The sequence below is a fragment of the Ctenopharyngodon idella genome, chromosome 9, assembly GCF_019924925.1.
Source record: "Ctenopharyngodon idella isolate HZGC_01 chromosome 9, HZGC01, whole genome shotgun sequence".
NCBI classification, from domain to species: Eukaryota; Metazoa; Chordata; class Actinopteri; order Cypriniformes; family Xenocyprididae; genus Ctenopharyngodon; species Ctenopharyngodon idella.
Genome location: NC_067228.1, coordinates 18,203,916 through 18,329,694, shown reverse-complemented (window position 1 = coordinate 18,329,694; position 125,779 = coordinate 18,203,916). Strand labels below are relative to the sequence as shown.

The following is a 125,779-nucleotide window of genomic DNA, read 5'->3' as shown; positions in this document are numbered from 1 at the left end:
CTTACATGTCAGCCTGGTTCTCATGGTGTGAAATTTCCTACCATGCAGAGTTCATTGTTTGTTAAAGTTCTTTTCACATTCTTGTGCATTGGTAAAGAAAACTGTAAAAATGTAGGAATTCAGTGCTGTTTATCTTTGCTCAGTGTGCTTCTGTGATTGCATACTCCATTGGAAAAGGGAAGGCTGCAGTCAGCAATCAATATACTGCAGTGCATTTTATTCTAATCGTCTCACCCTCTTAATTGAGTAAGTCTGATAATGTTCTTCTTCAATTAAGCAACAAATTAAGAATACTAATTACGTTGGCTCAAGCTAACTATTATGCATGCCTAAATATATTGTATATTATCCAGTTAAATTGTTAAATTGACTTTCAACTTGGTTCACTCTCACACTCCTGCTTTGGACTGATGCATCGATGAAATCCTCAGAGAGTTTGTTTTAAACACAGTACAGAGCATGTGCATGTCTTATCTTGCTTAATAACAAATCAAGTGAAATCAAATACAGAAACAGCTTTTCCTTCTCTCTTTTCCTGTTTGTTTCTCTGTGCGGTGGTGGTGTATCAGGGGCCTGTCTCAACTACACTCCTGCGCCGAGTCCTGCTGTGGTAGCAAATTACTGGGCCTACCACTGGGTGATAGTGTTACCCACTAGTGCTGATCGCCGTTGTCCTCTGGTTAGTCTCTTAAAGATTATGACTGCTCAAACAGCAAAATGAGAGACTTTAGTTCTCATATAACTAAAAAAAAAAAATGAAATAACAGGTCATTAAAGGGATTAAGAGTAAATGTTTTACAGCACTCAGATATCCATTCATTTTTAATATAAGAGTAGGCATGGCTAACTTGAATGTGCAAGGCTTCTGGTGTCATTCGCTTCCATTTATTTTACCAGTACAATACCAGTCTGTTATGCTGCTTGATATTGCAAACTGGTATTTGTTATCATGTTATTTTATTATTGTAATCATAAACACAGTGGTTTGTAGTGCAAATTGTTTTTATTGCAATTTGTTCTTCTTCTTGTTATTTACCTATAGCTATTATGAATCAGAAGTCTCACACATTCAAAGAAAATTGCTTACCTCCGTGTTACAAAATAATGTAGATATGTTAAACAGAATGCATACTTAGTATTCTTAATAGAGTGGTGCAGGGATAATGTCAAAACCTGGAAGACTGATTCCCTGGAGATTTCCTATGGGTTTTTAAAATGGGGTTTTTCAATGAGTAAGATCTATGGTAAACATAAGTTGACGATACTTGGACATTTTGTTCTACAACATAAACCCATATCGAAAACGCATTTTGAAGCTGTTATGTTTATTTTAAAAAACATGTGTAACTAGATAAGTACGTTTAGGGTGTGAGTGTGTGCAGTTAACATTGTAGAACAAACTGTCCAAGTCTTTACCACAGACTTTATTTTACTCATAAATTTAACAACTCCATTATAAAAACCAATAGGAAAAGAACCACTGGCGAATTAGTTTTCCGGGTTTTGACGTCATTCCTGCACCACTCTATAGATCTTATGCACCAGAGAAATAAGCGTGCAGCCATCTTTAAAATTTTGTGTTTGAACTTTCGTTTTAGCAGTAGCTCTGTATATTTCTTAGGCATCACTGTCGAAGAGGAAATGAAAGAGTAGAGTTAATGAAAGTTCATTGTAGAGTTAATGAAAGTTCTGTCATGACAACTCTCAGAGTGTTTGGCATGGTAATGGGTATGACAATGTTGATATGTTTGGTCTTGGCAGAATAGATCTGCTGCTGCTGCAGGTTAATGCTGCTGTAGGTTATTACCGCTGCTGCTGAGCAAGTACGGGACTTGCTACTGCCAATACAAACACGACTTGCTGCTGTGAGCAAGTAAGACATGCTGCTGCTGTACAATATAGCGTACCTGAATTACCTGTAGCAGATCTATACAGGTGCAGCTGGGGAAGATGGAGGGTTTCTGAAAGCCCGCTGCACTGCTAAGGCAAATGCTACCCAAGTATTTGAAGGTTGAGCACCGCAAGCTCATTGACTACCAATACAGCAGGAACCAATCAGTTGTGCCCTATAGATAATGATGTGATTACGAGTAGGTTGAGTTAAAGGACCTGTTAGCCTGTGCCATCTAAAGTTTCATGACAGAACTTTGTATTTATCACGAGCATTGTAAAGTTTGAAGCGGATGTCATAACAAATGTCATTAGACCAGGAAGATTTTAAAGCGAGTGGTTTATTCATTAATCAATAAGATATTACCTTCATGCTCTGGAACTACAAACCAAAGACAGAACACAACAAGCGCAGAGCTGAAAAGGGGCAGGGCTACATAAGGTCTATATAATGAATGACTTTTGAACAACAACGTCATTTATAATATAACACTAAGAATCGATTTGTACTTCTTCCCGCATCAAAATGTATTTAAATGAGCTAAATTCAATATATTCATACATCTCAGTGAGATTTCACAGGTGTTTGAGATAGAAGTGTAAATGTTGCCATTATTGCTTTAGATGCCCAGATGTTCTCTGCCAAAAGAGGCTTGATATCCAATAAAACTACAATTACAACAGAAGACACAAAACCTTGGAAAAGAATATCAGGAAAGAAAATCTGATGTTCCCTGTCTTGCATTGTAAATGTGCAAAATATGTAATAAAAAGAAAAAAAAAAAACCCAACTTGTCCATAGAATAGAAATAATAGATACCGCCATATTATATCATGTTGTGTCCCCAACTTTGCCGTTTTGGCTGATGGTATGCTCTCCAGGTGTTCATTTTACTCCCTGAAAGTAACTGACCACTTGCTTTAGCCATATGATTAATTTTTCGCCCGTCAATCACAATCTGTCATGGATTATGTCAATTTAAAGCGCGTAATTCTACATCAACAACCCGAAAAACAAAGCGGCCCTGCGCAAAGCAGACTAGAGCAGATGGCACGTAATTGCCTTGAGGTGGAAACGGGGCGTCCATTTTACAGGTCTCGCGGGACTCGGTCGCAGCTCTCCTGTGAAAATACAGGTGCGTTTGTTTTTGTTTATCTTTGTCTCTAATCAAAGTATTGCCATGATCATTGGAAAACTGTCAGTTTAGAGTGTCATAATTCACACCAAGGGACGCCAATTCATGCGCCACTCATACTGGGGATTTGGGGGCAAACCAGGGAAGGTTAACCCTCTCCACAAACACCTCTCTGTGATAGATGCATCATCTGCTCCTCAGATTGGAGGAGGAGATATCTATAAATAGCCAATTGCAAGTTGTGATCATAACAGCAGCCAGAGCTACAATGGAGCAGGTGTGCAAATGCTTCAAAATGAATTTTACCCAGCATACACACAGCTTTAGTGGTGTAATATGTTCTATAATTTCATTTATGAATCTGTAGTTCTACACTGATTGGCAAGTGTGCAGATGTGTGTCTGCTGCTAAGACAGATAGGAGGAAATAACTTTTCTGAACTTGGTCTCACTAAATTCAGGTACACTGTTTTACCAAATGGTGGTATATGAATGTTCTCATAGAAGATATTTGTCTGCATGTTTACCATTTGTAGTGGATTGTAAGTTTTGTTATAACTGGTTCCACAGCATTTCCCAGTAATTAATTATCTAAGCAGGGACACACAACTGACACTCAGGGGAGGATGACAGAAGCTTTTAAACAAATCCCTGCGCTTCTCTGCTTGGCTGACTGTCACCTTCAACACTCACGGACTGCATCTGTGCACCTTCCCAAATGCCAGAGTATGTGTCTTTCTGGCATTTCGCAACCATACTGCTTCCAGATCTCTGGCACACTTTCACGGAGCAACCACACATACAACGATTTGCAGTGACCGGAAGTCATTCATTTTCAATGAAAGTTGGCAATTTATGGCGACATGATCGACAGCAACTGTTGGGGATGCAATATGAATTCCAAAGTCCCTATTAAGGCAAGTCAGTTCACTCGGCAGCCATTTTGGCAACACCCCGGGCAGTTTTTTCTTTCTTAGCAAGTACAACTTCTCTTTATGGAAGCATATTTCCACTACATATAGCTTTAAAAAAAAATAATGCTTTGGTAAATCATAAATATGACATAAAAAGTTGAAATTATGACATACAAAGTCGATTATGAGATAAAAAGTCATAATTATGACATAAAAAGTCAAAACTGAGATAAAAAGTCATACATATAAGTCAAAATAATGAGATAAAGTTATAATTATTTATAATTAAAATGTCGCAATTGAGATAAAAAAGTCAAAATTATGACAAAGTCACAACTATGACAGCTGAAATTATGTGATAAAAGTCAATTATTAATAAAAAGTCAAATTTATGATATAAATGTCATAATTATGACAAAGTCATAACATTAATTATGGCTTAAAGTCATAAAAAATGTTATGTCATACTTTCAACTTTTCATGTCATAATTATAACTTTTATGTCAATTATGATTTACCAAAGAATGATTTTTTTTATGTGGCACAAATTGGCTTCCATACCTCTCTTCTTGAATGAGGAATGTTCAAAATATCCATAAACTTTTAGTTCAAATCATGCAAATATATATATATATTTATTTATTTATTTATTTATTTATTTATTTATTTCAGGCTTAACCAGCTAATGCAAAATTAGACTGACATTTTTATCACAAGCATATGATTTTAGAAAATATCAGCTTAACAAATTGCCATATTTTATAAAGACGTCAAAAACGTGCTTTGCTGTGCAACATGGTCTGAAATTCAAATTTTGAATTTGAAGCTTAATATGGTGTGAATTATAAAATGTTGTAGATAGCAAACATTATATAATTGATAAAATTAATCCAAATTTGCACCCAAAATCCTTTTAAAAATACCTAATCCCATTAAGCTACAGCACATGTTGAATCTAAAGGGCTGGCTATGGCTCTTCAAGCCTAGTGTGTTTCTTTCCAACTGAATATGCAGAAACCTGGCTCAGGTGGTCAATTTAAAGATGAATGGCTCAGAGATGCCGCAAGGAATGCACCGGAAATAGGATAGGGCATGAATTCCAAACAAGCTCTGTGGAGATTGGCGGCGCTGTATAATACCTTTCTCTTTTTTATCAAACTAATAAATTACAGCCCATCTCTCTGATAACTAGGAAGAGAAAGTGCTCGATTTAGACCCCAGATGTGACCCAGGGTTACCTGGCAACTGGACAAACTCAGGAAGTGGAAGAAAAAAATAAATAAAACATTGAGAAATCATTGGCTGGTTAGGGGAAAAAAAGAAACAGAGTGGGAGACAGAAAAGTAAGTACACAGAAATGACCTTTCTGTTTCATGATAACCTTCTCTTGCTGACATTTCTTTATATCAAAAGGGGCAGATTTAAATATCCGTGTTACATGTGCGTTTTTTCACATAACTGAGTTGTTGTTTATGTTGTCTAACACTTTATTGCCAAGGTGCACTGCAAATCATCCTATCCCATCTTATTTCAAATGTCAATACTTGACATGAGCATGTGTAAATGTGTCATTTTTTTACATTCATTTCCTCTTCCCTGTGTTACCTCTTAAAAAGGCAATAACGTATTTAGTGCTGTTCATATCCACTGGTGCATGTTTAGTTATGCTAGAAATTGCAGCTTCTTTGTTAGGTACACATGTTGCCTGAAGCCTCAGAGAATAGAAAAGCTCTCCAAACACACAAGCTGGGGTCCACTGCTATTTTTTAATATCTATCTATCTATCTATCTATCTATCTATCTATCTGGAAAGACTGACATTTAGTTAATTTATACATAATTTCATATTGGCATTTTTTAAACTATATAGCACATTTTGTGGTCATTTAAAGTGTTTTACGCAGGCATAATAAAAAAAAATAAATAAGCATTGTATGTCCAGACATATTTTATATTTTTATATTTATATATATGGTAAGCAATGAGCGAATAAATAAGTATAAATTCAAGTGAGGGTGTTTTTCCAATTAACCAGCACTCATAATCTCAAGAGAGAGCCAATTAAGGTTATGGACTTTGAGCAGTCATGTCCAGACATGCCGTATAGTCTGACTGTATCATAGACACACATGCACGCTCACACAACAAACACAGGCCCTGTTTTCTCTTTCATCTGGGAAATTCAGCATCTTAGACCCTGAGCGCCTGCAGGACATGACCCCTCTCTTTCTTTCACTCGATCTGTCTCTCTTACTCAGACTCCCGTGGTACATTGCAGATTTCACTTTACATTCTGTGATGATCACCCAATTTACATCTTACCCCTCTCCCTTAGGCATCATTACCACGGCAACCTGTCCCCTCAGAGACAAAAGAAAACAAGACTCATATATTTCCATCATAAATACACACCACACACATTCACACAGTGTTTCACTTATGGCGCATCCCTCGAGGGTGTCTAAACTACAGGGAAATAGCCATGTAAAAGTAGAAAAGATACTCTAGGCCACTGCAAACCAATCACGTGACAGCTCATCCATATTATATCGCAAAAAAGAAGAAAGCAGCACCCAATCAAAACACCCAGTCACCTGTATAAAAAAAGTGGACAGACAGTAAAATTGGGGTTGGGGGAGAGAAAGAGAGAGAGAGACAGGGGGGGAAGGGCCTTCATCATAGGGATTGCCAGTCTTCATTAGAGGGATGATTATGGTCGTAGAGGAAAGGCCCAAGGGAAATAGTGTGATTTTTTTGAGGTGAAAGAGGCAAATGAATTGAGAAAGAAAGAAAGAAAGAAAGAAAGAAAGAAAGAAAGAAAGAAAGAAAGAAAGAAAGAAAGAAAGAAAGAATGGATAGATGGATGGATGGATGCTACAGAGACATATCTATGTATACAAAAGAGAGACACAGAAAGAAGGAAAAAGTTGGATAAATGGATGCTACAGATAGACAGAGACATATCTATCTATCTGAAAGAAAGAAAGAAAGAAAGAAAGAAAGATGGAGAGACAGGTCTATCTATAAGAAATAAAGGATGGATGGATGGACAGAAAGAGACATCTATGTATCTATCGAGAAAGAAGGATAGATAGATAGATCGATAGATAGATAGATAGAAAGACAGAAAGACAGAAAGAAAGAAAGTCACACTGGCAGCTGCTATTACAGCTCTCCTCGGGCAAGATACCAGTTCCTCATATCCATGTGTCCACTCCACTCCCATCATCCACAAACACACACGGCCGCACAGACATGACAGAGACGAGACATGATGTGAATGCAGTGGGAAAACCAACAGAGTCTCATGGACAAAGCAGATGAGGTCGAGTCCACATCAAATACTCAACGATAACACAGGTATTGAGGCACAGGCACATCAGCACAAGTTTATGTATGTGCCTGTAGGAATCTGTCACTTTGCCTTAAAATAACATGGATCTGCCCTTGTGAGCCTTTCACTTGTGATCTGTCTGTTAGTTTCTCACTGTGACCACTGCAGTTGTTTTTCCTTCAGTTCACTTTTTGCAAGCCTATGCTCTCTCTCCCTTGCCTAGTCACCGTGACACCACATCTGATCGATAGGATGCAGTCATATTTCAGACTCAAGGAAGAATATTGCAGTCGATGGCAACCAGCCCACCTGGCAGAGTTTGTGCTTGATTGAATATGAGTATAGCATGCAACCTAACAAATATGTAGCCTATAATACCATTCAAAAGTCTGGGGTCAATAAGATTTTTTCAATGTACCTACCAAGGCTGCATTTATTTGATCAAAATAATAGTAATGTTGTGAAATATTATTACAATTAAAATCTATTTTAATATATTTTAAAATGTATTTTTTCCTGTGATGACAAAGCTGAATTTTCAGCAGCTATTACTCCAGTCTTCAGTGTCACATGATCCTTCAGAAATCATTTTAATATGCTGAAGCTCAATATGCTGAATGCTCAAGAAACATTTCTTATTATCAATGTTGAAAACAGTTGTGCTGCTTAAAGGTGCAATAGGTGATTCTTTACAGAAACATGTTTTTTGTTATGCTGGTTGAAAGTCTCCTCATATCCTGATAGCAATCTTCATGTTAAGCAGTCTTAATGTATTTTTATAAATATCCACCTTATTTTCCAACATGGAATTATTATTATTATTATTATTATTATTATTATTAGCCACTATAGGGAAATATTTCTTGATTTGCAGAAAGTGTTTGGTACTGTAAATCATAATAACCTTTTGCATGAATTATTACATTTAAATTTTTTGACAAAGTTTGTAAATTTAATTGAATCTTATGTTTCTTCTCATTCTCAATTAATAAAAATGTATCATTATAAATCTAATTCACTATGTCTATTAACTGGTGTTCCACAAGGGTTCATATTGGGCCCAATTCTCTTTAGCATGTATCTTAATGATTTACCTATGTTGTGTCAACAATGTAATATCATAATGTATGCTGACGATACAGTAATTATCACACATGGTAAAAATGCAGAAGAGGTTGCAAATAAGTTGACAGATGTTATGGAAAAAGTCACATCCTGTCTCAATCAGTGTTATCTGAAATTAAATGTGTCAAAAACAGGTTGTATGTTCTTTTCTAAGGGACATATTGTTGATATAAAGCAGGATATTGTAATTTCAGGAGAGAGATTACAAGTTCAGAATATAAATACCTAGGGGTTCATCTGGATTCCTGTCTTGGTTTTAAAACACATATTAAAAATGTATGCAAAAAGGTAAAATTTAACTAAGTTAATTTTAGCTTTATTAGAAATTCTTTATCAAATGAGGCTGCAAAGATCTATTTTCATTCTATGATTCTTTCTCATCTGACTTATTGTTTGACAAGTACACATTTCATAGTTCTAAAACCATTGGAATTATTATACAAACAAGTGCTTAAAATTTTAGATAAAACACAATTTAGTTTTCACCATTGTCATATTTTAAATAAGTATAATTTGCTTAGCTGGGAAAACCTCATTAAGTTTTTGTACGGTAAACTTTTCTTACTGGTGAACAACACATGATGTAATCCAATAACATTGTCTCTGGTTGTCTCACTTCCGGTCTGTGCGCGTTCATGTGTTTTGGAGGATGCATGGCGTTGGACGGCGATTTGCAGGAAGGGTGGGATTGTATGCTTTAAATGCTAGCAGGCTAAAATTAGCATTTCCCACATCACCTACTGCACCTTGTTCTTCGTTGTGCACAAAGTTTAAAAAACAGAAATCTGTTGTTATCTTTAGTCAGTTTTGATCAATTTGAAGCATCCTTGCTGAATAAAATGACTGATTTCTTAAAACTTTGAACTCATAACTTTTGAAATGTAGTTCATATATAATGTATCAAAAAGAGGAATCCGAATCGGGAAATGCATGTAACAAATACTGAAGATGTGCTAAGCGTCTTCGCATTGTCCTTAAAAATATTGTTTAATGTTAAGTTGGATGAAGTGGTAGAATTTTGTCCATAAACGACATTTTTATTAGCAAGAGGAATAGATGAAAATCATCAGTGTTATGGGTGGGGCATTATGCTTTCAACGAAGAGATCAATAAGACAAAACTCTGTCTTTATATGAAACAGTGATCCTCAGTAATTCATCTTTTAGATTAGGTCTTGATGGGACATTAATATAGCCCCTCTTCTAATGACTCTCTCTAAACATGTCAATGACAACACTACAACTAAAACACTAGTTTAACATATTTCATTTTTCATTTCACACTCTCTTTATTGAATATAATATCAAACAAATGTGGATAGCAGAAGTAGAATGTCTGACTTTAGAATTTAATAGTATGACATTTTATAAGACAATTCAAATGCTTTTGTCAATTTCCCATAACCTCTAGCAGCTTTGAAGCTAATAAATTATTCAATTGAATAATTAGCATTTAATAGAAAATAATTTGCATTTGAAAAACCACCATAAGGGTTAGAAATGAACTGCGGAAGTTCTTCATGGCTTCACAGCTTTTTAATTGAACAGGATTCATACCTAACCTAACTGAAAGTTTGATACCGTCTTTTGTGTTCCTATGAAATTTAGCAATATGCATGCAGACCTAAAAATAATAATAATAAAAATATTTCTTTAATTATGGCAATGCCTGTGGATATGGTTCTCCAGCACTGTCCATGGTACTGAATTTTCCACGTTTCTCATAACCTTAGAGGCCTAAAACACTTTAATTTTGATCACACAGAGACTTTAAACCAATAAAATGCAAAGAAAAGGCTAAAATAACAAAGAGAAAAAGAGAAAGCTTGTTAGAGAAAAACAGATGGTCTTTAAATTCAACAAAGGACCCAAGGGAACAAATTCTGGGTGCAACCATGACCCACGCACCTTTAGTGCACATGTACCGGTGTGTGTATGTATACAAGTCCGTATTTACAGAAACAAAGCTGTATTTAAAAAAAAAAAAAAACATGCTGTAGATAATAGCTTCCTTCTCATGTGCACACAAACAAACACACACACACACACATACAAAGCAGAATTAAATGAAAGTATTTGGGGGTTCCATTCTGTCACATTATAGCAGATGGTGTCCAGTTCAAGCCAGGCTGGTACAATCCCTGGAGACGAAGTGGGAGGGAAAAAGAGAGAGAAAGAGAAAAGCAAAAAGGGAGAAAGATGTTGGGTACTCTCTTAACTCCCTCTTTGTCTCAGTTATTTACACCTCAAAGATTGTTCTCAGGGGGAAAGGGCTGACCAATTCGTTCTTTCCGCCCAGGAGTGCATCTTCACATACGCATACAACACACTCACAGACATCACCCTGCCTGGATGCATTGGGCTTCTTGGATGTATCATAAAAGCCAAAGTTAGGTTGTTGTTTCGTTTTTTCATTTCTGGGCTTGTCAAACTCTTCAATCGCCTCTGTGCAGGTGCTAAGATGGACCTTTCCAATCATATCCATGCTTCTACACCCAGATTTGCCTCCAGGATCTCTCACAGGTGCAACATTGGCCCCCGGCCGGCCTGGCACCCTACCCTCCTGCTCATCAGCACCACTACCAAAACACACACACATAAACCCTCTGCCCCCCTTCTCGAAGGTCCAGCTGATCCCCACCTGATCCCAATTCATGGGGGAGGAGGAGGAGCTCTGATCTGAGCTCACCCTGGAGAGGTGAGAGAGAAGAAAATATATGCCATCGCTCATCTTTCTCGTCTCGCTCTCTCTCTCTATCTCGTACAAGGATAGTAATTCTTTGTGTTCCTGTCAGATTAACGCCAACAATAACAGCAAAACCACATTAGATCGTGTCCTTGAGAATCGAATGCATGCATGTGCATGTACATATAGCGTTGTGCATCTGTGTGCATGAGTTTTATTGTGTGTAAAGGGCAGTATGTCCAAGCAGGGCTGAGCTCAGGTGTCCTGTGCTGATGAGCTGCAGCTGGCTCTCATTGGGGCTGTAATGGGTGTTATCCAGTGCCTGGGTCAGTCATGCAGCTGAGTTTAGACTACCCTCAGTTTAACAATCCATGTTCAAACTCATTCAGCCTCCTAAAAATATAGAAGTTATGTACTGTACTTAATGAGGCAAGTCATTAAAGCCCATAAGACTTTAATCGTCAATCTTCAAAACACAAATTAAGATATTTTTAATGAAACCTGAGAGGTTTCTGTTCCTGAAAGTCTGGATAACCAAAACTTAACAGATCAGAAAAAAGGTTATAATGGCATTGTAAAATAAATCATGTACTCACCCTTATGGATTTGGAATGACAGTAAAATGAATCATTTACTCACCCTCATGGGTTTAGAATGACATGACGGTGAGAAAATGATAGCAGAATTTTCATTTTTGTGTGAACTATCCCATTAAATGATTTTCTTAATTAAACTTTTAAATTAATTTGTCCTCCATGACTTGTGATCACTAAAATTCTATGAATAGGCATGTAATCATTTGCTTAATTAGGTGTAGGATTCCCAATGAACGCCAAAAACAAAGAAATTAATCCCACATTATACAACATTAGGTCTAGTTCTCGAATGCGATTGGCTGAGCAAAATATGCTATTTCGAATTCACTTATAAATGGGACTTTTCACTGTTTGTCTCACTCTGCTTATCTGTGTTTGTGCGTTCAGCAGGTTTTCAGTCTGTGCATAGTGGTGATGACTCTTTCTGCAGGTTGTTTCGACTGTCTTTATGAGTGAGTCATGGAATCAGTGATTCAACCCATTTGTTTAAAAAACATTGATTCATCAAGGAATGACGCACCTGTCTGTTGTTCACACACTGTAAAAAATATTTGTTATCACAACATTTTTTCTTTTGTCAAATCAACTTAAATAATCAATGTGGTTCAGATAACATAATATTTTTCTGTTGCTAAACCAATCGCCTTCATTGTATTAACTCAAATTTTTAATTTCAATGAACTCAAAATGTTAAGGCAACCAGGTAACTTACTTACTTTTTTTAAGTTAAACCAACTTGGCTGAACAAAAAATAAGTCAAAATAATTGGAAATTTTGATTCTAAAATGTAACTTACTCAATATTCTATATAATCTATCAATCTACCTCCAAACATCAAAGGTTTTTAAACTTTAATAAATACTTTCTGCTTTTCTAGCTTAAAATTAGTTATTTGAATGTCTTAGATTTGAAATTCATTTTAATTCTATTCCTTACATTCATACATGTCAACTTAATTCAAATTCAATTCAAATTCCGGAATTGAACTGGAATTGTATATTCTCAATTCAGTTCTAAATGCCACAGTCTTGATGCATACAGATGTACAGTCAAACCAAAATGTATTCAGACACCTTGAACATTTCATTCATTAATACAGTTTATTCATTATAGTTTAAAAAAATGGTAATAAAATATGACAAGATCTCAGAGTTAAAGTGTGTCAGAAAAAATTAATCTTAATTATGTCAGATAACACTTAAGCAAAACATGGTCAGGTCAAAGTGTCTGAATAATTTTTACTGGTAGTCCACTGTATGAAGAATTTTTGGGTATAATATGTCACAGTTTACTTTATTTTGCTATCCTAACTTACATACATGAACTATAGTTTCCTGCACCCACTAGTAAAAAAATAAATAAATAAATAAAAATAAAAATTATATCTAGTGTCTGAATAATTTTTGGTTTGACTGTATGTCTGTAAGACTAAACAGAAATTAGGCCGAACAACAGTTTATATCAGCTAGATCTGGTACTCTATGTAGTTTATTGGATTTTTTGCCAAGAATTATGTATACATGAATGTGTATGACATGGGGAATATTTTATACTACACATCATAATAAGGCATTGGAAATTTGTTGATTTAAATGAGCATGCATCAGAGCTTGACCCTGGCAGAAGGTATTCTTATTGACCGCATACTCGGACTGAATTAAGCCGTGAAATGAGCTGCACTCCATTGTTCTTTCACCATGAACAACAGAGATCAATACTTATGATCTCCACCAGCCTTCCTAAAACTAAGCCAACAGGACAACATGTGTTCCCTTCCGAGTTGGCATAATCTGACTAAACCAAATGATACGAAAACAAAGCCTTTACAAACAGATTCATGCCCACACATAACATAATAATATTGCCAAAAAGACATATGATCTTCACTTGTCTCTTTCCAGTCAAAATACTCCATCCCATTGTCTTTTTCCCTCTTTATGCCCAGTTCTCTTCTGCCTCCATGTCCTCCCCTCTATTGTTTTTCTCTCTCTGGGTCTTACTATTTTCATACCCCTCCACTGGCCCTGGGTCAGACATCCTGCCTCCATCCATCTCTCCATCCACCCATCCATCTTTCCATCCTTCCAGCAACATCAGCCAGCTGCCCCAACACACACACACAGTAGACCTTAATTCAGTCAGTGAGGTCCTTGCCCCCTTCCCAAAGCAATGCCCAGATCTGAACACATGCACCAGGCAAAAAAGGGCAGCAGAGGGGGGATGGGTGACTCTGGAAGCCATATGCCTCTTTCTCACATTTGACTCTGTGTATTTATGTGTGTATGTGTGAGGAGGAGAGGGGTGTTTTGCAGTAAATAGCAGACCAGCTGACTTTGTTCACAAACAGAGGACAGAAATAAGAGGTTTTAATGGAACATTTCATCATCCGCCATGATCAATAATAGTCTAAAACATAATCAGTCTGAGGATATGTGGATCCCGAAGAATGCCAATGATTTCATTTTATATTAAAGACCTTTTTTTCTCATCAAACTTGGTATCGAACTATACATTCATTTTACTGATTATATTACAACTGTCTTTTTAAATCATATGCACAGACTGGGAAGATCTATTTGTCTTGACGTGTCTATTAAAGGTTTTTTATGAGAAGTTTGGCAATACATTCCCACTTTTTTTTTTTAACCATCTCTGTCGCTTTTATCTTTTATTAGAAATATCCTATTAAAATTCTGTCTCTCATTTAGAAAAAACAAACCTCTCCAAGCCGGCTGTTCTCTATCCATTTAATAACACAAGCAGAATTTTCCATTTTACAACACATCATTACAAACTGGATTTTTTTTACTGGATTATAGAAGGATTGATCTTTGGAAGAACATGGGTTGATATACTCACATAATTTTTTGCGTACTAAACCCATCAATGCTTGTGATAAATCATTATTGTGGCTTGTGGAGAGCTTAGATTTGATGAAAAGTTTTAAAAATGTGTGAACTTGTGATCATGCAAACAAAAGGTACGGTTAACTGTCATTTGATGCTGAAGTACAAATATATTTGTAAACAGGTAGTTGACAAAAAAAAAAAAAAAACCCACCATTTTTTAGATTGTAGAAGACTGCATTTTAAGTGCTAATGTTCGTTACCATTTCCTTTAAACTTTACACCATTTTTTTTAGCTGTTTTGCTGTTCACTTTCAATAGCCCTGATGTATTACAGTGAATTTTGTTTAGTATTTTGTCAAATATTTCTCTCAATATCGATAAAAAAAAAACAAAAAAAAAAACGAATGTGTTACACTGCACGAGGCTGCTGTCATCCAAAACGTCACACTAATATAAAAGGGATTTTCTTAAAACGTCATAACTGAACAATTAATTTAGTCATAATTTAGTTAATTTAGCTGAAACTTTTACAAACAATTGCACCAATTTAACACAGGCGTACAACCAATGCGTTACTGCCAAACACATGAGTCCAGCTCTAGCCTCAGGCGCTCCTTTCAATCTGGTCGAGAAAGAAGTCGCTGAGTGGAAGGAGAGAGAAAAGAGGGGGTTGGACGGAGGTGTGACTGTCGTGGATAAGTGCATAAAGTGAATGATTTGTGAGAGCGAGCGAGCGAGAGAGAGAGAGAGAGAGAGAGAGAGAGAGAGAGAGAGAGAGAGAGACTTTATAGGGAGCCAGTGGAATGTTATCTCTCAAATCATCAGAGGCACGAGGACAAGCACGCGTGGTTGTAAGGATGGCTGGAGCAATATTATCCTAATCCACGGGAAACAGAAAAGAGGAGAGCCGGAGACGACACTTTCTTATCTCATCGATCTTATCTGAGGACGCGTGTCCATTGTTATCCGCACACGGGTCAGAGGGCAACACATCTCAGAGCGTGCGTTACCGGTCCTGTTATTATAATATCCATTCTGTAACACTGTTCACGGAAATTTCATCATACAACAACAATCTACGATACCGGCTGTGTTATAAGTGGAATTAGTGGCGAGGAAAATATTAGGCTGAGAAATGCTGTTGCTCATGCCAGAATAAAAATTCAGAAAGCACAATGGACAGATGAACATGAAACACTAAAACAGATTTGATAAAGGGGATTTTGGGGAATAAACTGATTCTCGTCCTGTTCATCGTCAACAGAGGTGAGTTTCAAATCAATTTCATAAATGTTGGTAGATTAATACTTTTCAGTCATGTTCATGTTATGATTATTGTAAACACTTTACATTACAGTGTTCATGTTACATACATTAAATTGCACTAGGCTATATTAAATTATTAGCTATAGCAAAAGTCTATGATTATGGGCAGCTCGCCAAAATAATTATGTACATTGATATTGTATATTGTCATCATTTTATCATAACAACGTCTTAGTTTTCCTCTGTTTAAACTCGATCTTCATCAGTAATTAAAGTGCAATAAACTAATCTTGGAAGCTGTCACTTTGGCAACGCTTTGATTTTGATTTTTTTCTTTTTCTTTAAAAATTTAAGACAGCAATTAAAAAAACGTTTTCAGTTGTAATGTATAGAATTTTTATAGTGTTAGTTCTTTTGCAAAATTCAGTAGGTAATAACATGCAAAAAAAAAATTTTAACGTACAGTGCGCTCAGACAAATCATTATTCTAAAACATTCAACTTATAACGAAAATATAAATAAAAAAAAATCAATGGAAAAAAAGACTGGTTCCATGCATCTTTGTGTCATCTGGAGCTATAGGTTTTGCATTTGCATTTGCGACAGATGGTCAACTATGACTTGGGTTTTGTGACAATAATTGATTTCCATTAACTTTTGCGTAGAACCAGTGAATATTCCATCTACTGATGGAAATGTGTGCTGAATGAGCCAAACTGCAAAATGCACACAACAACCATTTACAAACATTTAGTAGCTACTGAACTGTTTCTAAAGTAACACAAACGAATAGCCTATCCATGAAGCTGCATACAAACACTGAATGTTATACCTTAAAATAGAGGTGAAATAGCCTACAAGCAATTAATTTATTTTAACATTATGTACAGATTACTATTTATATGTGGAAAAACATAAATCCTTTGTGTCTAATTCACCAGGGCAGTTAACAATCAGTGCACTTTTGAAGTTTTTATCAAACGGATCTGAAAATGATGCTGAGCCCCGATCAGACGGATCCTGACCTCACCTGGGCACAGTCGGACACGGAATGTCTGAACATCATGAAGGTGGAATGTGTGGCTCACGAGCCCTTAGAGGCCGAGGACGGCAAGACTCGCGCACTCGTGCCAGCCGCGCTCACTAGAGAGGAGAAGAGACGGAGGAGGCGCGCGACTGCGAAGTACCGCTCTGCGCATGCCACGCGCGAGCGCATCAGAGTGGAAGCGTTCAACGTAGCATTCGCTGAGCTTAGAAAGCTGCTACCAACACTTCCACCCGACAAGAAGCTGTCAAAGATAGAAATACTTCGTCTCGCTATCTGTTACATTTCTTATCTTAACCACGTTTTGGACGTTTAGACTAACTTTCAGCGCATTATACAGCATTCTGAACAAAATCCTACAGGTGTATAATGAATACTTTTATTGACATGACAGCTAGACTCACAAACATTAAGAAAAATGGGTAACACTTTAGAATTCAGTAACAGGCCTACAGTATGGAATGATATCGAACTGTCTGTCCTTAAAATAGGCTACCCAAAAAAGCCTAACAAAAAAGATAGAAGGAAGTCATAATGTATTCTGTTAGACAGTGTTTTCAAACGTTTCAGTAGGCTAATCACAAACATAATTAGCCCTGAAGAAGGTTATTATAAAGAGTTACCCAAAAATGTTTTACGTGTTGCAATAAGTGAAAATTGTTGTATTTGACACCATAACAAGAGTTTAGGATAACCATTCAAAGCTATCCTGTTCAACGTTCAATATCATAAGCACATTTGTGCCAGTAATTTGTTGTGGAGAGATTTGACTTGGGCTGGATCTTTATACATCACATTGGCCTAAACGAAACAACATAACATTTATCTTTCACAATCTTAATATAAATCAAGCGGATTTTATAGGCTACCAACCATCTGGGGGGAAAAAAAATGTATAGGCTACATCTATGTGCTGGAACAAATCGTAACCTTGTTGTTAATTTATTTGTTAATTTATTTTCTTCTACATGTATTTTTGTTTATTTTATTTATGAAGTAAATTAAGTTATGTGAGTGTCCTTAAAATAGCATATCTAAAGTGTTTACGTATGCGTGTAAATATTTAATGTTTTATTATTATTCATAGACTGATGTCGCAAAGTTTGGGTTTACTGTTGCTTTTCATTTGCACTTTTCATTGGCAGTTTTCTTAGGAGTAGGAGGGCCTTCGCTGTGTGTGCACTACGGTTATTATAATGGTGTTGCTGTTGATGTCCTGTCCTATGATAACGAGAAGCACTTCCCATCGGATAGGATCTATTGCTGTATTGTTTATTTTGTTTACAAAGTGCTCATAGATAGCGCCTTGGGTACCAGATGACTTGTGATTGATTAAAAATAGCCTACCATTAGACTAAATTAAATGTAGGCCTACATAATAATCAGTGTCACATAAATAATTTGGATTAATACATAAAGAGTTGCTTAATTGCCTCCCAAGTCTGTAAGCTACCCATAGACGCTTTCTTTGCTGCGACCAAAAATGATCTCAAAGTAGTTTATTTTTTCTTTTAGAAACTATTTATAGAGATTATTTGTTTACGTGATTCTTGTGAACCTTTTGGAAATTTTATAGTGAACAAATTATCTCACATCTGCCTCATATCCAAAGATTACCCTGTTAATTCGGGGTTTTGTCCGTCATTTTGTAGTGGAATAGCCAGTACACTGGTTTGTATCGCAGTTTTTCATAACTATTTTAGAATAAATAGTAAAAAAAATATTAATTCAACGCCGATTCGTCTGTTGTTTTTGTATAAAACAATATGAAATTAAAGATATTGTACCAATAAGATGCTCTCTATGTTCTTTACAGCCTACTTTTACGCTTGCCATTTCAGACGACAACTGCAATGAAATAATGAACTATGGGTTGACATTATAAAATTCACTGTCGTTATTTTACTATTTAAAAAAACATGGAAAAAAAGACCTTTTTATGCTGTCACACATGCACAGTCCGCTCTGCTCACGGCCCAAAGGCGACTTTCTCCCCAGAGAGGAGACAGGTGCTTGTCCAGACGGGCCAAGGCAACCAAATTACGACCCGTCTGCTGCGTCCCGTGGGAAAATGCAAGAGAGCATGTGTGCGCGCGCGCGTGCGTCCAAGTCTTGATTTTATTTCACATTAAAGATCATAACTTTACTCAGCTGATGATGCTGCAACTTATACCGTCGATTTGTGCTACTCAATCATAAAACAAGCTTAGGAAAATTTGGTTAAAAGATAAATATCTTAAATTTGAAAATTAAACATTTAACATGTAGCTATGCCTAATATATCCCAAGAAGTGCAGCATAAAGTTCCTCGCTTAGGCAAACAGGCTGATCAGTTTGTGTGTTCCATGCTGGAAGGGAACAGGCCTTAGAGGATTAGCTATGTAATGAATGACCCTCAGCCCCGCTGTAATACCATATGTCTGCGAGTATGTCACAGAGAAGGGTCGAATACATTAGCCTTAAACTCAGGTAGCCAGATTAGACGCTGACCCTTCATGCAATGAGCCAATCTGTCGTGTCTAAATGTGTCTTACATAATATTCATTAACAAAACAGCGTAGTATCTATCTATCTATCTATCTATCTATCTATCTATCTATCTATCTATCTATCTATCTATCTATCTATCGGTCAATCCGTCCAATTGGTTAGGCTAAATTGGCCAGATGGAAACGGACGAATGAGAGACAGAGGATTTTAAGAGTGTTTATAAAGAAAAGACTAGAAAAAACTGCTTAGAGGGTAAAACGAGAGTCAGTCTGTTCTCATTAGCTCGCGCATAGAAAGTGTCACACTCAGAACAATGCGACCCGGCTGCGCGCGCCTTCCCGGACCATCTGTGCACGCGTCAGACATACAAAGATCAGATTTTCGCATTTTCATCACACAATGACACACTGACATAGTCGGCGCATGCATTTGTTGATGCATGCATCGAAGAGTACAGATTTACAACCTTTCTTCAGATATTTGCACAACACCCACATATGGCTACAGGATTTTGTAAGAACTTGAAGGGAAAAATTACATTTTCTCACACAATAAAGTTGCTGTTGCGCTAGCCGAACAGTAATTAAAAAAGGTAGCTATTTGGTAAATGTATGAACGAACACTATTGAAAAAATGTCTAATTGCATATATTTTACAGTTATTTTGTGAAATAAAAAATGGTTATATGTTTTTATCAGCATCTACGGAGTAGCACGCAGCTTGACTTATTATTTCTTTCAAAAAAATAAAAAAATAAAAATAAATAAATAGAATAAAATAATGCACTAAAACCACCCAAACACTTAAAATCTATGCAAATATTGGCACCCATCAAAACACTTTGAATGTCACTCATAACGGAATGGAAGTATCTTTCTTTTACAGAAACTTGAACTAATGACGACAATAATAATACAACAAATAATAATAATAATAATAATAATAAAATAACACATTAGTGTTGGGTGCACTGCAGTACATCTACACAGTAATCAATCACGAATTTTCTAATATGTAGGCTAAGTTCTCCTAACTCTCTCTATATTCATAAGTTTCCAAATAATTTTTTGGCCAGTATAAACAATATGCAGATAAAAATATCCTTCCATTTAATCTTGGTCTTGGGGCACTGCACATTTCGTATGTCTCTTCTCTTTCATTTAACACAGCTGATTCAGATCACTGGCACATTAGCAGAGAGCTCCACTCAGCTGAACGATTCAGATAACAGAAAAATTGTGAAGTGATGCGGGTTTATGCGAAGCATAAACTTTATGCGAGGTGTTCATTAGCGCCATTTAGTGGACAAACCAGTTGTCAGTTCATATATGATAGGACTGTACAATAATAAAACGTCATATACTGCATTACTATGCTGCCTACTGCTGCTGCTGCTCTACTAGTAGTAATATAAGTCACCCGGAAATATTTAATAAATATAACAGTGTGTGTGTGTGTGTGTGTGTGTGTGTGTGTGTGTGTGTGTGTGTGTGTGTGTGTGTGACTTTATTCACAGATATGATCTATTTACCTCTCAGACGACAACTACAGTGTTTTTGTTTCAAATAGCTGTTTAGAGAATTGCTTTAGTCCAACCCAGGTGAAAAAAGTACACTTCTATAATGAACTTAAAGTGCTCTATTTTCGCGCACTAATTTTGTACTTAATATACTAAAAAATCTTCTTTAGTACTTCTTAAGATAATATTAAGAACATCTAAGTGTACTCAACTGTGCTATTTTGGGACACCATGAAATATGAACTAAAATGTGCTTTTAATATACTATCTCTGTATTTAAAAATATATATTTAGTTACCACTTGTAGTACACTATGGGTTCAAATGTACTATAAGTAGTAACTAAATATATTTTTTAAATACAGAGATAGTAGCCTATATTAAAAGCACATTTTAGTTCATATTTCATGGTGTCTCAAAATAGTACGGGTACACTTAGATGTTCTTAAGATTATCTTAAGTACTAAAGAAGAATTTTTAGTATATTAAGCACAAAATTAGTGCGCGAAAATAGAGCACTTTAAGTACATTATAGAAGTGTACTTTTTTCACCTGGGAATACTGTAATAAAAGTCTATGCCGCCCCCTATTGGTCAGCGAGGAGCAGTAAAAGTGTTTTGTTTTTTTTTTTAATTTGTAAAGAGTACACTGTCTCTTTAGTGTAAAATACAAAGTTATGATTTAATAAAATCGACATCTTGAGATATAAAGACATATTTGAGATTTTAAACTATTTCTAGGTCATTTATTAAATAAGTAAATCTGTGACATTGTGAATTTTCTACTTGTTACTAAAATTGTTATGCTGATAATAGGCCTATTTTTTGTAATGGAAATTTTATGAAATTATTTAATGAATTCATTTTCTAAGACTCTAATTTTCACACTCAGCTATATGAGTCAAAAGCAAAGACACATGTGGATGCTGCCAGAAAGAGAGAATTATTTGTCTAAATATCACTCTAAACAATCTCTCGGTATCAAAAGTCAGCTTGCTTATAGTAGTCATTTAGCAGATACCTTCATCAAAGTGACTATTACATAACTTAGGCTAACTTTCTTCTCAATGGGCTACACAGATAACAAATGTCTTTACATAATAGGCCTATATGACAATGTACAGTACCAAAGTATGCTAATATGTGCATTTGTAGGCATATTCTTAAGTATATTGAATGTAGGCTATATTTTTATAATCTCCAGAATATTCTTTGAAAGTCATTTGTTCAACAATAATCATCAGTCCAAACAACCTTATTTTTGTGTCCATTGTGAATGAACAATGGAAAAAAGCTTTAAGTGGCAGGGAAAGTGGATGGAATATGTGGGGGATGGAGCTATATTTAATGGTAGAAAGCTCTCTCTGCATCTCTCTCGCTTCATCGGTTTTATGGGCTGGATGCAGTCAGGAAATCAGTAAAGACTGCAGACAGAGAGATGTAAAGAAAACAGAGAAAGAGAGACAGAGAGAGGTTTGTATCAAGATATAAGATTAATATGTCATGTGTGACCTGTTTAACATACATAACCAATCGAGTGCTGTCGCTGTACGTACAGTATAACACCTTAGGATCAAGGTAATCAAACCGAGGGAACAATTGCTGAGTATGCCACTGCTTTTATAGGCTACAACAGTTCGATAAACAAGCAGTTAATATTGAGTAACTTACATTTTAGATACAATTGCCATTTACTTTGTCAGTTTTTTCCCCTCAGGCGAACGCTTGAATCAATGGTTTAATGACACACTCTTAAAGACATTCACTTGTCGCCAACTACTGGTGGAACGATGTACATTGCAGGACAAGTCACTGAAAAATCCCACTGTATACTGACAGCAAACACCGACAAATAAAGGGATAATACCATTATTAAAGCTACAATATGTAATTTTTTTGCCGCTAGAGGTCGCTCATTCAAAACAAAGGCGTAGCTTGATGACGCCTTGATTTCACAGAATCATGGGATGTGTTGTCTTCACGTCTACAGCCGGTGGAAAAGAATCGGGATGGGACTCGGGCAGAAATCATGTTCATGGATGAGATATAGTATAAAGTAGAGCAGGACCAAGTGCTGTGAGAGCAGAAATGGGGCCACTGGAGCGATTGATAATGAGAGTCGAGCGTGACACACGTCTCGAGAGCAGTAGAACTTTTATTATGCCACAGTCACCACTTCTGCGTTCTTCTGGTCCTTTGCATGTGGGATAAAGCAGCGCTGTTTTATCATATTAGATATATTTGTGTGTTGAAAATGCTAAGGTTGAAAAGTGCTATTCTGCATTCGCTCGGCAGCTGCTATGAGACACTTATTGCACACTGCAGTAAGCTAGATCAGTATAAGGCATGGTAAAACATGGTACTAGCTGTAAATCAAGAAAACAAGATTTAAACAATAAGACTTACTTTTAGCAATATAACATGATTAGTTTTCTGTCGATGAATGTATCCATCCAAACAGTTGCTCACCTGTCTAATAAAACACATAATATATTAAAGTGTCTTTGGTGTTTCCATGATTTCTACAAAACAAAACCAGAAACCAAGGGTAATGATGTCATTAATAAGCGACGCACGAACACGTCCCGAGTCCTGGTTAAAATTGCTTATTTCTCTGGATTTAAACATTCTTGGAAGTATTTGGTATAATGTAAATACACAAGTCAACAAAATATATAACATTGTTCTAGTGGTTTTTGGATATTTTAATCCAAAAAATTCCCATATTGTGCCTTTATGTAATATGATAACATATATATATATATATATATATATATATATATACAAACCAATGTACGTCTAATTAGAGGCGATAACTCCCCCTAGCGCTGCCAACTGTAATGAGTCTCAGTCCCTCCACCTCCTCTGCCAAAGTGCATCGTCTGTGCTCCGCCTGTAAAGGATACTATCATTACTGCCGTCAGATTGGTCGCAATGCATGACAGTGGGTAAATCTGGGTACAGTGTATTGATCGTCGGATCATTTTATCGAGGATGTTGGCGTGGCCACTAGGTAAGTTTCTACTATAGCCTTCCTATTGTCTATTCTTTTGTGCTCACTGCATTGATCTAAATACAAGTGATCACCTTTTGGCGTTAGAAGACACTGGGATTCATGTTCAAGTTCTCACGCCCAGCTGCGGTCTCTAAAATGACAGATTTAAGTCATTGCTCATACGGAGTATTGATTATAGTCATATACAAGGTTACAATGAAAATCATTATTGATGCTTCCTGACGAGACGAATTAACCCGTTATATTCACTATGAAAATTCATACTGATAACATTACACTCTAGATGCTAATAGCACTTTAGATGCATTTTCTGTAACATTTCCTCCAATAAATAAAACACATTTTCTTATTTTGCAGTGGGCTGACTTCTTAATATGATCATTAATCTCGTGTCTCGTGGCACCGAGTCGCCTCCAAAAATGCTGCTGGGTGGATCACGCTAGCACCACGTATAGTGCTTGTTTATTTATTTGTTGATGTGTTTATTGGATGTATTAGAGGCAGTGGTTCCCCTTTTTAAAGCACATGGTTGGCATTCCGTTGACTTGGGTGGTGTATCCATGACTAGAGATGTCCGATTCGCAATAGAATCGTTCTTTTGAGCCGAGTCATTTTAGCCTTTCTGTGGAGCCAAGCAGCAGAGCAAAGGAATGGATTGACAAAACATTTCATAAAAGGGGAACTAAGTTTTACAGCTGGGGAAGGTAATATAATGATAATAATATTTAAACCATGGAATGACCACGGAATTGTAAAAGAAAAATCATATTGAGTATGAGCCAAATTTTGTTCATTTTATAAATCATTTTATAAATTTACCTCCAGTTTCACAGACAGGGCTTAAACCTAGCCCCAGACTAAAATGCATGTTTGAGCTGTTTTAACTGAAAGCAACGTGCACTGACACATATTAAAATATGCCTTTGCCATTGTTTTGTCTCAAGATGCACACCAGTAATGTTTTTCTAAGGCACATTTAAAAAAGCTATGTCCTAATTGAACTAAGGCTTAATCCTGGCTTAATCTAAACCCTGTCTGTGAAACTAGGACTTACATTTTAAATAATGTGTTTTGTATAGGCTAAACGTTATTTTATTGTTTTATTCTTCCTATTATTATTATTATTATTACATTTTCTTATTAATGTATTATACCTTTTTTGCATAAGTTAACATTAAAATGCTACTGCGCCTGAAACACTACGAACTATGAAACACGAATTGGTGAATCAGCTTTCAACCTGTCCATTGAGACGTACCGTTCGAACGAACCGATTCTTTCAAATGAACCGGTCTTTCCAACGCTATCATTTACGCCCATGAGCTACATGCGATTTATGACCTCTTGCGGTTCCCGTTTCTTTCCTTCATCACAGAATGCGCTTTGGCTGAGAGGGTTGCATTCGCATTACTGCAAAATGAAACGATTATATGTTCAGTGTCAAAGCGGATCATTTTTGTTTTGAATGCGTGGTGCGCATGGAAACAACGAACGGCTTGCACGAGGAATGACATATCATTGTGCCTTTTTTTTTTTTTTTTTTTTTTTTTTTTACATTGCGTTGGATTTGGTGTCGTCAGAGGGTAAATTGATGCTTATGTTTAACTTTAATCCTGAATAACTAATTTCCTTTCTTTTGTTTATAGGGTATAAATCATATAATCATGACAAAAAAGGGGGTGGGGTTGATTATTTTTTTAAAGGGTACACGGGGGTCTGCAGGATTAATCCATATCCTTTTTTTTTTTTTTTTTTTTTTTTTTTTTTTACATATAGTCTAAAAACACTTATGCATGTGCTTATTTTGATTGCTGGCTGAGTTTAGCATCTTGAGTTCACTTTCTTCTCTGACTTTGTTCTCTAATCCTAAGTGTGTGTCCAAAATTAAGATAAATGAATGCTGAATTAATTTTATTGGGCATACACATACAGTTTTCTTCAGATAAATGTTTCCTTACTTACTGCAGGTTATTATTGTAAAATGTGATCCGTAACATGCTCCTTATCTTGATTTGCACAACAAGTGACATTGTGTCTATTGCATTGAGTATAGAATCGCACTGCTAACATCTGACATAAATTCCCATCTCTGGACTTCCTTGTGCTTCTTGGTCTCTTAAGGAAGCTACTGCCTGATAATGTAGGACAGATAATGATGTTGGACTCTCAGAATCATCTGAAAGATGGCTTGCTTTTCAGGGGAGACTGAATTGTGAAACCTAAAAAAAAAGTATTTAAACTTGAGTTAGTGTTTTGTTAGTAACATTTTAGTATACAGGTATTTTAACAGAGCATGTTGTTTTGTCTGATAAACAGTGGAAGTATGCATTCTCCTCTTGAAGCAGTAGAAATAAACAATGAGGCAGTCTTTCTTGTAAAGCAGACATTTTTATGTCTTTTACACATCAGAAAACAACACACATTTGCAAACTTTGGCTTTTAATCTGTCAGTGCAACTCTTGCATTTTATATCTGGCAGCACATGAATTATGCATTGGCCTATCTGAAAGTTTTACGCTCAATGCACTAAAATAACACTAAACTTTATCTCAAGAACACCGCAAAGAAACAGGTCTCCCACATTGTTGTTGTTTGAGTACCTATCTTTCTATTGCTACACTGCACACACATTTGCCACACGCATATGTCTTTAAAATGGGATCATTTCTTATGTTTAATACTTCAGTGTTTTTAACCAAATATCATAGTTTAAAAAGTATTCCAAGGAAGAACATAAGGCATGGAGCCTGAAAACATTGGGCTTGATAAGACATTCAGAAACTCACTCACACACATTCAGTTTTAATTTCATAGTATCTTGTACTGTCCACCACATCATATGTTGACCTGGCAACACTTCTAGCAAAGGCTTCTTCAAACAGCACCCAGGGAAGGGAGTGTTAACAACACTTATGTCAGGGAAGCCTTGCTGTAAAATGCATCAACAGAGCTCATGTGTTGGCCTTAGCTGCGATCACTATGCTAACAGTGAGATTAAGAGTGATGGGAAAGACGATTGGCTACCCAGCCAATGTCAGTGGCCTTTCAAGCATGGACAGCAGTTATACACTCTTAAAAATAAAAGTTTCAAAAAGTTTTTTTTTTTTTTTTTTGCAGTGATGCTATAGAAGAACAATTTGGAGTTCCCCAAATAACTTTTCAGTAATCAGTTCTTAAAAGAACTGTTTTCTTCTTAGTGTGAAGAACGATTTAATAATCTAAAGAACATTTTTACCCTAAAAAAACTTTTGTGCAATGGAAAAGTTCCACTGATGGTTAAGGTTCGACATGAAACCTTCAATGCTAATTATTTTTTTAAGAGTGTATGAACAGTATTACACTGTCTATCACTCTGGACAATACTCAAAGTAGGTATACAGAATAATGCTGGTTTATAAGGCAAGATTAACATTATAACCACCATCCAAATAATTCAAATACTACAGAAGTGTGGTGTAGCTGAGGCTGCAAGCGTGAGGTTTGCATGTTTCACAAGTGCATGAATGGAATGCTTTAGGAACATATGAATGAAAGCCCATCTAGTAAATGAGGACTACACTATGAAGTTGTCTTATATAAATAGCAGCTTCTGTGATGTTTTTGACTACTATTCCTGTTTTTGTGTGTGTGTGTGTGTGTGTGTGTGTGTTGTGGTGGATTCCCCACAACTACTTCTTAGACAGACTGCATTCACAGTTGGAGAAAGAGAACTGTTCTGTGTAGGACTGGATTTTGCCAGCTAAATATAGAGCTACCGATGTTTCTGACACAATTATTTAATTTCTATCTGGCCTCAACACCCAGATTAAAGTGAGCAAGGCTCTATAATGCAGTTTTTCTATTTCATAGCCTTGCTCGTGCTCTTTCTCTGTCCATTTCACAATAATATAAACACAGACATGTTATTTACATTTTCTGTGATGTTAACTACTTAGGAAAACCTCCAGTAGTCTTGGAGAAGAGCCAGTGTGTAGTGAAGACACGACGAGGGGGGAAAGTTAATCATTGTGTAATGTTTATGGGTTTATTTTGAGGTATTTGCATTTTAACTAACAGATATTAAAATAAGTGGCATGAAATTATTAGGAAAAGGGACAAATGATATCAGTATATCACATGCCAGAATCAAACCTGTGCCACCCATATGAGCACCATAGCTTCAAGCATTTTGAAATGGACACTACTAAATTTAAAGGGTTAGTTCACCCAAAAATGAAAATTCTGTTATTAATTACTCACCCTCATGTCGTTTCACACCCGTAAGACCTTCATTCGTCTTCAGAACACAAATTAAGATATTTTTGATGAAATCCAATGGCTCAGTGAGGCCTCCATTGCCAGCAAGACAATTAACACTTTTAAAAGCTACTAAAGATGTATTTAAAATAGTTCATGTGCCTACAGTGGTTCAACCTTAATGTTATGAAGTGACGAGAATAATTTTTGTGCACCAGAAAAACAAAATAACGATTTTATTCAACAATATCAAGTGATGGGCGATTTCAGAACACTGCTTCATGAAGCTTCGAAGCTAAACGAATCTTTTGTTTCGAATCAGTGGTTCATTTCATTTGAGTGACAGGTTGTCCCGCCCGAAAAACATGTCAGAGAAGAAAAGAGATGTCATTGCGAGAGGGAGGGGAAGTTATTTTGATTAAAGATTAAGAGGTAACATGAATTTAAAAAATAATGATGTGCACAGATAAATAATTTATAATAAACACTGCAATATTCCATAAAAAATAAGAATTGTCAATTTTGATTTCAAGGTGAATTTAACATTATCTTAGCAATAGCATTAGCCGTTATTTGCGGATATGTATATATTATCTCTGTATACATACATATGTACATACACACACACATACTTCAGTCTGCAATAATATATGTCAGTTTATGTGTTAGCTTTTATGTGTCAGTCACGCTTGCTTGATCTGAAGACTACAGTGAATTTTTTCCCCCACTTCTGTTCCTTTCACTCTCACTGTCCCTCCCCCCTCCACTCTCGTTCTTTCTGCTCTCTGATTCTGTCTTTCTGCCTGTCTTGTTACTTGTATTCTAGTTTAGTAGGTGAAGAAATGTTATTGTTCTGCGTTTGATCATCCATGACTGCCTCTAGGGCAAGGCAAATGTGAAAGTCTTGCGTGTGCATGTGTGTTTCTACATGCGTGTATATGATATGCATTACTCAGCGCTTTGAACATATGTTAAAGGCTACGTTGGCTGAGTGGGCCTCTCTGTCAAATGATGTGTCTTAGCTCTGTAGGTGTAATGACTGTGAAAATCTGAGTTTTGATGGCTAAATGTAAAAGCCTCCAGGGACTCTCCTGCTCCAGTTAGCACTACATTCTGACTATATGCTCTAATATTAACTGTCCATCAGCTCACATTAAAATATGCCACTGTTTCTGCAGCGTACAACTTTCTTTCTTCTGCAGAACACAAAAGGATTATTTTTTTAATAATGCACTGGTTGCTCATTTCCAAGAATATTACAATAAATATTGGAGATTTCAAAGAGCACAAAAATATTACAAATGTGAGTTACACTAAGTCTTGTGAGGCCATACGATAGCAATGTCTGACAGACAGGCTGAAATTTAAGGTCACTGGTCATTGAAGGAAAATTGTACATTTATTGCAGCATTCACTTCAAACACTCAGTCGGTTTGTAAAATGACTAGATAGAGCAGATAAAGTAGATATTCAAAGCAATGAAATTCATGTAATGAAGATACTGTGCCCATTTGTGAGACCATAAGCTGAGGCTCAGATATAGACCAATACTTTACGATTTGAGACCTGAGCCCAGACAGAAGATATTTTGAAGCATGTTTTATTTTATATTTCGAAGCTGTATTTGCCCATACAATGAAAGCCAGTGGGGCGCAAAACAACATCAAACCCCTTTGGCTTTCATTGTACGGACAAAAATAGACATTTTTAATATACTGTACCTTGTTTTGTGTTCCACAGTGGAAAAAAATGTATTGGAATGACATGAGGATGAGTAAATGATGACACAATTTTTGTTTGAGGTAAACTATCCCTTTATAACTAAAAAAAAGCACAAAGATATATTTTCACAAATCAATGTACAGTCTTACAATATACAGAAAGATCACTTCCTATGGACACATTTTTTTCATTTTTTCTGTTCTTATCTATGTGTGAATTTCTGATAAATACTAATTTGGGATGTATGGTAAACAATAATGTATGATACACACATTGAATTATCTAATGTTGCATCTCAAAAAAAAAAAAATAAAATAAAAAGCACAGAGGAAAAAAAAAAGAAAGGCCAATGATTTGTTTGGAAAAGAAGCTGAACATGCCTGCTGTTTGGTTCTCCTGTTTATTATCTATCTGAACTCTGAAAACTGATTAAAGTCAACAGAGCAAGCCTGATAAGATTAGAAAACTATTCACCCTGAATTAGGAATCTGTGTATCCCAATAATAGAATGAATATTGTAAACAGATTTCAGATTTCAACTGCCTCTAGACAGTTCATCTAGACAGATCACGTATCAAAGTCTTCAAAACCTTGCATTCCTGCTTTTTACAAAAGAGATTTATTTGGCCTATGTTGCCCTGTGAAATATGCAACAACCCTTGAATTGTCTTCAGAATAGTAATGGATCGACACACAGTGCCAAAACTGAGTTAAGGAGAGTGAAACCTGTCTGAAGTTATTAAACATTTGGCTGTAATTGCTTTCTTCTCCTTTATGATAGGATATAATAACATAAAATACTAAGCCCCCAGCTTCCCTAACTTGATACGTGTTCTGTTAGTGCATATGAGTGTACATGGAGTAACTTTAGAGGAATTCTTTGTGTGTGTGTGTGTGTGTGTGTGTATTTTCAGGGCACTATGAGGTAACCCCAGAGGAATGCTGTGTGTGCGCTTGTCCAGGTCAGATTTCTCCCATTGATAAGAGAAATGAAGACTTGAAAGTGGTCAGTGCTATCTTGGCAAACTCGCATACCACACCATGATCAAGGACATAATTTGTCCGCAAATTACCTATAAATTCTTAGATAAACCAGCAATTGAGACTATCATCCCATTCAAGGGAAACCAAAAGCTAAACAAGTGTTGTTTTTTCTACAGTACAAAGTTTACTATCATTCTCTTCTGATTTCAAGAGGATGTTCTGAATACCTATAAAATATACAGATGTTGATAGGCTTTAAGAATACAGTTAGAAGAAAAATTTGCAGTTAATAGCACAGTGAATTTTAGTTGAACTAAATGTATTCAATGTAGGGTAGGTGTGAATGCAGCATAAGCTTGTTGTTTTGGTTCAGGAGGAATTGTAAATGGTGGCTGCCGTTTGTGGCACTGGTGACTCTGTCTTCAACTCTGCATAGGCTCATGAAAGCACTGTTGACGTGTGATGTCTGCGTGATCAGGGTGTGCGGACGTGCGGAAATACATAGGTTGACAGGCAGGTAAGACATCCTATCATTGCATTTGGTCTGAGCATTTTTTGGTCCTGAGACTTCCACAGAAGACATATGTACATTTTTTTTTTTTTAATATTTAGACCACTTCCATTATTGATTGCTATCAGGATGTGAAGAGAGTTTCAACCAGCATAACATAAAGTGTTTATGAAAAACATTGCCTACCCTACCTTTAAAGCAATATCTGTATTTTGGTGGTGCCAAAATACCATAAATTTCCATGTCCTAGTTTTCACCAATCAGAATTACAAAAATAATGGATTTTTAAACAAGTTTCAAACACTCTGTCAATGTTTGAACAAAGAGGTAATTTAAGTTTAATTTAGTTTCACAGTCTGCTGAATAATTTGTCAGAAATATAAAGTTCTGTCATGAAACTTTAGATGGGTTTAGATGTTGATAGGTCCTTAACTCTACATGACAACAATATGCTTAAAATGGAGTTTTTCCTTCGAGTTTTCCGTGTACAGAAGACACCACTGTCAATACGATCCCCATTCACACGAATCCGTGAGAACGACTAAAAACGCTGTATTCTGCTGGCAGGCCAGTAGATGGCGATGAAACACTATAGACTGAACGTGTAATATGCATGTGCATGACGTCATCGTTTTCACAGATTCATGTTTTTGTTGTTTACACGGAGACCGTTTTCAAAACCTTTGAAACCCGTTTTCACAAGTTTGCGTTTTCAGGCACCCAAAACGCTGTTGTCATATAAATGAAAGGCCAAAACGCATAAAAGGTTTTACATTTTTAGTTGAAAATTGTGTCGTGTAAACAGCCCTTCAGTCTGCTTGCAATCACATCATTCTTCATAGGGCACAGCTGATGTATCAGTAGCCAAAGAGCTCGCTGCTCAACTTTTAAATACTTGGTTAGCATTTGCTGTAGCAGTTGCAGCGCTTTCAGAAACTCTTCATCTTCCCCAGCTCCACCTGTATAGATTTCATATATGCTATATTGTACAGCAGCAGCATGTCTTACTTGCTCACAGCAGCGTGTTGTGTATGTATTAGCAGTAGCAAGTCCCGTACTTGCTCAGCAGCAGCAGCAGCAATAACCTGCAGCAGCAGATCTATTCCACCAAGACCAAACATATCAACATTGTCATATCCATTACCATGCCAAACACGAAATGAATTGAGGCCCCCAAACTTTATGTGAATATATCAGTGAGAGGAATGTGAGAGGAAGAAAGTATACTGCAGAATTTAATACCATCATGATGGTTCAATGCAAGTGACTTGTGATGGAATACATTTGCTGTGCTATGCTTTGATCAAATTTTTAGACCTGTAAATCCTATTATAGGTGTGTATGTGTGTGTGCTTTGTGAGTGTGTTGTGTTGGTTGCTTGCTTTGAGATGGCAGGTGGCACTAGAGCGTGTGTGAAATCCAAATGAGTAATTGATAAGTGTATAAATCAATGCACAAGGTCTGTGCTGGAAGTCTCTGTATAGAGCCTTGATACTCTTGTGTCAAGTGACACTTTAATGACAATGTGATGTTCAAAGTTTTTTTCCTCCAGAATAACTATGTCTTTGTCCAGGGCTTATGAGTAACATCAACAGGACAGCAAGCTGGCTTAGGCTAAATGTGATTGAATAGTTTGGGAAAATGCATATGTCTGCTTTGCGGTGGTGTAGTCTCACAATTTCAAAGATCACATTTAAAGTAACACCATGAATCCGAGCACCTAACAGTCAGTGCAATGCAGAATTCCCTGAAGGTGAAGAACTGAGGGCCTAAAAAGCTTAAACTCAAACAGAACGGACAAGAAAAATAGCTTCCACAACAGTTCAAATGAGCGGGCAATGGGGGCATAGTAATGAAAAGGAATAGTTTAATAGTAATGAACTATAGTTGATATCCTAAGGATCATACCTTCCATTCTTTAATAATTTATCACTAGCAGATATATTCCAGCTTGGATGGAGGAAGCGGAAAGGAAATGTGTTTTTTTGCAAGCAGAATAAATTTAGTTTGGCTTCTGAACTGGCTAAAGTTGAGTAGTACTGAACTGAAAGCACTTTGAGCTTGTTGATGCCAGCAGAGGTGCTTTACAGTGCTTTAGGCTTTGCTGCAGTGAGCGCTTGTTTCTGTTCTGAATGCGTTTGTTGTCACTATTGGAGAAAAGCAATGTAAAAAAAAGTATGAAATGTGGGCTGTTAGGTTGAGGTTTTTTTTTTTTGTGGTTAACAAAAGATGTGAACTTTTTTTTTTTCATTGTTAAATTTTACATTTTTCTGCTTGAGTGATACAGCAGGAAATCTAAAACTTTACATTTTTAGATAGTTTAGTGCATTTTTAAACACAAATATATAAGAAGTTTGAGAGTGTATGGAGACTAACTTGATCATTTGCAGTGTTTCATTTTGCTTTACGGATATGCTTTCCCTGCTTGTCTAAAAAGGTTTACTGTTAATAAATTAACCTTCTATGAAGAAAATTAATGGGATTTTTATTTCTGGAACCAGGCTACTGCACTGTATTGCAGTTATTTTTTACTAACTGACTTGAGATAGCCCTGAGCTTTTTAAAATGCTGAATTCAATTATGTACATTAGTATAACATGATCTTATTAGTGTTTGATGTATTTGGGTCATTGATGAATAAGGTTTTTAAAAGTGGGAAAAAAAACATAATGGAGATATAATTAATTTTGAAGTTTTATTAAGTGTTAACAAAGAGATTGTGGATTTTATGATCAATTAACACTGCTTTTGTCATTTTTTTTTATAAGATTTGTCACCAAAAAAGTCATTTAGTTTAACCAAAATTTCGGTTTTACCGAATTACACTTTTGGTTATACCGAATGACGATAATTTCAAACAGTGCTAACAGGCTGATATCTAGCTAGCTAACAAAAGAACAATCAAACATTTTATATTTAGTACAAGTTTTTAAAATATTAAAACATTTTCCATTTTATAGCGGTTGTACCGAATGACCTGATGTTTCGGGACATGCGTATGAGCAAGTGAAAACATGAATTTTTCAGATAGTTAAAAGAGAGTTAGTTACTTTGCTTCATGACCATGTGGTCATTTTCAGGTGTCTGAATGATGTCACATCCTGTCACATGATACTGACCGCATGACTTGATCCAAAATGGTCCCTTTATATTGGTTACTCTGAATGACATCAATGAAATTCATTTTTCCGGACATTCTTTCTCATAACAAAGCAACGACTTTTACACACAATTTTAATACCATGTTGCACTATGTTGATATATGATGTTATAAAATCACGGCAGAATAAAAAATATATACATTTATTACATTTTAAGATATTTTAATCACAAATAAAATGGCTGTATTGGCCTTCGGACTGTTAAACCAAATAACCTTTTGACACTTAAAAATCTTTAAAATACCTTTATATGTAGCAAAATATAATTAAAACCTTTTAGATTCAATAAAAGAGATCTAGCTGTACTACCTTAGATACTTTGGATGTTATATCTTTGCTTTTTATTATTATTAAGGCCTTTGGACAAAAAAATGACCTGTCACGTCATTAACCCATTTATGGTTTAAGGTATGAGTTTGTTAAAAAATCTCTTTCTTTCTCTCTCTCTTTTTAGGTGAATGATCAGAGAGCCCCTAGAGACAATCCTGTCATCTTGCGCAAATTCATGTATATCCTGATCATCGTCTGCACTTTCACTGTCTCCACATTCCTCCCTACGCTGTGTTAAACCAATCACAGCACAGACAGTATTGCCATGGACACGGATTCCATCCACTCTGGTTATTCTCACCACTCCAACAGGTCACGAGGGTCAAACAAACAGAGGTAAAGGGCTAAACTGGCTCATGTGCATTCACATACACATCATACTCTCTCCTTCTCATATATCTCTCCCTCTCTCAGATTTATTCATGCAGAAAATGAATATTGTCATGAAAAGATTCTGCATTTATTTCAAGCTTCAAGCGTATTAACGAAATTAAATGAATTTGTTTGTGAAATTATTCTGTTGCTCATTAGTGACGGGATGTCTTTAATTACTTTCAGATTAAATTATTGAGAATTTGCCTCTGATGATTCTAAATTATTACTTTGAAAAGGTAATCAGTGTCATAACTCATTAAAGAAATGTTCTTTACTCTGTAATTTTTCTTCATTAAAAATAAATACTACTCTCACAAATATGATTAATATAAAACATGAAATGATGAATCGATTTGAGTAATTCTAGATGTATTTAAACAAACAAACAAGGCCTGTTAGGTTGAACTTCAAGAATTTTATTTGGGTGTGCAACAATTGTGAGATTGCTTGAGTGGTTTCCTATCATAAATAATTGTTCATGTTTGTATGACACATTTTGCTCACAGATTTGGGTGGAATTTTGGTTGCTGTGAACTGAGCCAGAGAATTTACAAATTCTTTGAGCTCTCCTTGTCAGTGTGTTTTCTGATATGCTTTAATGCTTTAAGACTGTGTTGACCCCACCCACTGTAATTAGGAAGTTATTTATTGAGCTTCACTATTGTTAGGTTTCCTATAAAAACTCCAGTGAAAGGCCCAAACAGGCCTGAGGAATTCCAGCATGAAAGCAGAGAATGTTTGCATCTTCAATTAGAAAGCCACAAATGCATGTCCTTTTTTCTGTTGGCTTTCTAACTTCTTGCTACTTTTTACTACTATATCGCTCTTTCCTTCCATTAATACTCCTTATCAGGATGAATTAGATCATCTATCATCTCCACATCTTACCGTAATCGTGCCTGTTCAGTACTCAGTCTGGTTTTATCTTTTGCAAGGCAAAAATGGTCTGTGAAAGATGGGCAAATGATAGTTAAAACAATGATTAATAAATCATATTCACTTTATTTTTCACACATCACTTTCAGACTGTCTGTTTCTCTCTGTCTATGTCTATAACTTGTAGCATACACTGACCTTGGCCACTTTTTCTTGTCTCAGTGGGCAGGCTCAATTTTTTTTTTGCCTAATTTCCAAATGAAGCTGTGCTCCACATTTTACATCAAAACACATTTATAATGCTTGGGTGGGGACGGACACCTCAATGTTTCACCAGGGGCTATCATACTGCCTCTCCCATTCAGCCTCAACACCCAGTTTATATAACTTCTAATTACAATCCCATGCTTCCTTCAGGGTATTTACAGTACTGCAATAGACACGAAGTTGTGTAGATCTGCACTGCTGTGAAAAAAGGGCTTTGTTGTTTTATTCATTGATTGCATTTTTAAAGAATCTGTTTGGGCATTCAGTGCCAAGACCTTTAGCACTATTAAAAGCAAAATAAATATGTGTAGTCTTAAAGTTATTTAGATATTAGATAAAATAGGAAAGGGAGAAGAATTAGAGAATATGATAATATTATTATTAAACTATTTAAATATGAGTTTAAACTATTTTTTGAAATGTATAAAAAATAGTGAAAATATTACTGTAGAACTTGTACATTTTTCCACATCATACTCAATGTACCCACTGTAGACATTGGTAGACAACCAGAGGTGGATGCTTTCTCCCCAAAATTCAGAGTAGTAGGAAACAAATATAGTTTTTTTATAACTAAATCGTCATATACATGGCTGTCCACAGATCTTGAACTTTGCACTTTGTTGTATGTTGTAGCAGCTGTTTGGCTTAGTCCCTCAGGCTCAGCTGTAGATATGTTTTATAATACGACACAATCTCTAGCCAGCATTCCCACTATTTCCAGTCTGTCCAGGATTAGAGTAAAGCAACAGGGGGAGGGGGGGTCGGTCTCTGTGATGACTAGCTGGAAAAGGACGGGAGCATTTTAAGGCCTGTATTGGAATTGATGTTTTAATATAAGTTCTTTTAGCTAATCAAAACATGTACCTTTATAAACTGCCAACCAGCCTCCAGACTTAACAGTTAGAAGTCATTGTAAGACAAAAGCAATTTTCTAATCCTCATAATGCATTTTCTCTATTCATACTCGTTGATCTAACATGATCAGAGAGTTGCTGTAGAAAAGTATAGTTGAGTGGTTTTCAGCTGGTGGGTCGCGACCGCAAAAGTGGTCACATATCTGTTCTGATAGGGTCACGGACTGCAAAAAAACAATGCTTACTTAAAAATGCAACTACTCTTGTGCAGTGCAAGTATAGTAAACTAATACCAAACCATTAAAAAAAAAAGTTTTCTGTCTTAAAATAAAAATAAACATTAACTGAAATAAAATATAATACAGGCAAACCAAAATTTATTCAGACAGCTTGAACATTTCATTCATTAATACAGTTTATTCACTATAATTTAAAAAAAATGGTAATAAAATATGACAAGATCTCAGAGTTAAACTGTATCAGAAAAATTTATCTTAATTATGTCAGATAACACTTAAGCAAAACATGGTCAGGTCAAAATGTCTGAATAATTTTTGGTCCCAAATTTTTATCAGTTTTACTGGTAGTCCACTGTATGAAGAATTTTGGGGTATAATATGTCAGTTTACTTTATTTTGCTATCCTCACTTACATAAATGAACTATAGTTTCCTGCATCCACTAGTAAAAAAAATATAAACAATTATATCTAGTGTCTGAATAACTTTTAGTTTGACTGTATAAACTTAAACTTATTTTATTTCAGCTAGACGCCAAGGCAAAATTTCTCATTTTCATTTAGTTTAAGTTGAAGTACTAAAATAATTAAAACTAAATAAACTAAAACTTAATAAAAATATATAGACATATTTTTTTAAAATGACAAAACACAACAAAAACTAAAACGTTAACTGAAATTGAAAACAGAAAATATAAAAATAAAATCTTAATCAAAATATTAACAAAACTATAATAGTATATAAGTGATATTAAAATAACACTGATATAGTGTTTTTTTACGATGGTAAAATAAATAACTTTAAAAAAATGTATCATGATTGTGCATTGAATTATTAGCTAAAAAAGGTGAGAACCACTGGTATTGCTTATTTTTATCCAGTCAAAATATTCAAATGCCAGATGCATCTGCTAGTTTAGCTGCATTAGCTTATCAATATGCCAACGTCAGATTCTACTAAATTCAATTGTGAGTCAGATCTTCTGTGATTTTTGTTCCAAATTAGTACTTTGTGAGGTTCTATGATTGTTAGGATGCTGCCTTTGTATGTAGAAGGCACTAGGTTGTGAAAAGAGCATCAGTTACTCTAACAAAATCATTTTCATGCCTCATTGCTGTATATTGTTAAACACAGACAGCATGAGATTGAGGGCTGTCTTTGCAAATATTTGCAGCGTTATTTGCTAATGTCAAGATTTACTCGGAGCGAGACGTCTATGTTTGCAGCTGTTTGATAGAATGCATGTGTGAGAGAGGGCCTGTGTGCAATAGTGCTGTATTTGTTTGTTTTTAGTGGTTTTGTTTTATTCTAAGGCTTGCCAGACATTAGCTATGACTAAAAAGACAGGAATGAGCCAGAGAGAGAGAGAGAGAGAGAGAAAGCTGTGCTTGGATTAGGGTCGTCACAGCTCACTGCATCTAACCCAGTTTGCACCAGATGCTCCAGCTAGGGCATGTACGAGACGGTGCTAGAGGAAGCCAGCACATGTCAGTGAGAGGATGAAGAGGGAGAATGATGATGGTGGTTATCCTGTCATTAGTGTGAATGTGTTTCCCTGCTCCCATCGCCATGGCGACAGCATTTCCCTCACCTCCGTCGCTGTGTGTGTCTCTCTCGTGCAGTGAACGCAGCAGCAGGGATCGGCACAAATCACATAGCCGTGACAGCAGCAGCCGCTCAGACAAAAATGTCACCATCAGTGCATCGTCAGCCCAGCCACAGCAGCCAGATCAAGGCTCCGCCCCCACAGATGCCCAGGTGAGTCAGACACTGGATATGTTTGAGAGAATGAATGTGATTGTGAGTATCACCATTGTGCCCTCGAGAAACTTCAAGTTACTCCAGAGGAACTGAACCTGTAAATTGACTGAATAAAACAACCCAGCAGTCCCTTCGCGTCGTGCCTAACAATGCCCTTCAGCTGTGACTTATACACGATAGCTTCTCGTACCTTATTGCTTACTTATCATCAAAGAATCCTGAAGAAATGTATCATCATGGCTTCCACAAATAAATAAATAAGCAGCTGTTTTTAACATTGATAGTATTAAAAAAAATGTTTCTTGAGCAGCAAATCAGCATATTAGAATGATTTCTGAAGGATCATGTGACACTGAAGACTGGAGTAATGATGCTGAAAATTCAGCTTTGCATCACAGGATTAAATTATTATTATTAATTTTTAAATATATTAAAATAGACCCTTATTTAAAATTTTAATAATATTTCACAATATTACTGTTTTTACTGTATTTTTGATCAAATAAATGCAGTTTTGGTGATCATAAGAGGCTTCTATTATAAACATTAAACATCTTACCGACCCCAAACTTTTGAACGGTACTGTATATATTTATATTACTGTATTTTTTAAATTATTAGTAGTATTAAATAATTATCTAATACTTATTTGACTCATTACGCTCATTGCAAATGCACAATAAAAATAGCCACACATGCACATCTTGCATATGCATTTGTGCAGAATATATATGATGAGACTGTATGTCATGTCAAACGTGGGGGGCATCTGTCATATTGAACTCTGAGCTCTACCTCGGGAAACACTGGCTATAGTTAAAGAGGATAACAGGGATTTCAGACAGTGACATGCTCCAGAAAACAGAAAAATGCATTTTTTAATGAATGTTCTGTCCTGCCAGCGTAATTCATGTGTGAAGTGCTTAGTGTAATGCCAGATTAAATTAAAGGAATATTCAGAATTTAAACTTCGAAGAAGAGTAGTCTCACCTCAAAAAGACAACTTAGACACATTTACAGCTCAGCTAAAAAATATTATTCATGAATATAGTTCTTTATCAAAATTACAAGCTTCACATTTGTGCTCTTTTTCTGCTTACCTTCTATTGCTCATTGTGAGAGCAAGCCACAGATGCGGTTGTGCTTCACACCGCATGCATAAACAGCATGCAAGCGGTGCTGCAGCTTAACTGCAATAACAGGCTCGCATTGTGTTTTCACACTAACTGGATGAAAGAGCTGGAGCTTTATACAGAAAAGTGGTATCTGCATTGCCACAAAGAGTATTGGGAGTGGGCAGTTGAGAATTATTATTACGAATGGGACTTTGAAATCTAGAGTGAGCTGGATCACATTTATATGGAAACAGCAATTAATCCACAATAGAATTCAAACCCCAAAGACTATTAACTTTTTAAATGATCTGGAATCAGTCGGATTTACTGATTTGCAGTGTTTGGGTATTTGCCATTGTGTAAACTGCATTAAGGCAGATGTTTTTTTTTTTTTGTCAAATGGCATGTAGCTGATAAAAGCCTATATTGTAAAACATTGTGTTAATAAAATGGTTCATAGTGTAGTTTTCAATGTATTTTCTGCTGAATTTAACACACTAAGAGTTGCAAAAGGCTCAGTGATGAAACTTTACTAGCAAAATAAGTATTTGCTGCCTTGCACATGCATTGTGAAACAAGGCCTAATATTTATATATCAGTTTTCTTGTGATGTTGGTTATCGTGATGAGACAATAACCTCATACACACTGGCATAGCTGCTCTTAAGTGATTTTACTGGAATATTTATTAGAGAAACAATGAAAAGGAGAATGAGAGAATCAAGTAGAAACAGGGTAAAGTGTGTGTGTGTAATGAGAGCGTGTGTGTTTGTGTAGGCAGATATGTTAAATCGGAGTGACACACATCTCAGTATGAAGGGACGTCGCTTTGTACTTCCTACAGGGTCTCAGTTATTCTGACCTACTTGGCTCCCCCTCAGGGGCAAAAGGCACACAAAGTTTTTATAGGTCCTCATGTCTGTCTACATTCATTTGTGCAAGTGTGTGTGTGTGTGTGTGTGTGTGTGTCTTTAAATACTATATGTTTCTCTTGAGAGGACTTAAAGATATGGAAGAATTCTGATTGAACAGACATAGTTCTGAAATTTTAGTGCATTATATTTCTTTTTTAGATCAATACTGAATAAAATTATATATGCATTACTATAAAAAAGTTTGGGGTAAGATCAAAATGAGTACACCCCCTCTGAACAAATACAAAAGATGTATTTTCTTTATGATCACTAATACAATTCATGGAAAGATGGCAAAACTAAAATGTATTAAACATATATATAATAAAAACTGAGAAATATATGTCATTTATAGCCATAAAATAAGTAAATTAGCCAATTTTGTTTACACCCTAGATTTAATTCAACAAATGTATAATATTCTAGCACTTAGTATCCCCTCCATAATTTTGAATATACTGCTCTGACCATAAATCTCTTTTGAAAGAAATTAATACTTTTATTCAGAAAGGATGCGTTAAATTGATCAAAAGTGACAGTAAAGACTTTTGTTATTTTTAATAATTAAATTGCTAATTAAATTGTTAATAATAAGATATTTTTCTTGGGCACCAAATTAGCATATTTGAATGATTTCTGAAGAATCATGTGACACTAAAAACTAAAGTAATGGCTGCTGAAAATTTAATTTTGCCATCACAGGAATAAATGACATTTTAAAACATATTAAAATAGAAAACAGTTATTTAAATTGTAATAATATTTCACAATATTACTGTTTTTACTGTATTTTCTGAGCATAAGAGACTTCTTTAAAAAAAATTCTTACCACAAATTTTGAACTGTTGTGTGTATGGAAACGAACATGAACCTACCAAATCTTCATATGCCAATTGCACCATTTCAGAATCGTTGAACATTAGGTAGGTTTCATCTTTTCATAGATTATTTAAATTACAACGGCAGATCTCTGATATATAAAGGAGCAAATACTCACTGGTTTATTTGATAAAAATATCATAGTAAACCGAGGAAAGCCCCTGGCACTGCTAACAGGTTAATGCCATGCCCATGAACGGCTGTCAGGTCTATTCTTCCCTGTGTAATTTCATCATGTTGGCTCTGATCTTCTTTCATCTTCCTGTCATTCAGCCTGGGCCTCTGGAATGTTGTCTCCAGTGAGGAAACTTTAGACGATAGTGTACAGAATGACTTGGAATAGCAAGCATGTAAGTCATAACTAGCGCACTAAGAAAGGGTCTATGTTTATGTTTGCTTGTTGGGCCTTGTTTGAATGTGTCTTTCTTGCTAGTGTCATTTTTATTTATAAAATTATAGATCTGGCTCTGTAATTTGATTGGATGAATATCAAAGACTACATAGATGTATCCATTGCTTCAACCTTTGTTTTGGTCTTCAAGCCTTTTCACTGGTTCAAAAATTAAATTAAGGCACATGGTGGTGATGACTAATAATCTAATGTCAATTTTGACTGCTGCAGTGATGACATTTTTGTTGACCAACCCAGAAGTTAACATCACCAGAGTTCCCTCAACAAAAACCCAAAAGGATTTTTATGAATTTTGAAGTCTAAATACAATTGCCAGAAATAAAAAGTTAAGCATAGAGTACAAACAGACATCACCACCAATAAGCTTCCAACAACTCTTTCATTCTTTATTTTTGCAAACATGTTCCCTGAAAATTTGAGATAGAATAGTTTTCAAGAGCATAATTATAAGCACAATGAAGCTATAAAAGTGGAATAGCGAGCAGATGAGTTTACCTGTGAGCTTTACCTGTGTTTTATAAAGACAAGTAAAAGCTTTATAAAAATCACAAGGGGGTATGATGTATTTTATGTCATAGAACAAAACGGGAAAATATCTTGAACTTGTGTTAACCACAGACCTTATTTCAGGCTTTTAGTCAAAAACCCATTCAAAAAACCCATTGACGTCAGGCCGATGGAACCAGAAGTGCTAAAATACTAACTGGTTTCTGGGTTTTGGCCTACAAAAATACGTTATCCCTGCAGCACTCTATTGGCCTTTATCAAAGCCTTATCACCGATGACAGATGTCTATTTTAGTCCCTCCCCCTTCACCCCAGATTCACTTGTGCTTGAATCAAAAGACTGCTTGATTTTAATTCATCTCGCCTCTCATAGTTACTAGCCCAGGGTCATAATGACATACATAAATCTTACCTGTCAAAGGCCGCTTCTAACCTTTCAAAGTCAACTACAATGTCCCGGGTTCAATACAGTTTATTTTAGAATCAAGAAAAACGTAGTATCTGAGACTTGCTGTCAAGTACTACTGCATATAATTTTAAATCATTGTGTTCATATTGTCTGTAATTCTATGATAGTGCCTGTATCCTTCATGTTCCTTTTGATTTGGAGTTGTAAATCTGAGCAAAATGCCTATGCAGGTTTATTTTGGAAAAAAAATGAGAGGAAAAGGATGGAGGGTGGAGAGGAGAGAGGTGCAGGAGTTTCTCACACTTGTTTACCACTCCCTCTCTTCCTGCTTTTCTTTCTGTGGTACAGTTCAGATTGTGGCTCTGTGACAGGGAAATGAGCTGTACACGAGTCAAGCAGAACACTAAAACACATGCGCACACACATACACACACACACTATTGGCTGTGTTGTGTGCTTCTTTTGTCTCTCTCAGTGGGGGAAGCACATTCAGCAATGTGGATTGTAGGCAAAATGGAACAGATCAGACCACAGTCCTGTACAATAGCCTGCCCTCTGTTCACAAAGAATTAACTTATAAGAGTTTTTCAATTAACAAAGACCTTATTTTAAAAAAAAGATTTGTGTGAACCACTGATTCGAAACAAAAGATTTGTTAAGCTTCATGAAGCAGTGTTTTAAAATCGCCCATCACTAGATATTGTGGAATAAAGTCACTATTTTGTTATTTAAAAAAGTATTCTCGTCGCTTTATAATATTAAGGTTGAACCACTGTAGTCACATGAACTGTTTTAAATATGTTTTCAGTAGATTTCTGTGCATTGAAAAAGGGAGTGTTATTGCTGGTGATGCAGGCCTCACTGAGCCATCGGATTTTATGAAAAATATCTTAATTTGTGTTCCAAAGATGAACAAAGGTCTTATGGGTGTAGAACGACATGAGGGTGAGTAATTAATAACAGAATTTTTATTTTTGGGTGAACTAACCCTTTAAGTTCTAGCACAAGTATATTTGTGTAATTGATACGGAAAAAAATCATCGTTACTGTTAGCCTTCAGAGCTGAAATTCATATGGGTAATGGGTGTTTTGTTTCTGACATGTGCTGTAAGCGGTAGACCAGTCACAACAGACTGGGCTGTCTGACCAGTCAGAGCAGAGTGTATATTAGATACAAAGTTAGGAACCTTAAAAATAGCATAATAGTGGAAATGTAACAATTTGTACAGCACAGTTCAGCCTGGGTTGTTGTGTGAACCTTTGCAAAGAGACTACTATTTAAGGATGCAAACCAGTAGTAGTCAATGTTATTATTATTATTTTTTTGTTTAATATTTTATTTTACATGTGGAGAGGCAGTCATTTCAAATGTTGTTTTTGAAAAATGTAAAGTTACAGTAGCAAAAACAGTTTAATTTTAGGGATCAGACAGGAGGTGGAAAATTATGAAGTAAAACTACATTACTTTGGTAATCAAGTGTAAGACAGTTTTTTTAGGTTAATTTTTAAAAGTTTTCCTTCATGTGAATTTATGTGTGAGTAGCAGATGCTATGTTAAGACTTAAGTGCTCACAAATTTAAGTGCAAATGTGTTTTTTACAGCTGTATTTTATGGCAGTAGCTGACTCTGGTGTGAGATAACTTTAATTTTAAATTAATATAATTTTGTGATATGACATGTAGCCGAGTATGGTGTCCCATACTTTGAGTTTGTGCTCTGCATTTCACTCATCCAAGTGCACACACAAAGCAGTGAGTATTGAACACACACTCACACACCATGAACACACACCTGGAGCAGTGGGTAGCAATTTTTTGCTGTGGCGCCCGGGGAGCAATTGGGGGTTAAGTGCCTTGCTCAAGGCACCTCAGCTGTGGGTAAGAGTGGAAGAGAGCGCTGTTAATTCACTTTCCCACCAGTACTGAGACTCTAACTTGCGACCTTCAGGTTACAAGTCCGACTCTCTAACCATTAGGCCACAACTGCCCCCAAAACTCATTTGGATGTTGACCCTGAGACCTCATCCAGTGGGCTCCATTTTTTAAATAAAAAAAGTCTGTGCATCTGTGTTTGTGTTTCCACCACCTTTTACAACACAATATGCTTCTTTAACCTTTTCCATCTGCCATTTCCTCACTTCTGATGATCACCCATAAAGTTATTTTTGCGCAAGGGTTGCCGTAAGCTCTAAACTGTGTAAAACGGAAAGGAAATTTCTTTTCTTTTCTTTTACTTTTCAAACACCACCAGGCATAAACAACTCACTTTTAATTTGTCACTATTCTTTTCACTTACCAGTAATCCTTCCATTTTTCTTTTGTCACATATGTGCATACTGCTGCATACCCCCTGTTGTATTCATTAGTTGTCTTATTCTTTATTTTTCTAAGAATCTGGGTTTTTTTGGTTGGAGTCCAAAAATACCAGGTTTTGCAAGGTTGGACTCGGTCATATTGCAAAGTTGCATTAGCGTTTTTCTTAAAACACTGTGTTGAGCCCAGTGAATAGTTGGGTCAGTAATTGCTGCACGTGGCTGTATTTTATGTCTGCTATTATTATGATAATATTATTGTTGCCATTTACATGAAGTGAAAAATTTCTCAATTCAGATTAAATTGGCTAAACTACATTACCATACAAAATACAGCCTCTATTTATACAAATAGATGCATAAATAAGCAAACAAATCCATAAATAAATATATAAATACTTGCAGATGAATTACTGTCCTTAGTGCAGAACAATCTTTAATGGAATTCTAATCTGCACTGCATTTCACATTCTAGTGGCATTGGCTCAGACGTCCTGCTGTTAGAAAGTTCTCATTTGTTGTTAGTGTGTCTCTCAGTTCTCAAGCTCATTTATATGCAGATGTATGTGAGTTTTGGGTATTTGTCATTAATATATGCTGATGAGGGAGACCTAGGTACTTCCGTACTGTCTGTCTGAATTAGCTGTGAAGCAGATTTGCCATCTCACCAACAGGGAGGGGAAGGGGAGCAAATCAAAAGCTGTAAATCTGTATTTTTCTGTATTATCGATCCTGAGTGCTGGGTTTGAGTGCTGGGTCTCTGACATAATGGGGCTTTTAGGAGTATGTTGAATTTTTTATGTGCTTGATACATTGCTGTTCCTCTCCCACCTCTTGACAGGATGACGACTGGGGTGAGACCACCACAGCGGTCACCGGAACATCAGACCACAGCTTGTCTCAAGAGGACTTGGCTGGCTTTGGGAAGGAGACGGAAGGTCCAGTAGAGAAACTGAACTGTATACGCTTCCTTCCTTTGGCCCTCACCCTCCTCCTCGGCCTGCTGGTCCTAGTCACCCCCCTGTCCTTCCTGGTGCTTCCCCAGGTGCTGTGGCCGGAGCGCCTGCAGGCTTGTGGTACTGCTTGCGAGGGCCTGTTTCTTTCACTGGCTTTCAAGCTCCTCATTCTACTGCTGGCTGGCTGGGCGCTGTTTGTGCGACCAACGCGAGCCTCCCTGCCCCGGATAGCAGTGTTCCGCGCCCTGCTGGGGTTGCTCACACTCCTCCTGCTTCTCTCCTATTGGCTGTTCTTTGGAGTGCGGATCTTGGACTCACAGGTATGGGCAAATGTGTGTGGGAACTATAAAGAGAAACATGTTGAGATCTGTGGTTGTAGTTGTGTAAAGTCTCTTTTAATAAAATGGTTAGTTTCAGCTTTAATATCTTGATTGGATGAGCCACATTCACAACCAAAAATATATGTACACCTGTGACCATGGATCATTGTTTTTGCAATTCCATTTGATGATGCTAGAGGTGCTGAAAATACACACTTCAGTTGTAACTTACATTTAGGCTAATGACTTTTCTAATGTTACTTAATATTATCATCATCAATAGGGTTCAATGGGAATATTTAAGAATGTTTTATCACTAAAATCATGTAATTGTTTGAAATTGCATGTTCCTCATAAATATTGTGAACCTCAGCAGTGTTTAAATATTTATTGGTCTATATTTATTTATAGGTTCAGGGAAAAAAATATCTTTATTTTTATTGTATATGTAGAAGTGAACAAATGAACTATTTTGAAGCATTTAAGCAGTTGTGTATAATCAAATTCTTAAGCTATTTAATTACACAGAAAATATAGATAAATAAATATGGAAACATTCATTAAATTCAGTGCAGGTCATTTTGACCCCCTTGATATATTGCTTTACTTTCTGTGCTTGACAGGAAGAGAACTACCAAGGCATAGTGCAGTTTGCTGTATCATTGGTGGATGCTCTGCTGTTCATCCATTACCTGGCAGTGGTTCTGCTGGAGATCCGGCATCTTCAGCCCTGCTTTTCTCTCTGTGTCGTCCGCTCCACTGATGGAGAGACTCACCACTACAACCTAGGACAACTCAGGTGCCAGCTGATTACGATGACCAAACGTTGAATAAAACAACTACAACAGGGGTGCCCAAGATCTACCTTCCTGCAAAGTTCAGCTCCAACCCTGATCTAACACAACTGAACCAGCTAATTAAGATCTTCAGAAGCACTTGATAATTACAGACAGGCGTGTTGGATCAGGGTTGGGTCTGAACTGAGCAGGTAGGTAGATCTCCAGGAACAGGATTGGGCACCCCTGAACTACAATATGCTGGCCCTTTCCCAAATGGCACACTTCATGTGCACTTTCGGCCTTGTGGACTTACAGTGGCTGCTGCATGCACGTGTCCATTAAGTCCACGAGACCATAGGGTGTCCCATTCGTCATTTTAGCTTTCAGAAGGGTGCTCGCGAGCAGCCCCTTTGCGGCCCCTTTGCAGCCGCTATGCGCCCTCGATGCGCACTTCTGCTGAGCCCGCAAATCTGCAAGCTAGGCAGAGGACTTCTACCCGGCAGTCAAAGCGGCATTACGAATCGAAAGTGCGGACTCAGAGGAAGACCGTGAGGGTTTAGGGTGCCATTTGGGATAGGGCCGCTGTCTGTTCCTTGATCTTTAGTTAAAAGGCAAACTAGTTGTTTAGAAAATCATCTATGTACATGTGCCCAAGAACCTAGAAGCAATTAAGAAAATCTAAGGAATATTTTGCTGTGAAAATGTATTTTTTACCTAAGAACTACGCATCAAATCTGCAAACCAACTATGTATATTAACATGTAAAAAAAAAATTGCAGTGATTTTATGGCTGAGCTGCTTTATTACTTAGATATTATATGTGCTTGTCTATATACACAAATTTGTGTGTGTGTGTGTGTGTGTGTGTGTGTGTGTGTGTGTGTGTGTGTGTGTGTGTGTGTGTGCACTGTTTAATGCATTAATAATGAGTTGAGGTTGGGCCGAGGGAAAAAGGTCCATTAATCACCCCATTACAGACACTCCCTACTTTGCCCTGCGTTACTTCCCCTCTCCCTTCCGCTCTCCTGCCCAACACTTTCCTTTGTTCTTGCTCTCATTGTTTCATTGGTTGGACATTTTTGAGTCAAGTGGCAGCACACACACACAAAGCAGAGTGAAATCTATTAGTATCTGACGTCTGTTTAATGAAATATATGATGGAATTGTCTGTTCCTGTGTTTTAAGAGACACCCAAATCCCTATTACTAGTGAATATGACAAGATTTTTTACAACGTTCAGACCGATCAACTGTCTCTCTCTCTCTCTCTCTCTCTCTCTCTCTCTCTGTAGCATTCAGCGGGCAGCCCTGGTAATTCTTGAACACTATTATAAGGATTTCTCAGTTCACAACCCTGCCCTACTGACGGCTGCTAAGTCCAGGGCAGCTAAACATCTGGCTGGGCTGAAAGTCTATAATGTGGATGGTGAGTTTAATCTGTGTAAAATCACTGTCCGTTTTCTGACTTATTGCTTATTGTTCTCTTGACCAAGAAATTCTGAATGATTCATTTTGAAATGCTTAGTAATATCAGACACTCAATTATCAAATAGGTTTTTCCTAGATAGCAAGAAGAGTCTATGTCTCCTGCTTCATGGATTATTGTTCGGAGTAAAAGACTCTAGTAATGCAACGTGTCTCCTTTAGAGTTTCAGAAAAAAACAAACTGCAAATCAACATGATGCTTTAATACATTTTATTTAAATGTCATTTTAAAAGCATGCATTGCATCATAATACATTCGTATTACATTCATAATACATATGACATTAACCTTTCTTGCCTTTGTATATCAGTATGTATACAAATTACTGGTAAAACTTACAATAAGGTCTCATTTATTAACATTAATTAATGCATTAACAAACATGAACCAACAATGAGCAATAGATTTTTACAGTATTTATTATGCTTTGTTAATGTTAGTTAATAAAAAGTTCATATTAGTTCACAATGCATTAACTTATGCTAACAGAGACAACGTTTTAGTAAATGTAGAAATTAACATGAACTAAGATTAATAAATGCTGTAGATGTATTGTTCATTGTTATTTCATATTACCTAATGTAGTTACTGAATTACTTATACACAAAACAAAGCATTATATCTAAAATATATTTTGAATATTTTGAATATTTTAAGAAAATTATTTGTTTTGTATATGACCACCCTTGCTCTTCACTGCTTATATCAACAATTGTCTCATTTGTATCTATTTGTATCCCTCATGAGGAATTTTAATAGAAACATCTGAGACTAAGTTGATACTTGGGGTCAAGATAGACCACAGTTAAAGGGGTCACATCCGACAATTGGTTACATTTACTTAGAACCACTGAGCTGTGAAAGAGCAACCTCTGAGCAATAATATTTTTTTGAACTTATTAAAAAACAAACACTCATGCACACTTCTAATGCAGCAACTTGGCTGTGTTAATCAGTCAACATCAACATCTAATAAATCTTCTGTGATTGTTTCTTTCTGCAGAGTTTAAAGCCAAACTGAAAAGCTATCTTTTCGATTGTAAGTTTGGACCGTGTAATGCATTCAAAAATCCTTTCACAGAGACAATGAATTGTCACGTGCTCCACATGTCTTGGTTATTTGCTTGTGCATGCAGTCATTGTACACCCGAGCACAAGGTCACAGACTCATCCAAAAAACAATTGCGAAATGCATTGAGAAATCCTTCTACATGCCATGAAGAAGACACTCATTTCTGCACTTACTATGCTGTAAAAATATGAAAAATAAAAAAATGTAAATAATTATACTGGATCTCAAACACACCCAGTTTCTCTCCCTCTTTCAATCTCTCTGTTTGACATTTATGATGTGCTGTCAGCACAAGAAATACACACACCATGATCCAGAGATGCATACTTGGGATCAAGATACCCCCTTAAGCACTCAAGCCTTCCTTCATGCCTGTGGCTATCGAACCAGGCCAGGAATGTGTGTGTATGATGAGTGTGAGTGTGCACGTATATGAAAAAATAGCAGTGCGTAGCTCTTTTTGTGCTTTGCACGGATTGTCAGAGTATTAATAATGCATCACTAAGAAAAAGATTCTCCCCCGGAAAAAAAATCCACATCTCCTTTTTTCCAGGTTTGAAAGCCTTCTGAATACACTTAACTTATTTTTGTCTGTGGGTAAAATTATTTTAGTATCTTATTTCTTGTAATGGTCCTCCTTGGTGTTATGTGTTTGTATGTACTTTTATTTATTTATTTTTTTGTCTTTGTCATGTTATTCACAAAAATCAACTTGAGCAGATTTAGTATATGTGATTTCTGGAGGTGATTCAGAGAGTTATAGTACAGATCACAGACCTGCTTTGCTACAGAGAAGAGTCATGCTGCCCTTGTCATGCATTATTAATCATATCTGTGACCTGAATGTGGATAAATATGCATAAATTATTCTGTTCACCACATTACTATGCACACTCAGCTAATATGCATTACGTATCATCATTATAACCTGATTCCACATAAAGATGTACTTGACTGCCAGTGGCCTTTTTGCAGTAGATATACAATACCGTTTAAAGGTTTGGGGTCGTTTTTTAAAATGTTTTTGAATAGAAACCGTAAAAAACTGTAATTTTGTGAAATATTATTTCAATTTAAAATAATTTTCTATTTTAATATGTTTTGAAATGTAATCTATTACTGTGATGGCAAAGCTGAATTTTCAGCATCATTACGCCAGTCTTCAGTGTGATCCTCAGAAATCATTCTGATATGCTGCTCAAGAAACATTATTATTAATGTTGTAAACAGTTGTGTTGTTTAATTGTTTTGTGTAAACCATGATATTTTTTATTCAGTGAATTGAAAGAACAGTGTTTATTTGAAACAGAAATCTTTTGTAACATGTCTTGACTGTCACATTTGATCTATTTAATGTGTCCTTGCTGAATAAAAGTATTTCTTAATTTCATACTGACCCCAAAGTTTTTTTATGGTAGTGTATATGACCTGTCTTAGCCTGATGGGAAATAAACTGAATGATGACTGGATGTAAAAAATAAATAAATAAATAAATTAGTGATTAGATTGGTGAATTAAATTAACCTAAAGCATTGCTGGCATCTTGGTTTTTGTTTCATTCATCAATATTGTATAATATTCAGACTATTTAAAACACATGTACTGTATTATCCCTTATGAAAGTGTTTTTTAATTATTACGGCAGTTAAATTACACATTTATATGATGATCTGCCACAGGATGATGTGGCTTGTATTTTTGATCAGGCATTACGATCTCCTTGGGATCCAAGTTTGATAGGAATTTGCATGACACCCATAGTAGAACTTTTGGTAATAATGTATAAAAGCTTGACAGACTTAGCAATGGGTCAGTTTGTGAAAGGTATTTGTTTTTCTTGTGTTAGTGAACAATGTCAAGATGGTTTTTAGTAGTTTTTCTTAGTATATTGAATTGTACTTGCATCTGTTCTCTCTGATAATGCTGATCTTTGTCTTTCCAGGTGCTGGAAGCGATGCTGCAACCGCTCAGTCTCGGGCTAAAATAGCAGCTGCCGCCCGACAGAGAGACACCAGCCACAATGAGCTGTACTACGAGGAAGCTGAGCATGATAGAAGAGTCCGAAAGCGCAAAGCACGGTAAGAGAAACAATAGAGTGACAGAGTTTGTGGAACAACAAGTATGAGTGATATAAGTGATACCAGAACATAAATGTTAAATTGTGATATACAGTAGATATCACATATATTTAAAATAGAGTTGTGGTTATAATGAAACTACTGCAACTTAATATGCAATGTTTTCTAGGCTGGTGGTGGCTGTAGAGGAGGCGTTCACACATGTTAGACGGCTGCAGGAGGAGGAGAAAAAGAAGCCGCCGGGAGATGAGATGGATCCACGTGAGGCAGCGCAGGCCATCTTCCCCTCCATGGCTCGAGCACTGCAGAAATATCTGCGCACCACCCGCCAGCAACACTGCCACAGCATGGACAGCATTCAGGCCCACCTGGCGTTCTGCATTACAAACAACATGACCCCAAAGGTGAGACACACAGACACGCTTTCTCACACAAGAGTCAGAAACAGTGTTTGTGACATGAATCTAGACTTCTCCCATTTGACACCACCAAAAAATGTCTTCAAATATATGATTCAAGCGCCTGTAACAGGAGTCATGAGCACTTGTGCACAATCTATATAAGCTTTATTGATTTTAAGTCATTCACTTCTGTAAATGGGCATGACTTCATAAGTTATAACATCAACAAACATAACCTCACATATAAACTAAATATTTTCAGAAGCCTCTAATTACGAATAACATTTAGAATAAAATATAATTATATTTCATGAGAGCAGTAGTATCCAAATAGCTGAGCTGTTGGCTGTTTATCTTCAGAACAACACATATTTTAACAAAAAATCACCAGCTACTGTATTTTTAGCAATTTGTGAATTTTTACTAGCCCTGTGTTGTTATATGAACCAGTTGTGCATGTTTGTTTTCAACACAAAAAAAATCTCAGTTAAATAATTTAGTTTGTGTAACAACTTTTTTGGAAACATTTTTTGATTTACTCTTAATGTTACATACATTTCCTGAATAATATGCACTACCAGTCAAAAGTTTGGAAACATTATTATTTTTAATGTTTTTGAACGAAGCCTTTTATGCTCATTAAGGCTGCATTTATTTCATAATAAATACAGAAAAAACAATAATATTGTGAAATATTATTACAATTTAAAATTATGGTTTTCTATTTTAATATACTTTAAAATATAATTTATTTCTGTGATGCAAAGCTGAATTGTCAGCATCATTACTCCAGTCTTCAGTGTCACATGATCCTTCAGAAATCATTGTAATATGCTGATTTATTATCAATGTCGGAAACAGTTGTGCTGCTTAATATTATTTTATAACCTGTGATACTTTTTCAGGATTCTTTGATGAATAAACAGTTAAAAAATATCAGCATTTATTTAAAATAGAAATCTTTTCTAACAATATACACTACCGTTCAAAAGTTTGGGGTCAGTAATTTTTTTCTTTCTTTTTTTTTGAAAGAAATTAATACTTTTATTCAGCACGGATGTGTTAAATTGATAAAAAGTGATAGTAAAGATTTATATTGTTAGAAAAGATTTATATTTTGAATAAATGCTGTTCTTTTTAACCTTTTATTCATCAGTGAATCCTGAAAAAAGTATCACGGGTTCCAAAAAAATATTAAGCAACAGAACTGTTTTCAACATTGATAATAACTGAGTATCAAATCAGCATATTACAATGATTTCTGAAGGATCATGTGACACTGAAGACTGGAGTAATGATGCTGAAAATTCAGCTTTGCATCACAGAAATAAATTATATTTTAAAGTATATTAAAATAGAAAACCATAATTTTAAATTGTAATAATATTTCACAATATTACTGTTTTTTCTGTATTTATTATGAAATAAATGCAGCCTTAATGAGCATAAGAGACTTCGTTCAAAAACATTAAAAATAGTAATGTTTCCAAACTTTTGACTGGTAGTGTATATATATATATAGCATAAATTTTGTTTTTCGTCTTTTTTTCGATTTTCACTCCGAATTTCTCCAGTAAATGTCTGAAACGTCAACAGCTATTTACCATAGTTGCAGTGTGTACATCAGCGATGATGTCATATTTACATATTTGCATACTGAATTGTGATTGGTCATTTCTTTCTCAATTAAACTGATCTGTCTGCACTGCATATTACTATAAATCTCTGTCTCACTATTGAATTATTTGCTCCAATCTTTTTACTGGTGTTGTAGGAATTTAAAATCAATTTTAAAATATTGCTCACAAATTCTAATCAAATCAGCTCACTATAAAATACTAGCAGATATGACTGAACAGACATGATGCTGTTGTTCCCTGTTAGGCATTTCTCGAGAGCTACCTGATGGCTGGGCCCACGCTGCAGTACGGGAGAGAGTGCTGGCAGACCCGGCAGTGGACGCTGGTCAGCGAGGCGTCTGTCACCAGTCCCCTCCATCACGGCTCTGAGTTCCAGCTCAAATCATCTGACTTCAGCTTAGTGGTCACCAGCAAAGCTATCCCTCACCTCAAACTCAGTGAGGAGTACGTCCACCCCAAGTCTCACAAGTTTGTACTACAGCTACAGTCCGAGACCTCCGTCTGATGGATTCAGTTGCTTTTGTCCATATGGTTTTCTACGCTTGTAAATTTTGGACTAGTACTATTTTGTTTGAAATTCTTTTTCACTTTTTCACAGTTTATAAATGGCATTTTACATAATGGATGTATTTTGATACAATATTTGTTACTGCCAAGCACAGAAGAGGAAAAAAAAGAAAAGAAAAAAAATGTATACCTGTATTGTATGTATCCGATTACCTAGTGCTGACTGGTGTGATTGTGTGTTTGTGCTGCTATGTATGTTACTTTTTGCAAAGAGCAAATGCTAATTACGTACTGTGATAAGCATCAGACTGAGGCATCACGGATAAAGTTTTGCTTTCTGCAAGTAGATATTATCATATCTATGTTTGTGAGGCATGTATGTTTTTTCAATTGACTGTAACATAAATGAGCATCATATTGGAATTCCATGAGATCGTGGTAAGGCCGGAAACACCAGTTAGGGAGTAGGAATTGTCAGTGCCATAATAGTGGCATGATATCCAAACATACATGATCATTTTCAGCCTGTTGGATTGCTTGATTTTTACCATTCTTAAATGTTTGGAAAAAGGAATAATATATGGCAAGAAGAAAACAGCCTTTCCTGTGTGATGAATAAATTGTGATTTTTAGTTTGCCTCTTTTTTTGTGTGGTAATTAAATTGTGAATAAGGTATTTTTACATTTAATTTATTTTTTATCGTCTGTGTGCCCATTAATGCTGCCTAACACGTTTATAAACCTTGCTCTTGACCGTGTTTTTGTCCAAGCTTGAAATTTCTTTGCTTATGTAGCAAAAACAAAAAATAAACCTGTCATGCCTTTTTTTATACTGCTCTAGTGATGTTTTCCAATAAGGATTTCTTTTGTATTTAATGATACAGGACAATTATGTTTTATATTATTTCTACATTTTATAGCTGTTACAGCATATATTTTCTCATTGTGTATTATCAGTTCTGTCCTATCTAATCATACAAACCCATCCCATTCAGTTTGTCAGAAATTAGTTAAAGGGATAGTTCACCAAAAAAATGAAACTTCTGTCATCATTTACTCCCCCTCATGTTGTTCCAAACCTGTATGAATTTCTTTTTTCTGCTGAACACAAAAGGAAGATATTTGGAAGTATGTCAGTAACCAAACAGATCTCACCCCCCATTGACTGCTATATTTTTTTTTCCCCTACTATGTTAGTAAATGGGGGGCGAGGTCTGTTTGGTTACTGACATTCTTCCAAATATCTTTCTTTGTGTTCAGCAGAACAAAGAAATTCATACAGGTTTGGAACAACATTAGGTGGAGTAAGTGATGACCGAATTCTCATTTTTGGGTGAACTATCCCTTTAAGCACAACAATCTATGCCATAACCCATTATGAGTCAGAAATAATAGTTTCAAATATTACTCATCAGTGTCACATTTCTAAAGGGGAAATATCACAGATTTATTTTACTGAAGATCCTGGTTGTATCAAAAGAGATTCTACAGAACCTCTCAGTTGCTCTTAAACAACAGTAGAAGCACAAGAGGGTTTTCAACTGATTCGTTTCACAGTGAGTCAAATTTGTTGCAAAGCTCAAAAGCTTTGAAATGTTCAAATTATCTTTAAAGAAGAGTCACAAAGAGTCAGTGCTTTGCTTCATTGTGTCAATGTAAATCAAAGCCTTTGGAGGAGCCAGAAAAAGAAAAAAAAAACTTGTTGGACAAAAATTTTAAAATAAGGTTTCCCCTTTCAAATATACATTTTTGTGTTTTGATCTTTGGTGTTATGAATAGTGGCACTGTTTTCTGGCCTAAGACTTAAATCAAATCAAAATCAGGACATTTTGTGACAAGTTCCTAATTGTGTATTACTTCATGTTGGACAAACATGTTGGGTATTTCTTACATAATATGTTCAGCAAGGAAATGTTATGATTTGTGGTAGATTCTTATTCTTAGTCACTTTCAAATTGGAATTTGTTGTCGTCTTTAGAGTCGTAATCTATATATCTGTATGTAAATATAAATATGAAATATTTCATGTATTAAAACTGTACCATATGTATATATTTATTTATTAGTGTATGTAGTTTACAATCATTTTTGTGTACACCTCTGCATGTGCAAATGTTTTATTGCTGTAATCACCATAATTTCCACTGTGGATATAAATATATAAAATCTTTTTGGATAGTTGAATTGCATTAAAATGGATTGTCTAGATTTGTCTGAAATGCACTGTGAGACAAGAAGGAGCAAGAAGGCAAATTTGTATAGTGAATAGTTAAGCAGCTCTTTCATTTGTCACATGCTGATTGTCATTGTTATGTCAATGAACAATTTAGGTTAAGCATATTTCTTTTTAGTTTGTTTTTTAGTCCCTGTCCTAAATATAATGTTGATCCTGCCATTTAAATCAGAGCCATCTTTGTTGTGAATAGCTAGATAGTATCTATTATCAGGTAAGTCAACAGCAATGCTATAATTTTAACAGGCTGTCTAAGGATCTATTGTTAATGTCCTGTGAAGTGAAATGTGTTTTAGCACTCATATAGACATTGTTGATTTGACCTTTTTTCAGCAGTCCAGCTACTCATAAATGTTCGCAGGTAACCTATTTGTTAAACTGAGCTATAAGTTTGCTTTCATTAATAAGGGAGCTATAAGTTTGCTTTCATCAGTAAATACAAATGTTGTGGGTATGTGTAAAAATCCTTTAAAGACAGCGAAAACAAAAACTCAAATTCACTTGCAGTAGATTTTTTGCCACTTGTTTCTTCATCATGTCCCCACAATGGACACAGTGTGAGTGCCGAATCCAAGCGTTTTCAAGTCAGGCCTTTTATGTTCACTTTAAAGGGTTAGTTCACCCAAAAATGACAATTATGTCTTTTTAATTATGTGAATAAAAGCCTAAATTAAATCTGTTCATCATATAAAGTGATCATGTCTCTTTAGAAAATTTGGACTAAACCGCTTAATTCAAATGGATTAGTATTATGATCTCTTTATGAACTTTTTGAAGCATCAAAGTGGTGGTTGCTTGACTGTCAATGGAGGGACAGAAATTTCTCAGATTTCATTAAAAAAAAATATATGTATATATATATATATATATATATATATATATATATATACAAACCCAATTCCAAAAAAGTTGGGACACTGTACAAATTGTGAATAAAAAAGGAATGCAATGATGTGGAAGTTTCAAATTTCAATATTTTATTCAGAATACAACATAGATGACATATCAAATGTTTAAACTGAGAAAATGTATCATTTTAAGGGAAAAATAAGTTGATTTTAAATTTCATGGCATCAACACATCTCAAAAAAGTTGGGACAAGGCCATGTTTACCACTGTGTGGCATCCCCTCTTCTTTTTATAACAGTCTGCAAACATCTGGGGACTGAGGAGACAAGTTGCTCAAGTTTAGGAATAGTCAATTTTCATTCCAAATGTTTTCTATGGGTGAAAGATCTGGACTGCAGGCTGGCCATTTCAGTACCTGGATCCTTCTTCTACGCAGCCATGATGTTGTAATTGATGCAGTATGTGGTCTGGCATTGTCATGTTGGAAAATGCAAGGTCTTCCCTGAAAGAGACGACGTCTGGATGGGAGCATATGTCGTTCTAGAACTTGGATATACCTTTCAGCATTGATGGTGCCTTTCCAGATGTGTAAGCTGCCCATGCCACACGCACTCATGCAACCCCATACCATCAGAGATGCAGGCTTCTGAACTGAGCGCTGATAACAACTTGGGTTGTCCTTGTCTTCTTTAGTCCGGATGACATGGCGTCCCAGTTTTCCAAAAAGAACTTCAAATTTTGATTCATCTGACCACAGAACAGTTTTCCACTTTGCCACAGTCCATTTTAAATGAGCCTTGGCCCAGAGAAAACGCCTGCGCTTCTGGATCATGTTTAGATATGGCTTCTTTTTTGACCTATAGAGTTTTAGCCGGCAACAGCGAATGGCACGGTGGATTGTGTTCACCGACAATGTTTTCTGGAAGTATTCCTGAGCCCATGTTGTGATTTCCATTACAGTAGCATTCCTGTATGTGATGCAGTGTCGTCTAAGGGCCTGAAGATCACGGGCATCCAGTATGGTTTTCTGGCCTTGACCCTTACGCACAGAAATTGTTCCAGATTCTCTGAATCTTTGGATGATATTATGCACTGTAGATGATGATAACTTCAAACTCTTTGCAGTTTTTCTCTGAGAAACTCCTTTCTGATATTGCTCCACTATTTTTCGCCGTAGCATTGGGGGAATTGGTGATCCTCTGCCCATCTTGACTTCTGAGAGACACTGCCACTCTGAGAGGCTCTTTTTATACCCAATCATGTTGCCAATTGACCTAATAAGTTGCAAATTGGTCCTCCAGCTGTTCCTTATATGTACATTTAACTTTTCCGGCCTCTTATTGCTACCTGTCCCAACTTTTTTGGAATGTGTAGCTCTCATGAAATCCAAAATGAGCCAATATTTGGCATGACATTTCAAAATGTCTCACTTTCAACATTTGATATGTTATCTATATTCTATTGTGAATAAAATATAAGTTTATGAGATTTGTAAATTACTGCATTCCTTTTTTATTCACAATTTGTACAGTGTCCCAACTTTTTTGGAATCGGGTTTGTATATATATATATATATCTTCATTTGTGTTACAAAGTTGAAGGAAAGTCTTACGGGTTTGGATCGACATGAGGGTGAGTAAATTATGACAGAATTTTAAAAATTTTTGTGTGTAAACTACCCTTTAAGGAACTGAAAAACTAGATCACTCAGACCTTTGGAACAATAGTAATAATATTGTGATGTTTCTTTGGGACACTAGATGTCGCTGTGCTACCATGAACTAGTGAACTAGACTTCAGAGAGGATGGTGCAGAGAGTGAATGTTATAGAATAAAACCTAAATTCATCTTACATCTTTCATAATTATACAACTGTGGAAGCCCGTTTTCACCTTGCGGTAAAAATAAATAAATAATGACAATTTCAACAAGGGCGTTTATCCGAGTAAGCTCGCTCGCTCATGATTTTGAAATAAATTACTTAAAATGCAGTTTATCATAGTTGATCATCGCACACACACGCTTTTATATCAGGTTAAGCTGAAGCACTAAATATAAGTAGAAGACGAGAAAACTAGTGAACAAGGGAGGTCTTCCCAAATGTCAAGAAATCGGACAGTCGATGTCATAAACACTGACGGTAACACACAGGAAAAATGTGTAACAGATGCTTTGCAGATGCAATAATGTTGTGTGTGTGTGTGTGTGTGTGTGTGTGTGTGTGTGTGTGTGTACTTACAATTGCACTTAAGTAGGCATATACTTGATACTGACAAAAAAGTCTAAGTATACTTGGCCTAGGCTACTTATATTCTATTTAATCTTTTGATCGAGATATAGGCCTACTTAAAAATATAATTAGGCTAAGTATTCTATGTATACCTGGCTTGTAGTTGTGTTTTCTCTTTTGATTGAGTAGCCTATTAAATACTTTATAAACTTACAATGTTTGAAAATATTGATTTATAAAGAAAACGGATAGGTTACTTCTTACCCAGAGACTGAATTCTCCGTCATTTATGACACAATACTTCCTCTCCATTGACCGAATGTAGGCTGTGTTTTCACTGTTATACGGTAGGGGGCGCTGTTACGCATCTTCTGAAATGGTTAGAATCTCCGGATCATAGATCAAAACACAGGTAGCGTTGCCAAGTCCGCGGTTCTATTCTAAAACCACTATAATGATCAATCAATATATGTTTCATTTTTCATCCTAGCCAGCCGTTGCTGGAGCGATGCATCATGTTTACACCAAATACGCTTTATCTGTCATTTGTGCTATGGACTTGTACTTAGCCTATATAAAGAAGAAATTATTTTACATTTTTTAAAATCCACCCTATATGTCATCAAGTAAGAGCTTTATTGAGACCTGACATTAGAACCAAATTCTTAAACAGGCTCTGTATAAAAAAAAAAAGAAAAAAAAAAAGTCAAAGCCCAGATAGCAACTTTGTGCCAGCCCAGATCCGGCCCACATCTGCCATGTGTGGTATGATGATCTGGGCCACATGTGGCGTGGAATGATGGCACTTGGGCGGACATCTCCTGTTTGCCAGATCTGAGCCACAAGCAGGCCATGCCACATGTCAGCCAAGAGCAAAGAAATAAATCGGAATTGAAATTATTTGAGCCACAAAATCTTTATATGTTATTTATAGAATCATCTTAGCATTAACAAGCCGGTTAAAGGGTTAGTTCACCCAAAAATGAAAATTCTGTCATTAATTGCTCACCCTCATGTCGTTCTACACCCATAAGACCTTTGTTCATCTTCAGAACACAAATTAAGATGTTTTTGATCAAATCTGATGGCTTGGTGAGGCCTGTATTGCTAGCAAGATAATAAACGCTTTCAGATTCCCAGAAAGATACTAAAGATGTGTTTAAAACAGTTCATGTGACTACAGTGGTCCACTTTAATGTTACGAAGTGACAAGAGTACTTTTTGTGTGCCAAAAAAACAAAATAATGATTTTATTCAACAATATCTAGTGATGGGTGATTTCAAAACACTGCTTCATGAAGCTTTACAAATGTTTTGTTTCGAATCAGTGGTTCGGAGCGTGTATCAAACTGCCAAAGGCACACCCCCCCAGTGGTGAACCATTGAAATTTCGAAACACTTACAATGTAACAAAACCTCGTTTACTGAAATCACGTGACTTTTGCAGTTTGATACACGCTCCGAACCACTGATTCGAAGCTTCATGAAGCAGTGTTTTGAAATCGCCCATCACTAAATATTGTTGAATAAAGTCGTTATTTTGTTTTTTTGGTGCACAAAAAGTATTCTTATCGCTTCTTACACTAAGGTTGAACCACTGTAGTCACATGAACTGTTTTAAATACTGTATGTCTTTAATAGCTTTCTGGGCATTTGAAAGTCTTAATTATCTTGCTGGCAATACAGACCTCACTGAGCCATCGGATTTTATCAAAAATATTTTAAATTGTGTTCTGAAGATGAACGAAGGTCTTACGGGTGTGGAACAACATGAGGGTGAGTAATAAATGACATTATTTTCATTTTTGGGTGAGCTAACACTTTAACAAGCAGAATCACTGAAGGACAGAAGAAAAAAAGAGAAAAACAGAAACACAAGAGCTACAACTGACCTCAGACACAGTCTTAGATGAAATAAACTGAAGATAAAAGACATTAAATCTCTCCAGATCTCAGCAGAGGAGGATTAAACAACTCCACAAACTGCATTACAGCTTTAAATATTACTAACCAGATTGACTTTATTTTTGTCATTCATCTACAGTTTAATGCTCATGTTTGTTTCATTTGAAGTCACCATAATTGTGATTCATATTTCCATTAGTTAGGCTCTTAGCTCTAATAATGTGCTTACTAAACATGTTTGTAATAGCAAAGAAAGCTGAAATGGGATCAAATGATGCTTTTTAAGCTATTGATGGTTTTATAACTGTTGTGAAATGCCTGAATCACTGATGTCACTTGAATATAATTGTGCTGTGCCATTAATACACTTGAATTACAAAACCTGTTTTACTGCAGCAGAAATCAGTTTGAAAATTGTAAACTACATGACGACAAACACAGAGATGAGCAATCAGCATGTGAATCTCAACAATGGTGATAACAAAATGTCCAGAGTTGATGATCACAAAAAGCTGCTAAATGACAGAACAAAAACGACAGCAAAAAAAAAAGAAAATAGTTAGAATTAAAGAAAATAATAGGACAATTCAGCTGCATAATTTATTCATGCTAGGAGTTTTGTACTATTGTTCCCAGCATGCACTGCGGCATGACACTTTTGATTGTCACCTTTGCTGAGATTCATGTGCTGATTCTTGATGTCTTTGTGTGCCACCTTTGAAAATATTTTAATTTTAATTTTTATAATTTTTATAATTTTTATTTTATTTTATTTTATTTTATTTTATTTTATTAGAAATCTTCCAATGACAGTCACTTTTGTTACTTTAAGAGATTTCAATGACAGTCAGTGTCGTTCCTTTATTAGATTTTAGTGACGGTCGGGTTCGTTTAGTTATGAGATTTCAATGAAGGTCGGTTTTCTTTTGTTACGAGATTTCAAAGACAGTCAGTTTTGTTTTGTTATGAGATCTCAATGATAGTCAGTTTTGTTCCTTTATGAGATTTCAATGATGGTTGGTTTTTTGTTTTGTTATGAGAGTTCAATGATGGTCGCTTTTATTTCTTTATGAGATCTCAATGACGGTAGGTTTTGTTTCTTTACGAAATTTCAGTGATGGTTGATTTTGGTCCTTTTCTAGATTTCAAGGACAGTTGTGTTTTTGGGATCTAAATTTTTGTTTTGAGATTTCAGTGATGGTTGGTTCTGTTCTGGTTCTTTTTATCAGTACAATGTTTGGTTTTGTTCAATTGTGAGATCTTAATGACGGTCGCTTTTGTTCAGTTGTGACTTGTGAGATCTCAATGATGGTCTGTTTTTTTCCTTTAGATCTCAATAGAGGGTATGCACGTGACGTCACCGCCGACCGTTATGACTGCGGTTACGCCCACTGAGTGGCAAAAGACTGAGTGGCAGCATTGAGTTTCAGAGTGAATGCCGCGAAAACACACAAAACACATCCAAAACGGGAAAGAGCTTTGCGACTGACTGTACAAATAGCTTTGACACAAAATCTGATGTATTTTTACAGACTGCTGAAAGCTACAGAAAAAAGAAGCAAATAGGTCGCTGCAATTCACAGAAACAGCTGGACTCCAGGCAAAGAAACATGTTTTGCAGTTATCATTTTGTGTCAAAATGTTGGATTTTGGGGTAAAATCATACCCTATATATTGTATTGTTATATATTGTGTTGACAACTCATCAATTAAATATTTACCATCTTATATTCTGCATAATTGGGTGTTTTTAAATAAACTGACAAAAACTATACAAGTTTTAGAGCTGGACGATATGACGAAATATATAACGTTAATTGATCACTCCGATTTAGACCTACCTATATTGTATTTATATAAATCGTGCACAGGCAGATTTGCTTTATGTATTTCCCCGGCGTCGAAAACAAGCACATATAAATGTCAGGAAACACGATTCCTGGCTACATGCCAATTTCCATGGATTAGGTTTCTTTGACATGTCATAAGGAACACTTTCGAGCCCAACCTTTAGTGTAATCGTTTGTTTTACTCGCGTTTTCGTAGTTTCCCCTATTAAATCCAGTCATGCAGCAGGTTCTTTTGCCACTCAGTCCAGCTGAGGGAGCGCGTTCTGGCAGGAAAGTGACGTCTATTCATACCCTCTAGCAGTCAGTTTCGTTCCTTTACAAATTTTTAAATTTTAAATTTTTGTTTTGTTATGAGATTTCAGTGATGGTTGGTTCTGTTCCTTTATGAGATTTCAATGATGGCCGGTTTTGCTTGGTTATGGGATCTCGGTTAGTTTTCTTCTGTTACGAGATTTCAACGATAGTCGGTTTTGTTCCTTAACAAGATTTCAATGACTGTCAGTTTTGTTTCATTACGAGATTTCATTGAAGATCAGTTTTGCTTCTTTGTTCTTTTACAAGCTTTCAAAGACAGTCGGGTTTGTTTTGTTACAAGATTTCAATGATGGTCGGTTTAGTTCCTTTACGAGATCTCAACGACTATCAGTTTTGTTTCATTACGACATTTCAAGGACGGTCGGTTTTGTTCTTTTACGTGATTTCAGTGACTGTCGGTTTTCTTCTGTTACGATATTTCAAAGATAGTCAGTTTTGTTTCATTACAAGATCTCAGTGACAGTCAGTTTTGTTCCTTTATGAGATTTCAATGACGGTTTGTTATATTCCTTTACGAGATTGCAATGTTGGTCGGTTTTGTTTCGTTGCACGATTCTAACGACAGTTCATTTTTTTTCCTATATCACTTATAATGTGAAACTAACTAATGTAGGGATTATTTTTGGCCCAGGGTTTCACCCCTTATTTTCTGGGGTTTATTTTAACCCTTTATTCAGTACAGTTTATGATGACTGTACTGGGGCATTGGGCAGTATGTGATGTGCTGTATGGATTATTTTACACCAGGGTGCCACCCTTTATACAGTACAACTTATTGCAACTGTACTGGGGTGTTAGGACCCACTCAGACCACAGGTTGATCAGACCAACTGGCCTCTCTAACACCTCTTTTAGCAACTACTTAGGCTACCAGATGGTTTCCCATCCAAATATAGACCAAGCTCAACCGTACTTTATTTCAGTGGGTGTGCAAGTGAAAGTTTCAGGTTGATTGTTGCAGGACTTTTCAAGCACCTTTTTAGTACCATTGTGCTGAACACTGTTCAGCTCTTCAATGGTAACCCCAAAATCTAAGGCGTACCAGAAACCATTTTAAATTTCAAAATAATAGAACATTAAACACTAACAGATCTCCCTCTTTATTAATATTGAGCAAAACACATGAAATAACACTTAATTTTAACATTAACCCTTCCTTTAACAGTCAGAAGCAAAGCATCCTGGGAACTAGAAATCTGCTGTAACTCATTCCGTGAATGTGTGTGTACGTACATTCACATTTATGTAGGAACATGTATGTGCAATATATTTGCACAATAAAGGATCAAACTTTATGAATTTTACATATAATGCTATTTTGTCTTCATGTCTAAATATTGTATCAATATATAGCCATACATGGTCAATGTATATATATTGCAGTACATTGAATAAATATAAGCACTAGTTTCCCATATTATGTAATATATCGCATTATATTTTGCAGTATATTTCCATATTCCCATATATTTTTGCTACGTAAGAGGGTCTATGGTTGGAAAGATGCTTGAGAAGCCCTGCAGCAGTCAACCTGAAGCTTTCACCTGCACACCCACTAAAGAAAATGGTTCAAAATGGTTTTTGCTCAATATCAATATAGAGGGAGATCTGTTAGTGTTTAAAGTTCTATTTTTTTGGAATTTAAAATGGTTTCTGGTATGTGTGAGTTTTTGGCTTTACCACTGTGCTGAAGAGTAGTGGTTAGGCTGAAGTACTTAGTTTATATTAAGATATGACAGATTATAATTGGCTTTTTGGTGCATGGTTTAATACATGCAGGTGTGCTTGTGCTATTTATAACTAAATGTATAAAACATACAGTATATATACATACAGTTAATTTCAGTCACCATTATGGTGGTCAGTATTTGCTTTAGTTGTACAGTTTGACACTTGACTTGTTAACGTTAGTTGTACTTTGGTTGTGGTGATTGTGTTTGTTGTGGAAAGAGAAGCTGATGATGTTGTCTACATGAGAAAAATACAATCAATGATAGCTGCCTGGTGTCATCCAGGATTCATTCAAATTATATAGTTTTTAATTATTATAGCAAGGCTGTAATTATAAACTCATACACCAAAATATAAATCTCAATGGTGACATGCTGCATTGCATCATATAACAGAATATTATTAAGTTGAAATTAACTGTATTACTGTCTACATGATCAAAGATTAGACCACTAGATGATGACAACCTCTTCATCATCAAGTTGTCAACATCACCTGACCACATTTCCCTTGCTATTTTTGCCACAGCTAAAACTATCCCCGTTCACACGGATCCGCGCAAATGACTAAAAACGCTGTATTATGCATGCCAGACAAGTAGTTGGCGATGTCACTTTGTAAAGAAAGACTACGCGTCTGCACATATGCATTCTTTTACAGAGCACTCGCCTCACGCATGCCTATCCACCTTATTTTTACAGTTTACTGGACTTTGATGTTCTTATATTCTATAGCGGTTAATAAATTGGAAGTCTCGCACATTCACAGAAAACACCTTATTTCCGCTTTGAAAAATAAGGTAGATAGACTAAACACGTAATACACGTGCACGCCGTCATCATTTTCACAGATTCGCATTTCTGCAGCTTACATGGAGATGATAAGGATATAATTTTCAAAAGTTTCCATTTTCAGGCCACCAAAACACCATCATCATCATCATCATCATCTAAATTAATGGCCAAAACACATTCAGCTTTTAGTTGAAAACAGCAGCAAGTAGAAAGCCCCTTAGTCAAGAGTAAAACTGCAAAACTAAAACAAGCATCACAATGATGGTGACTTCAAACTAAACATTTTCAACAGAAAATCATCATCATCTAAACCTCTGTTAATTCTCAATAAGAACTTCTTTAGATATCTGACAGAAATAGCTACCATGGATTTCACAGTTTTTTTCCTTTTTTTTTTTTTTTTTTGGTGTCAACCAAAATTCAAATTCATCAAACAAACGTTGGGTTAAGACGTCAACCCGATTTTCGTTTTCAACCAAAATCCAATGTCTGATCGGTGTCGGAGTCTACATCCTGTGCCTGCTGGGTAAAGGTGGAGATGGAGTGATGCTAGAAGAATATTCTCACTGGAGTGAAGTAAGCAGTTATGATTGACAGGTGATGAACATGCACAACCTAACTTCTGTTTACAGCTAAATTTGTTAAAATTTATATATTTTTTATTCATTTATATCTAAAATATATTTATTATCTAAAGAAAGCTTTCTGAGAGAATCTCTTTATATTTGTTGTATGAGTGTCTGTTGTTGAGTGTGTGTGATAGTGTTTGAGCAGCTGCAGTATCTGTCAGTGTTCATTGATCATTGATAAATTCACAATCCAAATTTAGTTTTATATTTTGTAGCAGATTTGTGACAAATTGTATAAATAAGAAAGCCCATAAGGCCTTATTTATTTAAATAAGAATGCACTTTCTTAATTTTTATTTGAATCCCTTTATCAATTTCCAGTTTAGAGCTGATTAAATGATTTTCATCTATAAATAAGAGACATTTTTACTTGTATAATTTCAATTTAACATTAAGAACACTGCAGTTTAGCCACTGATGTACAAAATGTACAAAATGATTTTACTGTAAAAGACATAAAATTGTTATCTCAGCAGATTTGTTTGAGGTTCACAGTATATGAATCATTCTTCATCGTCATCATCGTCGTCGTCATCATCGTCGTCATCATCGTCATCATCATTGTCATCGTCGTCGTCATCGTCGTTGCCGTCATCATCATCATCATCATCATCATCATCCTCTGTGTTGATTGTTCCAGAGAGCACATCTTCTATCCAGTTTTCCAGCTCTTCAGGTGACGGCAGCTCATCATCATCAGGTATGTCCAACCAGACACTGTCCGCCTGTCATAGAGGCCATGAGTCAATAGACTTACGTCAGCAGTAAACATTTGTTCTAATAATAGTAATATTAATAATAAAATTATCGTTATGTACCATGACAGTGTAACAGATCCAAGCAGAAAGAGTGCCTTCATAATGAAATCAACAGATCTGGTTAAAAAATTAAAGTATTGTACTTACATCTGTAACATTTACTATGCCAATCTGTGGTCTAAAGAGGTCAATCTTGAAGGTCTTCTCCCAGTATGGAATGAGCTAAAAAGGTAAATGTGCATATGAAGAGGGGTTTAAAAAACAAAGGATTTTACTTTCATTTTCTGACATCCATTTCATATTACAGTATTACTGACTCAATATAGTCATGCATCTATATCCAGACTTATTTTAGTCACCAATGGGAAGTTGTCTGGGTCGATCCACACAATACTCAGGTCTGGATTGTGTGTGTTGTCTCTGGCCACCTCCTTCAAAATCTCCAAGAATTCAAAACCATCTAAAAAACAAATTCAAGGTCAAGTCCTTATCTCATTAAGTCATTTAGTTGATGATACTTAAAACAAACAAAAATCATTTGGCTTTATGAGGAATTAAGAGAGGTGTCCTGAAACTGCACATACCAGGGTCCTCCTCTTCTGCAAAGGCTACAATGTGAATTCCATTCAAATCATCCTCCTGCATAAGAAAACAGTTATTTCAGTGTATCATTGTTTTATGATATCTTCATGTATTCCTCCACACCACATCAGGGTCTGATCACCTTGTCTGGGCATCATTTTTGTGATAAAGCTGACTTTTCACTGTCCCATTTATTGCATGGCCATTTACTAAATAAATACAATACAACAAAATATTGATTTGAGTTTAAATGATTTTATAACTGCATATCTTAAACCGTCTGCTAAAAAGAAAAAACAGCCCATTACAATATAACCAGACCAACAATATTATACTAATATTAAGAGTGAAGTAGTCTGGGGACATTTTTATTAAAATCGATAACTGAGATGGTGCAAGATGGCATGCAGTCACATTTGTATGAAAAGAGAGAGAGCAAGTCCGCAGTGTGATACGAGAGGCATGAATGTAAAGCTAGTTTTCCCTCAATAAACTCCTAATTACTGCTTATTTATAGTAAGTAAGGTGGTAGTTGTAGAGGTTATGTTTATGGAGTAGGTTAATGGATCTAGAATATGGTCAAGAAAAATAAGGCATTAATATGTGCTTTATAAGTACACAGCAAAATCCCCAGAGTTAAATCAACTCTGCTCAGATTACATATGGTCCCTCTCTATATAGTGTTAAAGTAACACTGAAGCAGAGTTTAAGTTAATGAGATAATTAAGTGATTAATTAAGTTATGATTGAGCATAAGTGATGAACACCTGCTGTTAACAAGCAGAATCACTAAAGAAAAACACAATAACTACAAATGACTACCAGCCACAGCCTTAGATGAAATCAACTGAAGATAAAAGACATTAAATCTCTCAAGATCTGAATAACAACTCCACAAAAAGCATATTATCTCATTAACTTTAACTGTTATTTTAACTCTATTTAGAGAGGGACCATATGTTCTCTGAGCAGAGTTGATTTAACTCTGGGGATTTTGCTGTGTACTAATAAGCAGCCAATATGGCGGTAATATGAACGCTAAAAAGCAACTGTGAATATGTGCACCTAATCTAAAGTGTTACCAAAGCTTTATTTAAAAAATGTTGCTCACCCAGATCTCAAACATGTCCTCTGCCCTGAGCTTTCTTAGAGTTGGTCTGTGGAGATCAATAAAGGATATCATCAGTAATGTTTTATGAGATCAGTATAAAATACCTTTATATTTATCCTTCAGAAAATCATCAGATTAGCTTTCCTGATTACCTCCTGTGTTCAGTTATGAAGGCCACCAGCTCTTCCTCTGAGTTGGGTTTGTCTGGAATGGTGACTGGTTCCTCCATGAAGGGCTCATAGAAATCTACTTCATTCATCTTCAGAGTCAGCTCTTTTGCCACCTACAATGCAAAAATAAGAGCAACTCATCTCATTCTCATTTCAGAGAATTACCGCCTTCCCAAAAGAAAAATAATCACACAATGATAAAGATCTTCTGAACATAAACAGAGCATAAAATATCATGATACTCACAGATTTCTCAAAAGTGGCAAAAAATTTGATAAAAGGCTGAAACTGTTCGGCTGCCTCTTGGAAAGCAAGATAATCTGAGGAAAAAAACTGGGAGGTGAGGCGTTGAAGCTACTATGTATGTATGCATGCATGCATTTGATAAAAGGCATTACATTAAATTACAGTTTTATTGTAAATGGAACCTTTATTTTTAACAGTGTTGGCTAACAAAGTGGTGACTTGAAATAAATGACCTCTGAATGTCAACTAAAGCATGAAACAGTAATAACCTACAATGCTCAAGAGAGCTCATAAGGTTTCCTTTAAAAACAGAACTGCAATGTACAGACATTTAAAAATGTGTTAACATTTATTGCATGGTATTAATTCATACTATGTAGATGTGTGTTTGAAACATGCAGAGATCAGATAACTGCAGCTGAAGGATATAATTGTCACTGAACATTCAGATACCTCCTGCCTCTCATAGTCTACGCACACATACTCACGTTCAGACTCCCGACTTTTGAAGAAGCCAATGAGTTTAATGTCTTCTTCCATACGGTCAAAAGCTCGCAACTCCAGAGTATTGTCAATTATCTCAACTGGATCTTCCAACAGCTGAAGCATGAGGGAGAGAAAGGCAGAAAGTTAAAATGAGATAGAAAAGCATTAAAACAAATGAGATGTCTGGAAGTATGATAAATATAGATTCTTTACATCAAGAATGAATTCCACAAGAGTGTCTGCAGAGAGCAGTCCATCATATTCAATCACACGGTCCTCCTTAAAGACATAGACGCTGCCCTCCTCATGTAAACCTTCCAGTGAAACACATACTACAGTCATTCATCATAGCAGTGGAAAATACATTGTATAGTGCACAGCCTTTATAGCCTATCATCATCCATTAATGCAAATCTCCTGCAGGGATTGATGTTGTGTTAAACTATAAACTATAAATATATTCTTGCATTTCTTTAACTGTGATATTTAATGATGAAAATGCTAATAATCATGTATTTATCTCTCTTTTTTCAGAAAAAAATAAAAACAGTCAGAATAAACAAGATGAAAACTGCGAAAATCAGCACCAGTTGCATTTATATGAAACAAGAGCGCAAGTTCGTGGTGTCATACGGTTCACAATGATTTTGTAGAATACGACATGTTCCTGCATGGATCAACATATTTTGTTAATCCTAGAACTTCCCCTAAGGGAAGGGTTTGGTTTATCTCTAAAAATCAGAGCTAAATGATAGATAAATAACACTGATGTAGAAGCACCTAACTCTGGTTGCTAGCCTAAACTTGACATAAAATGTAAACTTATCCCTCAAATCTGATTGGTTGATTGGAATGTTATTCCAGGATCAACAAAGATACTTGGTGTACTTGGTGAAATCACGTTCACCGTGTGATACGAGAGGCATAGAAGTAGTTCCACTTTGAATAGAGTGATACACCGTTGCCATGTATACATGTTTTGCCTCACCTAGTTTCTTGGCAACTTTAGCATCTTTTTGGGAGTCAACCATTCCAAAGCCAATATTCTTTTCCTCCAAGACTTGAGCAGCTAACTGTGAAAAAACAAATCATGATTTGTACTGTAACAGCATGTTTTGATTTATCTTATTTAGTATTAGTTCAGGCCCCAAGGAAAATGCCAAGACAAAATAAAATAAAAAGGCCAATATATATAGCGGTATATAGCATTATTTTATTAAGTTAGTACCAAAAATTATCCACAAATTCAAAAAGACACATTTTCAAACAAAAATATTTCTTTACTTAGAACAAGAGGAGTTGTAGAGTGCACACAGTTTGCCCTCCACTTTGAGACACACACTATGCACTTATGCACTATGTACTTATGCACTATGTACTCATCCATGTAGTGTGTGAATTGTATAAGGTTATTTTGTCATTTAACAACAGAGTCTGATCCCCCCTCCCCCTCCACTACGTAATTAAAGCTGTGACAGTTGAGTGCATGAAGTGTCCAACATTCCACGCTTCGTTTTTTCCGTTAATTTAGTGCATCATCCGGGTATTTAAAGTGCACTTTTTCTTTTTGGAATTTTCTGTGTGAACGCACTATTTGCACTTAAAAACGCCATAGAATAGTGCATAAGTACGCGAATTGGGACACACCTATAGACTCTCCCCCAAAAGCAATATAATAATATGGGGAAGAAATGCTGAAGGAATTGTTGGAAGACACGAGTTAAGCAGCTGTTTATATACACCCAAGCATTGTAATTTAGAGGATTATATAAACATGCTTCAGATTTTTGTTAAAAAACCTTGTGTAATGTTGCTGTGAATATTAGACGTACAAAGAGTACCATGCACACTGTCACACTGACATCATAGTCTGGATAGCGAATCTGTGAGCCATGAATTTAGAATAAAGGAGAGCACACTTATGTAATCATTTTAGAAGTGCTCTTGTTCCATAAATACCCTGGTGTTCTGCTTTCATTATGATGCAAGTAATTTGAATGAATGAATTTTAAAAGCCAATACTTTATGACCAGTTTCCTAAGCCCACATTCAGATATTCAGAAGGCCCTTAGAAGCTATCAGGTGTACGGAATATGAAGTGCCTGATAAACATGGTGACTGAAGATGTCCACTTTTTTAATCCAGATAAATACAGAAGTGAAAAAAGAGAACCATGTGAAGATGGACATGTCAGTCAGCTGCGGTCTGTGGGCCTCTAAACTGATATTACTACATGCAGCATGCAAAAACTGTATTTGAATTTATGATGACCACCCAAATCCATTTTGTACAGAAATAAAAAATACCTTAATTGAATACCAGAAACCCATTTACACCCTCACAAAAATAGGCCTAAATATAATGTATTTATTTTTAATAACCACTGCACAATTGTTGAAGGCCGTACTGTCTATAAGCAATCCCATGTTGCTTTGCTCCAATAAACACTCTCTGATTTCCATTCAGTCTTACATTATATCATGCATTCACACTTGACTTTTCTTCTCTTACCTCTAGCACTAGTTCTGTCATTTGTAACTGTTTCTGCAGCTCTTTTGCAGTTGGCGGAGGAGCGTGGTAGAACAGGCAGAGCATGTCGTATTTCTTCAGGGATTTGCGGTAGTTCTTGTCATCTATGTCCAAGACACGGTCTTTGCCATCATAACGTGGGAATTCGAGGCCTTTCTCAGCACCAGCCAGGGTAGAGAGACCCAGAGAGGCAAGCAGCAGGATCCAGGTGGTCTGCATGGTCTATACTAGTGACTAAGACCTTTCCAAAAAGAAAGTGAGAAAAATAATAATAAAAGTCAAGAGTTATTAACAGAAATAATTACAGTGCCAATCGTCCAGGCCTTCTTCCAAGATAGATGTACCCTTCTTCTGAAAATTCAGCTTTCTTCAGCAAACCCTTGACTCTCTGCCTTCTCTCCCTAGCTGAGACAAAGAGTGGCTGATGGATTGTGCTGGTAATAGGATGAGAGAGAGCAGGCAGGATACCTTACATAGCAGTGTTCTTCTAACCCTTTTTTAGGAGCCCAGTTGTTTCAGGGCTAAAAATACCCTAGTTGGACAGCAAAGGGACAAGAGCACTATGGGAGAGTGATTAGGCCACAGCTAATGACATTTGATGCTGAGAGGGGGAAAGAGTGATATGAAAACTTCAGTGCAATATAAGACAGATGTAAACAAGAGCAAATACTCTATTTCCAGTATGTTAATGTGTGAGAGATGGAAAACAGCTTGCGGTTAGTGACAAAGTCATTGTGCACATGAGTGTACTGTACTGTAACCGGACACTTGTGTACATACGTGTGTGTGTGTGTGTGCGTGCGTGCGTGTGAGTTTCAAAAAAAAAAAAGTCATTTGCACAAGGATAGATGGCCAAAAGTCTTAATTGGAATCTCTGATGGAGGCAAGAACCCTGGAGCATTATCCCTGCACAGGACACACAATTGGTTATTAGAATTATAAGAGCATTATAGTATATATATTCCCATTCCATTTCAGTTTAATTCTCCATGAATGAAGGAAGAAAGGAAGGAAGGAACAAACTAATGAACGAACGAACAAATGAATTGACTTACTAAATTGCATTAAGTAACAAATTATGCCCACAAGCTTCTAAATATGTTATTTTGTCCCCAGATCTCACACTTGTTACATCTGAATCACATTTTATAACTGAATTTGAAGTCTGTGTGACTTTAAATAGAATTTGTTGTCATAAAAATGACACCAGCAATGCCCAAATTAGGATTGGCTGTCTCAAGGATTCCTGTCTAATTGCTCTGGACATTCCTAAAAAGTCTCTTTCTAATATTAACATATACACTGTCTTAAAATTAGACTTAAAACACAACATCAAAGGATAAATCTTAAATCAAACCCAAATTGCTAACATGCTTTACAAATCTCTCACGTTAGGAGATGCAACTAATCTCATATCATTATGTCCATATAGACGGGTCAGGGTTCATTGAAGGATGTCTGGTTGCCTTTACAGATAACAAAACACTGGATGTATGTCTACATCTTTGTACTTGTGGTACTGTATGCTCCCTTCTCTTGTACACTGTGCTTATTAGTATTAGTATTACAACATCACAAACAGTTAGCTGATGATGTTGCAGATATATTCCTCAGTAAGCCACTGGTTTAGTCTTTGCTGGAACTAGGTGACATTGAGCTGCCAGTTCTCAAGGAGTTTACTTATGACGCTTGTGAGTGACTCGTGTAGGTTCAGGGAGGCTCCGATTTTGCCAATCAATCATCACAGTGGAAGCAGAAAGAAAACAGTGGAGAGAGAACTTGGTTGTTCCCGGTTCTCTGTTCAGTATTTGTCTCAACTGAAGTTGCTCACTGAAACCATTAGATGGCATGTGTTTCACTGAATGAAATTCAATTTTCAAAAGGTTTGGGGTGAGAAGGAAAGAAGTTCCTTTTAATCAAAATTACACCATCTCAATTTTTATGTTTACTACATTCATGAATACTTATTTGCTGTCACACTTGAATGATTCCTTTCAATTTATCACACAAGATTTGAAGTCTGTATAGTGGTGTAGCAAACAATATAGTCACCCAGAAATTGCAGTAGGCCTTTAACCTAATTTTTAAAAAAAGAAAAAAACACATTTAAGAAAACCACAATGGACACATGAAACATTTAGCTGAACATTTCAAATGAAACACAGCTTTGGACACAGCAAACTGTGACATTCTAAATGAACCCGGAGTGTTTTCTGTGTTGTAAGACTTGACATTTAAAGAAATTTAGCTTCACAAGCACAGAGGCATATTGTTGGTTTCAAGCTGTGGAATGCTGTGGATTTGTTCTTAAAGTGGCAACATTGAACTTACCTCTCAGTTTTCTCTATCTCTTTATGTAACCATCTGTATCATTTCTCTCTTGGTTCTTTCCACACTCTTAAAAATAAAGGCTCTTTATTAGCATTGATGGTTCCATGAAGAATCTTTAACATCCATGGAATCTTTCCAATGCACAAAAGTTTCTTTTTTAGTGGAAAATGGTTCTTTAGCTGTTCTTCACATGAAGGAAATTATGAGTTAGTAAGATAATTATGAGTTAGTAAGATAAATTAGGATTTATTTTAAGAACTAATCACAGAAAGGCTCTTTGGGAAACCAAAAATGGTTCTAGCACCACTGCAAAAACCCTCTTTTGGAAGAGTTGTACCAAGTGATATTCTATGAATGATGAGTTACAAATGACAGATGATTATATGACTAAACATCTAAATATTAAAGTAGGCTATATATATTTTATTTAATTATATATTTACATATTTAAATATTTCATAATTAAATTGATTAATGAAGGAGTTTTAGAACAGACGGGTGATCACTTTGGATACAGAATAAATTTCTTGCAGTCTTATTTTCTTTCTTTCCAACACAGATAAGGTATGATGTTGTTCCTTTTTACTTACTCAAAGACAATGTAAGAAAGTATGAGAAATGGAGAGAGAGAGAGAGAGAGAGAGAGAGAGAGAGAGAGAGAGAGAGAGAGAAGGGGGAAAGGTGATGGAAATGTTTGACTTTCCACTGGCACATAAAATGTTTAAAAAATGCAGAACAATACAAGTAAGCAAGGTCAAGTTTACCCTACATCAGTTACACATCTCCTCACCTTTCTCTCATTTAAAACGGACAATTTTTCAAGAGACTGTCTCTGGTTTATTTGATTTACACACAAGGGGTAAACCAGTATAAATGCATGCAAATAAAGTTGTAAGAGCACTGTGATGTGAAGGCATGGCTGATAAGAATCAAAAGAAAGTTATATGTAACACAATAAAGGGTGTGGGGTGTAACATAACATTCCCAGTTACTGGAGCAGAATCACAGCATCGTGACCTGAAGGAGAGCTTATGCAACTGACTGGTCATTGACTGAACATTGATCAGTTATGCAGGCAGCAAGAGCAGACAATAATATAAAGTTATTAATCTACTTATATCCTGATTGTGTTATCTCAGGTATTCTTCTCAGTTTTATACATTCAGTGCTGTACTATTATGAACAATATTGTCTTACGCACTAAAATGCTCATTTCCAATACTGTCATTTGTACTTTGTTATTCATTTATAAGCTACTTTTTATATATTTAGCTTCTTGTTAGATGATAATGCTTTCATTGCTTCTGAACTTGTACTCTTCACAAAGTTCTAATTCAATCTAAAGTGAGTTTATTTGGATTTTATTATATATAACCAGACAGAAAATTCTGAGAAGGTTAAAGAAGGTACAAAGATAGCATGGTACTTTTCCATGAAGTCTGTCATCATGCCTCACCCAATTCCTGTTGCTGGGTGTCAACCTCTGTACCCTCCAACCTTCTGACAACCATTGTACACTCTCTTAAAAAAACTTACCAGAGCTGTCACTGGGGTGGTACCCTTTCAAAAGCTGTCACCTTTGTACCTAAAGAATGCATATTAGTACCTCAAAGGTAAATATTTTGTTACCAAAAGTGTACCTAAATGGTGCACATTAGAACCATTTTAAAGAATACCATCCCAGTGACAGCTTTTGTATCATTATTTTCTGAGAGTGCAGTTTTTACTTTTTTTGTTTGTTTGTTTTTTGCTCTGCAAATAAGTGACTCGCTGTGTGTAAAAACAAGCCAGAGCTCAGAAAAAATAATGATGGGCAAGAAATATGTTTTTTTATGCTCAGTTGGGTAATGAGAGTGGAAGAGAGCGCTGTTCTTTCACTCCCTCCACCTACATTTCCTGCTGGTACTGAGACTCCAATCCGCGACCTTCAGGTTACGACTCTCTAACCATTAGGCCACAACTGCCCCCAAAAAGCACTATCTGTCTGCGTGCTGACTATGAGGCTATAAAGAAAATAAAGAGAACCAGTGTGCTGTATTATGCATTAAAGTAATGAGGACACAGATCTTAAAAAGTATGGCTAATGATTAGAATCTAAAGGGTCATTTAATACGTAACACAATAAAGTGACCTGAGGGGTGTGAGGTAATGTAACGTTCCAAGGTACTGGAGCAGAAAAACAGGAGCATGAGATGAAGGAGAATTAATGCAAATGACTCATCATGGGCTTAACATCATCAGTTATGCAAGCAGCAAGGTCAGATATGAAAATGATCCATCTTTACTTCTATCTTGATCAGTAGTTCTGCACCCTGTGCTAATCCGGTTTGGTCCTCTGATGACTAAATATCAGCGTGGTTCCTCTGAGATCTGTTACTACATGCCTGAAAATACTCCTAAAGCCTCTTGATTAACCCAACATCTATAAATATTTCCCTTTTCCATTCAGATGCCTTTTTGTGGAATGATTTCATTAGTGGAAGAATTTCCTGCACAGCGGAACTGCTTAACTGGCCATCTATATAGAATTTTGGGAATGTGTGGCATCCGTGTTTGTTTTGCTGTGGGTTCTGGTGGAGAACAGATTGATCATATGAGATGCTGAACAATGCTGTTTTTCGTGTGTCTCTGCCCTGGTGTGTGATTGCTTTTGACAGGTTTACATTACTACATTACCTTGACAGGGATGTTGTTTTTGAGGAATTCTGATGTTATATGATTCAGATACTAGTGTAATATACCACCACAAGAATGAAGAATATGTCAATGTTGACGTTAGTTGTCATTTCGTACACTGCAGAGCAATAGACAAAAACAAAACATTTTGGTTCTTCAAGACAACATTTAACAAACATCCAAGCAGCACTGAATGTCCCATTTGACAGTAATTTTACAACATAAAACAGTTACAAACAAAAAATAAGATATTTCATAATAAGACAGTATTTACACAATAATGGATATACACATACACAACATAGATGTTATTCATCACCATAACATAAGTTGGCAAACATTATAAAAAGTTCAGGTAAACCGTAGTGGAAAAAAATATATACTTAAATGTATTTGAAATACATTTTTTTGTGCTAAGTACTACAAATACATTTTCATATTTATGTGAACCTTTATACCCTGCAAGTGTACTTTTAGTATACTAAACTGGTATACTTAAAGTCTGCTAAATTGAAACAATTAATTTTGTACTTAATGCACTTTAATTGTGTGGAAGTAGTGCTGAGGTCCAAATAAACATATACTTAAGTATATTTGCATTTTAAAACTGATATTATACAGAGTTCCTTATTAATAGTGATATTAAAACACATTTTAGACATAATATTAAGAAATGTGCATTGTGCAAGAAAGAAATAAAGTTTAATAATAATATTATATATCAATAAGTCTTAAGTGATATGTCAATAAATATGTTAATGGATTTGAAGTATACTTAGTATGAAATAAATGTATTTTAAAAATATTTTGGTATAGTTTTTTTTTTTTTAAGTTAAAGGCACCTGAGCTAAACACACAGTAAGAAATGATAACCTTGAGTTTTAAATAAATTATATAGGAATTGTGGATGATACTATTATGAAATGCTTGCGAACATTCTCAAGGGGGAAAAAAGAATGAGGCATGTGCCATTATGTAAGAGTCATTTCATAATCAAATGCACGAGTTTGCATTTGCATTTCATGGTGTGTAGGGGTTGTCAAATTTTTTATTTGCAAATAAAAATTATACCACCCAGTTGGAACAAAATCTGTAAATGAAGTGTTTTATCATTGTTGTTTTGATTTATAAAGTAAATTGCCTAATAACTAAAATATTTGAAACTGAAATTTCAGGTAATTTCAGAATTTTCCTCCAAATGTCTTTTATTTAGATAGATAGTAACAACAGAAAATCAATGATTTGTAAAAGAACGTGTTATGTTAGGTCTTATGTTAGTTTCTGAATTGCACAGTAACAGTAACAAGTTACTGCATGTGTTGCACGTTATCTGTAAAGGTGCATTCTCATCTGAAGTGACATATTCTGCTATGAGTGCACTTCCCACAGTTATGACCTTCAGTCCTGAAGATAATGGTCAAGTGGTCAGTTTAAATGTGTATGCCTAATAGATGGTGAAATAGATTTGTTGTTCTTCACTGTGTTCTCCGGCTGCAACAATGAACAAAGAGCAGCCCACGGTATTGTTTTGCCAGTACTTTTCCACTGCTAGTAGTAGCAGGACCAACCTCAGTCAGGAGGAAATACAGTGAGAAAAAAGGGTCACAGTAACATTAACCAAACAGAGAAGCAAATAAAGAACAGCTCTGTATCTAATGAGATGCTGTTAACCTGAAGAGGTAAAATAATACCTGTTGAATTAATGCATTCAGACTTTCCTTTGCATATCACACTGCATTTGCTCTCATTACGCATCAGTCTCAAGTCCAACAGTTCAGTTATAATACTACGATTCTTTGGACAAAATATTGCTCATGGATAAATAGTAAGTTAAAAACTTGCTGAACTCAAGGTTAGACAAGGTTATCCCTTCTATTAGGAATGTTGAATCTCCCATACAGGCGAAATGGAAAGCCGCAGGATCTATCGTATCATGGCCATGTATTTTGGACATAGTCAAAACAGAGTCTTTCACTCACGGGTTCTTGGAACGTTGTCCCCGTTTTTTTTTTTTGTTTGTTTTTTTTCCCATTCTCAGAAAGCAACATCAAATCCAGTAGTGACACACCCTTATAACGACCTGCAAGGGTTTTACCAAACACAGGTGCGAGGTGGAGATTAGAACAAAACAATTATTCACCTACGCATTTTCTTCCTCAACATAGTCACTCATTCACCTCCATTCCTAACTTACATCTATATGGAAAATTACTGTGCACAGATATAAACTGTCATGCTGTGGAGAGAGGGAGAGAGAGAGAGAGAGAGAGAGAGAGAGAGAGAGAAACAAGGACAAGTGACAAAGCAGTGACTGTTTAAAGGTGAAGTGAAGAATTTCTGCACCACTAGCGGCACTGTGAAACACTATATCCTTTACAATGCACTTGTTCATTTAAAGCAATGCATAATTTGTGTTTTATATTTTCAAAAACTAATTTACATGTATTTGAAGTAGTCTACTAGTTCTGCAAATTTCAACTACTGCGTGACTTTCCATCTAAAGGTGATGATACATGGGGCAACTTTTTGAGCAATGTTGCCGAGTGATGTTGCTTGGGCACTTTCCCATTAAGAAAGGGCAACAAATTTCTATCTGCATACTTTAGATCAAAATTTGTTGCCCATTATCAATGGGAAAGTGCCCAAGAAACATCACCTGGCAACATTGTTCAAAAAGTTGCCCTGTGTATCATCATCTTAATGTGTAAAAACAATTGTCATTGTGATTCACCATGTACATATCAGTGCCTTATATCCCAGAGAATACATATATTAGTGGAATGGATGATTCTCTTTGCATGTGTGTGTAATATGTATAATATTTCCATGTGAGGTCATCTTCATCACTAGCCATTTTTAAATCTTCCTTAAGAACATCTTTTTTTTTCTGTCGTTTTTAAATGTGCTATAGAAATAATGGTTGACTTGACTTATTGTCTTCATATTGTAGATGGATTATCATATTTATGCAGGATATTCAAGGATAAACAAGGATATTCAAGGATAAACAACAGGACTAAATAACTTTATGCAGTATTTTGATGGCAAAGTTATGAATGTCATAAAACACAGGATAATCATCTCTAAAAGACATTATGGAGCCCCTAAAACTGTAATTTTGAAATGCAGTGGTGTTTGGAATATTACAGTCAATTGTTTGCAATATGACAGATGAATTAAAGAATTAAAAATTATAAATAAAAAGCAACAACATGCAAGTATACAATACAATATATTATAAGATTTAAAGTCAAATAACCAAGCTCACACAGTTTGTCGTTCTCAAATGAATGTCTTTTTATTCACCCGCAACTTTTGATAATAAAAGTAGCAAATGTACAAATCATTTGTGTATGTCTGATTAGATCAGAGATTGAAAGCAATAAACTCCTTAAGCATCTTTTTAGCTTATGGAATGTTTCACAATGAATCGATAAAGCCCATATTATGCAACAAACGGAATCTTAAGGGATGTACACATTCTAAACTAAAACACAAAAGAAATATCTGGTATCTACACACCATTCAATACAAATGTACAAATGTAAAACAAGATCCATTGAAATCAAATAAAACACAAAACCCTTTTGTTGTCATGAAAGGCCATGTTAAAAAAAAGTATCTTAGAGGATGATGTTAAATGAACTAACATAACAGTCTATTAAAATTCACATTATCAAACACAACATAAAAGTGCCTTCAAAAAAAAAAAAAAAGAAGAAGATCATTTACTTCTAAGTGCATGGATAAATATTCAAAAACTTTGGGTTTTGGTTTGAAAATCTGTAGTGTATCCAAAACCAACAAGCAAGTTAGTATGGTATTGGCAGAAAAAAAATGACATCTACGCATACAAGTGTTCAGTGTGTGCTATAAGATGCTCTGTCTACTACAAATAAAAGAAATAAAAGAAAATTGATATTTTGTAAATTCAAAGAGATCATATCAGTTTTGGATGATGAGTACAAACTATTAGGCCTCAGATAATAACATGTCCCAAATTTTGTAATTTTACATTTATGTTAATTTATTACACCTTAAGCAATAATATAACTGTATTGCTTCACTGAGATTGAGGTCAACCACAGTATTGACTTCAGTGATTCAGTTATAATAAACGCTATGAACCAGAACAAGATTAACTGTTAGTTGCAAAGAAATGGGAATCACTTCAGTAACTTTGACAAGGAACACAAGAGTCCAAAACCAAATCATTAATTTGGGGGAAAGAAGCATAAAAGAACAAGGTCTCTATTGAACTTTCATTTTATTTATTTACCTCTTTTCCAATACAAAGATATTTTTATAAAAATGGATTTAAAAAAATACAATTTTAATTTAAAATGTAAAACAATGATCAGCCAATTCAACCCCAGTTTATTTTATTTGGTTATGATGAAAAGGATTTTTGAAGGCCGATAAAAAAAGTATGAGACACAAAATAAACGTTGCACCTCTTCATAATAATTTTGCTGCACCTTTGGGTTCAATTTTCATTAAAATTATGGGCTTGGATATCAAAGTATTAATACATTTATTAATACAACATTGTGAGTTTGCACTTAAAAAAAAAAAAGTTACATCTGTTTACAAAATCCCTCACGCCCATTTCATTTTCAGTAAGGCCATCCACCAGTTCTCCTTTGTCTGAACAAACAGAGCATTCAACAACAGATCAACAACAGGTAATGCCTGTTACCGCAGCCATACTCAAATTCTTCTTCTAGAAGAACAAGATATTATTTTGCGCAGCAATCAAAATCGGACATCCCAGTCTTAATAACCTGTTTTGGGATATCATATTATCAGATTACAACATTAATGACAGTGCTCTCGAGCTAGAGTCTTTCCTGTGGCGGTTCTTAGGGTCATTCAGTAACATCCACATAGCCAGTCTGTGCATTTTATAGTTGATTTGTTTTGGATCGAAAACATCTTGAAAGCATTTTTCACATTAACTATGTTATATTCCCAAAATAAAGACAAAGCAGGGTCTTTACAGCTTATGCTCTGCACAAAAGGCATTTTGGTGTTTTTTCACCCTCAATGAAAGTAGCTCTAAATACAAAGAAATGAAAGTACTCAGAAAAATACAACAAATTGCATACAGAGTTACAGTTACAATTTACATTAATGGACCTAAATAGTCTTACTTGTATTTGGGAATGTACAGCAAGGTACCAGGTTTAATCAGACGGCACAACACTTTAGTGATATGACATCTTTTTATGCAAAAGATTTTTTTAAATAAAATCTTTGAATATTATGATAAATTTCCCAACTTTTCTCAATTAAAATTCATAATTTTCACAATTTCCATTTCACATAAAGAGGAAATACAATTCCAGTTACACTAGTGACAATATTAAGGCAAAATTCACCAAGGAGAAAAACAGCAAATCCTACAATTGCTTAACTCGACCAACCATAAGCTATATAAAAGCTCTTGTTTCAATAATGCATTTGGTCATCAACATACCACAAGGAAGAGTTTAAATATTTTCAAGGAGTGACTTGTGACACAGAGCCAAGGAGAAACAATAAATAACTTCTATCAGAATGATCCCCAAAAGGAAATTATAAAACGAAAGAAATTACACTGTAAATATTACAGACCCTAGATGACTTATAAAAACAAATAGTTCATATAAAATGTGCTGTCTTTCACGCAGGCCACATTACAAGGAGAAGTACACAAACATGAAGACACCCACTGAACAAACCAATACAAGGCCTAAGTTAAGTAACAGCTTGATCTTTGGGGATTCATAAAGCATTTGACGGAGAGCATCTTCATCTTCTTCAATGACTTTGGGTTTGACAAAAGACCTTTTCTCCTTATGACAAATCCAGTCAAATACTTGCAGGCAGCTCTCTTCATCACACTTGACTTCATCCTTCTCTTTCACAAGCTTTGCATGACCATTGCTGTACAGCTCCATTGGTGTGGATGCCTCTGTGCTGGGGGTCGCAGGATCTTGGTTACAAGGCGAGGGCATAAGGAGTTTCATGTCAGCCCCATCAAGACATCTCTCCTTCTGGACATCCTCAGGCACATCTTTCTTTAGGACACCATTGCCATTAGTGAGTTTGTACATCTCCTCTCGTTCAGTCACAGGAACCTTAAGCAGCTTTCTCAAGCCCCAAATTGTGGTACGCTTGACCTTCTCCACTTCTGGTGGTTGTGTGCACAGACTGACACCCACAGCCACCAGCCCGGAAATCCAAAACAGCCCAGCAGCAACGTACATGTAATGGATATGAGTAATGAAAGCTGGACGCTCATCTGGCTGGTCACATCTTGGCTCACGATATACAAAGCCAAGGATAAGGCGGGTGGTGCCTAGCACAAACCCAGTCATACCGCCCCAAAATGCACCGGTCTCATTGCAACGTTTCCAGAAGACTCCGAGTAAAAAGAGGGCAGCAATGGGAGGTGTGAGGTATCCTGCAATTTCCTGGATGTACAGGTACATCTGACCTCCTTGCATCTCAATAATGACAGGCACCCAAGCGATGCTGATAGCCACCATGAAGATCACAAACATCCTGCCGACCACCACCAGCTCACGGGAGGATGCACATACACGCAGCATTTTATAAATGTCCAATGTGAAGATGGTGCTAGCGCTGTTAAAAATCGAGTCCAGGTCGCTCATGAGGGCAGCGATCATCACAGCCATCATCAACCCTCGGAGACCCACCGGCATCACGCTCATGACCAGCCGAGGGTAGGCGATGTTGGAACAGCCAGCTTGACTGCCACAAACAGCCATGCAGTGCTCTGGTCCGATGCATGCCAGCTCATCTGGGAACAGTATTCGTGAAATCATTCCTGGAATAACGATGATAAACATGGGAAGGATCTTAAGCATTCCTGCCATAAGTGTGGAGCCTTTGGCATGGACGATATTCTTGGCAGCTAAGACTCTCTGGACGATGACTTGGTCAGCACACCAGTACCAAATGGATGAGGGTGTCTGACCCAACAGAAAGCCTGGCCAAGGGATGTCCTCATCAAGCGGTCCTCGTAGGAGCTTGAGAGAATCTGGCTTGGGATGGATTCGGCAGGAGTTTGTGTACTGGAAGCTGAAGTTGCTGTTAGCCAGGATGGCGGTGACATTGGGGACCGCTTCCATGTATTTTTCCCGCACCCCTTCCAAACCGCCTACCTTGATCAGACCCATGATGCTAAGGGTCAATGCACCGCCAATCATGAGCACGGCCTGTAGAGTGTCTGTGTAGATCACAGCAACCAGTCCACCGGTCACTGTCAGGAAGGCAGTCATAGTGATAAGCAAGACGACTGATAGGTAGAGATTCCAGCCAAGAGACTCCTGAATGAAAAGAGCTCCTGCGTACAAGTCCACTGAGAGTTTAGTAAAGACGTACAGCAGAAGTGAGAGGGCAGCAAAATACATCTTTAGCCGCTTGCCTCCGTAGCGCTTGGAGAGGTACTCTGGCATGGTGTAAACTCCACAGTGGATGTAGACTGGGATGAACACCCAGCCGAGCAGCTGCAGAAGAAGGAGGGCATTGAACTCCCAGGCGCCCACTGCAAAACCACTTGCTGCACCAGAACCAGCGAGGCCAATGAAATGCTCGCTGCCGATGTTGCTGACAAACAGTGAGGCGCCTATCACCACCCAATTCATAGTTCGACCAGCCAGGAAGTAGCCACTGACAGAGCTATGGTTGGACTTCCACATGGCGAGCAGACCAATTACAAGCACAAGTACAAAATAAAGTGCAACAACTGCAATGTCCGCCGCCTCCATCATTGGTCCTTTATTTAACATGTTTAAAGTTACTATCACAGTTCAAAATGCAATTGTCTGAAAAAATAGGTTTATTTGAGTAAAGATGCAAGCAAATGCACATAAAATCTCTTATTCCTTTGGTTTGCTGTCTTTCTAGAAGGAAACGGAAGCATCCGCCATCTGTCAGATGAATTTCTATTTGGTTTGTGTTTGGTTTAGATTTGATTGGTAATCCAACGGTGCTCTCATGAAGCACAAGAGTTATTTTGGGGAGGATGTCTCTGGCTTCTGGTCTAGAAATGGCAAGAGTTTACATTCCTGCAAGACAGCAAACACAGAAAGAAAGAGAGAGAGACATGGCATGCATTAGATCAGGTGTAGATCATTCATTATTACTAGCCACTGACTTTAATTACCACAAAGAGGGAAAGATTTTCAAAAAAAGATTTTTTGATAACTGTTACAGTAGTTATTCTGTTAAACAATATACATAGACAATATACAATATACATTTTTGCCCTGTTTCACAGATAAGGCTGAAGCAATCCCAGACTAAAATGCATGTTTGAGCAGTTGAGTCAGTGCCATTGTTTTGTCTCAAGATGCAGACCAGTAAGGTTTTTTTTTCTAAGGCACATTTACAAAAGCTACTTAAATGTCCTGATTGAACTAAGGCCTACTCCTGGCTTAATCTAATTCATGTCTGTGAAACCAGGCCATTATTAATTTATCAGTATTGGAAAATATAGGATATTTAATTGCACTTGCTCATTTCACCATTTTTACATTTACAGTAGATTAGCTTTGCCTCACTTAATATTTAAAAACACTAATAACACTGTAAAACGCAATCTTTAGTGAATTTCAAAATTAACATTTTTCATACAGTACATTATAATGTAGTGCTGCATTTAAAATGACTGACATAAGTTCATAGTGTTTTTTCTTATTTATTTAAACAAAATAAATATAGAATTTTAGTATTAGTCATTTATCAGTTATCAGCCATAACATGAAAATAATTATCAGCATATCACGGTCAGAATTTTAACATCAGTGTATCCCTTAAAAAGAAATGAATAACAGCAATAAAAACAAAGACACTGTTTAATAAAAGTTACCAAGTCTCCATTTTCAAATATGATGATCAACATGATAACAAAACAGTCATCATAATAATCAATTTCAAGCTTTATCAAAACAATTGTTTTCCCCAAATTTATTTATTTCTCCCTTTCAACATGTATAAGAATTCAGATCAATTTTTTAGACTGGATGTTTTTACATCTCTGTCATCATCGCCTGGCTTTAGCGGTTGCATAACTTAGACATACGCAAATGTTCCGCATCACTTCCCAATCCACTGCTCTGCCACCTGAAAACTATACCAGCTAGGACTTGAGGCACTAAGTCTTTGTGAACCATAGGGCAGATTATTGCATAACACTACACTGGTGGGTTCTAACAGCCAGATTAACATCTCATCTAACAGCAAGCTTATGGTCAGACTGCAACAGCTCTGACAACTATCCAAGCAGTTTGGTCATATTAATGTTGAGGTTTAAAGCGGAAATGAGAAAGAAAAATTTAAAAGTAATCAAAATGTTAACACACTACCAGATGCTTATCCCAATAAGTAAAAAAACTAAGGAACATCAATAAGCAGTGACTACTGCCGCCTGTTGGTATTACTAAGAAATTTCTCCTGTAACTCATTCAGTATGTATATCACATATATCAGTACAATGCAAACACTGTTTCTCATGTTACAACACTGGGAGCCATATGCCAAACCCTTACCAAATAACATTACTCTGTTTATGCCCCTCTCACTAGATATGACACCATGACTCTGTCACTGTATGACACAACCCGTGCTGATGTTATCAGTTTGCAGATGCACATTAGTGCTATAAATTTAGCATAACTGACAACACATCACAAATGACACAATACTTACAGTCAATACTATAAAAAAGATGCCCTCTGTGTTAAAAGGACAGTCAAACTTAATTATTTCACCATTTACTGATCCTCGAATCATTCCAAACCTCATATGACTTTCATTCTTAGGTGGAGCCAGGCCTGGCACCAGGACACACGTATTTAGGGTGCATTTATATTTCTCATGGGGGCCAGCGAACAAATTGAAATCGCATGGTCCCGTTTCGGGGGGTGGGGGGCAGGCTGGAGGTACGACAGACAGGGATAACCCACTCTGGTGCCTACCCAGTGGAGCACAAAAAAAGATGGTAGGCAAAAAAACAAGTCTCGACAATGAAAGTGAATGGTGACCTTGACTGTCAGTCTGTAACATTGTGCCTACCACCTCTTTTGAGTTCCACATTAGAATACGAGTTATAAAAAATTAATAAATGATGACATCATTTTAATTTTTGAATGCCATGCCATTAAATCTAACCACAACCACCCAGTTTAATCTTCTCATGGATCCACTGGTGGGCCAAGAAAAGAAAAGAAAAAAAAAAAAAAGACAGACACTTGGAGGAGGGGGGTGGGCAAGGAGGAAAATTTCCACTGCTAGTCAACTCACCTCACAACAACTCCAAATGTGCTCTAGTAACCAATGGCAACGACTTATAGATATATATATAAAAAAACACATGACAGTAAATACAAATGAAATCTACACAATGTATTCAAGGATGGGTGACTAAAAACAAAGACCTACACTGCTTATTCACACTCATGTCCTGTTTGGAAAAATGTGATTCATTTTGCGTGGAATTTTACGACGATGGTGAAACATCAACACGCGACTCCTGCGAAATTTCTAGAAGCAGCGCTTCGCCGGACGGGACATTAAACGTCCACTACAACAGAACGATGTCTTTATAGTAATCAAGACGGTTACACCAGTTGGAGTGCTGGCTATTTGCTGAAGATAACAATCAACATTTTCGACAAAGACAAAATATTTACTCACCCTCCAAACCTGTATGACTTCCTTCCGAATAGCCTAAGTCACCATTCATTTTTAATCTAAATAATAAAAGTGAATGGGGACCGAGCTGTCACGCCTCCTTGCTCAATTTGAAATGAACTATCCCTTTAACTCAAGACGTATGCTGCGTCATGTCATTTGAAAAACAGTACCTTGGAAGATTTAATATTTATCTTGCAGATATTTACTACTAAATGACGGAATTCTTCGAATATGGCGCATTTCTATGCTGCTACAAATACAGTCACTTTACAAGACCTATTCTGTTATGATCATTGGTTCGGTACACTGCTCAATTTATTTTTGACCTATACAATGGTTACACTTAAGATACAACTTACCATTTTTGACATATTCTTGAAATAAAGAATTGATTAGCGTGTGTTCCTAGAACGAATGAACTGCTCCAAGCGAGGTGATCCTCCACATCAGTTTCTGACAGCTTACACGCAGAAGGTTGCAGGATATGTTCGCTGTCAAAAAGGTCTTGAAAAGTTCAGAAATTGTAGATTTCAGTCCTTCGGAATGAATGGTGCTGTGAACGCGCCTTTTATAAACATCCATCCGTTTCTTCGTTCTTCCGCCCTTTACATTTGGTGTGTAAACGTGACGTGGCCTGGTGGCCAAAGCTGTAATTTGCATAATAAGTCACGCCTACTGTATATATCACAGGAGCTATTGTTTCATGACTTATCACCTCTTCTTGTCCCTTACTTAATACTGGAAACTGCCAGAAATCACCCTTCTTTTGCCACGAGCAAACCTCCAGGACTAAACAAGACACAATCTTTGGAAAGGCTAATTCTAAGCTTCTTAGGTTTTGCAGTCAAAAGAACAATCTGGAAATGCACCATAAGACTCTTGAGCAGTGGGGTTAACAATGCTTATTAAGAATGTTCTTTACAAAGTTGGTTTACTTTAGTTTCTTTTCATTGTATGCATGTTATCATTTCATCCAATCCAGCAATAGATTTTACAGCCTGTTGATCATTAGGAAGTAGCTAACTAAATAGAATTATAGTCAACTGACAGATCCACAGGGTCCTAATCATCCCACAGGTGCACCTGAAGTGTACACTTACACTTTGTAGCTGAATAAAACACATGAATAAACTACTCATTGATTATGTTCCATCTTTAATATCCTGTGAGTGATCTGGGTGAAAGTATCAAGATAATTTAGTGACATGATGTCATATGCAGCTGACATGCTCATGAGATGATATCACACAAAATAAACAGATGAAAAGTGCAGTGAAATTAAATAGCAAAACATAAGATAAAATTGTTTTTCCAAATCAGCTGAGATGAAGTTGTCATTTATGAACAAGGGCAGTTCAAGCTTTCTGTAATTCCAGTAGCCTATATCAGGTTTGGTAAACCTAATTTTTTTAATTAATTTTTATTAAGATAATTAGAAGATATAGGCTATAATTTTGCAGAATTTAGATTTACCACCAGATGTAGATTAAGGCATTCATCTTGCTTTACAAATAGCTTAAGACATGTTATAGATGCATATAAGGTATTGTCCCAAAGAAAAAGTCGCTATATAAATATTTAAAGCTGTTTCCAAAATGGTTTTGTCAACTATCCCGTGATCTTTCCGAGTAATTTTCCACTGAAATGACTAACTACATTTCCCACAATGCATGAGCGCAGCTCTTGCGTATTTCTTCCCAGACTTGCACTGCACGCACGCGCAGTGCTTTTGACCTACACAGTCGCAGGAGAAAATGGCAGCGCTTGGACTGGGGCTGCAGGTATGACATTCTGAAAACCTTGGTAGTTGTATGAAAAACCACGAATTGTTTGGCTTCGTATCGTTAAATATATGTGATCTTTTGAAACTAATTATTTGACCGGGTTAAACCAAGGTGATTTGTCTGATAACTGAACGAGGCCTTGACAGGCAGTGTCTAATCCGCAACATGTACAGTGAGTCAAACCCTGTGCTCTTGTGAGAGCCTAATAGTCCGTTATCAGGTTAATAATGTTGTATTAGCTGAATAGATTCATTTTTGTTGTTCATTCATTCATAGTTGTGCAAAGGACCTGATGAGTTTCTGCTCCACACATGCTGAAGCATACAATGCTGAAAATGTGATTGGACATATTATGTTTTAAAACCTATTGAAGTTAAATGATCATATGATGCAGTGTAGTAGGTTTTGAGACGCAATGAATGACAATACTGAAATGAAGAGCATATGTTTATATTTATGACCAGGTCGTGTCATTGAGAGTCTGTTATATTTGACATGTCTGCATGTAAGATACTCTGTTTCTCTCTCTTCAGGTGCGCCAGTTTAGCACCTCTGTGATCCGACCAGTAGCAAAACTTATCAAGGTAAAAAAATAAATAAATAAATAAATAAATCATTTATTAATTTAATTCATTTCACACCAAGACAAAAGAACAAATACATATACATATAAAGTGTCTTACACAGTATAAATGTATGATTTTGCAGTACTGATACTAGTATTAATTATGGTGTTTTGGTGAAATGCACAGACATTTCTGTGTGTAATAGTATTAAATTTGTTATTTAGCTCTTGATTTAACTCTATGAATTAATACTGATAAACTGCCATAGTAACATAACTGTTTTTATATTAATATTTTTATATTTATGCTGACTGTAATAGTGTAAAAGTTTTTCTTGCACATTAGGCTGTATTCATACCATACTATATTTCTTCAGCCCCCAATCCAGGTCTATGGGGTCGAGGGACGTTATGCTACTGCCCTGTTCTCTGCCGCCAGCAAGCAGAAGAGCCTCGATAAGGTTGAACAGGAACTTGGACGCGTGTTTGTGAGTTTTCCTTTAGATTTTGCTGTTTGTTTCTGTTTGTTTTACACTGCTTCAACCAGTTCTGGATCTTTCATCTTCCTGCTTCCTAGAGCCTGATTAAGGATCCTAAGCTGTCAAGTATTGTGATGAACCCCCATGTCAAGCGCAGTATCAAACAGAAGACTTTCATTGATACCTTGACCAAGGCAAAACTCTCCCCCATCACCATCAACTTCATCAGTGAGTTTTCTGACCAGCCATTTTATTAATTCACTGAGAAGTACTGTTATTTTAATCACAGCGTAGAAGTAGAGTTTGCACATATTAAGTCTGTAAGGAAGTGTCCTATATTCAAAAGATGTGAATATTGAAATTGATATTTGTTGCATTTAGAAAATCGAGAACAAAGCATATTATATATTTGCATAGTTTTCAATTATTTTTATTTACAGATGTCCTGGCAGAAAATGGCCGCTTGAGCTTGACCCCTGATGTCATCACAGCCTTTGGCAAAATGATGAGTGCCCACAGAGGAGAGGTCACATGTTCAGTCACCACTGCTCAGGTAAGCCGTGCAGAAATGTATATTTGTTTGCTCGCCTTGTACACATTTCTTTTTTTATTTTAACCTTAATATAATTTTAAATGTTTTGTTTTAAAAGGTTATCTGCTTTGCATAAAGTTTGATTAAAATTTGAGTTAAATATTTTAGTGTCTTCATTGTGTGTGATTATGCTGAATGTCTGAACAGCCTCTGGATGAAGCTAATCTTGCAGAGCTGAAGGTGGCACTGAATGGTTTCCTCTCAAAGGGAGAAACTATCAAGCTTGAGACCAAGGTAGGAAGGCTTGTCCCAGAGGGTGGGCTTCATGTTATTTTGAAGTGCTAATTTTAAAATAAAGATACATAGTTTTTTAAAGAGGGTATTCAGGTCAGCATAATGTTTGGATTTTGATTTTCACTAAAGTTTAAAAGAACGCAAGTGTTCTTTTCCGTGTATCACAGCAGAGAAAGAATGTGAAAACTTTGCCAAACATTTAATTTAGACTAAAGCAAAACCTTCATCTGCTCGTATGTTTTGTCGTCTGCTCATCCTTGTGAAAATGAACATGTGCAATAAATTGCTTCTATCAAAGTGATTTCTTTAATTTATTATAATACAGATGTTCATTGTCTGTTTCTCTTCCTCCTTCCCACAGTCTGATCCCTCTATTCTTGGGGGCATGATCGTGAGCATCGGCGATAAGTATGTGGACATGTCTACCAAGACAAAGATCCAGAAGCTCACCAAGCTGATCAGGGAGACCTAAGTCCTGTGGACTGTCCAGACCTACTCTAATAAGATTCAGGAGTTGAAGAAAGGGCGACCTCTCTGCTATTGTGTAGTTGAATGACCTTGTCCAGTTGTGTTCCAAATAAATATTGTATAACATTTGAACTGTGGTGTTTTTTTTTTTTTTTTTTTTTTTTTTTTTTTTTTTTTTTTTTTCCTGAAAGGGAGTTTAGTATGATAAATATTAAATGATAGTCTTATTTACAGTGTATATTTAGTGGAAATGTAACTTGAAATTGCTAACCTTATGAATCTTACTGCATTTGTGATTGAGGAACACTATCACAATACCAAACTAAAGTGTGTGGGTGCTACTGCTAATGCGTTAAAGGGTTAGTTCACCCAAAAATAAAAATGTCATTTATTACTCATCCTCATGTCGTTCTACACCCGTAAGACCTTCGCTCATTTTCGGAACACAAATTAAGATATTGTTGATGAAATCCGATGGCGCAGTGAGGCCTCTATTGAGAGCAAAGCCATTCAAACTCTCAAGGTCCATAAAGGTACTAAAAACATTTGAAACAGTTCATGTGAGTTCAGTGGTTCTATCTTAATATTATAAAGCGACAAGAATATTTTTTGTGCGCCAAAAAAACAAACAAAATAACGACTTTTCAACAATATCTATATGGGCCGATTTCAAAACTTTTTTTTTTTTTTTTTTTTTTCCCCAAAATTATTTATTGTACAAATTTCACATATATTCAACAGATATAAATGTTTCACAAATAATGCTCTGATGAGTTTCATATCATCATGAATCAATAACACTTTTACCTTAGTTATTATATATTGCGAACAGTAACATTCATATCAAGAATATTAAAAAAATATATATATTTCCAGAAATTAGAGGAGAAAAAGAAAGGAAAAAAACAAACAAAAAAAAGGGTATACATGTATATTTAAATTAAAGAAGAGGAATTTAAGTCTTTGTAAATGTTTATAGTTCTGATTGCTTTGCGGTTTGACAGTCCTTGTAATGTTTCAAAATAAATCTTCATGTCAGCCTTGAAATGGGTGATATTAGGTATCCTTTCAGACCATTTACATTTGTGTATATGAAATTTACCAAGTAATATTATAAAATTTAACATAAACACATGACTCTTATCTATACCTTTTTTGTCATTATAAAAAATAACATCTCTTTTCTCTATATTAATTTGGATTCCACTTAACATATTAAATAAATATTCCACATCAATCCAAAAGAATTTAACATACATACAATCAAAAAAAAGATGTAAAATAGTTTCAGTATCCATTTTACAGAATACACAAGATTCAGAAAGATCATTTTTATATCTTTTTAGGAAATGGTTTGTTGGATAAATTTTATGTATTATTTTAAAGTATATTTCATTAACTTTATTATTGATACAGTATTTGTTGTTATAAGTCCAAATCAATCTCCAATTAATATTCTCAAAATGGTCATTCCAAAAGAATTTATGTCGAAATGTTGTAGGACAATGAATCAAACGTCTGAAAAATTTATTATTACATTTACTGTCATTAATATCAACACCGTTCAACAAGACCTCTTTTTTAAACGTTGATTGCTTGTGAGATTCACTGATGCCTTGCAGAAGTCTCAAAAAACCTGTTGGTATTGCATCAAATACGATGCTGTATTCTCGTGGAGATATTGGAATACAGAATGTCTGTAAAAATTCAGAATATGTAAATAAGTACCCCTTGTCATTTATCAATTGTGAGACCATTAAGATACCATTTTTAAACCAATTGTTATAGAAGATTGATTTATTCTTATATTTAATTATTTTATTATTCCAAATTAACTGTTTGTGGGGGGAAAAATTATGTTTGTATATAAGAAGCCAACACAAAAGAGCCTGTCTATGAAAATTGGATAACTGAATAGGGAGTTTGTTAACTTCAAAGTCGCATTTTAGGAGAAAATCTATACCACCAACTTTTTCAAAAATGAGGTTTGTAATTATATACCATAACTTATCTTTATGCTTAATATAATGTTTAATCCAGTTCAACTTGAAAGTTGTATTAGAAGTAGCAAAATCAAGGACGTTCAATCCTCCTTGATTATAAGAATTACATAAAAAAATTTTATTTAAATAGTGAGGCTTGTTTTTCCATATGAAATTGAATAAGGTTGAATCAATTTTTTTTTTAAAAGATTTTGGTACATCTAATACTTTGACAGGAAAGACTAAGCGAGATAGCCCCTCAGATTTGGACAAAAGAACCCTACCTTTGAGTGACAAATCCCTCACGAGCCATATATCAAAATTCTTTTTAATTTTCAACATAAGGGGTTGAAAATTGGATTGCACTCTTTCTGACTGATTTTTACAAATATTGATACCAAGATAAGTTACCTCCTCCCTAACTGGAATACCTTCAAATTCGGTTAAAGGAATACTATTGTCTTTAAGTGGAAAAAGAGTACATTTTTTAACATTTAAAGATAAACCTGAAGCTTCAGAAAATATATTGAGACACTCTATAACTTTTTTAACCTGTGATATATCTTTCAAAAAAATTGCTGTATCATCAGCAAGCTGACAACTTTTAATTTCTTTTTCCCTAATTTTGATGCCTTGAAAAGAGTTATGATGTAAATGTAATGCCATTATTTGCATGACCAAGAGAAACCGATTTAAAAAAAAAAAAAACTGCTTCAGAGCTTTACGAATCGGAGCGCCAAAGTCACGTGATTTCAGCAGTTTAGCCGTTTGATAGGAGATCCGAATCACTAATACGAAACAAAAGATTCATAAAGCGCAGAAGTGTTTAAGTGTTAAAGAAGCAGTGTTTTGAAATCGGCCCATATAGATATTGTTGAAAAGTCAGTTTTTTTTTTTTTTTTTTTTTTTTTTGTTCCCTATAAATGTTTTATAAAGCATATTTTAAAATCATCATTGGCTTAAAGCATATTCACACAATTGTAAGCTGGGCCATTCTTGTTTTTTCAAACATTTCATTCTTTCACTTATATTACAAAGTTTATAGGTGTCTTTTTAAATATATCTGTATCTAAAACATATCTTGTATCTTAAATATTCACTATACTGTAATTATATGTTCATAATTGCTTTCATTGTCATACCCAGCATTTTCGAGACATGGCATGTTCCGATGGTCAATATGTTGTGTTCATAATAAACACAAGAGGGCGCTAGCAACGCACAATTTGTACATGGAACTTTGTCAGTACATTCAAATAGCATTGTGTCTGTTCGTTGCGGGACCCTTAAGTGGGGGGTCGCGCGTTTGTACCGTCCTAACGGCCCTGGTTCTGTTTTAGTTCCGTTTTCACTGTATTTCCTGTTCTGGGGCGGTACCATGAGTTGAACAAACTCAGGGTTACATGTTTTAGTTTCGAATTACAAAACCAAACCAATCCAGTTAGGCTTTATACCACGACGCTGATCATCAACTTTCTCTGTCAACTCAGGCTTTCATCCTGAGTGAGTTTAGGGGTGCTTCTCAATATCCCTCCTCGTTTCCTCGCTCCTCCGTCCTCCATCCTATGACCCGGAAACTCGACCATCTTGAAGGACATCTCAATTCTCTAATTTCACCACGAGGAGGCGAGGAACGAGGAGTGAGGAGGCTTCCTGAGGAGTCATGAGCGAGGATACACAGGTGTATCCTTTGCGAAAGTCTTTCTCGTCGAGAAACTCCTCCCCCTTCATATCTGTCACAATAATTTAAATGTATGCTTTAGCCTACTTTTGCAGTTTAAATAAACTTTACATCTCAGATATTTCAACGGGGCATCTTGCTTTATTAATTTTTTTTTAAATAACCAAACTTTAACAACATATGGGTAGATCCCTCGAGCGCAGCTGATGACGCTATGAAGTAACGCTAAAGGGAGCGAGGATATCATTTCACTTGATTCAATTCCTCCGTCCTCGCATGTTTTCCCTGCGTCCTTCTCTCGCAATCTTGCTCAGTGCAAGTAAAAGTTGTGAGGTTAGTTTATATAGGTATAGAGAGAAATTAACATTTAAGCTCACATTTTATAGCTTTATCTACTGATTCTAAAGCTTATTTATGTTCTATTATTTAGGATAATAATAGGACATTATTTATGTCCTCGCTTATATAAAATATAATGACATTTTAATGGTCTCACTAGTTTAAAAGGCTTATAAATCGGCCATTTTTTTAAATCTAGTGTTTTACATATGTTTCTGTGATGGGTAGGTTTAGTTGGGTTCGGCCATAGAAAATATCAATAACCTGAAATAAAATTAATGGAAGTCTATGCAATGTCTTCACTAATATAGTGACTAGATATACAGTTTGTAATGCCACCGTTACTAGGATTATGAGGAACGTGAGGCAGAAAAATGGATGGGATGGGGGGAAATTATCAAAATTTAGAAATATTTAGAAAAATGTATTACATTAAACTATACTTAAACAAGAGTACGTTTAATAGCAGGCTTATTTAAGGTATAAGTTACAAAAGGTAATCTACTGTATGTCTGACAGTCTCTCTCTATTCATCCATCCATGTTTTCAGGTGATGGTCATTGCGTCATCTCACGTTAAAAGCCATTATGGTGTATGCCAAGGTAAACTAAACGCTGTTATCACTAATGCACTGATGGCCAGATGCTGTAAAATGTGACAGCCTGGTGCGAGAAATGTAAACAGATGACATCCTGGAAGATACCAACGAATAGGGGTGAAGCTGAAAAATAATATAGCTGTCTCATAAATACCGTGTTTTCGCGCAGCACTGAAACGGATACCAAGTTCAATATTTGAACAAATAACTAATGTTTATTGACATGTACACAAAATAAATTAAGAATGCAATAAAAGCTTAAAATAATATATAAAATAATATACTCGTGTCATCGCCTCGTGGTTCGTCCCCCTCCGCCCATCAGGAAGTGTACACAAATGAACTGTTGGGTGGAAATCAGCTGAGCGATTCAATTCTAGGCTAGCTGGATGAAGCTTCGAATATTAGTGTACCGTATCTGTCCTCTCCTGCTCTCGCTTTTTACTGTTTTTAAACAGTCGTTTTATCTAAAATCGTAAGGTGATTATTTGGCACGAGAACCTGTGATCCGTTGACCATCCTATTTTGCTGCAGTGGGTGAGTCATTCAGTTCTTACAATAGCACGACATGTTTTAATAGATGTAATAAAATGTTAAAGGGTAGTTTATTGTAAACCATCACTATTAGTATCTCTGTAATCATGACAGAAGATAGCTTTCAAATGTAATGGTGAATGCTGGTCAAGTATATAATTATCTAACAGTAGGTGAGATTTTTGTTAAAAAATATTATTATTATTATTATTATTATTATTATTATTATTATTTATGTAAATGCATTGAATCATATAGCATGATGACACGTGTTTTCATTATGTAAAATGCGTATTGTAGATGGACAGTGATTAATGGTCAAACCGTGAGGTTTTAATACTCTTTAGGATGGAAATGCATAGCCAATGCATGGATATGATGTTCTGTGTTGTAGCCAGTAAGTCAATGGATGCAACAAGGACAGATTTGAGTTACATAACAGGTCTCTGTGTGTTGTGTTGTTGTGCCTCACTGCTGCTTGAATGAATCGGTTGCTCAAACATTGTGAAAGGGGTATACCAGAGATCCAGCTTCCATAACTGATGAAATGAAGGCCTGTGTATTTATTTCATACACATCTATATCCATTTGCAGTACATTTCTCTTGCACCCAGTGCTGATGGTATGCTGCTAAGAAAAGCACTATTAATGACCAGATCAATAGACCAATATTATGTGCAGCTTTGTAGACTAAATACATGGCCTAGGGAGAGCTGACTTTGTATATGCTTTGTAGAATGGCAGACAAATCAATCCTTTGGAAGGTGGAGATTGTTCACAATATATGGTGCATGGAAATGAAAATTATAGATGACATTTACACTACTATTAAAATGTCTTGGGGGTGGAATTTTTTATTTTATTTTACATTTAAAAAAAAAAAAAAAAAAAGAAATTAATACTTTATCCAGCATGGAGGCATTAAACTGATCAAATGTGACAAGAACATGTATAACGTTACAAGAGATTTCTGTTTCAAATAAATGTTGTTCTTTTGAACTTTTTATTAATCACACTATTCATCAAAGAACCCTGAGGAAATATACTGTGGTTTCCACAAAAATGTTGAGAAACATTTTCAACATTGAAAATAAATATAAATGTTACTTGAGCAACAAATCAGCATGATTTCTAAAGGATCATGTGACACTGAAGACTGGAGTAATGATGCTAAAAATTCACAGGAATAAATTATATTGTAAAATATTCAAATAGAAAGTGGTTATTTTTAAAATTTTAATCATATTTCACAATGCTATCATTTTACTGTATTTTTGAACAAAATAAATGAAGCATTGGTCTTGGTCAGCATAAGATACTTTAAAAACATTTTTAAAAATTGTACCTAACCCAAACTTTTGAACAGTAGTTTACATGCACAGGAATATCCTAATTTTAATCAGAATTAAGAACCACAATTCGTTAACCTGATTTCTGTAAGTCAGTGTTTAAGCCAATGTTACATTTTCTAAAAAATCTGAATAAGATAGCTGTCATGTCATATGTTTTAATCAGAGTTATACAGTATGTAAACACCTTATGTACACTATGTGAACAAAACACCCTATAAGCACTGAAAATTAATATCTGCTCATTTCCAGTCAAAGGCAATTCTGGTTTATCACTAAAAGAAACTATGAGAATCTCTTTACCTCCATTTTTTTAAAACTTGTCTTTTATTCTTTAGGACATTTGTTAGAATTAATTCATTGGGTTCACTGAGTTACTGACCAGAATGACTAAAATAGCAATATTAAGCATCTCTGGTATTTACAGGAGAAAACCACCGCAAAACAATGTACATGTCTTCATTTACCTATTCAAAATATGCTTGACATGTACACATGAATATTCCAATAGTTGCAGAAAATAAACCTCTTTATTTTCAGGCAAGCAGTGTAAAAGATGTAGAAACTGGATAATAATATTGTGCTACAATTTTTAAGACTTAAATGGTTAGTTCACCCAAAAATGAAATTTCTGTCATTAATTACTCACCCTCGTGTCATTCCAAACCCGTAAGACCTTCATTCATCTTCAGAACACAAATTAAGATATTTTTGATGAGATCTGAGAGGTTTTTTATCTCCCATAAAAACCAACGAAATTACCACATTCACGGTCCAGAGAAGTGGTAAAAACATTGCTAAAATATAACGTGACGACAGTGGTTCAACCTCAATGTTGTGAAAGGACGAGAATACTTTTTGTGCGCAAACAAAACAAAAATAACGACTTTATTCAACAATTTTTCCTCTTCCCCGTCAGTCTGCTATGCAGTTGACACAGTGATCGTAGTGCTGAGCTTCCATGTTTATGTCCGAACACCGGCTCAGTATTGGCCGACGCTGTTCACGTGAGCACCACGACACATGCGTGTGATGCTGACGCAGGAGCCGACCAATACAGAGTCGCCGTTCTGACGTAGAACACGGAAGCTCTGCACTGCATTCACTGCGTCAACTGTGTAGCAGACTGACAGGGAAGAGGAAAAATTGTTGAATAAAGTCGTTATTTTTGTTTTGTTTTTGTGCACAAAAAGTATTCTGGTCGCTTCATAACATTAAGGTTGAACCACTGTAGTCACGTTTTTACTACTTCCATGGACCTTGAATGTGGTAATTTCGTTGCTTTTTATGGGAGATAAAAAAACCTCTCAGATTTCATCAAAAATATCGTAATTTTTGTTCTGAAGATGAACGAAGGTCTTACGGGTTTGGAACCCGTGTTACGGGTTTGACAGAAATGTAATTTATTGGGTGAACTAACCCTTTAACTAACCACCGTCATCATTTTAAAGGCTTTTTTTTTGCTTCCTTGTGGCTTTTTTAATGAGCTGCTGTTGTAATGACCGTAAGCTGCTGATGATATTAAGAACATAAGCTAGGATAATTGTGTGAGTGTTTGTGTTTGCTATATGCTTGCTTTGTGCCTTCCCCTGCCAGACACAGAATCTCTTTGATGTATGAATAAAAGTGGACACTGTAAAAAATGATTGTAATTTTTGTAAAAACATGTTAATTGATTAACTGTAAGTTACCTTACAATATATGGAGAAAAACTGTGAATATTTAACATCACAATATATGTAATTTTACTGTAAAATACTGTCAAATCTATGTTTTTTGCCAGTAAAAAAACCCTATGAATTATCATATAATTTACATAAAAACAGTAAAAAGACATTCCCAGAATTCCCTGTGTTACACATCACATATGATTACATTTTTAAATAATTTTGTTTCTTCTTATTTTTGCTATCAGTAATGTACATTAGTGTGTTTTGTGTTACATTTTATGTTATGTTGTTTTATTTATTGCATTATATTAGTGTCATGTGTGTTATCCTGATGGTGTTTTGTCTTTGTTTGTATGACTCTGCACTGTCTATATACGAGTGTTGACCATGTTTTATGAACAGGCTGCAAAATCTGCCTTAAAAAAGCAGATTTTGGTAGTTAAAGTATAGGTATATTAACATTATTTATAATGAAATATAAGTTGTAAATAAAATATACAGCCATTCTATAAAACTGGAAACTTTGTCAGAGTAATTTATACAGTGAATTTCTGGCAACCACAGCTGCAGTTTTTTTTTTTGTTTTTTTTTACCATAAATTTAACAGGATTTTTTTTTTTTTTTTTTTTTTACAGTGCAGTTTACATATTCATATGCATATCAACTAATTAGGCTGTAATGAGTCTAAATCCATTATGGGAGTTGTTGTGTACATTTCTGTGTGGTAAGAACAGAAAGCTGAAGATGTAGTATTTACAGTGCTTGGAATAGTTATTTTAGTAGACATGGATCAGATTGTTTGGGTGGGTTTGTGTTCAACTGGCACGTGTTTTGGGGCTTGCTTCTGTCTCTTAAATCCTCTGTAAATCTCTAGATGCCCATTTGATGCTCATAGCATCAGATTGAACAGAGTGTCACTGTGTGTTCTCAGGGCTTTTATCACCAGAGAGCTAGCAGATGTCACCATATCTAAGCAGAGACCATAATCTATCTTCTTCTGTCTGTTGTGTTTGTAATGTCTGTTTATAAGCTGGCCCACACAGAATATGCAGACATTTTTGCCCTTATTTTGTCCTGTATGTTATTTGACATTGTATATGTTGTTATGATTCGTTACTCTGCAATTAATCCATCCATTTCCACCAGTTTGACGCATTCAGGCCGATTTGCAGGTTTGCGAAGATTGCATCGACAGTATAATCAGCCAATCATAGTGCTATGGAAGCACTGATTCCTCTCAAGTGACTTTTCGCCTGTATTTTGTTGTCCCCTCTTGCATACATGGCATGTATTAGAACAGTGAGTTCAAGGGAGGCAAAAGAGACGCTGTGTCCTTCTGTAATCCACTGATATCTCTGCTGGACTCTTGGACAGTATTAAAATGAGTGTTCATATAGTACTAATTCTTCTATTTCATCTTATTTTAATTTTATTTTACTTATTTTTTTTTTATTTTTTTTTTGTGGAAAGTTTTAGGGGGTTTTCAAATCCCTAACCCTAAACATGATCTACTTGCCTTAGCATGCACCTCTATTTAAGGACAGTGTACACAAGTGTACACTAGCTATTTGCCTTTTGTACATTTCTTTATCAGAAATCAATTGTCATTAGCAGGATTTCACCTCTTTATGATGCCTTTTTTTCTTTGTACAACTCTCATAAGTTGTAATGCAGGATTTCTCTGTTTTGTCTCATAGACAGATGCTGAGCATGCTGGGACATGACTGAGGCATGATGGATCCTGAGGAAGCCGAGCTTCAGAATGACTACCGCTACCGTAGTTATGCAGCTGTCATTGAGAAGGCGCTGCGGAACTTTGAGTCATCTAGTGAATGGGCTGATCTCATCTCCTCACTAGGAAAACTCAACAAGGTACTTAAAGCCTGGAGAAAACCAATCAATACACTTAGAGATTCAGGTTATCATTTGCTTTAGTTGAAACATAAGTAGTATCAATACAAGCGACTCTTTAAAACCTCCATCCAGGTGTTTTTAAAAGAGAGAATTTTGATGACGTCTTGCTTTTTCACTGAAAAAACACAGAGAAGGTTTTTACATGTTTCGGGGAAATCTACTTATAATTGTGTCTGTACATTAAACTGGGAGAGAAGTATTTTAAAATAAAAAACAAAATACACAGTTTGGCACACTTTAGCTTTACCTCCCTCTGCAAGTAGACGAGAAAGTTTGGTTCAGTTTAAGATTGATTACAGTTTTTTTTAGGGAAGTGAGAGACTTCCCTTTATGATCTTCAGTCCTGTTGAATGAAGGCATTGGTTAAAACATTACTGCTTGACCTGAAACACATCAAACATTGTGTTCAAAGTGCAGCTGATTTGAATGAGCTGAAGAGGACTTGTGTACACTGTCCTTAAGATTAGACAAATGCTTTTCATCTCAACCTTCCTCTGCGCCTTTTTCCAAACACATTTCCACGTTAATGTGCAGATGTGAAAAAAAAAAAACTGTTGTCTTATTTAAATTGATCTCTTTCTCTCTGTATCACTTTATATGGCATGTGATTTTCTTGTTTGCTCAATGGGACTTTCCGGATATTATGCGTTACAAAACAACCTGTGGGAATATAAAAGATATCTATTAGATTTTGTGTATTGGTTTCAGATATTTGACATTTAAACATGACACTATGATCTACAATCTCTTTTTTAACACACTTGTTCACTTCGTATACAGAGTGACATTATTGACGGTATGTCTTGTAAGACATGTTTTAAGTGCTGTGCAATAACAAACTAAACCTTCTGTCTCAGTTCCTCCTCTGAGCTATTGTTGATAGTTTGTGTGAAACCTGTTCAGCAAATGTGGTTGCTGAGTGAGATATGTGTTGAAGAGTGGAAAGTTAGTGACTTGGGTAATAACAGAAATTATTCGTTTAAATCGTTTAAAAACATGGACCAGACAGTAAAATTTTAACATTTTTTTACACCATCCAACCTGCTCTCCTCTCCCACTCATTGTGTTTCTCAGGCTCTCCAGAGTAATCTGAAGTACTCCCTTTTACCACGGCGGTTGATCATCGGGAAGCGTCTGGCTCAGTGTTTGCACCCTGCCCTGCCCAGCGGTGTCCATCTCAAAGCACTTGAGACCTATGAGGTCATTTTCAAAATCATCGGCACAAAATGGCTAGCAAAGGATCTCTTCATATACAGGTTGGTGTCATTGATAAACACTGGGTGAATCTCACATGGAAATGTCCAGGTCATATTTCTCCCTAAAATCAAATTAAAAACAATTATAATAAAAAAAAATCCTTTTTTTGCATTCACTTCCTAATGACACTTAAGCATATTTACCTCATTACATTTACTAATAAGTAATAATCATGATAAATATGAAATGAAATGTAAATACTTCAAAACAATTTAAATAATAATATCTTTTAATAATAATAATAAATTATTTGGGAATTGAGAAAAAATGTGATTAACTGTCATGAAAACAATGTTATAATACAGAAAAATCATAATGGTACTAAAATAGGCTTCATTTATGCAAGTGGAGTGAAATATAATTTTGTGAGATTCACCCTCAAAGGTGTTTATGGTGGTACTGAAATCATCGGTTAAATTACTTGTGCATGTGTGTTCACTTCAGCTCAGGGCTCTTCCCATTGTTGGGTCATGCAGCAATGTCAGTGAAGCCGGTTCTGTTGACGCTGTACGAGCGGTACTTCCTGCCCATTCAGAGGGCACTGTTACCTAGCCTGCAGGCTTTTATCATGGGCCTACTGCCTGGACTGGAGGAGGGCGCAGAGGTCTATGACAGGTACAACTTGAAACCAACAATTAATAAATGATTCACAAGTTGACACTCCAGAAATTTGATCCTAAACTTTTCTAACCTTTCCACGACATACTCACTACGGTACCCTGACCTCCTTTGTCACTTTCACTACAACTCTGCCTCAATTAACACGTAACCAATTTAACATTATGTGAGATTACCTTGATTATATTGGAGTAAAAGTATGTGTACATATTAATTTAAACGTGGGACTTCCATAGACTTACATTAGACAAGAGCTTAAACTTATCAGAGAATATGGTGGATTTCAATTGTCCTAGGCCAGACATCACTTTTGGCCACTACTGTACTTCATGATTTCAATGTTACAAACCCGAATCCATCTTTCTTTCTGTCTAAGGACGGATGCGTTGCTTGTGAGGTTGTCGCTGTTGGTGGGTCAGTCTGTGTTTTATGGGGCTCTGTGGGGTTCAGTGCTTATATGTCCTCTGGTACGGCTCCCAGCCTCACTCTTCATCGTCGCTCACTTTGACCACTTAGTCACTGCTCGAGAACAGAAGTATATGCTTGGGACAGACCACAAACTAGTGGTGAGTATGTGTATGTGTTTGGAAATATATACAAGAATAGATCTTAGTCAGTGTAGACATAGTACACATTAATTTGACATTAATAAAAACAAGACTGTGATGGAAACACGTATAGTCCATTCAACATGTCAGAGCCCAGGTACAGAACATTGAAAATACATTATATATTTTAAAATCTAATTTATTCCTGTGATGCAAAGCTAAATTTTCAGCAGCCATTACTCTAGTCTTCAGTGTCACTTGATCCTTCAGAATCATTCTAATATGCTGATTTGGTGTTCAAGAAACATTTATTATTATTATTATCAATGTTAAAAACAATTGTGCTGCCTAATATTTTTGTGGAAGCCATGATATATTTTTTTTTAGGATTCTTTGATGAATTGAAGGTTCAAAAGATCAGCATTTATTTGAAATAGATATCTTTTCTTACATTGTTAATATCATTACTGTCTCTCTTATTTTAATCAATTTTAAGCATCCTTGCTAAATAAAATTATTAATTCCTTTAAAAAAAAAAAAAAAAAGAAACTGACCCCAGACTTTTTAACAGTAGTGTACATCTTTTGCAGAGGTTGTGAAAGTTAGACACGACCTAGAACCGGTGTGACATATTGAACAGACTGTACTTTTGTTCCTCACAGCCAGGCGTTTGAGTCAAATTACACAGGGTGTCTGTCTGCTCTGACGAAGGTCTGTTGTTTTGAAGGAGTTGTGTAACTGAAATGGACACCTTCCCATTTCTCTGCTCTAGGTGAAGGCTGTTTGTCTCGCCTTACAAGACTCTAATGTTTTGGTCCAGAGAAACATGCTGGAAATCCTTCTCTACTTCTTCCCCTTCACAACCTGCCAGGTTATCCCTCTTTTTTTCATTTCCAACTACATTTGGCTTGTCTCAGACAATGTGTAAGACATTTATTTAAACAACCCTATCTCTAGGATCGTGAGGAATGTGCCATTCCACTAAAGCAAGATGAGGTGATCTGTGTGGTGTCTGCTGCATCACTCACCCTGCTCAGGAGAGATATGTCTCTGAATCGACGCCTTTATGCATGGATGCTCGGTACCGTACACAAATTGTCAGAAAATTACAGAATACCACATAAATACTGTTTAATAAAATAAATGCCATTTATCTATTAGACAATAGTTGGCTTCAAATTGAAAAGTCTTAAATAAGCAATCCCATGGAAGAATTTTTATTAAAGAAAGATATTTTTATGGATCTTTTATGGCAAATTGTCTCTTTTTCATTGTATGGAAAATGAAATTCTGCTAATTCATTTTTTTTTTCTTATAAGAAAAGTAAAACGTACAGGTTTGAAACAACACGGTTGAGTATTTTTCTATATGTGTGTATTGCCAGGCTTAGACATCAAAGGAGGAATGGTGGCTGCAGATTCCAGTCGCTTTAACACTGTGGAGGAATACACTGCATGCTACTTCAGTACACACTCCAGAGAATTACTGGTGCAGGTATAGAAGATAACACACTCACTCAAACTCAAATGAGCTTATTCAAAGTACTAGCGTAGAGCTTTTCAATTAGAATTGGAGTTGCTCACTTAACACATTTCCTCTATGTTAGTGTATGCATTCTGTACATGCATAGTTAAAATCAACTCCTATTTGATATTTTCTTCATAGGCTCTGGTGAATATTCTGAAGCAGAAAGATATAGAGGCCAACCCAGACAATCTAATAGAGTATCTCAGACCGTTTCGCATCATCATTAGCCTGTTGGACAAACCTGAGATAGGTAAAGACACCCACATGGTTGAAATTTTAAATTGTAAAGTCCTTATTTGACATGATTCTCATTCTCTCACTCACAGGTCCATTGGTGTTGTCTGATGTGCTGCTGGAGGTGGTCAGAGCTTTTTACAGCTACTGTAAAGTGATGCTGGGAGAGGACAGTCTCAACTCCAGCCTCAGTGGCAGCCAACTCAACAGGTCAGAGAGAAGAATTCAGTGATTATATTTTTACAAGTTTTCCTGTAGCTCAGCTGGTAGAGAATTATACCTGCAACACCGACATCATGATTTTGACTCCTAGAGAACACAAATAAAGTCAGGGTCCAGATATAACACACAACAATGAGTAAAATTAGTAAAACCTGGCTTTAGCGAGTAAACGAGTAAGGGATAATGTATAGTCAGTCACTATTGCAAAAAAAGATATAAAAAAAATAAAAAATAAAAAATAAAATCTTTAGGATGATGCAAACTAGCCAAGTTAATTTGGGATAATGACTAGCTGACTGTATGTTATCCCACTGATTACATGCCTTTTTACCAAATAAATGGACATGAAATTGTTTTGAGCTGAAATTATTTGTATATGTAAGGGCTACAGAGTGCTATGAGAAACATAAAACTATGACAGTGTTTTACAGTCAACAGGATCAGGGTCAACAGTCGAATATCCAATATAGAGGTTTATTATAGAAAATGTTTTGACTGCAGAATTCTGCCATTGACCATTCAGAAGTGAAACCTTTCGAACCAATAAATAATGATATATTGTTGTATTTTATATTATGTTATATTTTGAATTAACTACAAGTGAATATACACTACCATTTAAAAGTTTGGGTTCAGTATTTATTTTTTTAAAGAAGTGAATACAAGGATGCATTAAATTGATAAAAAGTGACAATACAGGTTTTTTTCCCCACATAAATGCTTTTTTTTCCCTTCTATTTTTAAAAGAAACATGAAAACTTAATGGTTTCCAAAAAAAAAAAAAAAATGCAATCATTTTTAACATTGATAGTAATGAGAAATGTTTTTTGATCACCAAATCAGCATTTTAGAATGATTTCTGAAGGATCCTGTGAAACTGAAGACTGAAGTTAAGTCTGGAGAAAATTCAGCTTTTATTGTAATAATAATTTACAATATATATTGATAAATGCATCCGTAGTGGGCATAAGAGACCTCTTTCAAAAACATTAATATACCTCACTGACCCCACACATTTGAATGGTAGTATAAATGTACAAGATGAGTTAATAATACGCGAATGAACACTATTTCTGATTGTTGATTGTTGATTATTGATTGTTGATTATTGATTATTATTCTGATTGTTGATTCATGTGTGCAGTAAAATCAAGGAGAATAAAAATGCCTCAGAGATTATAAAGACTGTCAACATGCTTGTGAGTGCCATGAGCAGCAATTATCTCTGGGACTACATGACAAGGCATTTCCAAATCTCTCTCAGGTAAACACGCACAAACTCATAATAAACTGCATTACGTGAATAAATTATGATTATGTGATTATGCCTAGCGTTATGGTTGTTTCTCAGAGCACTGAGTGATCCAGCTGGGAAGGGGCCGTCTAAAGACTGGAGCAGCTCTCCTTCAGTGATTGAACTTTCAACACTCATTATCTTCCTGTTGGATGTTATTCCTTTGGTATGATCTGGTGATTCATCTTTGGACTACATTTTCCAAACTTTTGGTCATTTGGTCTGATTTGGTCTGGCTTTCTTATTAGGAACTCTATGCAGAGATTCAAACGCAATACCTGCCACAGATGCTGGGCAGTATGCTGCATTCGCTGCATAGTCACATGACATCCCTTAGCCTACAGGAGCTCACACAGGCCATGAGAGCGTGTTTTAAAGTGCTCAGTAAGATCCAGATGCCGGTGGCTTATATGGACATGGAGGCTGAATTGCAGACACAAGATGTAGAGCAAACACAGGTATTATGGGTCAGTTTTACTGTAAACTACTGTAAAGTTTGTCATTGGTAAAATTGGTAAAAAAAAAAAAAAAGAGAAGTCTATGCTCACCAAGGCTGCATTTATTACAGTATAAACAGAAATATTATTATAATTTAAAATAACTGTTTTCTATTTGAATATATTTTAAAATTTAACCATTAGACCTATACTCCAGTCTTCAGTGTCACATGATCCTTCAGAAATCACTCTAATATGCTGATTTGGTGCTCAAGAAACATTTCTTATTATCAATGTTGAAAACAGCTGTTTTGCTTAATATTTTTTTGGAAATTATGATACTTTTTTCTGGATTCTTTGATTTAGTATATTATATAATCATACAAATTAAAGCTTATATCCTAATTCCATTCATATTATGGTTTGAAAATATTATTGTGTATTAAAAGGTTTTTGTACAAATATAGATTGTGATGACTGACAGCAACAAAGTCAAGGAAAGTGACCAGGTGAATGGTAACCATGACAGCTGCACCAGTGAGGTTGGTCTGAATGGACAGGAGGCACAGGAGGCAGAGCCAGGTGAAGCTCCGTATCCTCCTTTACGCTCTGAAGACAGTGGATTAGGCCTGAGCGCGTCTCCTTCTGAACAGCACCTCCTACCAGGCTGTAATGGATCAGAAGCTGCTTCTGGGGCGAACTCTGAAACAGAGCACGTGTGGAGAAGAGGAGGAACTATAGAAAACATGTCCAAATGTGTACAGGATATACTGGCATCTGTGATCACAAGGTAATCTACAAATTCAGTGTATACTGTGTGTGCCCAATATGCATATTTTCGGTATGCGTAGAATACCGAAATTACCTGCTACATTTAACAAAATGTGCATATCCAACCAGAACTTCCAGCAAGGAATAATATATTCCAGAATGCAATGCACTTGACTTGACCTTTCATTTGCAGTGTGACAAATGCATCAAAATTTAGATTTTTACCATATCCAGTATGACTGTAAATGTAAATAAAAATGCTAAAAATGTTACTGTGATAACTGGATGGATGAAATAAAATGCTATATAGTCATGTGACAATAATGTGACATTTTAGCATTGCATTTTGCTTAAATACTACTTTTTAAAAATAGTATACCGTACACAATGAGTATTGCCCAGTTTCCTGTATGTCAGTGGTTCTTAACCTTTTTGACTAGAACTAGAACAATATGTATTGACTGTATTCATTCTAAAAATACCAATGGTGTCTAAAGATTTGATTAATTACATTACTTTTTCAGGTCTAGAAATCACACTTTTAAATTTAGGTTAACTCATATAGCCAGGTTTTTCAAGTTCTTCAAAGAAAAAAATTGTTAAGAGGGTGAATTGTTTTAGCTTATTTTAATACTTGTTAATGCTAATCTTATTTTAAATAATTTGAAGTCATCTTGAGGCCCCCTTGGAAGTTTGCTTTATCCCGCTTAGAGTATTCTGTTCTGGGCCTGCAACTAGCAGCATGCATACTCGCTGTACTTTTTTTTTTTTCTCTCCTTCTCTCTCTGTCACTCACATTCACTTCCTGTATCTCTCAGGCATTTGTTAGATGTCGTGGATCCAGAGAAGAAGAAGAAACAGGACGAAGCAAATCAGCTAGATCCTAATGCTTCTCCTAGAGGCAGTAAGCGGTCTCCACTGAAACGGAAAGGCAGCCGAGACTTGGGTCTTATCAAAGACAGACTTGCTGAGTTCTTTAACCCTAGTAAACTGAGGATCCATGCCCTTCATTGGTCTTCTAAGGATGGGGGTAAAGACCACAGACCAGTAGAGTTGGAGTGGATGGGAAGTTTCCAGTCAAAGGGCAAAGGGGAGATATCGGAGTCGTGCCGCCAGGCCTTCACTGTGGTCTGCCAGCTTCTCCTGGAATGCACAACTTTTCCTGTGTATTTCACTGAGGAAGAGAACCAAGACCTGCACACATCCATGTTCAACAAAACAGGTAAATAAAGGAATTGTATTCCAATACTACATTAAACTATGCTTTCTTATGTGGCATATTCTTCTAGAAACTGAGCGTTTCTCTCCTCAGGTATTGAGGGAAGCCTTCCTGAGTGGTTGAGGTCCTTGATGACTCTGTGTTGCCTAACGAAAGACTACCAGGTACAAGTTCAAGAGTATTCAAAGGCGGAGATTGAAAGGGATATTTCACACAAAAATGACAATTCTGTCATCAATTACTCACCCTCGTGTTGTTTCAAACCTGTAGGATTTTCTCTTCTGTGGAACACAAAAGAAGGTATTTTGAAAAATGCCTCCATGTTTTCTACCATACAAGAAAGTGGACTCGAAAGTTGTTTGGTTCTCAAAGTTCTTCTATTGTGTTCTGCAGAGGAAAAGAAGTGCATACAGGTTTGGAATGACATGAGGGCAAGTAAATGATGACTGAATTCTCATTTTTGTCTGCACTATCCCTCAAAATCTAACAGTTATTATTATAGACAGAAACAGTAAAAGAATTTCCTTCATTCAGTATTCATACACATAGACATTGATGTTGTAATGTTAGTTAGTTGTTAATGTGGGTTCTTTGTTCTTGTTGTCTGTTATTTTCACCTTAAAATATGCAAAATTTTCACATACACTGCCATCTTCCAACGTTTTGAGAAACAGATAGCCCTGCCCCCAAACTCACACTATTGTTTGAGTCAGAATTTGACATGTCAAACAAACAGAACAATAGGTGTGTTCGACTTGAATCAGCTCTGCGCAGTGTATGATATCAAAGTACTGCAAGAGCGATTAGAGAGCTGACGGCTCTGTATACTTTCTAATTGTTACCGCTGTATTTTGATGTCATACACCTATTGTTCTGCGCAGCGCTGCTTCACATCGCACACCTATTGTTTTGATAGTGATGGACTGATACTCTCTTTAGGAGAGTAAACCTACTAATGGCTTACTTAGAGTTTCCTCTGCACAATGAATTGAGATTGGACGAAGTATTTTAACATTTAAAAATTATACTACATCTTTAATTGTTGCATTCCCAAAATGGAATCATTTGATAATAAATCTTTCTTTTCATTTATGTGCCTGTAGGTGCAACATGTTGCTATCTCCTCTTTGTTGGAGCTGATCAATCACTCTCAGTCCTTAGCCCTCGTCATTAAGGATAAAAACCAACGTTATAAGAACTCTGATGCTAACCCGCTAAGCGGACAGCTGCAAATGGTCACCCTGCCTCCCATCTACCCAGCTGTTCTCAAAACTCTGGAGGATTCCACAGACTTTTACCTGGTAATGCACATTATGATTAACAGGTTGCATTTCTTATAGTTTGTTCTATTGTGAATGGAAAATGTATGAAATAGCAATGGGTAACTCCAGAGACTTTACAAGGGTCAAAAGACAGATCACTGTTTTTATTTATTTATTTATTTTTTTTGATAGTTGCATTGCCTATTTTTGTTTTATCGACTACAGAAGTTGCATTCATGTTATATAGACTAACTAAAATACAAAAAAATCCTTCTTTTTTTTTTTAGCATGATTTGAGCTTAAGAAGCAACATTTATGATACTTTTGTTACTGATACTGATAATTTGACATATTACAACTTGACCGTTTTTAATAAGATATTTTGAGATTTCAGTCTTTCTGCATAGATAGAAAATAGTTGCCTAGGGGTGCTACCAAGATGGCCGCAGAGTGATCTGACTTTGGTGCTGTTGTCAATGACTTTAATTATTCTCTTCACTTTAATTCGTTTGTAGCGTGTATCTCAGGTGTTATGGGCTCAGTTAGACACAGAGCGTAGAGAGCATCACGTATCTTGTGTGGAGCTCTTCTATCGGCTTCACTGCTTGGCTCCATCTGCATCCATCTGCGAGGACATCATCTGCCTTGGTTTACTCAGTGAGGACAAGGTATCGAGGAAACCTCATTTAATACATTTACATACTGTACATTCAATTGAAACATTTTTTAAATAGTGTGTGTATGTGTGTTTGTGTAAGGTTGTGTGTCTGGAGGCACTCCACAGGTTCTCAGTTTTGTGGCACCTGACACGAGAGATCCAGACAAATCGCAGCACTTCTCTCAACCGCTCTTTTGACAGGTCATATACACCATATTCTTATTTAATGGTTTGCATCATATTTCACCATATACACCATATTTCTTATGTAATCATTTATAGAAATATGATATACTATTACTTCCTTTAATAATATTCTCCCTCATTTTTGTGCCATATTCACTCAATGTTCTTTATATCTTTCTTTTTTTTCAGATCTTTGTTTGTGGTATTAGATAGTTTGAACAATCAGGATGGTAGTGTTAGTGCCTCAGCACAGAACTGGTTGGTGCGGGCTCTTTCCCTCAGTGATGTGGTCCGTATCTTGGAGCCGGTGCTACTCTTACTGTTGGATCCGAGAACACAGAGATCACCCATACAAAGCGTCAAACAGAATCTATCTGTTGGTATGGAATCAAAACACACAAAAACACACACACCAGATAAATATTCACAGAGGTACCTGAGCTTGAGTTTGGGAGTATCATTTTTTTTTTAATAAAATTTAGTTTTAAATTGTATGGCAATTATAATACAGTACAAACGGGATTGTACCTCTACATCTAAAATAATCAATATAGTAATTTGCATAAATAGTGTTCAAGACAGATAGCAATAGCAAGAGTTCATTTTTCTTTTAAATAAAAATTAAAGTATGGGGCACCTTGTTTAAAATAGATTATTTTAGGGTAATGGAAATGATGAATTTATGATATTTATATTCCTGGGCTCTGATTCTACTGTATATGTGATTTAGGAAATGTAAAGTCACTGAGCTGGAGAGACAGATCCATCACGAAAAATGCTGGAGACAACATGATGCCCGGTTGCCAAACAGAAGAAAGCTTTGTCAGCCGCATCACCATAGTAGACCGTGAAGCACTGTGGGCAGAGTTGGAACGAGATCCAGAACTAACACCCCCAGACTCCCCAACAATATCCCGGAGTGAAAGTGAAGAGACTGAGGGAGAGGACGAAGAAGTAGAAGAAGAAGAGGAAAGTGAACACACCGAATCTGCAGACACAAGTGGTGCTCAGAACTCCACTGAAAACTCCACCTCAAGCTCCGCCCCTTACTTGCAGCGACATGACGATGGTAGCATAGAGGAAGAGGGTGTGGCCAATGGCCTACAGAGGGTGGATTCAGAACGAACGCAGGTTTCCGATTCGCTCTCAAGTGATGAAGATGATGGGCAGTTGGAGGCCATGGCCAAATCCCGGATGCTGAAGAGACAGCGGGAGAAACGTGAGGCAGTGGATTCACTGTTCCGCCATGTTCTACTCTATAAGAAGCAGTACGAGAGCAGGCGAATTCTCTATGCCTTCACTATTTTAGAGACTATCCTCCGGACAAGTGCAGGGCCATTTGTGGAGTCTCTATCCAGTACTTCTTTGGACTGCAGCTCCATTGCCCATCTCAACCTCATCCAGAACCTTCTGCAGAGACACCGTCAGGCTCAGGATGGTGGCAGCTTCTATGGCCAATTGCAGATCTCAACTCCACCAAGTGGAGCCACTCCTGACCCATCCCAGCCAGCCTCTTCACCTCTCCATTCACCATCTTCTCCTTCTTCTCCACCAACTCTCCTGCTAGAGCTACTCACCTGCCTTTGTATGCGCTATCTCCGCTCTCACTATCCCTCCTATGCTAACATTCCCAATTGCCAACTCCAGGCCAATCGGGAGGTGCAGGTGAAAAGCGTGGAGGTGCTGACAGAGTTGATGATCCAGTTGGTGAGAGTGGCCCAGCAAGCTCAAATTGGAGAGGCAAAGGGAACTGCTAGTCTGGAGGCTGTCCGCAACCTTCTTTGGGGCTACAAGGTGCAGCAGTATGTCCTTCTAACGCTTTCCGCCTCCATGTATGTCTGCCAGAGAGCTGATCGGCCCGACCAGCACACATTGCCTGAAGAAGACCAAGGAGAAGACCTAGGGGAGATTTCGGAAGAGAGCCTGATCAACTTTGGCCGGGATGGGACCTGGGCTGAGCACCCGCTCCAGATTGCCCTACTGAAGCTTCTGAAGGTTCTTATTGTATTGGAGCACCACGTGTGTCCACCACACTCCAAGGCACAAGATCACGATCAAAGCCATTCCAACCCACAGCGACGTGCAGAACCACCCTCCTCAGCCTTGGCTCGAGAGTGGCAAACAGCTGTGATGTTCCAGCAGTCCATCAAAGCAGTGCGTTACGTAATCAGTCAGCCTATCACCACTCAGGGCATGTTTGTGTCGGCAGCAGCTCGAGCTTTGCACCCACAGTATGGCTGTGCCATGCATCCAGCCTGGGTGACTCTGCTATGTGAAGTTCTACCGTATTTAGGACGATCACTGGCCATCATTGTATCACCCATTATTGCCCAGATCTGCAGGAACCTGGATGAACTGGTTAAACAGCACGAGCATGATGGAATCAAGGCTTCACATAAGTAAATAATTTGTGTGGTTGTTTGCGTTTGTGTGAGAGTGAGTGCGCATGAAGTGTCTGATAAGGTGTTGATACTTACATGTTGTTGTTTTGTTGCAACCATAGCTTGAAATGGGTTTATATTTTGTGACTTTCTTTAGTGGTACCTTAAAGAGGGAGAATATAGCGCCTGACTATCCTCTGACACTACTGGAAGGACTGACCACTATCACACACTACTGTCTTCTAGACCACAAAAAAGTAAGACATACAAGCACCCGATAATGCAAATAGTGGCAGATCCTCTGCACAGGTGACACAGACATTTGCCTAGTGAGGCAAAATCCTCCTGTGTCACTCTCATAGTTCTAAAGGTCTGTTCACACAGACTACATTTCTGAATCTGAAGGTTGCAAAGTTACTGTACTGTTGGTTGCTAGTAGGTGTATAGCATTGTGGGTTATTTGCAAAAACTGTCTGCACCATAAAATTCAACCAAATACACCTGTTTTACTGATATACATCCATTGATATACTGTTGTAGTTGCAACCAAGTCTGATCTTGCCATGGGCATCCAAAACACCAGGATCACCACTGAACATGTAATAATGCTTCAAAACACTAATGTGACTTACATTATAATTGTTTTGTTTTGTGCCTGTAGACAACTGCTGGCTGTGATGTTCCAGACCTACGAAATGCTAGCAATGCCATTCTGGAGGAGTTTCCACACATGATCAGCAGCATGGCCTTACTCTGGGGTGTGGTCAAGGGCTGTGACTCCGCCCGTGGCAGCAGAGCCTCACCCACCTCTGTGTACTTTAAAGGCACAAAGGTATATCTGATACTTGAAGTAAACAAAAATGTTTTATACAATTTTGTTCAATTAAAGATTATGCCGTGTTGTTAACTGCTTAGTGGTGGGTTTTTGTTCTCTATAGATCTTGAGGCAAAAGGTTCTGGAGTTCTTAATGCCATTAACTCAGCAGTTTGGGGTGCAGATCATGGCCTCTGTGGCTGCTGTATGGAGCAGCAGGAAGAGCCACAAAAGACGTTCCAGAAATAAGGTGAACAATAGATATCAAAATGCAAAAATGACATTGTCATACAATAGACTTCTGGAATTATGTTTTTAAATTTTGTTTGTGTTTGTGTATTCATGCATAGATTTTACCAGATGCTAGCGATTCTCAAATGACCTTGGTGGACCTAGTAAAGGCACTAAGCACACTCCGTACGGACACCATACTGCAGCTCATCAGAGAGGTGGTGAAGAAACCCCACCAGATCAAAGGAGACCAGGTATTGCACTCTCTCACACACACACACACACACACGTTTACTTGGCTATCTAAATGGGGACATTTCATAGACTTCTATTGTTTTTATATACAGCTAGTTATAAATACTATAACCTAAACCTAAACAAAAACTTTCTGAAACTTAATTAATTTTGTATCATTTATACAAATGAGGATGTCCCCATAAGAAGATTTTGTCAGATTTAGCTCACCTCTGGTTATACGTTTGTCCCCAAAATATGGTTAAGTGGGCACGCGCGCACACACACACACACACACACACACACACACACACATACACACACACACACACACACACACACACAGTGACGTTTAACTACAAAATTACATCATGTATTAATCTTAACTCTCTTTCTCACTATCAGAAGACTACTTTAGTTGACATTCCAATGCTACAGTTCAGCTACGTCTACATTCAAAGGTAAAAGTTTCCATTGACATCATCTTCGATTTTAATTGTACCTTATCTCATTTGCTATCATATGATGTCATTTACTGTAAAATGACCATAGTCCAGTGAACTGTTGAAATCCCATTTAAGCAAATGGCTAAAGTGCTATTTACTGTTCATTGGAAGATTCGGCCTTGACTGCATTGTTCTACAAGGCAGATGTTTTTAGTGGAGTGTTGATGGTATTGTCCTTCTTGGTCTTTTTTTGCAGTCTCACCGCTCAAGCTCTTCAGGAGAATATCAATCCTCTTCTCTGTCTGCTCAGAGAATCTGCCCAGCTTAACCTTGCCCCTCCTGGACACTTCTTGCTCCTTGGGTGAATAAAATAACGTGGTCACTATTATGTTTGCTTATAGAGATTTGAACAAACTCTAAATATTAACCTTTAGTGCATAGCTTGTCTTGTGCCAGTTGGTGCTAGTATGACTAGTGCAAATTGACCAGTATGAAACCACCTAGCAACACCTTAGCAACTACACTACAGCATACTAATAACAAAATCAGAACACCTTAGCAATAATGCAACATTTAAAAAAAGATAAATAAGATAATTTTAAAGATAAATAAGAGCTTTTATTAATTACATTAAACAATTATTGTTCTTGTTAGATACTATTGAAAGGTAAAACGTCTTTTGAAACACTAAACTCTGTTTATTTTACTGTTGCAGCATCCTTAATGACTGTGTAAATAGACTTCCTAATATCGACAACAAGAGGGATACTAAAGAACTGCAGGTAGGACAGATACAGTGAGACAGCAAAACCAGAATTATGTTGATATAGTAGAAAAGTCAAAATATGTTTACATAGCAATTGTACCCTCAACAGGAAGTGAGCCAGCGCATACTAGAAGCGGTGGGAGCTGTGGCCGGCTCGTCTCTTGAGCAGACTAGCTGGTTGAGCCGTAACCTGGAAGTGAAAGCACAGCCTCAAGTCTGTCCTCAGGGAGATGAAGATGACCATGATGGCAATGAGTTTGAGGGTAAACCTATGCAGAAATGCTTATGCTTACAGCATAATGCCCATTTCTGTATTGCCAACATGATATGTGACTCATGCTGGCAAAATGAGTCACAATGAGCAAAAATTAGTTATTGTTATAACTCAGCAAAGTCAATTTTGAGTTTTCTGAAGGTTCCAAAACAAAATCACCTAGCAACCATACCTTAAAATCCCTGATAATACCACCAAATTTGATATAAACCAAGTTAAAACCCATATCTATATCTATATATATATATATTAAACTTTTTTCCATGATTCCACAATTGTTTGATTAACATTAATGAAACAGACAGCCTATATATTGACCTACTGTACCAAACGGATCTAATGTAATGTTACATCAGATGTTTTTCCCCAACAGTTAACCAAATGTTCACTTAAGACATAACAGATGTTTGCGTGAATCCTCGCCAAGACAGATTTTTTGAAATGCTGTAAATCTGAATTTGGATCTGTAGGTCAGAAAAATGGCATTTCTCATGGCCAAAGGAAAGGTACTCCTCTCAGTACAAATAAAGATGCTTTTAAATGTTTAATTGCTATTTGGACTATTGGGATCGCTAGACGAGGGCTTAATGAACTAATTTTTGTGAAAACCTCTATTTTGACCAAAATTGACATTTTTCACTTGTTTTGCCTGTAGCTCGAAACTAGCCCATGCACACTCTGACTCATTTTGCCAGCACGGGTCACATATGATAATAATAATGCCTAGCTGTATTACCTACTTCCATTTTAAAATGGACTCTGTTCTGTCTTTCTCTCAGAGTGTGCAGGCCAGGGCAGCGCTATGGTGTCATCTTCAGTGCCATCTGTATTCAGTGTACAAGCTCTGGTTCTGCTGGCTGAGGTAAGAGATATGCAGAAATGTCCACACAGACACACGGCTCCAGCTAAATGGCTGCATATGCTTAAGAAATGCAAAAAAAAAAAATTTTAAATTATATTTTATTTATTTATTACTTCATTGCAAAAATACTATACAAAATGCATAAATAATAATATACAAAATGCAGAAATAATAATAAAATATCATTGTATTAATTAAATTGTAAAGTGCAGTTGTAAGTAAACAGTTTGGCCTTATTTGTTGTAATGAATTTAATTTATGCTTTTTTTTTTTTTTTTAAATGCACAGAAATTGGGTGGAGAAATGCAACAGATAACTAGAGTGTTCTTATTTGTGCTTATTGTGTTTGTAGGTTCTCGCTCCTCTTTTGGACATGGTCTATCGCAGTGATGAGAAGGAGAAAGCTGTGCCTCTCATTTCCCGTCTTATGTATTATGTTTTTCCCTATCTAAAAAATCACAGGTGAGTATGCCAAAGATGCACTTCAGTTGAAATTATACACTTGTGGTAGTGATCAATACTGCTTAGTATTTTATTCAGAAGCTTTGGTTTATTTATTGTCATATGACAGTGGTGTCAGATTGTTTTCATTTCAAACTATGGGTGTGACGAGATCTCGTTATATTAAAATGTGACAATATTTCTCGTCAATGTGAAAAGCTGTCTCACGATAACAGCATGACGGAGTTTGTGGCATTATATTGTTCTGTCTTTTACTGGATATAATAATTCATACTCAGAAAGTAGAACTTAAGTGACATTCATTACAAGATGATTAGGTAAAACATTTCAAAATGCACCTGCATTGTTTTGCATTTTGTGACTTTCAGTTGAATAAAAGACTTTTTTCCAGTCATATACTTCCTAATTGAAGAATTCTTAAAAATAATATTAAAATATCCTCTCATTCTTGTAAAACCAAATATCATGTATTGTCTCATTTCATGAGCTAAGTATATCGTCACACCCCTATTTAAAACTTGTATTCACTTTTAATATTTCCGTAACTGTTTCTCAATTTATATTCTTCTCAGTGCCTATAACATGCCTAGTTTCTGTGCGGGTGCTCAGTTGTTAAGCAGTCTGAGTGGATATGCCTACACTAAACGAGCGTGGAAGAAAGAGGTGCTGGAGCTCTTCATGGACCCACTGTTTTTCACAATGGAGTCCTCATGTTCCTGCCAGTAAGATGGATACTTTCACAACATTCTAAATTTTCTTCTGGTTTAATGTAGTGGTTATTTAAAAGCAAAATAATTAAATAGTTTGGGTAATGTGTGTGTGTGTGCGTGCGTGCATGTGCGTGTGTGTAAGTATATATCACTAGTTTGACTTTGAAGCTACTAAACTCTCATATTATGCTTTAGTTGGAGATCCATCGTAGACCATCTTCTGACTCACGAGAAAACAATGTTCAAAGACTTGATGAGTGAGTATATGTACATATTTCTGCTTTAGACAGTCATTTGTTATATGATCGGTGTGACTTGTATTGTGTGGGTTCATGTTGCACCATATGCAGGCATGCAGAGCAGTTCTTTGAAGCTCTTCAACAGCGCTGAGCAGAAGCCCATGCTACTGAAACGACAGGCTTTTGCCATGTTTAGCGGAGAGAATGACCAGTACCACTTCTATTTGCCTCTCATACAAGGTATCACTGAGTCTGTGTGGAAAACAAATATAGGTAACTTGTAATGTAGCATAGGAAAATTTTCAAGCGAACACTTTCTTCATCAAATATATTCTAGAGCGTCTAACAGAGAACCTGCGTGTGGGACAGACACCATCAGTGTCCGCTCAGATGTTCCTCATGTTCCGTGTTCTCCTGTTGAGGATCTCACCACAACATCTCACCTCTCTCTGGCCAATTATGGTCACTGAGCTGGTAAGAAATACGCCAGTGGTCCTCTCTTTACAGAGTATTTGTTTCCTTGATTGTGTTCAAATGCTTCATCAGTTGTTTTGAATGTTCTTTCTACTTTGGTTGGGTACAGTTACAATATTTATGTTGAATATTTCAGATACGCATTTTTAATCGCCTTGAGAAGACACTGGTGGATGATAAAGAAGTTTCAAAGTGAGTCTTCCTTTATGACAAAATGCTGTCAGAATATATTTTTTCCCTCAGTTTACATGGAAAAAAAACTTTCTGTTTCAGGAGTAAATTGCGGGGTGGCCATGACAAGAATGGTCTGCTGTGCTTCCCTCAGGCAGAGCTGGACATGTACCTGTCAGCCTGCAAGTTCTTGGACACCGCTGTGTCCTTCCCTCCCGAGCAGATGCCTCTGTTTCAAATGTGAGACTCATGTGAACTGTGTTTATGCATGTTATTCGGTGTTTACTCATGCCATACCCGTGATAAATGACCAGAAACAGTTTAATTGTTCATTATTATGGATGTTTTTATAAACTATTATTATATTCAAATCTTTCAGTGAATATTTTAGACTTGAAATATAGCACACAATTCAGACTATTTTATTCCACTTCAATTCTTTTGTGGAGCTTGGCAGTATTAATCATAGCCCATTTTCATTGTATGGAAATTAAAATGGCTCAGACATTCTGCTAATATTTTTTGTGTTCTATGAAAGGAAAAAAAAAATCATTTTTGAATGAACAACATTTTTTTAAATATTCCTTTATTCCTTTTCTTTACACACCTAACCTCACAAAGACCTCTTATTTTAGGTACAGGGACCTTCTAATAATATAACATGTTTAACTCCTTATTAGGTCTTTTGACATTTTTAACCTAAGTGGACTGTCATGTCTGTTCTAACACTGGCAGCTGTCAGTAATAGATCATTAGGTTCTGTATTATTTCTAGGTGACCTGTCATGCCTGGCCCAACTTAAATGACTTCTTATCTAATCCACACCCTAAAATGTACTATTCATGACCTGTTAATGAATTGGCAGTATTTATTTATAGGTATCGCTGGGCTTTCATTCCTGAAGTAGATGTTGACCATTATGATGGACCAGGAAACACTCTGCTGGAAGGAGAACAAGAATGTAAACCCCATATTGTTAGGATACTGGATGGAATAAACCGACGCTATGGGGTAAGATCTCCTTACACAAGACATGCTTTAATGTATCTGTGACTCAGCACCAGTGAACCAGTAAAGATGGTGCTTTTTCACAAGTAGACCCAATTGTCAGTCTATAAATACTTTAATTGTGTGTTCAGGAACTGAATGGAACAGTGGGAGAGTCAAGTACAGATCGAGTGGAGTTTCCTTTGCTCACACTGCGTTCCCTCTGCTCCATTGTGGATCTCGTGCCGTTCTTCAGCACCCTCTGCTGCTCTTTTAATGGCTCTCCTGCACACCTCCCACATTATGCAGCGGACTACCCACCGCCCAGCAGTGATCAGGTCATGAAACGCCTAGAGCACATCATTGAAGGAGAGTTCCTCGATGGAATGGACAGTTAGATAGATCACATTCTCAAATTCTGCATTTGCTTTTGTAATTTATGTAATCGGTTTCTCTCCAACACAAATTTCATTGTAGCATAAGAGTTTACATTAAATGTATAAAGGTCTCTGCTAATTTTCTTATGATCTTAATCAATGCACGTCAAGTTGTTGAAGGTCGTTAAAATGTTATGACCATTCTGAGTCGTACACGCTGTGAATGTATATCATCTATGTATTTTATTTTGGCTTAATGTGGGCTTTCCAAGCATTCTGTTCATTCTGTGAACATTCCATTACTTTTTTTAATGAATGAGCCAAATTAATGATTATTTGGCCATGTTTCAACGGCCATAATGATCACAACAAACAGATAATTTATTGTTTGGTCCATGGCATTTTTCAGTTGTGTGTAGGGCTGTCAGTCATTTCTTGACTTGAAATCCCTTTGCAGTATTTTTGATTCCTGACCTGGAAGCATTTTTTCCCCCTGTATGGCTCGCATCTATCTGTTGGAAAATACTGACAATGTCTTTTTTGTTTATTTACCAGTATCTATTTATAAGACTTTCTGTAGCTTTCTGTATGTTTTTTTTATTCTGCTATATTTCCCCACTCGCTTTAAATTAAAGGGGACCTATTATGCAAAATACACAGATGTGTCTCCACAGTGTGTAAACAACCAGCCTATAAATGGTAGAAATCCACGCACTCCTTTTTTACAGTCCCCAAAAATCATAAACAGTCTCTCCAAACGAGCGGTTCCAGATTTCCCCCTACTCTTACATAAGAGTATGGAGAAGCCCCGCGCATGACTGGTGACGGAATCTGCCCTATTAGCTTAGCTCCTCCCCTGAGTGAGCTGTACACAGTCCGCCATGTTTATCTCCTCGCCAGAGCATTTAACAGCAGCATTCATGTAAGAAATGTATTCTTACTAATGCTGCCAAGTTATTTAATCAAGAGCATTGAGTGATTTTCTGTTTTTCTTTTGTTTGATTTATATTAAGAGCATATATATAGCAGCAGGTACTGTATATTATGCTGCTTTCACTTTAATACACAAATCTAATATACACATGCAATTCCTTTCCCTGCTGTTTACGTTCACATACCAACTGTGTTTTTGAACTTTATGTGTATTTGACAGTTTAAGTGCAATAAAACATGTAAGAGAAATCAGTTTAATACTCACAAGTCGCGCTGTCTGATAGCCAGTTTCTGTGCACATGATTCGGGTGTGTGCACTCAGAGAACCATATGTCAAACGTTTAACCTGTTATGGCTTTAAAATGCATGCAAATAATTAACTTTCATGATGACGAAGAACTGCAATGTCACGTGAGCGTGACCGCGATAGAGATGACAATCAAACCCAAACAGATGTTTTGCCAGAGTATTCAAGGCACAAGTTGTACGGGCTCTGCCTCTTCTGGAAAGTGGGGTGGGGAGAAGCAGCTCATTTTCATTTAAAGATACATGCACGAAAACAGCATTTTCCTTCCATTCAAAAATGGGCATTTACAACATGGTATAATAAATGATCTGTGGGGTATTTTGAGTTGAAACTTCAGACACATTCTGGGGACACCTGAGACTTATATTATATCTTGTAAAAAGGGGCATAATAGGTCACCTTTAAGGATATGTCTTTATTCTTGTTATGTGGATATTGAATGTCTTGGATATTGAATGTTTTCTTTCTCTCTGTAGAATGAATGCTTACAACAAAGGAATTGTAAAAACACATTTTTATTTCTGTACCTAAGGGAATGTTTTTGATCCATGTTTGTGTTCTTGATCATCTGTAGGACCTCAAGGATGTTTTTATGCTGTTGCTTTAATTTTAGAGTGCACCTGATTTGGCAGTTATAGTTTGTCTCTATTGTAACTGCTAGTATACTGTCTTGCCCTTTGATTGAAGTGCCTAAAAACAAATGCTCTAATTATAAAACATCTTTGCTTGTTCTGTAGTTGCTATATGCAGTTGTGTCAGAGAAATGAAAAGCTTATATTTCCCATTAACAGCAGTATAAAGAACTATTATTTAAGTGATATCAGAATTTAGTGATTTGTTCTCTTAAATGTAGACATTTTTCTTGAGGAAAAAAATGTTAATGCTTATTAAAGTGAATTATTTTATGTGTATGTTCTGCACATCTAAATAAAATGACTCAGAATCATAAAGTGATTTTGCTTGGTGTTTGTTAGCTTTTTGGTGTTTTCTTATAATGATGTCTAAATACATATACAAATACAAAATCTAATATGAAGATAGGGATTATGTCTGAATATTTCTATTAATTATATATAAATTGTGCACAATTTAGAGGTGAATATTGTCAAGAATCCCTTCAAAATACAAAATATTAAAGAATAAACGGTATTGGACCAAAATATTGTACATTAATAATTTAATTACAAAAAATAAGTTATTGACTGCTGAGGGTCACAAGTGTGACTCTTAGTGAGAAATACCAGAGGGTTAATGGTGTACTAAAAGATTGTATATAAATGGGGTACTGCATACAATGTGTACTAGTACATTCAATTACATTTAAATCAATGCTTGTTAAGAAAAAAATACACATAATTTTTAACGACCTAATGGCCCTTGTTGTATATGTTTTCTGCATTTCTGCAGTGCATCCTTGACATCCAAAGAAATTAAAAGGGTCACAAATGAAAAATAAATACTTAGCTGAGGACACCACAGGCAAAATATAATACATTGTTAAGTTAAATAAGGTCTAAATGCATAAAGTTTTCTGTGAGGGTTGTGCTTACGGGTAATGTTAAGGTTAGGAGACACATACAGTTTGTACAGTAT

General features: G+C 36.2%; 6 protein-coding genes across 16 annotated transcripts; 4 read left to right on the top strand and 2 right to left on the bottom strand.

Moving 5' to 3' along the window:
• Positions 1–15,254: 15,254 nt before the first annotated feature.
• Positions 15,255–18,699, top strand: nhlh2 (nescient helix loop helix 2). The gene is made up of 2 exons (XM_051905809.1): positions 15,255–15,794; positions 16,736–18,699. Exon 2 carries the CDS (start codon positions 16,787–16,789, stop codon positions 17,153–17,155), a length of 369 nt encoding a protein of 122 aa, XP_051761769.1. The 5' UTR covers positions 15,255–15,794; positions 16,736–16,786; the 3' UTR covers positions 17,156–18,699.
• A 5,002-nt stretch (positions 18,700–23,701) lies between these two features.
• On the top strand, positions 23,702–55,796 carry vangl1 (VANGL planar cell polarity protein 1). 8 transcript variants are annotated; one of them, XM_051906508.1, is made up of 11 exons: positions 23,708–23,859; positions 30,735–30,782; positions 31,241–31,321; positions 34,931–35,142; positions 39,042–39,177; positions 46,568–47,002; positions 47,626–47,801; positions 49,073–49,206; positions 52,281–52,416; positions 52,586–52,820; positions 54,702–55,796. In XM_051906508.1, the coding sequence occupies exons 4-11, from the start codon at positions 35,072–35,074 to the stop codon at positions 54,960–54,962; spliced, it is 1,584 nt and encodes a 527-aa protein (XP_051762468.1). In that variant the 5' UTR covers positions 23,708–23,859; positions 30,735–30,782; positions 31,241–31,321; positions 34,931–35,071; the 3' UTR covers positions 54,963–55,796. The 8 variants fall into 8 exon arrangements, with proteins under 8 accessions (XP_051762475.1, XP_051762467.1, XP_051762468.1 ...); XM_051906511.1 differs by having other exon boundaries at positions 30,735–30,826; XM_051906515.1 differs by lacking the exons at positions 30,735–30,782; positions 31,241–31,321 and adding an exon at positions 50,270–50,305 and having other exon boundaries at positions 23,702–23,859.
• Positions 55,797–66,367: 10,571 nt separating this feature from the next.
• Positions 66,368–89,604, bottom strand: casq2 (calsequestrin 2). Of its 3 annotated transcripts, none has more exons than XM_051905354.1 (12): positions 89,456–89,604; positions 73,365–73,623; positions 71,842–71,926; positions 71,067–71,167; positions 70,856–70,967; positions 70,368–70,441; positions 70,104–70,234; positions 69,952–69,997; positions 68,843–68,897; positions 68,618–68,718; positions 68,406–68,480; positions 66,368–68,225 (listed from the first exon to the last, which is right to left on the bottom strand). In XM_051905354.1, the coding sequence occupies exons 2-12, from the start codon at positions 73,599–73,601 to the stop codon at positions 68,004–68,006; spliced, it is 1,239 nt and encodes a 412-aa protein (XP_051761314.1). In that variant the 5' UTR covers positions 73,602–73,623; positions 89,456–89,604; the 3' UTR covers positions 66,368–68,003. The 3 variants fall into 3 exon arrangements, with proteins under 3 accessions (XP_051761314.1, XP_051761313.1, XP_051761312.1); XM_051905353.1 differs by lacking the exon at positions 89,456–89,604 and adding an exon at positions 73,727–73,890; XM_051905352.1 differs by lacking the exon at positions 89,456–89,604 and having other exon boundaries at positions 73,365–73,849.
• On the bottom strand, positions 81,662–89,698 carry slc5a3b (solute carrier family 5 member 3b). The gene is made up of 2 exons (XM_051905351.1): positions 89,456–89,698; positions 81,662–86,467 (listed from the first exon to the last, which is right to left on the bottom strand). The coding sequence occupies exon 2, from the start codon at positions 86,186–86,188 to the stop codon at positions 84,068–84,070; it is 2,121 nt and encodes a 706-aa protein (XP_051761311.1). The 5' UTR covers positions 86,189–86,467; positions 89,456–89,698; the 3' UTR covers positions 81,662–84,067.
• A 1,071-nt stretch (positions 89,699–90,769) lies between these two features.
• Positions 90,770–93,350, top strand: atp5po (ATP synthase peripheral stalk subunit OSCP). Its single transcript, XM_051905355.1, has 7 exons — positions 90,770–90,877; positions 91,414–91,464; positions 91,823–91,933; positions 92,023–92,152; positions 92,365–92,477; positions 92,664–92,750; positions 93,112–93,350. Exons 1-7 carry the CDS (start codon positions 90,851–90,853, stop codon positions 93,220–93,222), a joined length of 630 nt encoding a protein of 209 aa, XP_051761315.1. The 5' UTR covers positions 90,770–90,850; the 3' UTR covers positions 93,223–93,350.
• A 4,786-nt stretch (positions 93,351–98,136) lies between these two features.
• dop1b (DOP1 leucine zipper like protein B) lies at positions 98,137–125,136 on the top strand. Of its 2 annotated transcripts, none has more exons than XM_051905529.1 (39): positions 98,137–98,355; positions 103,069–103,243; positions 104,360–104,541; positions 104,987–105,157; positions 105,537–105,726; positions 106,481–106,579; positions 106,666–106,789; positions 107,093–107,202; positions 107,374–107,485; positions 107,562–107,679; positions 108,836–108,955; positions 109,043–109,151; positions 109,234–109,443; positions 109,890–110,212; positions 111,012–111,415; positions 111,506–111,576; positions 112,516–112,713; positions 113,190–113,342; positions 113,433–113,533; positions 113,708–113,898; positions 114,249–115,917; positions 116,057–116,156; positions 116,561–116,731; positions 116,838–116,963; positions 117,064–117,198; positions 117,584–117,639; positions 117,881–117,985; positions 118,340–118,406; positions 118,500–118,653; positions 119,444–119,526; positions 119,879–119,988; positions 120,561–120,710; positions 120,894–120,955; positions 121,049–121,177; positions 121,275–121,411; positions 121,548–121,603; positions 121,685–121,822; positions 122,461–122,593; positions 122,722–125,136. In XM_051905529.1, exons 2-39 carry the CDS (start codon positions 103,103–103,105, stop codon positions 122,965–122,967), a joined length of 6,954 nt encoding a protein of 2,317 aa, XP_051761489.1. In that variant the 5' UTR covers positions 98,137–98,355; positions 103,069–103,102; the 3' UTR covers positions 122,968–125,136. The 2 variants fall into 2 exon arrangements, with proteins under 2 accessions (XP_051761489.1, XP_051761490.1); XM_051905530.1 differs by having other exon boundaries at positions 98,138–98,355; positions 103,073–103,243.
• Positions 125,137–125,779: the final 643 nt, after the last annotated feature.

Excerpts from the sequence above, each read along its gene's own strand:
- nhlh2 (XM_051905809.1), top strand. The coding sequence starts at position 16,787 with ATGATGCTGAGCCCCGATCAGACGGATCCTGACCTCACCTGGGCACAG.
- vangl1 (XM_051906515.1), top strand. The coding sequence starts at position 35,072 with ATGGACACGGATTCCATCCACTCTGGTTATTCTCACCACTCCAACAGG. Across the intron at positions 47,802-49,072 it reads TACAACCTAGGACAACTCAG|CATTCAGCGGGCAGCCCTGG; the intron begins GTGCCAGCTGAT and ends CTCTCTCTGTAG. Across the intron at positions 49,207-50,269 it reads GAAAGTCTATAATGTGGATG|AGTTTAAAGCCAAACTGAAA; the intron begins GTGAGTTTAATC and ends TTCTTTCTGCAG.
- casq2 (XM_051905354.1), bottom strand. The coding sequence starts at position 73,601 with ATGCAGACCACCTGGATCCTGCTGCTTGCCTCTCTGGGTCTCTCTACC. Across the intron at positions 70,442-70,855 it reads CAAAAGTCGGGAGTCTGAAC|ATTATCTTGCTTTCCAAGAG; the intron begins GTGAGTATGTGT and ends TTTTTTCCTCAG. Across the intron at positions 68,719-68,842 it reads TGCAGAAGAGGAGGACCCTG|ATGGTTTTGAATTCTTGGAG; the intron begins GTATGTGCAGTT and ends TTTGTTTTTTAG.
- slc5a3b (XM_051905351.1), bottom strand. The coding sequence starts at position 86,188 with ATGTTAAATAAAGGACCAATGATGGAGGCGGCGGACATTGCAGTTGTT.
- atp5po (XM_051905355.1), top strand. The coding sequence starts at position 90,851 with ATGGCAGCGCTTGGACTGGGGCTGCAG. Across the intron at positions 91,465-91,822 it reads CAGTAGCAAAACTTATCAAG|CCCCCAATCCAGGTCTATGG; the intron begins GTAAAAAAATAA and ends ATATTTCTTCAG. Across the intron at positions 92,153-92,364 it reads CATCACCATCAACTTCATCA|ATGTCCTGGCAGAAAATGGC; the intron begins GTGAGTTTTCTG and ends TTTTATTTACAG.
- dop1b (XM_051905529.1), top strand. The coding sequence starts at position 103,103 with ATGATGGATCCTGAGGAAGCCGAGCTTCAGAATGACTACCGCTACCGT. Across the intron at positions 111,577-112,515 it reads GCCTAACGAAAGACTACCAG|GTGCAACATGTTGCTATCTC; the intron begins GTACAAGTTCAA and ends ATGTGCCTGTAG. Across the intron at positions 113,343-113,432 it reads GTTTACTCAGTGAGGACAAG|GTTGTGTGTCTGGAGGCACT; the intron begins GTATCGAGGAAA and ends TGTTTGTGTAAG.